Source organism: Numenius arquata, chromosome 9 (assembly GCF_964106895.1).
Source record: "Numenius arquata chromosome 9, bNumArq3.hap1.1, whole genome shotgun sequence".
Lineage (NCBI taxonomy): Eukaryota > Metazoa > Chordata > Aves > Charadriiformes > Scolopacidae > Numenius > Numenius arquata.
The window spans coordinates 11,852,290-11,981,345 of record NC_133584.1 but is presented as its reverse complement, the minus strand read 5'-3'; the positions used below and the strand labels follow the sequence as shown (position 1 = coordinate 11,981,345).

Here is a 129,056-nt window from a genome sequence, read left to right as displayed (position 1 = left end):
CAAGATGCAGAAGTAACTGTTTAAGCATCTCTGCTGGGATCCGGAGAGGAACCTTGCCAGAAGTGCTGCTCCAACAGGCACATTGCATGTGATCAGAGTTTACGTTGCTGAGCTGTTACCAGGAGTCACTGTAACTGTGACTCTGTAGGCTGTTTCAGGTATCTTACTGACACAGGACTGCTCCATTTACAACCAATGTTTCTGTTCCAGGGCAAACCGGTCTACGTGAACTATGGACGGAAAGCTGATTTTCAGAAGATACAGAAGCCGGGTGTTTCACTGAATAACACTATAATCATCTTCAGAGCTGGAAAAATTACCCTGGCTGAAAAGGTAAGCAGTCTGTGCCCCAAAGGCTGGCCAAACTTGGCAGCAGGAAGCTGTGCTTCCTCCTTTTCAAGACACACCTCTGCGCCTCAGCTCAGGTCTCTAGAACTCATGTATGTAGGCTTGTCCTTGCAGGCCTAGTCTTGCTTGTTTGCACTAAGCCTCCACATGCAGGTCTGGACACCAAGACTGAGCAGAGCTGGTTACCTTTCATGGTGTCATTCTTCTTGCCCTCTGGCAGTCTTGCTGGGACAGCCAAGTATCTGGAGTGATGGAGCTGGGAGGCAGCCTGGGGTGCAGAGCTGGCTGATGGCATTGCTATATGCAGCAACAGGGCCGCTAGAAGTGGAACAGCCTTGCCTCCGGAGAACCTCTGGCTGCTGCAGCCAGATACTTTCGAAGCTCGGCTGCAGTGTCTCACTTGGGCCTTTGCCGACTGTTTAGTTGGACCAAGTGAAGGTGGTGGCACTGCTTGCTGCCTTGGTGTAACGTTCCCTCTGTAGCGAGTACAACCGAATAGCCCAACAGCCTAAAGGATCCGAGCCCTTCTGTATCCAGTCCTGTTGTAGGTCTGACCCATAGCTGCCCCTCAGATGGGACACAGGACTTTTTCCAGTTAGACTCTGCCTGTCTGCGAGTATCACAGACACAGGCAGAGCTAAAAAGTGCTCCCGCAAGGGGTGCTCACTGGTTTTCCAGTCCCCTTCCCCCTTTCCAAACTGGTGGCTAGGCTTGCAATAGTGTTTGTACTGGTGACATACTGGAGGCAACTGGGTTGTAGGTGTATTAAATGGGGACCTGACTTGGCCACTCTGCCTCTGTTTTCCATGTGAAGATGAGCCTCCGGTGGCTGCTTATCTTGTCTTGAGACTAACCTAATCTGGGGAAAACAGATGGAGCGTAATCAAAATTAAATAACATCTTTCTTCTAAGCTGCTCTGAGGAGCAAGTATGAGCTGAAGGAATCATAGGGTGGGACACTAACTGTGGAGTGTCCTAACTCTTCAAAAGGGCATTGGGCACACTGTCGTGACCAGGCCACAGACATTAATGTAAAGTTTCATTTGCCTAGTTGGAATTAAGGCACAAACAAACCTTTCAAAAGGTTGAAAACTCACCAAAACTATTTCTTTAACAACGATTTGAGTACTCACAAAGGAAAGAGAAAGTATAGTCACCGCCTGTGGATCCCGTGATGTCTTATTTTTCCTGCCCAGGGCATCATAGGTGATGGGAGCTCCGAGCTCGCCTCGTAGTCTGTTTAGCCAGCTTTTATGCTTTGTGTCCCCTCATTTGCATGTGAGGCGTGCAGGGGCGGTTCTAGGAAGTGGGGGGGGTCACACGGGAGTCTTTCGAGCCCTGTCTTGCAACGTCCGCAAGCGGGCGCCCTCTATAGCGAAAGCCCCAGCAACAGCGGCAGGGAGGTCATCGAATCATTACAGAATTGTCTAGGTTGGAAGGGACCTTTCAGGTTATCTAGTCCAACTGTCAGCCTAACACTGACAAAAACCATCACTAAAACAGCACTAGGTCTATCCGTTTTTTAAATACCGCTAGGGGTGGGGACTCAACTACTTCCCTGGGCAGCCTGTTCCGATGCTTAATATCCTGAAAGGGTTACAAATTTTTTTCCTAATATCCAATCTAAACCTCCCCTGGTGCAACTTGCTGTCATTTCCTCTTGTCTTAGAAGAGACCGACCCCCACCTCTCTACAACCTCCTTTCAGGTAGTTGTAGAGAACAATAAGGTCTCCCCTCAGCCTCTTCTTCTCCAGGCTCAACAACCCCAGCTCCCTCAGCTGCTCCTCACAAGGCTTGTGCTCCAGACCCCTCACCAGCTTCATTGCCCTTCTCTGTCTTTCTTGTAGTGAGGGGCCCAAAACTGGACACAGTACTCGCAGTGGGGCCTCACCAGTGCCAAGTACAGGGGGACAATCGCTTCTGTAGTCCTACTCACCATACTGTTCCTGATACAGCCCCACCTACGCGGCACCAAAAACTGACCCTCCACCCTGCACACCCCTGGCAGGCAGTTCCCGGGGCAAACAGCACACGGGCAGGGTTTGAGGCAAAGTTCCGATCGCAGAGTCTCACACAAACTTTGCCTGGAGTAGGACTAATCTGTTAGTATTCAGCTGCTTTGGGTATCTATCACTGTCGGGTAGCTGTTAAAAATCTGTTGTGGAGTTGGGCATTGAGGAGCACAACCCTTTGCAGCATTACTCTATATACTTGCCTTAACTCCCCTTTCTTGCAGAGCAAATGTGTAATTAATGGTCTTTGCTTCAGGTCGCAAATGCCCAAGCTGCAGGAGCAGTTGGTGCCCTGATGTACCTGGACCCCTCCGATTATGAGAACACAGATACGCTTGTCCCCTTTGGACATGTGAGTATGCAACTGGCTCCCCTCTTTGTGCTCTAGAACCTTTCTCACCGTGGACTGCAGACTGCAGCAGTCCTTCTGCAAGCCTCAGGCTGAGCGCTGCTCCCTGCCCTTGTGTAGATGAAAACTGTTGAACTCCTTTGAGACTTGAGGACTCCTGTTGCTTTTCACAGGCCCATCTTGGAACTGGAGACCCCTTCACCCCAGGCTTTCCTTCTTTCAACCACACCCAGTTCCCACCAGTGGCATCTTCGGGACTACCTCACATTGCTGTTCAGACTATCTCTAGCAAAGCAGTAGGCAAGCTGTTCAGGTAACTGCTTCTCCTGGCTTGCAGGCTAGGCTGCTGTGGCCCTCTTGCAAGGGTGAGGATGGTGTTGAGGTGCTGTGAGCCCAGGGAGCTCTCTGCTGGTCTCTGCTGTGTATCGCAGGGAGCGCTTACTGGAGCTGGCTGGTGAAATGAAGCTTGTGTGCATATCTTAAGGGCTAATGTTAATCTAGTGTTGGATTCCTCTTGGCCTCTGCATCCTACCTCTCCCCGCATAATCAGTAGGACAGGTCTGCAAGCTGTTTTCTGAGCAGGCCATGAACAAGGCTGCGCCTGCAGTTGCAGGCTTGCTTTTTTCACAGAATAGCTAAATAAGGTCAGAGCTGGATAATGAGCTCAAAGGATCTCTCTTTTTCCCATCAGTAAAATGCATGGAGAGGAATGCATTCTGGAGTGGAAAGGTGGAGTCGTGGGATGTAAGGTGATGCTGAACAGCACGAGCAAGATGACCGTGAAACTGACCGTGAACAACGTTATGGTGGACAGGAAGATTCTGAACATCTTTGGTGCTATCAAGGGATTTGAAGAACCAGGTAACAGCAGCTGCCTTGTGGCTCAGTCTTGAGAAGAACCCTTCCCCTTCTGTGGTCATCAGAATGTGACAGCTGCTCCCAGACAGATGCAGCTGCTTCCTCAGCAGAACCAAAACCCTTGCCTAAGGGTCAAGGAAAAAGCTCAACTGTGCTGCCAGAGAAAGGGTGCCAGATTCAGGGGTCAGACTCCATACTCTGGTCCTAGTACGAAAGCTCAAAGCCGCTTTTCTGATAAATGGTGTTTGCAACCTGAAGCTTGCAGCTTAGATCTCGATGTCTCCTTTGTAGATCGGTATGTTGTGATCGGAGCCCAAAGAGACTCCTGGGGCCCAGGAGCAGCCAAGGCTGGTGTTGGAACTGCCATGTTGTTGGAACTTGCCCGTGTGATCTCAGACATGGTGAAAAAGGGTAAATATTTGTGTACAAAAGCATGGGGGTGGGAGGTAACGCAGGTTTAGCTCTGTGTGTGTTAATGTTGGAGAGCCCAGTTGCAAAATAATCATTTAGGAAGGCATAGGGAAATCTGACGAAGCTTCCTGAGATGCTATTACTTGTTCAAGGTGGACAACTTGTCTGCAGTGAGCACTTGTTTCCAAGGGACTGCCTGCTTGTATCTGGTATGGCTTAAATGCAGGAATGTCCTTAGATAACATGCAATGCAGACCTCAAACTAAAAAAACCTCAGCTGTCTTATTGGACAGCCAGGCCTGAAGGTAGGAAAACACTGAAGAAGCTGACCAGCTGGAGTGGTTGGGGCTGCATGGTGACACTTAGTGTGAGTGCTTTTGTCTCCAGAGTCAACTTTGGGCTCAGGCAGCTAAACAAAAAGGGAAGGAGATGGCAGATAGCATGGCTTTCCTATACAGCTCTGCATTGTCGGGGAGGCAGGGTGCAGTGTCCGTGCAGCCAGTAGTGTGCACGTTTGCAGCATCAGAATGCTTCAGCTCTGTCCGAGGAACAGGCAATTCATCAACGCAGGCCCTCAGTGCTAATCTACATCTCTGTGGGGGAAGGGCAGACATCTCAGTGTCTCTCTCTTTGCAGATGGCTACAAACCAAGGCGCAGCATCATCTTTGCTAGCTGGAGTGCAGGAGAGTATGGAGCTGTGGGTGCTACTGAATGGCTGGAGGTACTGTTTCTTTGATAGACTTCTGTGTGATGACTGTGTGCCTGTGATTTCTTGTTGCTACAGATTAAACATTCTGGTGTTGTACTGCTCATCTTAAAATACTTGTGTTTTTTTTTCTAGGGGTACTCTGCCACACTGCATGCCAAAGTCTTCACTTACATTAACTTGGATGCTGCAGTTGTAGGTAACTTGCTATACTACTCTTAAATTTCTTGAAACTGAGCAGGACCAGAATAGCTTGACAGACATCCCTTAAACTCCAGGAATGGGGACTGTGCCAGAGGTTGATGCTGGGTGTTTGGCTGAAGACTGGCGTGACTCCATTTATTCTGTTGTCGTTGAAGCTGTGAGGTTGCTGCAGCCTGAGCGTGCAGGCAGCTCTGCTAGGTCCCAGTAGAGCATCTTGGGTCTGTCAAGGATCCTTTGGCAACAAGTTGTAGATCAGTTGTTGCTCAGTCACAGGCCTGAGCTGCTCTAGCAGTAGCTGTTAATTGTGCCAGTGTGTCAGACCCCCTTTCTTTTTTGCAGGCTCCAACCACATGAAGATTTCTGCTAGTCCATTGCTGTACACCTTGCTGGAGAGAACTATGAAGGGGGTGAGTTGAAGGGTCTCGGGCTAATCAAGGTGACTGGTTTTAAGGAGGAACTGAAAGCAGCCAGAGCTGTACTGGTCACTTTGCCCAGGTGGCACCTTCTGAGGAGAAAGCCCAGTTTAGGAGAAAGGGCTGAGATACTCCAGAGGGCCTTGTCTGAAGTCATTTGGGCTCTGGGAATTGCAGTTTATGCATGCAGAATCTAAAATCAGCAAATGCCACAGTTCAGCGGGAGCTGAATGCCTGTCTGGCATGAACCGTGCCTGTGTGGAGAAAGGTCAGGGCAGCACACCTGACTCTGGCATCTGCACAGCAATGCAAGCTCCAGGATGGACCTGGAAGCCCAAGCAGAAATCAGAACAAGTGCAGTGACTGTCGTCTCTGTGCAGGTGAAGGACCCAGCAAAGAATTTGGGAACGCTGTATGACAGAGTTGGCTCTGACTGGGTAAAAACAGTGTAAGTATTGTCATCCTGCTCTTTGGGAAAGCAAATCTCCATAAAGGAGCAAACTAAAGGGCTTCTGCTCTTTGTGCTGGAGTGTCGTACCGCTGCCTGGGGCGGGCTTTACCCGCTGCAATGGCATCAGGCAAGCATGAACAGTACAACACTAATTGTGCTTAGTGCTGCCCCAAGCTGCCTGTAGGCAGCCCAGACACCTTTTTGTAGGGCAAGAACAGCCTTGTACAAAGGCCGGTGGCCGGAAATGGACGAGTAGCTCTCGGCACTTGGCCGGGACTCCTTGCCAAAACCAGTCTTGTCTAGACAGGGTAGTCCAGTAGTCTCAGAGCTTCATCTCTAGGGCTCATAGCTTTTCTCCTGGGATGTCCAAACCAGTTAGTAACTACTCAATGCTTGTCTTTTGCAGTGTTCCACTTGGTCTGGATAATGCAGCATTCCCTTTCCTGGCCTACTCGGGAATCCCAGTGGTTTCCTTTGGTTTCTGCAATGTAAGTATTGCCTGCCTGCTGTACTCTTCCTGTGGGAAGTGCTGTAAGATATCTGCTCTCCCATATGGCAGAGCATGAGGTGCTGTCCCAACCAAGCTCATGTCTATGCAGGAGCCTCTCTTGGGGAGGAGATGCAGCCTCTGGACCTGGTGGCTGTGGCAGTACTTGCTGCAAAGGCTGCTCCTGGGGCATGGTTGGCCTGCAGTCTCTGTTCCAGAGTCCTGAGTGCTCTTGCTCTGTTGGGAGAGGGGACACTTGCTCTTCTGGAGGCTAAGATGTCAGTGATTCAGAAGCTAAAACCACTAAAAAGATGTCAAGCTGTTGCTGCTCCAGTGAAAGATTGTGCTACAGCCTGCTGGTCAGCAAGCAGAGCGCATCGGGGAAGCAGTACCATTGGCAGAGCAAGTACTAACTTGGACTGGTCAGGGCTGCTGCTGCAGCTTGGGGCTGGCAAAAATGGCATCAGCCAAGCAGCCTGCTCTGTTACTGCAGGTGTGCAGCTGCAAGCCTTTCTGGTAACAGCTTTCTCTGCTTATGAATGCCTGGATTTTGTTAGTGTCAGACTTGTTCCATAAAAAAACTAGAGTTATCCTGCCAAGAAGGGTTGGAGGGTGCTGCCAGCACATACCAAACTGGGTGCTGGTGTTTGCGTGCCTGCACTTCTGCAGTGAACTACAAGGAGGGGGGAAAGGTCTATAAGTCTTCGGGTTTAACAAACTAGCAGAGCATCCTGCTGATTGCTGGAAACTTTGAGGGACAAGATGCAGGAGCTCCATTCCCTTCCCCTGTGCTTTGAAGTTTTGCCCCTCAAGTCTCTCTACTTAGCAGCACAAGGAGGTGGAATGTGGAAGTAGCAAGCAAACTGTAGTGGGAGCAAACTGTAAAATCCTAGCTGGCGCAGCACTCTTCCCTAACTTTAATGCCTTCTTTCTTGCAGAAAGATAAGGAATATCCCTTCTTGGGCACTACTCAGGACACTGTGGAGAACCTGAAGACGACTGACAACTTGTATGCTCTTATGCGTGCTGCTGCAGAAGTTGCTGGACAAATAGCTCTCAGGCTGACCCATGATCATGAGCTCTTCCTGGACTTTGAAAGATACGGTGACGAACTGCTAGCGTTCCAGGAGAAGTTCTTGCCCTACGATCGGGATGTGAGGGTAAGAAAGGCTTCAAGTGTACTGGATCCCTATAGACTGTTATGGGGCCACGTGCTAATAAAGGCTCTGCTGCCTCTGGATACAGCAGGGTGGACATCTTCCTCCTTTGGGCATGAGAGTGTAGCAAGATGTGACCTGAATGGATGTTCCTTATAGATCAGTGCAGGCAGAGTACCTGTGGCAGACAGATTTAGCTAATCTGGCTATGATGAGCTCTTGAGGAACTGGATGTGGATGTTTTCTCCTCTAGTTATCATTCACATCACTTTGCATCTCATTTGCACTTCTGCTGAAAGCCTACAAGAAACTGTGGGTGGGGAGAGACGTCACTGAGCTCAGTGACCTCGGAAGAGCCTGCCAGGAACTCGCTCTGCTACTTGGTTAAACTGACAAAAAAAAAAAAAAAAAAAACCCCGACACTTTTACTTGGTTAGAGAGCAGCAAAAGAAGAAAATCAGGTTTGCTAACAGCTCCTCCCTCACAGGCACTGGGGCTGACCTTGAACTGGCTGTTTTTTGCCCGTGGTGACTTCCAGAGAGCTATAGATGCACTGAGAGGAGACATTGCAAACAGTGACAGGGAGAACAAGATCATCCGCAGAGCCCTGAATGACAGGATCATGAAGGTGGGTATTTACAACTGGTTTTTCCTTTTCTCACAAAGGAAGAGAGTGCTGGCTGGGATGGGCCTCTCCCTTCTAGGAGCCATGGGCACCGTGCAGACTGGTCTCTCTTCTGCTTGCTTAGTGTCAATGTGACTGACTCCTCTGCTTGCTGTCAGGAGAGGGTCTGGCCCTTGCAGAACTGCTGCGGGGAAAAAGCTGGGTGAGGAACAGAGGTTGGGAGCTCCTGATGGGGCAGATTAGGAAAGAAAAACTTGGCAGGTGAGAGTACAACCCTAAATTTGCATCTCTACTGCAGGTGGAGTATGACTTCCTCTCCCCGTACCTCTCGCCAAAAGATGCTCCCTTTCGCCACATCTTCTTCGGCAAAGGTTCCCACACCCTGCAGAGTCTGCTGGAGAACCTGCATCTGCTGAGAACCAGCAGGGACAGCGTGGATGTGAACATGCTGAAGGAGCAGCTGGCCCTGGTGACCTGGACCATTAAAGGAGCTGCCAATGCCTTAGTGGGTGATATCTGGGATACAGACAACGAATTCTAGACACAGCAAACACCTGGTTAAGGTACAGGATTAGGGAAACCCACTCCCTAACACGGCATAATTTTTTCCTGTAGATTTTCTGGCAACAAATTTTTTTGACCAAAGCTGAGCATAAAATTTAAATCTCACCTTGACAAATTCACAGGAGGCAGTTTTAAAGCAGGTACTAAGATTACCATGAAATCTCCTCTTGCCAGGCTCCCATCTGACCACAGTCTAAACCGGTCACTTGCAGCTGCTTGTGGGGCTTGCTCTCCAGTGTACTTGAGAAATAACAGCTCAGGTGACTCCTGAACCGGTACCTCGGGTGGGGAGGTACCTCATCTATTTAGAGTTTTAATTGTTTGCCCCCCAAACCTAGTGACAAAATAAGGAATGGATTCCTCTTAACGCTTGTAATGAGGATCCCTTCTCTGGCTGGGAGCTGCAGAGACCAACCTGTAGTTCAAAAATAAAACACGACCATAACAGCCCACAAGTGCTGATTATCAGTAAGCTCTGAAGTGTCCGGCCTGCCTTTACTCAACAGCAGGGTCCCAATGACATCTTGGAGGCTTGCTTCTGCTGAGGCAGGTCTCAATACCCAGGGAAAATGACCCAAAGATTATCTAATGCCCCCTTTATATCCTTAGCTGGCAGCTCAGGGAGTCCTGTGGCGTTGAGAAATGGCTCTAGACTGACACTTCAGACCTTGCTGCTCTGGGGCCTTTTGTGAAATCGAGTCTCTTGCTGGACAAACCCTGTTTGACTGATGCCGTTTTGATGGCTCTTGTTTGGCACTGAGATATTTATTTGTTTATTTATTTATCAGTGACAGCGTTCACTATAAATGGTATGTTTTTTTTATAGAAGATAATTATCGGAAGCAGTGCCTTCCATAATTATGACAGTTATACTGTCGTTTTTGAATAAAGCAGCATCTGCTATTACAATCGAATATGATACTGGAACTTTGCATTTAAAATAATCTAAACAGGCCCCTCCAAAAAAAGTCTTTGAAAACTAGCAATTAAGCTTTCTGTGGCAAAAATACGCCTCTGGAAGAAACTTGGAGGTGTAAACCTGGTAGCAAGTCTCCAGGCTGCCCTCCAAAATGATCCTTGACATAATGAAAACCTGGGTGAAAACTCAAATACTAGAAATTCGGCTTCCCTGTGGTGTCTGTGCCTCTGTGGGCTTCAGACTCCCTCTCTTCCCTCCTTTTGTGGATGCTGTGCTCTCGCATAGGGAGCGCAGCTTCCTTTCTGGCCCCGCTGGAGGGGCTTGCTGTGGAGCCCTCGCTCCACTCACGGCAACACACACACAAACTTCTTGTACTTCAGATTAGGCATTGGCCCAATTTTTATTTTATTTTTATTTTTTTTTAAATGGCAGCTTCCTGCAAACTTCCAGTACCTTAGGTATCGTGAAACCTAACTGACATTATCGGGGGCAGTGTCTCCCATAATGTGTAAAGAACAAGGTAGTTTTTGCCTACCACAGTGTTATATCGGAGGCAGTGACCTCCATATGTTGCACTATGGGTGTACGTAATTATCGGGGACAGTGTTTCCCATAATTGTTCTATGCTTATCATGCAATGTCATCTGCAAAGCTTGATGGTTAGTATCTAACACGGATCAATTTGCGGCAGTCCTATTTTTTTCCCACTCTCCTGTGGTGATGCAGATACAAACTTTGGTCTGTTATGTACTTCTCTAGACTCTTACCTTCTCCGTAGGGTGAACTGTTTCAAATAGCTGTGCTGTCTTGAAGTGGCTTCTTGCCTCCTAGTCTGCCTCTAGTGCTTTGAATGTTTAGTGGAAATTAGGCTAGTTAGACTGTGTGCTCTGCAATTTACTAAATTTCCTTCAAATCAGTTGCAAAGACTTGGGGAATCAAAGGTGAATGTAGGCCTTGAGGCTGACTGCTGTCTGGAGGACTCGGGTCACCGCTCTAGGTGGGGGTGCGTGCTACCCAAGAGGCTGGCCCGCTTTGGCACTGGGGGGATGCTGGTGTGCATGCTTGGGAAGCCGCTTGCTCCCCAGGTCTCGCTGGAAGCTCCAGTCTTGGGTGTTGTGTGGAGGGGGGGAGATCAGTGGCACCTTTCTCATGGTGCCCCTCTGCTGCCTGACCTGGAGCTGAACACTGCTGCTGTCTGACACCTGCTGAACTGTGCTGCCTGTTCCCAAAAGCAGCTGGCTGGCTGTCCCCAGCCACATGCTCTGCGAGCAGTTTGATCTGGCATTTAAACCTAAAGCAAGCGAGTGACCTGGGCCACCACTAGGAGTGGGTAAGGGAAAGCTCCCAGCCCAATTACTGAGCCTCAGCGCTCACCAGCTTGGAGGGATGGATTTTCATCTGGAAGCCCAGGCTCGTACAACTCCTTGCTCTTCCTTAAGTACCCTGCTGTCTCTGAGGCACGTGTACAACCCTGTCTGTGTTACTGCTTCCCAGTGACACTTCTCTGGATGGCATTTAAGAGCTGCTGTCTGGGAGTCCTCGTGGTAGACTTTGCATGCATTTTGATGTCAGACTTAAAACATGCGCTTCACAGCCAGCAGAGAAAGACAAAGCCTGTCTCCTGGCTCGGCAGCACAACCGTGACTACTGGGGTGTCGGGATGCCTTGCCTCGATGCTGGTGTCTGACTGGTGGGGGGGGGTGCTATAACTGTGTTTCTGGGTTACCTGCTGTCTGCTTGAATAAAGTTTTAAAGCCTGAGCACTCGACTCCTCTTGTGGGTTCTTGCAAAGTCACGATGCTGTTGCGGCCACGGGTGAGCTCGGGCAGCTGGGGGGAGGCTGCTCTCCTGCTCCATCAGGCCTGGCAGCTCCTGTTCCACCTTTTTGACTTGCAATAGCAAGTCTGAACTTCACCGTGCTGCTCGGCTGAGTCCTGCCTCCCCACAAGTCACAGGGGTGAGGACTCTCCCCCCCCCACCACCCCTTTCATGGCCGTGTTCTGCCTGCTGCCTCTTGGTCACCCTATTGACCCTCAAGAGCCTGGAGGGGGGTGGTGGGAGGATGATGAAGCATCAGACTGCTCATGGGTCCCAGCTCTGCGGGTCTCTGCTGGTAAGAAGGTGGCTGGGCAGAGTTGTGTGTGGTCATGTCTGTCCCTCAGGAAGCTAGAGCTGTCTCCTACCTCTTTCCCTGCCCCTCAGCCCCCCTGGGTCAAGGTGCAGGTTGATATTTGGTTACTGCTTAGAGCCCTGGGGAGCTCTAGCAGAGCGGGAGCTGCACCGCCATCTGCAGAGGCCAGTTGGGGTGAGACTGCACTGGTTTGGGGCTCTGTGTTTTAACTAGGCTCAGCTTTTCTCCTCTGATCCCCCCCACCCCTGGTGCCACTCTCGCCTGTCCCGTGAGGATGCACCATTTGGGGCAGGAGGTGGCTCCCTGCGGGCTGTCCCGGGGTAGCTCTGCTCCCTCCTCTTCCAAGGGGGATGATTTACTTGTCGAAAACAGGATGCTTCCCGCATCTCCCTGACCAAACCTGGCAGGGCTCCCCGGCAGAGGCAGGGTCGGGGCTGCCTGGAGCCAGGCGGAGGGTGGTCGGGGGGGGGGGGAGGGGGGTGCAGCCCCTCTTTCCCCCGCACCCGGGAGCAAGAATTTGGGCCGTGCGGGACAGCCCGTGTGTCCCGTTTCCCCGGTCCCTGCGGCGGAGCGCTCCCAGGGCCTGGAGCTGCCCTGCGCTGAGTCTGTCCGTCTGTCCATCCCCGCTCCCCGTCCGTCGGTCCGTCCCACCGTCCTCCCCCCCCCCCCCCCGCCTCCGTTACGTAAAGCGGCGACGCGGCGCCTTTAAGAGTGGGGCCGGGCTGGCGCGCGCCGCCCCGGGAGCTCGCGGCGGGGAAGGGGGGGGGGGGCCGGCGGCGGCGGCGGAGCCGGGGCTCCAGCGGCGCGGCTCAGCGGGGGGGCCGCGGCAGGGGGGCGGCCCCGGGGGGGGCTCCCCCAGCGTGCGGCGCCGGGACCCAGGACCGGTGCGGGGGCCGGGACCGCCTGCACCATCCGGGGGCAGGGGGCGAGCGGGGCCCCGGGGGTGCCGGAGGGCGGGGGGCTGAGCCCGGGGGTGCCGGAGGGCGGCGGGGTGGCCCCGGGGGTGCAGGAGCAGGGGGGGTTCTCCCGGGGGGTGCAGGAGGCCGGGCTAGGGGCGCTGCCCCGCGGTCAGGAACTGGTGACCGGAGGCGGCGGCGGCGGGGAACTGGGGGGCGGCGGCGGGGGGCCGGGCCGGTGGCACTGGGTGCCGCTGGGGGAGCGGACGGGCTTGCAGGAGTGGGGCGAGCGGCCCGGGCCCGTCACCGCCGTCGGTAGCCCTAAGCCGGGAGCGGAACCGCGGCGGCGGCCCCGGGAACGGGGGTCGGCCCGGGCGCGGCGGCGGGCGCGGAGCGCAGAGGAAGCGGCGGCGGGAGAAGCGGGGGGCAGCCCCGGGGCCCAGCCCCCGCGACGGGCGCGGGGAGCGGTGCGGGGGGTGCAGGAGCGCGGCTCCAAAGTCGGGCAGGAGCAGGGCCTGAGCCGGCGGGCGCAGCAGGAGCGGGGCGGGGGGCGGCGGGAGGTGACCCCCCCGGCCCGCGCCCGTTGGTGGGTGCGGCGGGGCCGGCAGGAGGAGGGGGAGGCCCAGAGAGGGGTGCAGGAGGAGGGAGAGCTCTACCGGGGGGAGCAGGAGCACCCCGCCAGCACCCCCGGCACCCGCACCCCGTCCCACCGGCAGAGCCGCAGGAGGGCCGCCCGGGTGTGAGGCCGGATCCGGCACCCGTTGCCCCAAATCCCCGCGGGGGATCCCACCCGGCACCCGGCCGCCGCTGGCGTCGATCGGCGCACCCCGCCCCGGCAGGTGGGCGAGCGCATCCCGCCTGGCATGACATCCGCCCGGAGCACCCCAGCGCCCGTCCTCTCCCTGCGGTGACACTGCCGACCCAGCGCGAGGATGCGGTGGCAGCGGCGGTGAGCACAGAGGTGAGGAGCGAGGCGCGACCCCCTTGTTGGGGGGCAAAGTAATGGGGAGGGGGGCGGGAGGGGCGGTGGGGAAGGGTTCAGGGTTTTGGCTCTGCAGCGCTGCCCGGGTCGGCGTGTGCCCGCTGCGCCTCGCCAGGCGCTGCTGGCACCGTGCCCTGCAGCACTGCGGGCTGCCGGTGCTGCCATCGTGCCCGGGCGCTGCGGGGCTGCTGAGCCCCAGCCGGCAACACGCCTGACCCCCCCTCCCCCCTTTATCCCCCCCCACCCCCGGTGCTGCCTGCCCGGGCAGAGCAGGCAGCGGGGCCTGGTGCGAGTGGGCGCCCGGTGCTATTGAACCGCCTCAAACTGCAGCGGAAGCCGGGGGAAGGTTTTTATTTTCCTGGAGAAAAGGCGGCTTCGCTCGGCTCTTCCTCTTCCCCGGGCTCGTGGGAGCTCCGGCGCTGAACAGAGGATCCTTGTCCTCCGGGGCCGGCCCCACGCCTCGGGGTGTCCTGCTGCCGCCCGGACCCGGAGCAGCGCTGAGGTGTGGGGAGCCTCTGTCTTTATCGGGTTTGGTTTTTATTTTTAATAAAACCTTTCAGTTAAACTTGGCCAGGTGGCACTGACAGCCTCGGCGAGGATCCCGCCTCGCCGGGAAGACTCTGCTCAGCTTTTCCTGGCACGGTCGGACCCCTCGCCCGCTCTGCAAGCTGGGGAGGGGGCTTGGGGGGCGGATGGAGGAACCCCGGGCGGGGGCAGCGTCTCTGCCCACGGAGCTGCCACCCGCTGTGGGCCGGAGGCCGTGCCGGGGCTGGGCCGTCTGGGCAGGACAGGCCGGGGCAGAGCCCGGCGCTGGTGCTTCCCCACGCACTCGCCTCCCTGGCGCAGCGTTCCCTGGGGTGCCCCCGGCGTCGGGCTCGCCGCCCCAGGAGGTGGGTCCCCCCTCATCAGGTGCTGTGGGCTCTGGGGGTTGTGCATCCCCCCCACACACACTTTTCTCAGCTGGCTGAGGGCAAAGCCCTTGAACAAAGTTTTTCAGCGCGGGGCTTTGCAAAACTCTCCTTAAAACATGACGTGCCCGGAGGGGTGTCTCTGAGCAGGTGCGTGCTCTCCTCTTTAGGGAGAGGGTCCAGGATGGACCCTGGGTGCCACGGGACTACCCTGGGCTGCAGCCCTGGTCCCGCTGCCAGCCCCGAGCCCGTTGCTCCCCACAGGGAGCAGGGTTGAAACAGCCTCTGCACCCCCCAGCCTGGCGCCCCAAGGCCTGGGGGTGCAGGGTGGGGGCCGTTTGGGCTGTGCAACCTGTTACCAACCCCTGGAGCTACCCGGGCCTCGTTAGCCCGGTATTTGTTAGTGCAGGGTGTGGGCCAGCCCTGCCGGCAGAGTATTGTGGGTATGGCTGGGGGGGGGGGGGTGACGATGCCTCCCTTCTTCTCAGGCAGCTGCGAGCCTGCCGTCCCACCGTGACTCAGCCTCCCCGAGGGCATGGGGGGCATCCGTGGGCAGAGGAGCGGCCCCCACAGGACCAGGAACCACTGGGGGCTTGTAGCCAAGCCCTGTCCCAGCCACCCTGTGGACCAGACCTTGCTCTGTGCCTCAGTTTCCCCCCCTCCCTGAGAGGCTCTGTCCTGCCCCTGGAGCACCGGGGTTTTCACGCCAGTCGTGCCCACGAGGGATGGTAGCCAGCTGGGGCAAAACATCCTGGGGGCCATTATCCACTCGTGTGGGTTTTGGGAGGCAGGAGGGGGCTCTGCTCCACATGCAGCCCCTGCTGGGACAGGAAAGCTTGAAGGAGAAAGTCTTGCTCCGGTCTTCTGCTGAGCGGCCCCGGGGGGCACTGCCTGAGCGATGCAGCCTGGCTAATTAGGCTGCTGTCAATTAGTGCTAATGACCAGCAGATGCTGGATGGTCTGGCCAGGGCACTGCTCTGCTCTGGTGCTGGGGAAGTGGGGGGGGTTTAGCTTTCACCCCCGCCAGCTCCGGGGGTCCCATCTCCCTTGCTCCCAGCACTGAAGGGAGATGCTGCGGGGCTGGACGTGGCTTTGTGCCCATCTGGTCTAAGACCCGGCAAACGCATTTTGTGCCAGCTGCCACCCGCTCCAAGGGCACATCCTGCAGCAGTGTGGGGATGGGTGTATCACTGGCAGCACCCATAGGGCAGAGGGGCCAGTTGGACCTACGGCTTGTGCTGGTGCCCCCCCCCCCCTTCCCTGGCAGGGCCAGGGGCAAAGCCCACAAAGGCTCTTTCAGCCACCTGGGCAGGAGGTGGCCCTGGGTGCAGGGAGACATTCCCTTAGCCCCCAGGGAGTCTGGAGGGTCTGGGGTGGGCAGACCAGGGGGTACAAAGCCGGGTGGCCCATCCTGACCTCTCCTTCCCATTTCGCCCCAGGGGGACCCTGCAGCTGGTGTCACCGCAGCCCTGCCAGCCCCATGGCTGAGCCCTGACGTCGTGCCCCCTCGCACACAGCCCGGCTCACGGTGACACTGGGGCTGGTACTGCCGAGGGACCCCTGCAGCACCGCCGCCGTGGCCCAGGTGAGAGGAGCACGGGGGCCAGGGAGTGCCAGCCAGCCTTGTCACTGGGGCAGGGTGGCAGTGTCCCCACAATGGCAGTGTCCCCGGGGCTGGTGACACCAAGGCTTGGTGACATCAAGCCTGCTGCCCTCTTCCCCTCTCCATCACTGCCCGTGGGCATGGAGCTGAGGGTGGGCAGGACGCTGTGGGTGCCAGGGGGCTGTTGCTTTGCCTGCTTGTCCCCTAAAACACCGTGCTGTGTCCCTCCCTTGGTGACAGAGCTTGGGGCTGAGGTGGGGGTCAGCTATGGGGTCAGCAATTTCTGCCTGTCCCCTGCCTGCGCCGGCGAGCCAGGAGGCACAGGGCAGGCTCAGCTTACCCCGGCACGACCTGTGGAGGGGATTTAGCAGAGGAAAGAGGCTTAGGGAGGGGATTTGGGTTGCGCCGGGCTCTGCCGGGGTGGGGGTCCCCCCCTGCCTGGCTGCGTCTCTCCTCCCCGAGCGGCCGCTGCTGTGGGCAGGGGCTCAGAGTCGGGGACGCTCTGTGCTGGCCAGCGGGATCCAACCATGGGGCCAGGCTCCGGGAGCACGGAGACAGCAGCCCAGGGGAAGCTGGCACCCCGGCCTCCCCGGCCTCCTCCACCACGGGGGTCACCAGCCCTCCGTGCCGGCCCCCCGAGACCTCCCGCTTGCCCAAACTGGCCGAGCGAGCAGCATCATATGGCAGCGCCGAGGGAGGCGAAACACCCACCGGTACGGGATCTACTGGGGGGAAAGTGGGGTGGTGCAATCCAATGAGGGGCTGGGGACGGTCCCCAGGGGGGGGGTGGCAGCAGCATGGCAGAAGGAGGCAGGCTGCAGCCCTCTCTGGCGGGAGCGGGGTGTGTTTGTACGCGTGGGTATGTGTGTGCCCGCACGCCTGCGCCGCGGCCGCCGGGCCGGGAGTGTGTCACCGCAATTTGGGGCCGCCCCCGGGGCCCCGCCAGGGCTGAGCGAGCCAGCCTGGGTGCCACCGCAGCCGGCCCCGCTGCCGCCACAGCCGGTGAGATCACTTCCAGGTGACACGGCCACCAGGAAGGTGGCAGGCAGGCTGTGACAGCGAGTGGGGTGATGTGCCGGAGGTGAGTGGGGGACCCCATCCTCCTCTGGGAGCTTGTTTTGGGGACCTGCCATTTCCCAGGGTCCTTTGTGCGGGGTGGTGGGCATGGGGGATGCTGCGTCCCCAGGGATACTGGAAGGGATGCGAGGACAAGTGTGTTGTCCCAGAGGGCTGGGGAGGTCTGGTGTCCTCACAGAGGGGAGGGACACCCTGTGGTCATTGTGACTGTCACCACGCTGGGGGTCAAGGGACAGTGTGCCCCGTCCAGCGGCTGTCATTGTGGTGGGAGCCCCCCTGGGGTGGGAGTTGCAAGCAGGTGGATCAGGGGTGGCATGGCATGATGCCATCTGTCCCCTCACAGAGGACCCTCATCATTTGGGTTTCAGCTGAGCCTGGATGGGACAGGAGGACCCGACATGTAGGGGGGTGACCTGAATCCATGCCCGAGGCTGTGGGGGACAGGAGTTGTCCCCTGTCGGCTTGGGGAGCATCATGGCTCTCCTGGGGAAGGCTGGCGAGGGTTTTGGAGCAGCGCGGGGCAGCTGGGGCCGGAGGGAAGGTGGCATAGCACGTGCATCAGTCACCGGCCCGTGGCGTGCCAGCGCGGTGACGCCGGCGGGCCGTGCGCGGGGGCGGCTCGCTGCTCCCACGCCGCGGGCTCGGCCTGCCCCGGCTGCGCGGCTGAGCTCACCTCCGTGGTATGGCAGGAGGAGCCGCCGAGGGGCTGCCCCTGCCTGGCCCTCCCGAGCCAGGGTGGGTGCCCCCGCAGATTGGGGGTGTTTCTCTAGGGTGGGGGGGAACAGGGTGGGCTCATGCCCCCTGCCCTGGCACGGTGACAGCCTGGTATCACTCCTCCGGCTACACCAGGGTCTTGGGGGATGGCGGGGGAGGCAGGTGCAGGGGGAGCAGTGGGGTGGGGGGTCATGGGGGCACTTCTGGGGGTCAGGACAGGGCATCATGCCCCGTGGCATTGGCATGAGAAGCAAATTGGTCCCTGGGGCTGTGCTGTGCCCCAAAGGGCAGGCAGATCCCAGGGGGCTAAAGGTCCCCCCTCACCGGTTTCAGCCCCCGTGCAGCTCTGGCCCAGAGGGCTCAGAGAGGGGCTGTGGCATTGCAGTGTTGGGGTACAGGCCAGTCCCGGTGTGCAGGTGGGGGGGTTCCCCATCCAGGGAGGTGGCTTCCCAGTGCCACCTGCCAATGCTGGGGGCTGTGCCTGGTGCAGCGCTTGGCAGAGGTCTAGGAGACCCCCAGTTCCCTGCGATGGGGTGGGGGGAGAGGATTGATCCCAGGCGGAGTCCTCCTGGCGTGCCCCCCCTGGACCCCCATCCCAGCAGCGACCGCCAGTGCCTGGCTGCTCTCTAGGCCCTGCTGTGCTTGCGCCAGCGCTGCTGGGTCGCTGCGGAGCAGCCATCTTCCCAGCACATCCCATCCCCCTCTGTCGGCGCAGGGAAGCGGGAGGGATGCTGGGGATGCTGCCAGCCCCAGAGCCCCCCCACCCCTCCGTAAGTGCGCAGGAGGGGGTTACGGTGCCTCCTCACTCACCCTGCTTGCCAGAGAGCCCCGGCTGCTGGACGATGCTCCCCCCTCATCCTCATCCTCCTCCGCCTGGCTGCCTGCGCCACATCCCCGCCGGCGGGCTGCACTGTGCCGGCGTGGGGGGAGAAGGGGGCTGCGAGCGCGGTGCTGGGGCTGGCAGCGATGCTACCGCCTCTCTGCTCCGGTGCCGGAGCGGGGACAGCAGGCGGGCAGTTGGGCTGCTGAGCCGGGAGGAAGACAGCGGTGCCAGGCTGGGATTGGGGTGAGGACCAGCACTTGAGGGGCTGCCCCCCTTTCTCTTTCACCCGTCTCCTCTGCATCCCTCCATCCCCCCCTCCCCTCCATCACGGTTGCGGTCACCTTCACCCTCTTGCTGTTTTCCGGAACTGCAGCAACTTTCTGCCATGTGATCCCACGCCCGGCTCCAGCCCTCGCCACCCCCAGGCAGGGGCGGGCGTCTCTGCAGAGCCCCCCGCTCGCTGCCGCGCCGCAGCCGCCGTTGCCACCCCGGCCATGGGCGAGAGATGCGACTACCAGCGCCTGAGCAGCGCCGAGGAGGAGGAGGAGATGCTTACCCCCCTGCCCCACAGTTTCTCGGACAGCACCGGGCAGCGGGTCCTGCAGCCGGGCCGCGGGCACCCCATGCCATCCCCCCGACAAGACATCGTCCCTGGCATGCCGTGCCGGCGGGTCAGTGTGGCGGGAGCTGGTGGGGGGAGCAGTGGGGAGCACTGAACTGGACTGGGTGTCCCCAAGAAGGGCAGGGTTGCGCTGTGGGGTGTGGGTCAGCGGCTGGCATGGGGCTGGGAGTCCCCCTGCATGGCATGTCCCCTTTCTGGCAGTCACGGTACCCTGTGGCATCTGGGGTGGCATGGGGACAGTACGCCGCTGCATGGCTGCGCTCCCATCCTGACCCACAGGAGTGGGGCTGCCTCTTCCTTCTCGCTGGGGAAACTGAGGCACGGGGGAACAATGTGCAGCAACGTGGCTCGGCCAGGCCTGACACAGCTCGGGGAGGGGGGGCACAGTGTCTGTCACAGGATGGTGGCCTTACAGGCTGCCATCTGCATGTGGGGGTATCACTGGGGGGGTGTCAGGATGTGCATGGAGGTGTTGGGGGGGGAGGTGGGGAACATGTGGAGGGTGCAGATGCCTCGGGGTGTAGGACGGGTGCTGGGGTGTCGTTGTGGGTAGGAGTGATTTGGGGGTTTGGTCACCCTGTGTGCCAGCTCAGGCGGGTGGCATGGCTGTGTATGATGCTGGGCAAGCATGGAGACCAGCATGCCATCCCGGGAGTGGACACCCGTGGGCGCACGGGGGTGCAGGCGGCTCCAGGTGTGCGTCAGGCGGAGGCGGGGGAGCGGGATGGTGGGGTGCCGGCGGCTGTGCGGCGCCGATGTGTTTGCGCACGTGCAGCCAGGGGGGGGCGGTAGATGTAGGGGGTTGCACGGAGGTGACGTGTGCGTGGGGGGGCGGCTGCGGTTGTGCAGGTGGCAGGAGGTGCGCGGGGTGCCGGGGGTTGCGCCTGTGTGGTCCCAGGGTGCACGTGAGATTCGTCACCGCCCATGCATGAGCCTGGGTGCACGTAGAGAGCATCCCTGGGGATGCAGGGGTGGGTGTACACAGCATGGCGTGTGTGCAGGGCACAGGGTACCGAGTGGCACCTGCATCGGGGGGTCTTTGCCACCTGCTGGGTCATGGGCCCTGGATGAGCGTCTGTGACCCCCTCCAGGATGGGGTTTTGCTGGCAGAGCTCTGCCTGTCTTGGAGCCAAGGTTTTGGTGTTGCTCCCTGCATCTCTGGGTCTTTCACAGAGAGGGAAACTGAGGCACAGAGCCTCTCCCGACACAGCAGGAGAGGCTGAGTCTCCCTGCTCCCTTTTAGAGACCAGTATTCCCAGTGCGGGCACTGAACTGGGCAGCCTCATGCAGGGTTTGGGGGCGCAGGAGGCAGGCTGGGGTGCAGGAGGCAGCACACCAGTCCCGGTGGGTGCCGGTACTGGCTGATGAGGGTGATGCAGTATTTCAGGGCAGGGAACCCCCCGCATCCCTGGTGTCCCCTGGGCCAGGGAGGGGGGAGCTGGCGCGTGGCAGAGGTTGGTGCCGAGGGCACCGTGCCCGGGTGTCTCCAGTCAATGGGCTTGTTGTGCCGGACGCCTGTGCCGCCGGGTGCCAGCCGGGATCCCGGTGGGGTGGTGGAAGCCTCAGCAGAGGCTCCTCTGAGCCTGGGGATGTGCTTAACCCCCTCCCAGCTGCCCCCCAGCACAGCGGTGGCCACAGTTTGGGGGGGCCAGGCAGGCAGGGGATGCAGCAAGAGGTTGCCACAGGTCTTTCCTCTCTCACGCCGCAGCAGCTGGCGCGGCCAGCTGTTCTCCCTGGGGAACCCACGGGTGGACAACAGTGCTGGAGAAAGGGAACGAGCCCCTGGGTGCTGGTGGCACCCCATGGCAAAGCCCCACGGGAACTGGCAGCTGGGCAGCGGGTTCGTTTCCCAAGCCAGAAGCTCCCCCCCCCGCAGTGCCCATCGCCCTGGCATCATGCCTGTGGCCTTGGTTGGGGAGTGGAGAGCCGGATGTCTCTTCTTCCTCCCTCCCCGCTTCCTGGGGGGGAAACTGAGTCCTGGGAGCTTTTCCCAAGGCCAGGGCGAGTTTCCATGGAAATGGGAGCGGGGGTCCGGGCTCCCAGCTGCCGGAGCCCACTGAACAAGGGAGAAAGCGGCACATTGATGGGAGCCCGGCCCCCTGGGCTTGTGTCCCAGCCCCGGCTGAAAATAACCCCTCCCGGAGAGCGCTGGGCGAGCAGCCGGCTGGGACCGAACCCCGCTGCCGGCTGGGGGTCCCCAGGAAGCGGCTCCAGCCAGGGGGGTAACCCCCAGCCCTGCCTGCCGCCACCCCCCCCGCCCCGGCCCCGTTGCGTTGGGGAAGAGGAGGGCCAGCCGGGAGGATTGGGAGCCGGACGGAAGGAGGGGGAGAGCCACAGCCTGCGTCCGGCCGACGGACGCCCCAAGCCCCCCTGCCCGCTCCAGGGGAGATATATGGGACAAGCAAGTCTGGGGGGCATCTCTGTAGCCCAGATGACGGGGCTGCGGGTGCCCCGGCTGCGCTGAGCAGGCTGTGCTGTGGGACGCCAGGGAAGGGACATCGGCGGTGCCAGGGGCCGGCGGCGGGCAGCCAGGCAGGATGCGACGCTTCCAGGCTCTGCGCCGATCCTTCCCCTTCCTCACCCGCTTCCGCCTCTACCGAGTAAGTGCCGACCCCCACCCCGGGCAGACCCTGCGCTGACTGTCACCTGGCTCTGTCCCCATCGCCTTGCAGGCAGGGGACCGGCCGTCCCCATGCCGAAGGCTTGGCGGCGGCTTTCGCCCCACATGCCCCCGTGCGCCCCCGTGCCCAGCTGCTTGCCGCACCCGCCGTATTTTTAGCCCAGTGCTGAGGGTTGTAATTGCAGTGACGCAGCCAAGGGACCCGAGCGCAGAGGGGTGAAGACACTGGGAGCCGCGTCGTCTCCTGGGGGGGAAGGAGAGGATGGAGGAGGCTGCCCTGCTGTGGGGCCAGGGTGGGGGGTCCCGTGTCCCTTCCCAGAAAGGTAGCAATGAAAGCGGGGAGATCTGGGACAGCGGGCAAGGATGGGGAGCGGCGGGAGACGTGTTTAGGGGGTGCACAGGGAGCCGTGGGTGAGACATGGCCGCATCCCCTCCCTCTCCATGCCCTCACACAGCTAGGGGGGTGGTGCTGGCAGCGCTAGGGTGCCTTGTGCCTCAGCCCTGGGGGCACCAGGACCCCCCAGAGGCCCTGATGCCCCTGTCTGCCCACTCCCTGTGACTGCCTGGCAAAGTGCCACCACACGTGGCAGAGGAGACCCGCCGTGTGTCTGTGCTTCAGCCTGGCCAGGTGTGTGGGGATGCCAGGTGGCCAAGTGGCTGTCCCGGCTGGGGACAGCTGTCCCCTTCCTGGTCAGCCCCTCCAGCTGGGCAAAGGGAGCCTGGCAAGCATGGGACCAGGCATGGGATTCCCCTTAGCTGGGAACCGTTGCCGGGCACGTCCGTCCTGAGGCTCTGCCCCATCCTGTGTCCCTGGCACCACTGCCTGGGGACAGCCTGTGCTGGAGCAGAGGGATGGGTTGGTGTTTCTGTGGGCGCAACAGGGCAGAGCGGGGGTCCCTGCCCATCCCCAGGGGTCCTACTGATGGGGTGCTTCTCCCGACCCCCTGGGGAGCTGGGGATGGGCTCAGGAGATGAGTCCTGCAAGCATCCTTCACACCCAACCCAGGCAGCACCCCAGCCTTGGCTTCAGCCCCTCTGGGTGACGCCCCCAGGGGGGATGGGGCAGAGGGGAGCAGGGCAGAGTCCCCCATAACCCAGCGCGGTGTCCCGGCAGAGGCTGAGCTGTAGCATGCAGGCGGAGGAGGGCACGGACTGGCTGCTGGAGCTGCTCACCGAGCTGCAGCTGCAGCAGTACTTTCTGCGCATCCGGGATGAGCTCAACGTCACCCGCCTCTCGCACTTCGAGTACGTCAAAAATGAGGATCTCGAGAAGATTGGCATGGGACGCCCTGGTGCGTATGTCCCCCCCCCAAACCTCCCTCCCATACTCCCGGCTGGCTGCACAGCATCTTTTGGGGAGTCCAGAGGAGCATGTGGTCCGTGGGTCTGGAGGGGACCCCCACCGCGTGCTGGGTCAGTGACAGTCACTGTGTCCCTGTGTCCTGTAGGCCAGCGGCGGCTGTGGGAGGCGGTGAAGCGAAGGAAAGCCATGTGCAAGCGGAAATCCTGGATGAGCAAGGTAAGGATGGGAGAGGGGTGTGGCAGGGAAACTGAGGCAGGCAGGAGGAGCTGGACCTCTCCCCATGCTCTTCTCCACTTCCCGGCTGTCCTCACACCACCAGACTCGGGGGGCTGGCAGGGACATGGGCAGAAGTCCCTGCCACACACACCCTGCCAGCGGTGCCCTGGTCCCACACAGGCTCCTGGGTCACTTCCCAGTGAAAGATGGCCCTGCCACCCTGGCACTTGAGAATGTCATTTGCCTCTTTACCAGGAAACTCGTTTGGAGCTAACGAGCTACAGAGCCTGTGCATCTCGCCCCAGCCAGATCTGTGGGCAGCAGCACTGCCCAGCCTCCTACCCACCCTGGTGAGGGGACACAGCCTTGTGCCTGCAGGCTGAGGGCACAGCAGGGCAGGGGACCTTGGGATGCTCATGTGTGCCCCTGATGCCATCTCATCCAAAGCTGGTACTACTGCCACCCTGCCAACCCCCAGCACCTTGCACCCCCCAAAAGAGCAGGACACTTGCCAGCTGGGTGCTGGGTCGTGTGGCCTCTCCCCTGTGTGACTCATCTGGGCCGGGACAGGCTTTTAATAGAAGGCTACTCAGCATCGCACCGGGCACAGAAATGCCACCTCCCACCCCAGCCACATTCTGGGACCAGCCCCCACACACCCTGCATGGGTCCTGGCTGCTGAGGCTGGGATCAGCCCCATCTCCCATGGGTCACATCATCGGTCTTGCTCTGGGAGAGGGAGGGAGAGCCTATCCATGTCCCCTCTGGGCTGAGGGTGGCAGCAGCGCATATTGCAAGGCCCACGTCGTCGCTGCAGGGATGTGTCACCACACTCGGCCCAAGCTGGAGGTTTCTCTTGGCTTTGTGCCCAGGCACATCGCGTGGCTGCAGGACCCTCCAGCCCCTGGTTTGCCGGGGCTGCTGGGGAGCCACTGCGGGGCTGCTGTGAGAAGCACGACCCCTTCCCTCCACAGGAATCGCCATTCAACATGCAGGCGGATGGAGGAGCAGAGCCTGCCCTGGGTAATCACCAGATAGGGATCATCATTAGGTTCCAGAGTGCACAGCCCAGGCAGGGAGCCATCCTGACAGTGCTCACTCACAGAACCAAGGGCTTGGAGCCTCTCCATGCCCACGTCTCAACTGCCTCCATGTCCTGCAGGTGTTCAGCGGGAAGCGCCCTGAGTCAGAGCTGCCACCCCAGCCCCAGAGCACCTTCCGCAAGCCCCCCACGCCACCACCCCCCGAAGCTGGGGGCCAGCACTCCCTCACCTGCCTCGTACGGGAGCGGGACCTCTCGCTCTTCGAGAAGCTGGGCGATGGCTCCTTCGGCGTCGTACGTCGCGGCGAGTGGTGCACACCCGCTGGCAAGACGGTGAGGGGCTGTTCGTGGTGGGGGGAGCCGGGCAGTGGGACCACCCAGGGAATAAGACACTTCGGGGCTCATCCCCGCTTTGGCCGTAGCTGAACGTGGCAGTGAAATGCCTCAAGACAGATGTGCTGAGCCAGCCAGAGGCACTGGACGACTTCATCCGGGAGGTGAACGCCATGCACTCCCTGGACCACAGGAACCTCATCCGCCTCTATGGTGTGGTGCTCTCCCACCCTATGAAGATGGTGAGTAGGGGGAACCAGGGCCATCCCCAATGCCGCCCTGTGGGGGAGTCCCACGTGATGGGGTGATCAAAGCCAGGCTGCTTCAATACGCCGAGTCCTCTGCTGGCATCCTCGTTGGGGCACAAGAAGGCTGGAAACCAGCCCAGCCAGGATGCCCCTGAGCTGACTGACCTTCTGTCCCCTCCCCATGGCGCAGGTGACAGAGTTGGCCCCACTGGGCTCCCTCCTGGACCGCCTGCGGAAGAACCAGGGCCATTTTCTCATCTCCACCCTCTGCCAGTATGCCATCCAGGTGGCCAAGGGCATGGCCTACCTGGAATCCAAGCGCTTCATCCACCGTGACCTGGCCGCCCGCAACATCCTTCTGGCCTCCAACGAGCTGGTCAAGATTGGGGACTTCGGGCTGATGCGAGCCCTGCCCAAAAATGATGACCACTACGTGATGCAGGAGCATCGCAAGGTCCCTTTTGCCTGGTGAGCGCTGGGGAGAGGGGACCCAGGTGTGCAGCACTCGTGGCCTTCTGATGCTTATGTTCTTCCCCACACAGGTGTGCTCCCGAGAGCCTGAAGACGCGCACCTTCTCCCACGCCAGCGACACCTGGATGTTCGGGGTGACCCTCTGGGAGATGTTCACCTATGGGCAGGAGCCTTGGATTGGCCTCAATGGCAGCCAGGTGGGTGCATAGCAGGGACTTGCCCCCCCCCGCCTTGACCCAGCAGTGCTGGGGAGGACCTGGGGCAACCTGACGGCACTCCCTGCCCCATAGATCCTGCACAAGATAGACAAGGAGGGCGAGCGGCTGCCACGGCCCGAGGACTGTCCCCAGGATGTCTACAATGTCATGCTGCAGTGCTGGGCGCACAAGCCTGAGGATCGACCCACCTTCGTGGCCCTGCGGGACTTCTTGGTGGAGGTGGGTGAGCAGGGAGGGGGACAGGGCCCCAAGCACCCCCCTCCCACTGGGTCTGCTTGAGCATAAGGGTAGACGGGGGGTGACGTTGAGGGGCTCAGGCCAGGCAGCCCGACAGGCTGGGAGGTGGCAGGCAGTGACATGGTCACAACAAGAGGACCCCAAATGCCACCTTGCCCTCACCCACCCCAGGGATGTCGCAGCTGAGGAAGGGCTGGGAGTGACGACTCTGTCCCTTGGCCATTTTTGGGGCTCTACTGCGTGGAGCTGGGCCTGGCCTCAAAACAGGATAGGGATGGATGTGGGGGGCTGCATCCCCTGTCCTCACACCCCTCTCCCCCTAGGCCCAGCCCACTGACATGAGGGCGCTGCAGGACTTTGAGGAGCCCGACAAGCTGCATATCCAGATGAACGACATCATCACTGTCATTGAGGGCAGGTACTGCACGGGAGGGGTGGCACGTATTGCGAGGGGGACACGGACCAGCTGCCATCTTCAGGGCTGCCAGCCAGCATGGGGACAGGGGACCCCAGGAACGGGGAGACTGCGGGCACTGGCAGAGATGTGGGGAGCAGGGATGGGGAGGCGGGGGCTCTGCCACCACAGCACACCTGGACACGTACCCCAAAGGTGGGCAGAGCTTCCTCGGCTCCCCTGGGCAGTACATGATCCGCCAGGCAGCACAGGGCCATAGGGACACCCCGGTGTGAGGGGGTCACAACCACAGCCGTGCCCGCACCGTCTGGCCCCGCTGACTCACCCCATGGTGCCCGTGGGTTTGCCCCAGCCTTGCCCTGGGAAACCACACGCCACAGGGCCGCTCCCTGCTGATAGTGATGGGGATGTGCCACCAGCACCCAGGGACGTGCCACTGTCACTGGGCTGGGAGAGGCACTGGGGGAGGCTCGGTACCACGCTGGCTGGCGTGACCTGTCACCCCCTGCGCTATGAGCTTCGCTCCTCAGTCCCTGCCAGCCACCCTGGGGCACGGCCACCCTGGGAACCTGCAGACTGGGGGGACCTTTGGTCCCTGCATCCCCATCCCTGGACGTGCCCGTCCCTCTCCAGCTCGGGGACATCAGGGATTCCCCCAAAGGAGCTCAGTGTCCCTTCGCCCTGCTGGCACGCGGGAGGCTGCGCACCCCCCAGCCCCCCCCCCCCCCCCAGCCCAGGGGGGATTAGGATAAAGGCTTCGTCCTTCCCCCCCCTTGGCTCTCCCCCTCCCGGGGCCGGCTCCCCGCGGTTAGTCACGGCCCGGAGGTGAATCAGGCCGAATTTGTGTGTCTGCAGGGACCGGCTTTCTCCCCGGCCGCCGCCGCCAGGGATGACTCTTGCCCAGGGTCTGGCGGTTTAATTGCAGGGAGGGGAGGGGAGGGGAAGCGGCGTCGGCGGAGGGAGGGAGGGAGGGAAGAAGGGAGGGAGGGAAGGAGCGGTGGAGGGCGGCGCGGCCGCGCCAGTGCGCCTACATCGTCCCCGCTGCTGCATCACGGCCGCGCTGGGCTGGGGGTCCCGCTCCCGCGCCCCCCGCCGGCCCCAGGTGAACCACGGCGCGGGAGGGTGGAGCGGGAGGGTGGCGGGAGCGGAACGGGGGAATGTGGCCGTGCCGGGGGATGCCGATGGGTCGGGGAGGGCTGGGAGAGCGGTGAAGCCGGGGCGCAGTCTCCCCTGCCTCAGTTTCCCTGGGGGACACTTGTCCTCGGTGGCCCCTGCTGGTTACGTTTTGGGGGTGCGGGGCAGGCTCTGCAGCCGGGCGGGGGTGGGGGGTGGCAGGAGCCCCAGAGGCTGCCGGTGCTCCCGAAGGGCCCAAAGGGGAGCCCCTTTCCCCGTGCCTCAGTTTCCCCGGGGACGGCTGCCCCCCACCGCGCTGCCGGCGGGGATGCTGGGGCAGGAAAGGGAGGGCTGGCGGGGGGATGAGACGGACTCCTCCGGGGGGCCCCATCCGGTCGCGCCGAGGCTGCCCGGGGCACTGTAAACACCCCCCACCCTTTTTCAAGCCCCTGCCTGTCGTTCGGCGGGCGCCGGGTGTGCGTACGTGTGTGTGGGCAGGGGCAGGGACCTACCTGAAAGCCCCCCGGGGACCCAGCCGGCCGCGGGAGGGGGCTTTTGGGGAGAAGCCAGGGCAGAACCCGAGCGGGTTCGCGCCGGGGGTCTGAGCCCGGAACCGGTGGGATAAGGCTGGGAAAAGGGAGGAGTGGAGGGCCCATCCCGGCTCGACTGCAGCATCCCTCCAGTGGGATGTGGCAGTGTTGGGGCGCAGGGAGGGTGAAGGGAGGGGAACCGTCTGCCCCCCTCCCAGCCCGTCGCGGATGAGGGAGGGTGCCCGGTGCCGGATGGGCTCTGCTGCAGCCCCTCTGAGGGGTCCCGGTGCTGAGTAAGGCGGCTGGCTGGCGGCGAAAGGGGAAGGTAAACAGGAAAAGGGCTGAGCTGGTGGCCAGGGGTGACTCACAGGTGACTCCAGGAAACCGTGGGGCCCGTGCCAGCCTCGCCGGGCTGGCATTGCACGCCGCCCCCGGCCCAGCGCGCGCCCTCCCCAGAAGGAGCGGGGGGACCCCGGCAGGCAGGGAGGAGGGTGATCTGGTGGGAGCAGGAGGGGGGATGTGTTTAGGATCGAAGCCTCCCCATTGATTTGGCACAGGCTGGGCGGGGGGCACAGCTTGGGGTGCCCTTCCCTGCATCCTACCTGTCCCTTCACCCTGGTGCCCCTGGGCTGAGTGACCACCCTGTCCCACTCTGGAGGTGGCCGCATCTTGGGGCAGGCGGGCGGCTCCTGGGGCACTCTGGGCTCTCCAGGGGACCAGTACCCTGGCCACCCTACTCATATGGCCACGGGAGGTTTTGCAGCTTGAGTACCCCAGCCTGCTTGCCCGTCTCCCTCTGCCCACACCAGTCTGCACGAGGCTCAATGATAACATAGGCAGGGAGTGAGGGAGACCTCCCGGTCCCCTGTTCCCCACCGTGACCCTCCCTGTTTCCCCTGCGGGACTAGGATATTTGAGGGTTCATCAGCAGAGACCATGCACGTCCCTTGGGCCATCCCCAACTGCATGGGGTACAGGAGGACCAGCAATGAGCAGCTCAGTGCAGGCATCACCCCAAGGCTCCTGCATAATTTGGGGCAGCTGGGAGGAGGAGGAAGGGGTGCACCTTTTGGGGTGCAAATGGGGAGCTTTGTTCCCCACCGCCCACATCCCCAGCGTCTCCCGGTGCAGGGGCCATGCAGGGTGGGAGGCAGAGCCTGCTGCTGGCGTAGGGCTGGGATCCTGGGCGCCTGGGTTCCCCTCCCAGTTGTGCCACTGCCTGCCTGCGTGGCCTTGGGCGAGTCATCTCGTCGCCTCCTCAGTCCCCAGGGCAGGCACATGTCCCCCTCCCATTCCCTCGTCGGTAACGAGGTCCTTTTTATTCCTTAGGGCCGAGAATTACTGGTGGCGGGGTCAGAATAAGCGGACCCTAAAAGTGGGCCAGTTCCCCCGAAACACGGTGACCTCGGTGGCGGGGCTGTCGGCCCATGACATCAGCCAGCCGCTTAAAAACAGCTTCATCCACACAGGCCATGGAGACACCAACCCGCAGCACTGCTGGGGGTTTCCCGATAAAATTGATGAGTAAGAAACTTTCTGACTTCTCTGCATCCCTTGCCTGCTCCCTGCCTTCCCGCTGCCCACCGGGCACAGGAGCGAGCCGCGGCTTGGCTGCCCCCTCCCTTAAAGCATCTCTTTCCCCCCTGCTGTACTGGGGATGGTGGCTCCGGGTAGGGTCCCCGCGGCTGGACTAACTCCCTTGCCTCTTCTTACTAATGGGGTCAGGGACGTGGGGGGCTGCTGTGCTTGTGGGGGGCTGACCCTGGGGGAGCGCACCTTCTCCCGGCTCTGCAGCCCCTCGTGGGTCTTCCGGGGTGGGGGGACATCAGTAAGCACCACCCCGGAGGTGGCCACATTACCCCAGTGCTTTTGGGGTGTTCCAGGGCTGCTAAACCCCCAGCTTTCAGCGCCTGCGTGGAGGGGAGCCATGGCGGGGGTGTTCATACTTTTAACAGCATGAATTCTCTTTAAAGATCCACCAAAACGCTCTTCTTTCCCCCATGCTCCATCAAGAGACCCCAGTTGGTCTGTGATGGGGAGGGGAAGTCGGGTGCCTGCACCCCAGGGCGCCCCATGCTCCCCAGCCAGGTGGGACTGGCAATGCCCAGCGTGGGTGCTGGGCACCAGGGGGCGGTGGGCTGGGGTGCTTTGGCTCGGGGCAAGGAGCACGGGGGGGTCTCTGCCAGCGCTGGGCTGGGGGGACGTGGGAGGGATGTGTGTAGGGGGCAGGATAGGATTTCAAAGCCTGGAAAGATCCCACTGGGTAGAACCAGCTCCTGCACTGGGCTCGGTGCATCCCCTGGGATAGCGATCCACACCACCATGGGGCATCCCAGCCTCGGGACAGCTCTGCCGGTGTCCCCAGTCCCAGCCTGACACCCCCCACCCCACCCTGCCACGGTGCCCTGTGCTGCAGGCTGTGCCAGTGGCCCTTGGAGGGCTGAACCGCGGCGCTGCGCACGCGGACCTGGCTCGTGCCCCGGCAGGCCTCCCCGCGCCCCGCTGCGTGGGCACGGGCGCTGGGTACGTGCCGCCTGGGCCGCCGAGAACGCACCGAGCTCGGCACACGCCCAGGCCTTCGGGCTGCGCCGGCTCCCGCCGGCTCCCTGCCATACCATGCCTGGCTTGCAATGGCTCGCCCGGGCCTCCCGGCACCCCACCGGCGTGCCGTACCAGGCCGCAGCACCCCAGTGCTGGGAGGGTGTCCCGGGCACTGCACCCTGGGCATGGCACCCTGTTTGCGAGTCCCCTGGGTAAGGCACATCACGCACATGGAGCTGGAGAGGGATGGGTGACACCGGGATGGCACCGGGCTCTGTGCCATAGCACTGGGGTGCGGTGCCCCAACGCTTGCAGGGACGGTACTCGCCAGGGCATTGTGCATAGCAAAGGGGCTGTGGGGTGTCCTGAGGGATGTGGTGTGAGAACGAGGGGTCCCACACGGCCGCTGCTGACCTCCCGGGTGCTCTTCTCCTCTCCCCCCACAGGCTGTACCTGGGAAATCCCATGGACCCTCCTGACATTTTAGGTGTGGACCCGAGCGCTGCCAGACCCACCCAGCTTCCAGGAAGGGCTAAAAGTGAGTGGTTTTTCCCTTTCCCTTTGCTTGTTGGCTGCACAAAGCCCTCGTCCCCGTGCCCTGCTGCCAGGGTGATGGGCTGGACCCTCTTTTCCATCTCTCTGCTGCCACTTGCTTTTTGCAGACCTTGGGGGGAGCTGGGGTGACAGGGTGCATTGTCACTTGGCCATGTGCCACTGGCAGCAGCGTGGGTGGCCGGTGGCTCTGCCCGGCTGGACTCTGCCCTGCTGCCCTTCGTCCGTGTCCCTTGTCCCATCCCAGCCTCCCACGGCTGGGCCTCCCCAGTACGGGGGATCTCAGTGGAGCTGCCACAGGGAGGGAGCTCATACACCATGCGTGTGCCACAACCCCCCTAAACCTGCAGTTTTCCCTTGGGTGGGCTTCCCACTGGCATCCGTGCTCCACTGGTGATGGGAGACACAACGAAGCATGCACCCTGCTAACGAGCGCCCCGGCTGCCGCTTGCCTCGCACACTCACTCCGTGCCTCCCCTCCTCTCGGGCTCTCTCTTCTCCTGCAGGGCAGCCGCCTCCGCGCCCGCCTCAGCCTACCGTCCTACTCACCAGTAAGTTGGGCTTTTTCGGGTGCTGCTCTCCCTCCTTCCTGCCCCCCCCTTCTTTGCTCTCTTAGCTCCTTTCACCCGCTCTACTCTCTGGGTACCACCGTGCACCTATGGGTGATGGCATCTGTGGTGGGGACACAGATGCAGAGCAGGGTGGCCAGCCTGGGGCAGGGGGCAGAGGGGGCACGGGGTGGGGAAGGGCAGGATTCCTGGCCCACTGCCCTGGTGTGCATCGCTGCATCCAAGGTGTGGGGGGGCAAAGGTGGCTGAAGCTATGGGGGAATCTGGGGGCTTGGGGTTGCAGGTGCCCCCCACTTTGCACCCCAGGGATGCGTGCCAGGACCCTCACCATCCCTCTCTGTCCCCTTCTAGAGCCCTGCTACGACCCAGTCAGTGAGGAGGAGGAAGGTCTGCCAGGAGGTCTCCGGAAACTCTGCCTGAAGAAGCCAGGTACAGGGAAGGGTCTGCGACCAGTCAAGCCATCGGCACGGGTACCGGGCACCAAGGTGGGCGAGCGGCAACCCAGCCGACTGGCAAGCGAGGGGCCAGCGGGCGGCGAAGTGACCCTCATCGATTTTGGGGAGGAGGTACCCCAAGGTAGCCCCTCGCCAGTGGGGGAGCTGACAGCCCCATCGTTGGCCAAGCTGGCCATGGAGGCCTTCTCCTTGTTGGACAAGACCCCGCCGCAGAGCCCCACACGGGCTCTACCCCGGCCCCTCCATCCCACACCGGTGGTGGACTGGGATGCCCGCCCCTTGCCCCCACCACCTGCCTATGATGACGTGGCACAGGACGAGGATGACTTCGAGGTCTGCTCCATCACCAGCCCCCCAAGTCGGCGGGGCAAGACCAACTATGGCTTCGTGGATGAGGGCGAGCGGGGACCGGTGCTGGAGGACAACCTCTTCCTGCCCCCCAAGGAGACCAAGCAGCCCAGCCTGACGCAGACCACTGAGCTCTTTGAGGAGCTGCAGCAGGAGTGCATGAAGAGGCTTAACGTTCCCCTGGGACCAGCCGCCCCGGCTGACGACAAACCCCAAATTCCGCCCCGTGTCCCCATCCCACCCCGGCCCCTACGCCGCAACGAGCCCGGGCGCTGGTCGGGGGAGCTTTCCCCGGCTTCGGGGGGTGAGGAAGACCGGCCACCCCAGATTCCCCCCAGGGACCCGCTGTCGCAGCCCACCTCCCGGACACCCAGCCCCATGGCCCTACAGGTGGGCTCCCCCCAGCAACGTTCCGCCCTCTGCTCCTGCCTCTCCACCTCACCGGGGAAGCCCATGCCCACCACACAGAGCTTTGCCCTTGACCCCAAGTACGCTACCCCCAAGGTCATCCAGGCACAGGGCAAGGACTGCTCCAAGGGACCCTGCATCCTGCCCATTGTGAAGGATGGGCAGAAGGTCAGCAGCACCCACTACTACCTGCTGCCCGAGCGCCCTGCCTACCTGGACAAATATGAGAAGTTTTTCAAGGAGGCCAAAAGCCCCGAGGAGGTGCCGGCATCCCGCCTGGTCACCACAGCCACTGTCCGTCCCATGGTGCAGCAGCCGCTGCCACCACCAGACTGCAAGGCCAACTTCTCCTCCAACAACAGCAACCCTGGGCCCAAGTGCCTGGTGAAAGCCTCTTGCAGCCTGCAGAAGATCGTCTACGATGGGCCAGATGGCTGCCGCCTTGCTGACAAGATCCGGCTGGTAAGCAGCATCCTTGGTGTCCGTGAGCAAGAGGGGACATGGTGGCCATAGGCTCACCTGGGCAAGAGCCATCCCCACCCTGTGCCTCAGTTTCCTCAAGTTCAACCCTGGCAGGTTGGCTACAAGAGGTCCCCAGATGTGCTGTGGGACAGACTTGTCACTGCAACTCCAAAACGGGGATTGCAGGCCCTTTTAACCCAAATTAGCCCTATCCACGACCCTAGGGAGGGGGGAGGAAGGTGGCTGTCACTGCAGTCCCCTTGGGCTCTATGGGCTGAGTCCATGGTGGCCAGAAGTCTGCACCGGAGCCCAGGAGAGGCTGAAGATCCCAGGGATGAGGATGGTCCCAGCTCCAGGCTTACAGCGCTCCCCGGGAATGGAGCCAGGGTGGGAGGCAGCCCTGGTGACCTCCTGCTCCAGCCACAGGCTCCTTGCCTGTGGTTGGTGGTGGGCACTGACCACAAGCTCTCCCCAGGTGCGGGACACAGTGCACGGTGTGACCACTGAGGAGTGCCAGGCAGCCCTGCAGAACCACAGCTGGAGCGTCCAGCGGGCCATCCAGTACCTGAAGGTACCGCATGCCCCCATCCCCATGTCCCAGCTCCCACAAGAGTGGTGGCACCCTTGTCACCTCCCTGTCCCCTTGCAGGTGGAGCAGCTCTTCTGTCTGGGGCTGAAGTCCCGTGTCGAGTGCCACCGGGTGCTGGAGATGTTCGACTGGAACCTGGCACAGGCCAGCTCCCACCTCCTCGATCCCTATGGCACTGCCCGCCAGAAGTAGGGACACAGATCTTTCTTTGAGGGGGGGTTCTCCATGCTACGCTGCTCTTGGCCAGCTGGCACCATCACCCCTCCTGACCTCATCTCCTCTCCTCTCGTTACAGGCGGTGACAACAGGGACGGGGCGAGCTGCGTTGGATCCGGAGCAGGCATCTCGCCACGGGGCCACCTCCCCGGGTCCCACCCCCACCCACAAAACCTGCTGCTGGACTCTGGCCTGAGCTCCCCTTTGGGGGAAGAGGACACCCTGAAAGGGAGCCTGCCCAGTGCCCCAGACCTGCCAGGGTGGCTGTGCCCTGGCTTCGGCAATGGGCTCCGTCCCATGGCCCCTTGTTGAATTGTTTTTGTAAAGAGAAATGTAATTTTAATATATATATATTATATATATATATAAAAAATATTCTATAGAGAGGAGGAGGGTGCCTGTGGCTGTCTCCCAGGTTCATCCCTGCCAATGCAGAGGGACAGGTCATGTCTCTCTCCATGGGTGATTGTTCCTCCCTTCAGGCAGGTGGGACTGTGACCTGCTGCAGGGATGGAGCCCGGGTGCAGGGTGCCGGGGGGGGATGAACATGTGCTGTGGATCCCCAGGGAGCTGTATGACATGGGCACCCATAAACCCCCCCGGGTGATGGCTCACAAACTGTTATAGGGTGCAAAGGTCTCCCCATCTGAGGCTGCTGGAGTCATCCCCAAATCCTGAAGGCTGGCTGTGGATTTGACCCCTCTGAGCAGGCAGTGCTTGCCCACGGCGGTGCCCCCGTGCAGGGGAGCCCCACTCGGCGCCCGGCCGCCAGCTGACTCATGCCCGGGCAGGGAGTGGCGGGCCCTGCGTCGCACCCCCACCCACGCGAGGGGCGTTGTGCAACCGGCTGCACCGCGCAGACGGAGCCAGGTGGCGGTGGGGGGGAAGGGGGCCGGCCCCCATGGGGTCCCAAGCTGGGTGCAGTGCTAACTCCCCCCTCAAGAGGATGTCAGAGCCCCTTAGCCAGCTTCCCTGAGGTGCCACCTTGCAGCAGCAGCAGGAAGGTGTCTCCATGCAAGTGGAGGAGGACCTCAGCACCCAAACCCACTGGGTCTATGGGCATTGGTGGTACCTGGTCCCCAGGATGCCTTCTGCTCCAGAGCTGGTGGCTTCAGAGGAGAGAACCCAGCACACATGGTGAGTGCCTTTGCATGGCCATGGGTCCCTCCCTGTGCCTGATGATACCAAGCCACACCACCTATGTGCACCCACGGCTGTGCTCATCAATGGTCCCCTGGCCTTCCCTGAGTGTGGGGACAGGGAGGTTTGCTGGTGCTGCGGACATGGCCATGCACAGGTGCTTTGGGTGCTCCGTGCCTCAGTTTCCCCATCTAAGGTGCAGCTACCATGGCATGGCGGCCCGGTGGGATGGGTGTTAATGAAGTGAGGAAAGCACAGCACCTTCACCGACTTATTTCCCCCTCCTTAAATGATCCCGGAGCTGGGCTGGGCACTGTGAAGAAGCAAACGTGTGTTTGCGCTGGTGGCCCCACTGGGTCCCTTTGCATGGCTGGGTGCGCCTGGCCTCTGTCCCTGCTGGAAGGTGACCTGCAACCCAGGGCAAGGCCCAGCCCCGCCGCCCAACGCAGGAACAGCCCCCCCCCCCCGGCTGGGCTTGCGTGGGCGTTTGCTGCGATGGCACAGATAACCGCTGCACGCAGGTTCCCGGCGGCGGTGCCGGCGGTGCCGGCAGTGCCAGGAGCGGCGCCGGGGCAGGGTTAACACGCGGGACCCCGAGGCGGCCGCGGGAGGCTGCTCCTTCCTTCTTCCTCCTTGGTGGCGAGCCAACCACTGCCAGGGGTTATCGGCCAAGCGTGGCAGGGACCCAGCAGTAAATGGGGGGGGTGGGGGTGCATGGGGGGTGCAGGGCTCAGGGCTGACCCATCCCTCCCAAAGGTGCTGGGAACCCCTGTACCTGCTTGCCACCCCACGGCCTTTGGGCCAGGTGATTTTGCAGCCCATTGGGTGCTCCCTGGGGGTTGGGGACACCAACCTTGGGGTGTCAACCATGGGGTCACCCTGGGTTTTAAGGGCCTTAAAACATCCCATGGCAAAAATGGGTGTCCCCTGGCATCAGTGGGTCCCCAGGACTGGGATGTGGCCACCTCTGTGGCAAGCTGTGAGGACACTGAGCGGTCAGTGCCCCAGGCAGGGCACGTGGCGTCCCTGTCCCCCCCCACCCAGGGGAGTGCTCACCGGCGGAGCCACCCCATTGCGTCGTTCCCCTGGGACCGGGAGAGCTACAGCCCAGTCCCTGCTGCCGAGGAAGCACCATGGAGTGCTGGGGCCAGTGGCCGCTCTGGACCTGGGTGCTGTGGGGGCTCTGGGTGCTGCCAGGTAAGTGCCGGGGTCACCCGCAACGCTGCTGGGCTGTCGGGGTGGCTGGTACCGTCTGGGTGATGGGTGATGGGCTGTGAACAACTGTCTGGCTGCAAGTCCAACTCCAAGTGCCTGGTCAGGTTTTGCCCCGTCTCTGCCCGCTGGTGCCACAGCGTCGGCATGGTTGCCCGACCGCGGCAGGGGAAGGGGGGGGGGGCTTGTGGGTCAAATGGGGATTCTTGCCCATGGGGAAGGTGCCCGTCTTGCTCTCAGAGTTGTTCTGGCTGTGGTGCTCGCCACCAACCCTAAGGGCTGAGGGCACCCTCCTCCCACAGCAGGGAGGAGGGATGGGGGTGATGGGGACCCTGGGCTGGTTTTTTCCCTCATCCTGCCCTCACGTACCTGCTCTGCCACCAGCGCAAGCCGGGGAGACGAGGGAGCAGCCCCTTGTCCATGCACCGGCCCCGGCAGAGCTGGCCGGCATCTCCTCTGCGTCCGACAGCACCAGCTCTGAGCTGCCTCCAGGCCTGGGCATGTGCCAGGCGTTCCCCACCACCGCGGTCGCCCAGCCAGAGCACCCCTCTCCCACCGGCAGGGCCACCGTCTCCACGGGCAGCCACGGCTCAGGTAAGGCCAGCAGGCAGCTGGCTGCGGGCAGGTTCCTGCCTGCTGGGGCCACGGCGGGGTTGATCCAGCTGGGGCCACCTTGTCTTGTCCCGCAGGCAGCCTGGTGCCACAGGTGATGGCAAGAGCACTGGTCCCAGCTGGGACCAGTGGTGAGCAGGGGGGGCTTCCCAGTTTGACAGCTCTCCCCAGGGGTCCAGCAACACTAGGCAGCCCCCAGGTAGGGACAGGGGCTGGGGTCTCCTCTCCAGGTGCTACCAGCCACCTGACTGGTGTCCCTCCAGCTCCCACCACCACTCGGCATGGGCAGATTCCGTTCTTCACTCCAATGGGGCACACGGTGGGTCTTGCCATGGGTGGTGGCGATGCTGGGCCAGTTAGAGCCACGTCATCCCCAGCTCCAGGTGTTCCTGCCATAATGGGGACAAGGAAACCACCATCAGATAGCAGCACTGCTCCCAAGCAGGCTGTGGAAGTGTCCGGAGTGGCTCTGGACAACGTCCCTGGAGAGCCAGTCCTGGGAACAACTGTCCCCATGCAAGAGGGAACTGCAGCTGAACTACCTATGGGTGCTGCCGGTGCTCTGAGAGGTGCCCCCTCAGCACCAGGTGGAGGTCTGTCCCTACCAGTGGCACACATCCCAGCTGCTCAACTGGTGCCAGGGATGAAAGCGTCTTCCTCAGTCACTGGCAAATTGGCTGATGCCAATGAGTTGGTGCAGCTGGGCAATGCTGCCATTGTGGAGAGCACGCCAAGAACAGCACAGACCAGCATGCCATCACTCCCCCAGGACAAGCACAGCACAGGGACATCAACCTCCAGCACCAGCAAGAGCTCTGCTGAGCCACATGCAACTGCCATGCTCCCATCCCAGGAGGTCACACCAGGGCTGGACAAGGCCACCTCACCTCCAGCCACAGCAGCCAGTATCTCTCCGGACACGGGCAGCCCCATGAAGCCGGCAGCAACCTCAGCCAGCCCTGCTGCTGGCCTCCCTGGGGTTCCCCCCCACGCAGCCATGGAGGGAGCCAGGATGGCAGCCCCACCGTCTGCAGACCCCCCAAGCACACCTTCGGCAAAGGTCACCTTTTCTTCTGCCACCATTGGCGTCGGTGAAGCTACAGAGCCAGGGACACGTGCCTTATCCAACAACGGCCACAAAGCCTTGCAGGACCCACCTGTGGACCCCACTCAGCAGTCTCCAGCCCTTTCGGCCCGGGTCCCTGGTGCTGCTGTGCCAGGCGCAGGAGCGACGCTTCCCCCCAGCGACAGCGTGGACCTTGGCACTGCTGGAGATGGGCTGCCTGGAGTCAATGCTGTCACCCACCCCCAGGCCACCGCACTAGCTCCAGGCACACCGGCTATGGCAATGGATGCCACCACTGCAAAGCACATCCCCACCGCATCGATCCCAGCTCTGGAAAGTGCCAGCGCTGAGCTGGTGTCTGTCAGCAGCAAGCCTAGTGCCAGAGACACAGCAGGCACCGCTTCCCTGGAGACCAAGGCCACGCCAGTGGGGCTCAGTGTGAGGCTGTCCCCCCATGCACCTCCCAATGGCCCTGGTGGTCCCTCTCAGGGGCCTTTCGTGCACTCCATGGGGTCTCTGCTCCCCCAGGCCCCCTCAGCAGGCCCTGGGGCCACAACGGCAGAGGCGGATGCAGGTGGATCCCCACCAGCCGGACCCAGTGTGGCCGCATCCTCCACATCCTTGTCCCTTACGGTCACTGGTGGAGCAAAGCCAGATGGAGCCCCTTCAGCCGCTGCTGCAGCAACACCTTCCATTGCTGTGTATGGCATTGGGACTGGAACAGCTGCCCATTCATCCTCCCTCGTTAGCAACACTCTAATTAGTGAAGAAAAGATGGGAACAGCATCTGTAGCTAGTGGCAATGCCACCACAATGCTGCGGGACACCAGAGCCACACCAGCCGTGCCTGACGCATCTCCCAGCCACAGCCAGCCTGGTCCCACTGTGGGCTCAGCTCTCCCAGGATCTGCACCAGCCCCACCGCTCCAGGCTGGGACCCGACGTGGGGCAGCTCCAGGGGCAGAGACGTGGTCACCCAGCCCTGCACCAGGCAAGGCTGTGCCGGACACCCCACGGGTACCCAGAGCAGCCAGCATCCCTGTGGCATCACGAGCAGGTATCCCCCCTCTCCCGGAAGGCAGTAACACTGCAGGGATGGTTCTGGGGGTGTCCCCATCTAGCATCCCCCAAGACACGGCAGCAAACATCTCCCCACTGTCCCAGACCACCCCATTGCCAGCAAAGGGTGCTTCAGGTGACAGCACTGCAGGGCAAGCAGTGGGAATGGCATTCCTGGAGGTGGACACGGAGCAGAACTCAGGTGCCAGCGCAGTGGGGTCAGCTCCCAGCCACGCGATTGTCACCACTGGATCATCACCACAGCCACCTGCCCAAGGGACTGATGCTTCTGAAACCAGGCCCCCAGCAGACCTGCCTCTCCTGGCTCCCAGGGGTGGTCTCTCGGCTCCACTGGCTGTGGCTAACCCCAGCCCAGCACTGGCCACGGCCAGCTCCCTCCCCAACACTGCCACTGACAAGACACCCCAGCCTGTGACATCACCACCTGCTGAAAACACAGTCGTGGAGGGAGGCAAGGACAGGTCCCAGCCAGCAGGAGATGGCAGCACCGTGCAGGTGGGCTCAACCCTGGTTCAAAACACAAGAGTGGGTGCTGCGACAGGTATCCCCCACAGTGGTGATGCTGCCCAGGGGATAGCCCTGCTGGTGTCACTCCCTGCCACAGCCGGCATCGCTGCTCAGCCGAGCACGGCTGCATCGGACCACAGCTATCGCACTGCTGAGCCCACCATGGACACGGATACAGACACAGGCATGGACTTGGATACGAACACGGCTTCTCCCACCACAGGGGATAGAGCTGGGCTGACTGAGCCAGGCACCGGCGATGCCACCCCATCGATACACTCTTCCCCAGGCAGCAAAAGCCCTACGGCAGTGGCCATTGTGGGCACGGTGTCACCCACAGCTCCAGAGCTGGTTGCAGCACCTTCCCCTGGCCTCGCTCACAGCACTGCTCAGCCAGATGTCAGTATGTCCCCTTCTGTCCCCAGGAACACCCATCTGGTGGTGGTGGCACCCTCTGTCACACCCAGCATCACCATCATTGGTCCAACAGTGGGAACAGGTGATGCCAGTCTCAACAGGGTCACAACACCCCCCTCTGCTGTCCCCAGCAGTGCCTCGGCTCCACATGGCCCCCACGTCACCTTGAGGCCATCCCCTGAAGCCACTGATGGCACCCATGGCTCAGCCTTGAGGGCTTTCAGCCTGGTCGCTGAGGATGAGTCCACGGCTGAGGTCTCCTCTGTTGGCCACACAGATGCGAGGGAGACTACAGCTGCATCTCAGTCAGATGCTGGGAGTACCACCACCTGGGCAGACACTGCCCCGGCGGACACCACCCCCTTTGAGAGTGGAGCTGAGGGTGCAGCACCCCCAGCCACCATCAGCAGCACCCATGTGCCTGTCCCCAACACCACCAACACAAGCCTGGCCACCACACCAGCCGCCAGCATGTTCCCCAGCAACACCATCCCGCCAGCCACCTCAGCTGGCAGGGAGACCTTTGTGGAGACTGGGACCACCACAGGCATGCCATCTGCCATGGCAAAGGCCACCAGCACCAGCAGTCCCCTGTCCCTCGCTGTAACGCATGACAAGGCAGGTGGAGGTAAGCATCCTGTCCCATCCCCAGCAGACCGTACCCCCTCCGAGGAGACAACTGGGTCCTGGGGCACCCTCAGTCTCAGCCTTACTGTGACAGTGCCCAGTTCACCCCTCCCCAGCCTGCACAGCTCAGCAGAGGAGCCAGCACCAGCCTCTTTGTCCCTGCTTGGTGTTGGTGTGACTGAGGACCCAACAGCCAGACAGACACCCCCTGAACTGGCAACAGGTGCCACTTCTCCCACAGCCTTCAGCAATGGTGCCATGGAACAGGCAGCGAACACATCACCTTCTGGTTTTCAGACACTTCCAGGGGCACCTGCCTGGGGGGAGAAAAGAGCCATAGCTGCAGGCAACACTACAGCCACCACTGCAGAGAGCACCACGGCCATGACTGCAGAGGCCACCACAGGGGCCATCACTGCAAGGACCACCCCAGCCACTGCTGCAGAGAGCACCACAGCCATCACTGCAGAGAGCACCACAGAGTTCGCTGAAGGGACCACCACAACCATCGCTGCAGCTGGCACCTCAGCCATCACCGCAGAGAGCACCATGGCCATCACTGCAGGGACCACCGCAGCCATCGCTGCAGTGAGCAACCCGATCATTGCTGCAGGGACCACCACAGCCATCACTGCAGACAGCACCACAGCGATCACTGCAGGGACCACCACGGCCATCACTGAACAGACCACCACAGCCATCGCTGCAGACAGCACCACGGCCATCGCTGCAGGGACTACCACAACCACCACTGAAAGGACCACCACAGCGATCACTGCAGGGACCACCACAGCCATCACTGAACAGACCACCACAGCCATCGCTGCAGACAGCACCACGGCCATCACTGCAGGGACCACCACGGCCATCACTGCAGGGACCGCCACGGCCATTGCTGCAGACAGCACCACAGCGATTGCTGCAGGGACCACCACGGCCATCGCTGCAGGGGCCACCACGGCCATCGCTGCAGGGACTACCACAACCACCACTGAAAGGACCACCACAGCCATTGCTGGAGGGACTACCACAGCCACCACTGAAAGGACCACCATAGCCATCGCTGCAGACAGCACCACAGCGATCACTGCAGGGACCACCACGGCCATCGCTGCAGCGAATACCGTGGCCATTGCTGCAGGGACTACCACAGCCACCACTGAAAGGACCACCATAGCCATCGCTGCAGACAGCACCACAGCGATCACTGCAGGGACCACCACAGCCATCGCTGCAGGGAATACCGTGGCCATTGCTGCAGGGACTACCACAACCACCACTGAAAGGGCCACCACAGCCATCGCTGCAGGGGCCACCACAGCCATTGCTGCAGGGACCACCACAACCACCCCTGAAAGGACCACCACAGCCGTCGCTGCAGGGACTACCACAACCACCACTAAAAGGTCCACCACGGCCATTGCTGCAGGGACCACCACAACCACCCCTGAAAGGACCACCACAGCCATCGCTGCAGGGACCACCATGGCCATTGCTGCAGGGACTACCACAGCCATTGCCGCAGGGACTACCACAGCCATTGCTGCAGGGACTACCACAACCACCACTGAAAGGACCACCACGGCCATTGCTGCAGGGACTACCACAACCACCACTGAAAGGACCACCATAGCCATCGCTGCAGACAGCACCACAGCGATCACTGCAGGGAATACCGTGGCCATCGCTGCAGGGACCACCACGGCCATCGCTGCAGGGAATACCGTGGCCATTGCTGCAGGGACTACCACAACCACCACTGAAAGGGCCACCACAGCGATCACTGCAGGGACCACCACGGCCATCGCTGCAGGGAATACCGTGGCCATCGCTGCAGGGACCACCACGGCCATCGCTGCAGGGAATACCGTGGCCATCGCTGCAGGGACTACCACAACCACCACTGAAAGGGCCACCACAGTGATTGCTGCAGGGACCACCACGGCCATCGCTGCAGGGACTACCACAACCACCACTGAAAGGACCACCACAGCCGTCGCTGCAGGGGCCACCACAGCCATTGCTGCAGGGACCACCACAACCACCCCTGAAAGGACCACCACAGCCGTCGCTGCAGGGACTACCACAACCACCACTAAAAGGTCCACCACGGCCATTGCTGCAGGGACTACCACAACCACCCCTGAAAGGACCACCACAACCACCACTGAAAGGACCACCACAGCCATCGCTGCAGGGACTACCACAGCCATCGCTGCAGGGACTACCACAGCCATTGCTGCAGGGACTACCACAACCACCACGGCCATTGCTGCAGGGACTACCACAACCACCACTGAAAGGACCACCACAGCCGTCGCTGCAGGGGCCACCACAGCCATTGCTGCAGGGACCACCACAACCACCCCTGAAAGGACCACCACAGCCGTCGCTGCAGGGACTACCACAACCACCACTAAAAGGTCCACCACGGCCATTGCTGCAGGGACTACCACAACCACCCCTGAAAGGACCACCACAGCCATCGCTGCAGGGACCACCATGGCCATTGCTGCAGGGACTACCACAGCCATTGCTGCAGGGACTACCACAACCACCACTGAAAGGACCACCACGGCCATTGCTGCAGGGACTACCACAACCACCACTGAAAGGACCACCACAGCCGTCGCTGCAGGGACCACCACGGCCATTGCTGCAGAGAGCACTGTGGTGGTTGCACCCACAGCCCCAGTGAGCCCAGCCAAGGAGGCGGGAGGTCTCCCGGTCCCAGGCACCATGGCACCAGGGAGGCTACAAGCCACCACCAGCCCTGCCACAGCCCTGGCTCCTGCCTTCGGGACACAGAAGGGACTGACCACAGCACCAAGCACGTCTGCCTACACCACCGCTGGCCACAAAAATCCTGCCCCTGAGCCCCAACCCACCCACAGGCTTATCGGTAAGTAAGTTTTCTTCTTTCTAAAGCAAAGAGCAGGAAGGGGTTATCAGCCAACCAAGCACCATGATGGCTGAGGGTACAGCCCGGCCTGGGGTGACTCGTCTGCATTGCACGTTAGCCTGCCAGATTCATGGGGAAAGGTGAAATAAGACATCTGAGAGCATCCTATTCCAAGTTAACAGCTGGGTTAAAAATTGGGTTACAAGCCATTGGAATGCTGGTCTAGCCGGGGGGAGAAGAGGCACAGCATCCTGGCAGCAAGCAGGCGAGTTCACCCTGGCCGAAGGAAGGATGGAGCAAACATTAATGGTATTTCACCTTTTTGACTAATCTTCTGCCCGTGGCAGTGCCAGCAGCCTCGCTCTACCCCTTTGGCATGGAGGGAGGGGACCAAGAGTGCATCCAGAGGACGGTGGATTTTAACTCCCCCCTGTTCAAGCCAGAGATTGGGTTCCCCTTCGGGAAGTCACTGCGGGATGCTGTCTACGTGAGTTCCCCCCCCTTGCTGAGCACATAAGGGATGTGCAGCCTCTTTGGTAGAAAAAAAAAACAACATGGAAACAGAGCAGAAAACAAATTTAATCTGAACGATGATTTTTTTTTGCAATGTAAAATGGCTGGTTTCTGCTCACCCACAGAGGATAAAAGCCAGCCCAGGAGCTGCCTGGGATGTCTGCAAATAACAAGTTATTTTGGTTAGTTTACAGATAACGGACAGATCATTTTCCCACCCACGGAAAACTATGTCCCCTCCAACCCCAACCCACCTCCCAGGGGCTTCAGCGGCCGGGAGGGTTTGCCAATGGTGGCTGCCTTTTGGGATGACGCAGATTTCTCCCAGGGTGTTGGCACCACCTGGTACCAGGTAGGGGCCACCAAAGATGTTCTCCTGGGAGAGCCCAGATCCCAGCTCACCCATTTAACCCTCTTGCTTGTCAACTGGCAGGAGTACTCCACCCTCAGCTCTACCCGAGACCCTCTTGTCCGTGATGTGGAAGCAAAGATTGAGAAATACCTTAAAACCCCCTACATAGCAAAATGGACCTTGAAGGTGACGTGGGAGAAGACTCCGGCCTACCCATCCCAGCGTGATGACACTCAGGTGAGCAGTGGGGGACCCAGGTGATGGAGGGAACTGTCACCAGTGATGGCCAGGGCAGGGATGGGCTGCTGGTCTCCCATGGCTTGATGCAGGCATTTCAGGTCTCACTGCCTCAGTCTGTGCTGCAGGGAGAGTAGGGGAGGCTTTGAGGTGCTAAAGGGATGTCTTGGCTTTCTCCAGACGAACACCTACCAGGCAGTCCTCACCACCGATGGGAACCGTTCCTTTGTCCTGCTGCTCTACCAGGATGGTGGGATGCGGTGGGACTACACCAAACTGGCTGCAGGCAACGTGCTGATTGGCTTCTCCAGGTGCTCTGCACGTGTGGCTGCGTTTTGGGACAGCAGGGATTTCTCCCAGCACTATGTTGGGACCATTGGAGATGTTATCCCCAGTAGAGCCCAGCTCCCACCTCCGGAGCAACCCTGTCCCATTTAAACCCGCTCTCCTGCAGCAGTTCCCATCCCAGCTGCTCTACGGGGAGTGGAGGAGGGTTGTGTTGGAAGGGTGACCACAAACCTTCTCTCTCCACACAGTGGTGATGGCTATGCCCAAAATAACGAGCTGACTCAACAGCCACCAGCTGTCAAGTACCGACCTGACCAGCACAGCAGCACTGGCACTGGTAGGGCACCAGGGGAGCCCTCAGGGCGGGTGGAGATGGAGGGAGCTGTGTGCTTCATGTCAGGAGCGTGTCCCCAGCATGTATCCCTGGGAGGCAATGGGCCAGTGAAGCCACTGGGCAAGGCTGGCCACCAAGACAAGAGCACAGGTGTCCCACATCCTGCTGTGGCTTGCCACGGCCACACCGGCTCTAGAGGGAGCCTGGAGACCTTGTGTGAGGTCAATGGCTGGGGATGGTTGTCCCATGGGATTCCCCTCAGCACAAGGTGAGACCCTGGCTGAGCTGTGCTGTTCTCCGGTTGCTCCCCCAGATGTGCGCGGGCTGTGGATATACAGGCTGGACAGTCGCTCCCGGGTGAACTACAGGCTGCGGTGCCTGGTGTGGCTGGACACAGAGCCAGCACCGGACACATGGAACAGGCAGCTGCTGCCATGCCCCTGCTCCCAGCCCCAGGCAGAGCTGGACCCCCGCTACCGCCGGAGCAGAGGTGCCATGCACAGCCCCCTCAGGGCCAGCCGCAGGGTGGGGGGATGGCAGGGGGTCCCCTCCTTCTCTGGGGGCGGCTGTGATTCCCCTTTGTCCCCTATTTCAGGCCCAACGAACGCCTCCGTGAGAATGCTGCGCACTGCGTCCCCCAGCCCGGCCGGAGCCGGGGTGCGGTGTCTGTACCAAGATGGGAGCTTGCTCGAAGGTTGGCAGGAGAGGGCTTGGAGCCTCTCCATCCACCCCACCGCTGGTAAGGGGGCACCAGGGCTCCCTCACCTTAAAACACCCCTAGCCCAGCACTGAGTGCTCTGTGGGCGCAGTGGGGACCCCGACATCCCCCGGTACCTGGCTACCTTCCTCCACAGACAGGGAGCTGGAGGCATTCGACTGGTGCTGCCGGCGTGTGCAGAAGCCCCTGTTCTGTGCCAGGTTTGCTGAGAAGAGACCGAAGGTCGGCTGTGAGGGATATGTGCCACCCACCCCTGGTGAGTCCCCAGGGCTCTACCTCCTCTGTGCCGGGGTGCTGAGCGGGTGGCAGGGCCCTATGCAGACCCCATGTATCAACCACACTTTTCAGCATCCCGGTGGGGAGTGCTGAGCCCAGCTCAGCACCGGGGGCTGCTCTCCTCCATGCAATGACACCAGCATTTCCTTTCCTTCCTCCCCCCAAAATGACTCCGTCTCTTTTGGACCCCAGCTGGTGCCTTTGGGGACCCCCACATGACCACCCTGGATGGACTCACCTACACCTTCAATGGGCTCGGGGACTTTGTCCTGCTGCTGGCCGGTGATGCCCAGACCAGCTTCATGCTGCAGGGGCGCACAGCCCAGACTGGCATAGCCCAGGCCACCAACTTCGTGGCCTTTGCTGCCCAGTACATCTCCACCACCACAACAACAGTGAGTAGGAGTGACCTGGGTATCAGTTTGAGCTTCTGATGGCAGAGACACCCCCTATCAGATTGGGCACCACCTCTGGATCACCTACAAGTGGCCAAGATCCAAGGACCATCCCCTCTCATCTTTCTGCCACCTCCCAGAACACACCAACACAGCCCCCAGGGCTGAACCTCTCTGCTGGGGCTGGAGGAGGATGAGGTTTAGCTCAAGTGTCCCCAGTATGGGGGCATGGTATGAATGGATGAGCAGAGGGGCTGACTGGGACATCTGCCATGATTTGCAGGTTGAGTGGACCTTGGGGAGCCAGGGTGAAATCCAAGTCCTCCTGAATAATGAATCTATCCAGTTTTCCTATTCCCAAGGTGAGCAGGATGTGCTGTTAAATGTATCTGGAGGGGACAAAGGGGTGTCTCTATCCCACAAGGACCAACCCTGCCCAGCACAAGGGCAGCCAACCTGAGGTCCATCAAACATCTCCCACCTGCACCCTGCCTCTGACTTGACGAGAGTGGATGGGGAGTGCTCCCCTCCCCAAATTCAGGGGCATCGTTTGAGACCCCATCCTTGTGTGGACTCTCCCTCTGTGCTCTCCTTCTCTTGCAGATATGGGTGCTGAAGTGTACTACAGCCCTGGTGTCCTGCTGGTCAACACCACCTCCGTCACAGCCGTCTTTGATGGGGCCATCGCCATCTCCATCTCGGCCAACTCTGGGATCCTCAGTGTGGTCTGCAGCCTGCCAAGTCGGTACCAGAACAGCACCAAGGGCCTCCTGGGTGAGGACTTCTGGCACCATGCAAAGCCCTCTTCCCACCCTAAAGTAGTCTGGAAAACACTGGGGGAACGTGCTTGTGAGAGCAGGGACCCTTGGGTATAAACTAAACACTGGCCAGCACCAGAGTGGAGGTAAACCCCAGCATGGGGGACTCCAGTTCTCTGGTCATGCTCCACCAGGTGTGTGGGACCACGACCCCGCAGATGACTTCCAGATGCCAAATGGTACCAGCATCCCTGTGAACAGCAGCGAGGAGGAGGTCTACAGTTATGGGATGACTTGTGAGTCCAGGCTCTAGATCCACCTTGACAATCCCCCTGTTCCTGCACCTGCTGGCCAGGCTTCAGCTGGAGACATTTAGACACTTGCCTGAGCAAAAGTGATGCCAGTGGAGCCCTTTGGTCTCTTCACTACTCCATGAATATGAGCCCTAAAGTATAACAAACCTTAAAAACCCAAGGCCGTACCCATGGTGTGCTCTCTTGCAGGGGCTGTTGGAGAGCACAGCCTGTTTGCTCAGCCTCTGGACTCACCAGTAACGAACTTCACACCCATCTTCTTGTCTCGGCTGCGTCAGGAGAATGAAAGCCAGTACCAGCTGGCAGCTTTGCAGTGCCATGGCAGCAAGGAGTGCATCTACGATTCACTGAGCACAGGGGATGTGGCCCTGGGCCTGGCCACCCAGAGCCTCACAGATGACTTCCAGCAGAAGAAGACAGCACTCAGTAAGTGGAGCAGATCCTCACCTCCAAGAGGGCACGGCTTGGGTAACTGGGCAGTGCCCTGCTCCCTCCCTCGGCTCTTTTCCTCCATGTGAGGCAGGAGAGAACTCACCAAGGTCTTGGAGTTGCATTGCCGAGTTGGCTGGTCTCCAGGCCTGGGAGATGCCACCATGCTGTGCAACACGAGGGCTTTGTCAGTAGGTGGCCATGGCAGCATCTGCCTGGGGTCCCATCCTCACCAGGAGGGTCTCAGAGCCAAGGGGTGACAAGGCCATGTAGCAAAAAAACGGCTGTGTGCTGGGCTGCTCTCTCCTCAGATGCCTTCCCTCCTGTTATCACTGGTGATGCGTCGCTCACAGCCTTCAGGACAGAAAGGGTCACGAGGCAGTATCGTGCCATCGGGGTGGGCGCACGCTTTGTCCCCCACCTCTCACCAGACCTCAACATATCAGGTCAGAAAGGAGAGATGGGGCAGCTGGGATGGGATGGGGGGACACTGGCCACCCAGCCCCTCTCCTCTGCCACCTCCTCTAACTCCCACCTGTCCTCCTGTGGCAGAGAGCGGCACCCTGATGTGGGAGCCCCGTGGAATGGGCCCATTCACTGTCAACTTGGAGGCTGTCGGGTCCAACAACCTCTCTGCCCTCCTCCAGCTCCGCTTCACCCTTTGCAGCTGCAGCAGGAGCCAGGAATGTGACTACAGTGACACCGTCATCCTTGGGGGGTCCTCCCTGCAGGTAGCATGCTGGAAAGCTCCTCCAGTGCCACACGGTGCCTGTCCTTACGCTGGCCGTGCTGGCTGTCTTCTCTGTCCACCCATCCTCCTCATGTCCCCTAAGCCAGTGTCACTGTCCCCTTCCCAGCTGGCAGCCTGCAGGTGTGAGAGTGGCTACTCGGGTACCTTCTGCCAGGACCCTCCAGACCCCTGTGCCCAGGGATGCTTCCCCAGCGTGGGCTGTGACTCGCACACTGGCTGTGGCCCCTGCCCAGCTGGCCTGACCGGCGATGGGCGGCACTGCTCAGGTGATGAGGGCTCGCCATGGCCACCAGGAACCTGGGGTGCCCACGGGACCCCAGCCGAGGTATTTCTCCTGGTGCCATGCTGCATTGCCTTGGCAGATATCGACGAGTGTGCACAGGGGACATTGTGCCCAGGGAATGCCACCTGCACCAACACAGTGGGTAGCTACAACTGCTCCTGCCCAGATGGCGAGGAGGGTGAGTATGGGCACCCTGGCAGGCATGGTCCTTGTCCCCATCACCCCCAGACCTTGGTAGAACCATGGGACCCAAACTGGCCAGAGAGGAGAGGAGGGGGATCTGGCTGATCTCTGTACCCAAGCCCTACTGTCTTTAACAGAAGGGACCAGACTCCAGCTGCCCCTTGTGCTCCCAGACTGCAGATCTCACTAATCCACCAGGATGGGAATCTTTTCCCATGCAATTTTTCTCTTTGAGAAAAAAACAAAAAGGTCATCCGATCAAAGTTCAAATGCACACGCAGAGGTTGTGGGGGCTAAAATCAAATCCTATTTTCAGATGGCTGTGATGGGGTTTGCTCCTGTTATAGTGCAGCAGGCTGGGATTTCACAAGGGCAAAGGGCTCCAGCTGGGCTTTTTATTGACGATCTGAATTTATACTAAAAGTTCTAACATATTAAAAAAACCCCAAAACATAGAAGAAAGTCGCTACACAGGAGCTGAGGATGGGTCAAGGCACCGGGGCTCTGCCCCTGCAGCCAGGCTCGTGCCTTCACCTGACCTGGGCTCCCCATCCCACAGGTGAGGGGCCAGGCTGTGGCTCAGCCTGTGGCTCCCTCTCCTGCCCCGAGGGCTACTGTGGCAACTGGGGACGCTGCAGCCTGCACCCCATCACCTGCACCCCCATCTGCGCCTGCCCCCCGGCTTTCACCGACCAGCGGTGCCTGGTGGCAGGGGGGGATTTTCAGCCACTGCCCAGCCCAGGTGAGTGCCCGTGCCCGGTGAACCCCAACCCCGCTCACCCCAGTCCTGGGATGCCAGAGCCACCCCTGCGGCTTCCCCCCTGCAGATCTCCCCCGGAGAAGCGTCCTTCTGCGGGTCAGGACACTGCAAAACGCCACTGTTGGGGAAGTCAACGGCACCGTACGTCACCAGAAGGGATGGGCTCGGGGAGGGGGACACATTGGCACACTGGGCAACATGGCAGTCTGGGGTGTCTGTGTCTCCGTGCACCCCCCCTTTCACGGGATCCCTGGGGATCCAGCAGATCCACAGTGCCAGAGGGAGGCAGCACCAGCCGCGTGATGCTGGCTGTGGCCATGGCCATGTGCCAGGTCTCTGGCACATGAACAAAAGGCCAGAGCAGCCCTTGGGGCTTGGCCATGATGCCAGCATTGTCCTTCAGACTCTCCCTGCACTGGTGCCATCCTGCCCTCCACTAACGCCTTCCTGCTTCTCTCCGCCACAGGTCTCGGCCATTCTGGGATCCCTGGAGGTGAAGGCTTTCCAGAGAAACACCAACATCACCCAGACGTGAGTCGGCTGTGGAGTGGCCCCTTGCCCACCTCAGAGACCCAGTGAGGCAGGCCTGGGCATGGGGCTGCAGGATTTGGGACACAAAGGGCATTTTCCCCCACCCCAGAGCCTGTTTTTCCACACAAGCCCCATGGCACCTTCCATCTCCTGCCTCATCCCATCCCTTCTTTACCACCCTGCAAATGGGGTAACTGAGGCACAGTGAGGCTTGGTCACTCTGTGATGTAGCAGTGGCTCTGCCAGCAGCCCCATCCTTTCCCCACAGGACAGACAGTGATGGCCTCACCTTCCTGGTGGTGTCCGAGTTCACCTACAGCAGCCGCAGCACCGTCATCCAGTTCCTGAATAAGGAGCTACTGGGAGCCATCACCGGTGCCTTCAACAGGCGGCGGGGGCGGCGGGAGGCAGGCGCACCCCTCCTCTTCCAGCACCTGCACCGCAACAACGTCACCGACCTGGTGAAGCGTGAGTTGCTCCTGGCACCGAGCTGGGGACCCTGTCCCCATCACCCTGTGTGCCCTGGGGTTCGGGTAATGCCTGTGGGGGGAAGGTGGGTGGGAGGGAGCCCCCACCCCAGGCATGGACCCAGCTCAGGGAGACCTGGGGCAGCATCAAGGGGTGATGCTGCTGGGTGGCCGAACCCATGTTGTCCCTCCCCAGTGACGGTGGCTGAGCTGAGGCGCTATTTCCCCTGTGGTCTGTATGGCTACAAAGGCTACCGGCTCTACTACACGGGGACCATCGGCTTTGTCTGCATGTCCCCTTGCAAGATGGGCTACTGCCAGCATGGCGGCCAGTGCCAGCACCTGCCTGAGGGACCCACATGCAGGTAGCTGTGGCGTTGGGGATGGACAAGGCCACTGGGCACGGCCACATCTCCCCGTGGCATCACGGCTCCTCCCTTCCCTTCCACAGCTGCCTCCCCTTCTCCATCTTCTTCCCTGGTGGCACCCAGTGCGAGCGACTGGCCATCAGCCTCGCCGCCTTCCTCGGCATCTTGCTGGGAGCCCTGGCTCTGCTCTGCCTCCTGCTCGCCATCACCTGCCTGGCCTTGCACCTCTGCCGCCGGCACCGGCAACGGGGGTGAGTCATAAGCTGGACCCACCCAGGAATGGGTGCTGAGGGTGCAGCAGAGAATGAAGGGTGGGTGTCAGAAAGAGCTTTCCCAGCCCAAAAAACTGGTGGAAAATCCATCTCTGGATGCTCCACCTCTAGTGGACCCATCTGGCCTGGGCAGGGGGAACCTGCCCTGGGGAAGGGTCTGAGCCCGGTGGTCTTTTAGCATCTTCCATCCCCTTTCCCAGACATCTGCTGCTCAAGGGTGCAATAAGGTCAGTGGGTTGAACATTACCTTCCCTTTTCCCCCATGTCAGGGAATATTTGCATTTCTTCCTCATCTCACCCAGTGCTCAGTTACAGACAGGCTTTCTATTTATTTTTAATTTGAATACCACCCAAATTATTTCCTCTGCAATTCACATTGCTCTGGAAAGAGTCGATCTGGAGCAAGAAAAAGGTGGGTGCAGGATTGGACCTTGCTCTTCTGCAGAGCAGGGAGTTAGCAGATGGCTGAAGAGGTAGAAGGCTGGGGTGGAAGCACCAGCACCTCTTTCCCTCCTCCCCAGCCCTTGGTCCTGGCATGGCATCCACGTTCAGGGGAAGCTCAGCCTTCCAAGCCCCCTGCACCGGTTGGAGATGTGTCCTGCCCCTGCTGCCAGTTCCAGGCTCTCCAGGAAGTGCCTCTGTTCATTTGCACTTGTGGCAAGACGAGAAATTGTGTGTGCACAGCAGCTGGGGCTTTTCCTGCTCTTGTAGCCTCATCTTGCCCCCACTCTCAATCACTTCTCTCCACTCCCATCCCATCCAGGTGCCAGGACCAGGCAGGGCTTTCCCAGCCCCATCCCTGACATGTAATCCCCTTTCTGTTCCTCTTCTCCTAGGGTCAAGGAGAACTTCTGGAGGCCACGGCCCTTCTCCTGTGAGTACATCCCTGTGAAACCCCCCACCCCAGTTCTGCTTCACCCTGGTCTTTTTCAAGCTCTGCTGATCTTCCCTGCTCCAGCTCTGATGACGGCAGGAGAGCGGGCAGAGTCCACCCACTCCCACTCCCCAGGAAGGCGTTGGGAACTGCAGCTCCAAGCCATTGACCCCTCAGTCCAGGTCTGCCTGGGGGTTACAGCCCCCATGGGGGCTTGGGGTGGGGGGCCATGGGCTGGGGGCTGATGTCCTGACCCCGTGTCTCAAAGATGCTCTGGATCCATGCCTTGTCCCGGAGCATCACTGATGCTTTGGCTGGTGCTGGGGTCTGCACCGCTGTCTGAGCTCGCTGTGAAGAGCAGAGCCCATGCAGCACCGACAGCACGGCATGGCCTGTCCCTCCTTTACAGATAAAGATCCAGAGACCCCACGTCAGGCCTCCGAGCCAGCCCCTCGAGCAGCCCTAGCATGCCACCGGTCCTGCCCTGGCACCTCCAGGTCACGAAGGAGCCAGACGCTGCTGTCAGCCCTGCCACCTGCTCTCGGGGTCTCTGGCATCAGCACCTGCCTGGAGACAGGGGACGGGCAGCTGTCTTTTGGGGTCTGGTCTTTGTGGGAGGATTTGCTCTGCAGGAGGTGATTTTTTTTGAATGAAAAGTGTGGATTTATGTTGGGTGGCCAAAGTGACAGGATTTCACCTTCTCCTGAGGACCTGCAGAGGCAACTGGGGTAGTCCTTGAGCATGTCTGCACAGGGGTATGCTCTAGTGCAACGTAACCGGACCCAGCAGAGCCACTGAGAGCAGAGTGAGGTGGGGCAATGCAGCGATTATAACCCATTAGGAACAAAATAGAATAAACCAAAGATGATGGCATGCTGCTGAGTGAGTTGCCTGCACCCCATGGTGCCTGTGCACCAGCTCTGCTCTCCTGTCGCAGAGCTCTCAAGTCCCTGCTTTCTACTGGTCCCATCCACAGGACCAAAGAGAAGATGGATGTAGCTTTCTTTGTTGCTCCATCCCCCGATTCCCCCTGCAAAGCTGCAACTCTCCCCTCACTGCTGTCCCCAGGCACCGCTCGCAGTGGGTCAGATCACACAGCTCAGGCTGTGATCCCTACAAACATCCCATGGCCCTTCACCCCTGCTGAGGGAAGATGCTGTGCCCAGGGAGAGTCTATCAGACCCCGGCAGATCCCAGCTCCAGCCCCACTTTCCCTGACCCTCCAGCCCCACTTTCCTGGACACTCACATCCCCAGCACCAACTTGGAGGGCAGAAGCATCCTGCATTCCTGCTGCTCCAAGCCTGTCCCTACCACTGCCTCCCACCCCGGTTCAGCAGAGGACATGGCTGCCGCAGGATCAGTGATGCTCAGACCCCTGGGAGGCTTTATTGAACAAACAAGATTTGACAGGGATTTCTTTTTTTTTTTTTTTTTTTTTTTTTAAGAAAGGCAGGTGCTCTCTTATACACAAAAAAATTATTTTTCTCCCAAGGTTTCTGATGATGGGCTTGCATTTTGCCCTCGCACACCTAGCAAAGACGTCAAGCTGATTCTGGCTTGATCCAGAGAATTGTCCTTTCTCCTGGGCCCAAGGCCTGGGGATCATCTGGGGAGGGATGGCAGGGGGACAGAAGCGTGGGACAAGACAGGACCGGCTCACAGGGCAAGCCTGGTGCGACACGGCACGTCAACCCATGTGAGGTGCAAAAACCCTTTTCCCGGGTGCCAGGAGTCCAGCCTCACCCCACAGAGTGGAAGGTGCAGCGGGATGTAGGGAGAACAGGGGGTGGTGTATGCGGTGGGGGGTACCTGCCCTCCTCCCAGCCAGCGAGTAGGTGCCCATGGGCACCTGCTCAGCTGCAGCTGGGAAAGGGAAACTAAAGCAATGGGCTCCTTGGGACAAGTCTGGATTAGAAATGTGAGCTTGTGCCAGTGAAGGCAACCACAGGCAGTGGCCAAGTGAGCTGCCTTGCGTGGTGGGCAGGGGTGATGGGTGCTGGGGGGAACAGGGGGACACAGGGGATGAGCAGGAGCAAAGGACTCGGAGGATCAGCTGTGGCCCAGACCGTGCTGTGGGTGTGCAACCCCCTCCCAGTTACTTGTCCTCTTCATCTGCAAAGAAGAAGAAATGAGAATTGCCTGGCCACCTCCTCCCCGGGGGCCTGGGAGGAGCTGGGAGCCCCAGAGGAGTTTCCATGGGGGAGGACAGGGAGAAAGGGAAGTGGTCAGTGGAGACACCCCCAATCCCGCTCACCTCTCTGCTCCTCCGAGTCACTCTCCGCCTCCTCCGAGGAACCCCCTGAGGATTGTAAGAAAGCCCCACATCAGCTTACACCAATAACTGCTTTAGCTGTGATCTTCCTCCCCTCCCGGTGCTGTCACCCCCAGACTATCCTGGTGGTTATGGGTGCTGTTACCCCCAGACTATGCTGGTGGTTATGTGCTAAGGGAGGTGGCCCCTGCAACCCCACACAGCCCAGGGCACAGCACAGCCTGTACACGGGCACCCCAAAACCCATCTCTTCTGCCTGGGGCTCTTGCTGACTTAACAATGGGGTGGCTGGAATATCCTCCCCCCCAACCCTGGGCACCAAGACAACACCGCCCTGGCACACACGGGCTGCAAACCCACCCATGCCAGGTGGCTGGTATCCGTCACAGCCGATCTTCGGTCTCTTCTCGCTGTAGTGGGCGCAGATGTTGGCACTACCCGCCTGGTTACAGCACCAGTCGTACAACTTCAGCTCCTGGTCTGGAGGCAAAAAGGAGAGTAAGGGGCTGAACGGGAGAGGGGAGGGAGACGGGCTGGCTCTGGGCAGGCAGGGCGCTCGCCACAGCTTTTGGCTGGTCCACGGTCACTCCGAGGGTAACAGCGTGTCAGGAAACAGATTGGCACAGAGATTAAAATGATTTGCAGGCTACAGCGATGCCAGCCTCAACCCGAGGATGCCAGGGCTGGCTGTGCTTACCTCGGTAAGGGGACGCCTGCCTGGAGGACCTCCAGTACCTCTCCTGCCGCCCCTCGATGAGCTGGTTCTGGCTGTTGTACAGGCAGCGGATGCCGGCACCATGCCGGTTGGGGGAGGAGGAGTGCAGCATGGAGACACGGGCGGCCCACCAGCCTGCAACAGGGCGGCAGTGAGTCTTGGGGCAGCTCTCCCTGGCCAGCATCCCTGCCCTGAGGCTGGCTTCTTGTTATCCATCACTCCCACGGTGCTATGGGGGTTTGGAGGGACTAGCAGAGACCATCTACGTGGTCCCACAGGGTGAGACCCTGGTGCTGCAAAGGGCCTCTCCCCGCTGTCCCCATGCAGCTTAGACCTGCTCCAGCCAGTCTAACAAGACAGAGACAAGTCAGTCCTCATTCCTCCTCGTTTTCCCTGTTTCTGCAGGGTGCCCTTCCCCCGTCACCATTTCCCTTGGGGTCACCTGCCCGCCTGGCCAAAAGGGATCCCAGCCACCCTTGTAGGGGAGGTGGAGAAAGACAGCTTAGGGATGAGGAACATAGAGAAGCGGCACGTCCACTTGCCTCCACGGCTGCTTTTGAAGCGTGGGTCCTGCTGGCCTTGCTGCAGGGAGCAGGGGCAGGCGGGCAGGTCCTGGCTCCATGTCCGTGGGTCCTGCTGCCGCCCCGTCCACGCCAGGCACTTCAGCCGGTAGTTGACACCCACACGGTTCTCCAGCTTGTAAATCCACATCCCGCGGAGGTCTGAGCAGGGAGAGAAACCACGAGCTGTCACCTCTGGCCAAGGGGCCGGTTGTGGTTCAAGGAGAGAGCTGAGTGATGCTGATGCTGGAAGTTAAGCCCGCAACAACCCCCAGTCATGGGACCCCATGCTTAACAGCCACCCAACAGCAGGGAAACAGGGGGAGAAGGTCTTGCCAAATAAGAAAGCCTTGGGACAGAGCTGTTGCAACAAAAAGGGTCCACAAACCCATCCAGGATGGGTCAGCCTCAGGGCTGGTACCCAGGAGAGGCATTTTGTGTGCTTGGGGAGAGAGCCTGGATTCAGTGAACTCACTGAGAGCCTTGTTACTGCAGCAGGCTCGATTTCATCCCCTAGGAACATCCCCCTCCCCACACAGCCTTTCCCTGACCCCTTGAGGGGCTGCATGAACCCATCCTGGCTCATTCTACCTGTGTTGTAGCCCCTGAACTGGTCAGGGCGATATTTAGCAGCTGGAGGTCCCTGAGTCAGGTCGTCATTGCGGTAAAAGCCATCCCCGCTGTGTGCAGAGGAAAGGGGAAAAATCAGAGTCTTCCCGGGTGGGATTATCCCAGCCCCAGCCTGCCCTTCAGCTGCCCCAATCCTGCATCGCCAGGACCTCACAGCACCCAAATCGCAGCTCCGGAGACAGGAGGGCACCCACTCCCCCAGCCCATTGCCTCCTCTCTACAGGGTGCAGTTAGTTTTGGTGCTTCAGACACTCCTGCTGCATCATGGGCTGAATCCACAGACATCTTGAGACTCCCATGAGCAGCTTCCATGGTTTCCAGCAATTTGCAGGGTGATACAGAGCGGAAACCCACGAGCAGTCGTGCACAGGCAAGCATACACACATGCCTGTGCCGCCCGCGCTTCCCGTCCCAGCCACCTTTTCCTTACCCAGCTGCAGCCAGCAGCTAATGAGCAAACCCTGGAGACGTTGTGCACGGGGCGAGATGTAATGCGAGGAGGCAGGAAGCGACCGCTCCGGCCAAGCGGCGGAAATCCCTTCCCTCGACTGGTGCAAAGTTCAGCAAACATCCCCTATTCCCCACTCCTTCCACCCAAACCACCAGGATGCTGTGGGCCCCGGGACCCCAGAGGGTTGAGTGGATCTTACAACAAGAACGGCCCGGCAAGCCAGCGCGCTGCAGCATGATCCGGTCACTAACAGGGCAAATTTGACTGTGACACCCCCATATGACACACACACCCCCCCCGCATGACCTCTGTGGGCATGCAGACCTCATCTGGGCTGCCCTCATCCTTGCAGGGCACTTAATGGGACACAGAGGGAAGGATTAAACCAGCCAGGGACAGGGGTGGGACGCAGCCCGGTGCTCGGAGGAGGCAGGGGTAGGGTGCTGAGCCTGCTGTACCTGGTGTAACCGATGAGCACGTTGGTGGCAGCCAGCCTGGTGTAATCCCACTGCATGCCTCCCTCCTGGTACAGCATCAGGACGTAGGACCTGAAACCGTCGGTGGTCAAGACAGCCTGGTATGTGTTCGTCTAGGGAAAAGCGTTGCAGACAGGTAAGAAAGCGAGCAAAGCTGCTGGGTTTAAAATTAGGGGTGTGGGTCAGTGCTCACTGGGGAGCAGCGGGGCTGATGTCCTAACGTGCAGGCCAAACGCAGCCTGTGCTGGTTCACATTGTGCATGGAAAACGTGGTGGTTTCACTTTGATGCTGTTCCATCAGAAGCCTCAAATTCACCCAGTTCTATGCTCCTGAAGAACTGTGTTTCTGGTGCACAGTAAGCTCCCACCATATTAAAGAGAAAGATTTTATGGAGCAGGGAGACTTCAACTAAAGATGTCCCCCCAAAAAACTGAAGACCACCAAAACATGGGCACAGCCCAAGGTTTTTTTGCAAAAGTCTTCAAGACTGATCTTTTTCACAAAGCTGATTCTTATTTTCAGGCACCGTCAAGGTGACCGCCCGTGGGTCTTGGGGTTTTTTTGACAACTCAACAGGCCCTTGAGCTCCATCACCCCCTTACCCTTCGTGTGTCAGTCCGTGCTGCATAGGCAGGTGCCTTCTCCCAGGTGATCTTCAGGGTCCAGGCTGCAGAGTAGGAGGACCTCAGGTACCGCCGAATCTTTGCTTCCACGTCCCGGACGAACAGAGGCTTGGCAGTGTTGAGGGTGTGGAACTCCTGAGGGTTGGGTACACCCACACCTGTGTTAGCTCCCAGTACGGCAAAGACAGGTCTAGACTGGGGTCATGCATGGAGCACTGCAACTAAGGGTCTGGATGAGATTTGGATGGCTCAAGAGGTGACACACAGAGTACCAACAGCTCTTAAATTTGACCCAGAAAAGGGAAACACCAGTCATGGGCTCCATCAATTACATATCTCCAGGGGCATCCATGCAATAGGAGATGAGTTTATTATCAAAAGGTGTTTCATGCAACAATGCACCCAGATGGCCTCACTCACCTGGTAAAAGGTGGTGCCAACACCTCTGGAGAAGTCAGCATTGTCCCAAAACACGGCGATCATGGGGACCTCCTCGTGGCCATTGAAGCCGCTGGGAGGAGGGTTGGGGTACGTGAAGATGCTGTTGTCCGAGGATGGGAAAATGATTTGTCCGTTGTCTGTAAACTGAGCAGAGGGATCCCTCCATCAGGTGAAGTCAGGACCAGCAGGATCCCCCATCACAGGGGGCACATTTCCAAGCCCACTTTGAGCAACACCCAAGGAAGGCCATCACTTGCCACCACCAAAATGGCCACAAAGTCACCTCCTGCTGCAAGCAGACCCCAGCAGCATCCCAATTGAGTTGTCCCCACAAGGGTCCCATCCCGGGCACCTGGCCCCTGGTGCCTCCCATGGGTTTTTGGGGGATGGCTGCTTGCCCAACAGCCAGTCAAGCCAAGGTAGACTCACGTAGAGAGAGTCACGCAGGGTTCTCCCAAAGGGGAATCCAGTCTCAGGCTTGAAAAGTGGAGAATTAAAATCCACCCTCCTTTCCACATACTCCCGATCGTTTTCCCTGGCTCCATACCCGTAGAGGGGCACAGCTGCAACTGGAAAAGAAAACAAAAAAACAACCCCAAAACACACTTACAGCAAAGCCTTTGTTGTGTTCCAAAAACTTAAAGGGCTGAAATGACTCTGCTTCCAAAGGGACAGAGCCTGGGTGGCAGGAGGATGGGGGGACACTGCCAATAGCCACCTGGGACACCCTGCATGTCACCTTCCCTTGCAGGAGCTTCCTCCCACCCCTTTCACTGCCTTACATGTACACAGCTGCCCTAAACCTGCTGTGATGGCCTTTGTGGTCACTGTCCCCTCCTGCTCCAGCCCACGCTGAAGGATTGCCGTTAGGAAGGAAAAAGCATTCTATGGGACTGTGGTAGGGGGAATTAAACACCCACAGATCTTTCTAGAGATGTTTACAGACTCCAGCTCCCTATTTATGTCTGTTAAATAAAACAAAGCATTTGGAGGGGATGGGTTTTCCAGCTGACGGGACCATCCTCGAAGGCAAGCTCAGCCTGCCAAAAAAGTAAGCTCATATCTGCAGAAGCTCTTCATGGTGCATATCGCCCAGGGATCCTGACCCCAAATAGCCCCCTGGGTCTCTGGGCACCAAATGTTCCCCACGACCGTCTGTCAGGAGGCCAGATGTGCTCCTCCCACCCGGGGACTGCCCCACAAGCATCACATACCTCTGGGGCTGGGCAGCAGGGTTGGGGCGGCCACCGGCCCTCCTGGCAGAGCTGGAAACACAGGGGATGATGCACGGGAGGTGACAGTGGCTGCTCCTGGCCTGGGGAGCACCTCCCTGCCCGCAGGGAGGGGGGCTGGTGGGGCTGGGTTGGCGGTGGTCGGGCTGCAGGACACTGTTGGACGTGCAGTGGCTGGGAATCCCCCACGGGCTCTCCCCTGGCCTGGGGAGGCTGCGGGGAGGCTTGACCCACCGGTGGAAGGTGCTCTGTTTGCCAGGCTGGTGGTCAGCTCACTGCCCAAGGATGGCTGCAGGGCAGCAGGTGATGAGCCACCGACAGGTCCTGGCCCTGGGGCTTTTAGTCCGGGGCTACCAGCAGTGATCCCAGTGGGAGAAAGACCAAGGAGCCCTGGGTTCCCTCCCACTGGGGAGCGAGCGGGGGTCTCCACGCCTGCCCTGGCTCCAGTTGCACTGGGAAGGAGCTGAGCCATGTCCCCTCGCCCTACTATCACTCCAGGGAGCACGATGCTCGCTTCCCCACTCACAGGGCTGTCAGCATCCCTGGAGGGGGCTCCAGGGATTCCCGGCTGGTGGGGAGGTGGGAGCAGGGCTGGCCCCCCCGGTGCGGTAGCCCCCAGGTCTCCCCGTCCCCCCACAGAGGACCCCGCTGCTGACTCACGTGCTGAAAGCGGAGCAGAAAGCCCAGGGCTGGTGGACACCCCCTCTGCAGCGTTTTTGCTCTGTTGAGCAGAAGGCAGTGCTGGGGCAGTGTTGAGGGATGTGGGGACATGTGAGGATGCTTCTCCCAAAGGTGCTGGCATCCCTGAGGCCACCTCCTCTTCAGAAGACCACATCTGAGTGCCTCCAGCATCTCCTGCCACCCCACCCGGTGCCCCTGGCATCAGGGGTCTGCTCCCACTCTGGGTGCTGAGACCAGATCGAGGGTCTCCATTGGGTGCCAGCCCTGAGCTCAGCCCATGCCCGGGAAGGAGCAGAGAAGAAGACAGCGAGGTAGCCGTGCCATCGGAGACACCACCAGCTGGAGCCACCGCGACCAAGGGCTGTGTCTCCTGAGGGGAGGCAAGGGCAGATGGGGCCAGTGCTCCTGATGCAATCTGTATGATGGCTCCTGCGCCCTGTCCCAGGCTGGCACTGGGGGAAGGTCCCCCATTTGCCAAGGCTCCTCCAGACAGCTCCACCACATTGACTTGGCTCAGTTTTTCATCAGGAATTCCAAGATTGGCACCACTCTGGTTGCTGGGGGCAGACATGGGGGGTTCCTTGGGGCCAGCAGCCTCCAACCCTGTGCTCAAGCCACTGCCGGCTCCAGAAGCTCCGGGAAGGCTTGCTCCATTGCCAGCCTCCCCAGCCATTCCAAATGATGAAGATCTCTCTGTAGATGGGGAAGAAGATGCAGACTGCAGAACAGCTCCAGTTTCTCCATCAGGGGCTCCTGAACCAGCCTGCCCCTCTCCAGCAGCAGCCTGGGACTGACCCAGGGACCCTCCATCACCATCTGCTTCACCTGCCCCTTCTCCTGCAGCAAGAGGGACCCCAGGCCCAGCACCTAGGGAAGGCTGCAGAGCTCCAGGAGCACTGGCCACTCCTCCAAGGGCACTTGAGCTGGCTGGATCCAAAATGGAAGATGCTACCACCACACCACTGGGAGAGGCAGGACCAGACAAGGAACCTGCACCAGGCAGTTGATCCATCCCAGCTGCCGTCCCGCTGCCTGCACTGGAGATCAAGGATGGCTCAAACCCAGTCCCACCGCCTGCTCCTCCCAGTGCTTGCTCCACTGCGTCAGCTCCATGTCCCTCCGCTGCCAGCAGTCCCACGTTTGTGCCAAGCTGGACCCCAAGGGCAGGCGATGGGGGTTCTGCTGGTCCATAAGCTGCTGAGCTGGGGGCATCCCCTGCCAAAGTCAAGCCAGAGCCTGGTACGTTGGCTTCAGGGAGATCTGCTCCTTGAGGAGCATCAGCTGCCGTCCCCCACAGCTGGGACCCTCCGAGGGATGGAGACATAGGTGCTCCCTGGGCAGCACCGAGGTCGGGGCTCACTGGTGTCTCTGCTCCAGACACAGGGATGGACACAGTCCCTGGGGGTGGGTAAGCAGCACCAGGAGCGCTGAGGAATTCACCGGGCAGCTCCCCTGGTCCTTCAGCCCCTGAGAGGTTGGGCTCCAGCCCAGCACTGCCGGGAAAGGCAGGACCAGGCAGGGACACTTGTCCCACTGCCGGGGCTGCTCCTGCTCCTGCTTGTTCTCCAAGAGCTGATGAAGGGGACAGTTCAGCATTCACCAAAGCCCCTGTTTCTTCTGCCGGCAGCTCTCCAGTATTGGAAGGATCCTGCTGAGTGTTGAAGGCTGAAGGACTTGTCTCTATGTAGGGACTTCCACTCTCTGGGTTTCCTGTCTGTGCCACATCTGTGCTCTCAGCCCCCTGCACCAGAGTGAGCTCAGGGCCAGTTTGACTGTCTGGAGAGGCCAGAGACAGGCTGTCAGGGCCAGGGGCTGCAGCTGGGATGGATCCTGCTCCATCACCCTCTGAAACAGAGGATGCTGCCACCACACCACTGGGAGAGGCAGGACCAGACAAGGAACCTGCACCAGGCAGTTGATCCATCCCAGCTGCCGTCCCGCTGCCTGCACTGGAGATCAAGGATGGCTCAAACCCAGTCCCACCGCCTGCTCCTCCCAGTGCTTGCTCCACTGCGTCAGCTCCATGTCCCTCCGCTGCCAGCAGTCCCACGTTTGTGCCAAGCTGGACCCCAAGGGCAGGCGATGGGGGTTCTGCTGGTCCATAAGCTGCTGAGCTGGGGGCATCCCCTGCCAAAGTCAAGCCAGAGCCTGGTACGTTGGCTTCAGGGAGACCTGCTCCTTGAGGAGCATCGGCTGCCGTCCCCCACGGCTGGGACCCTCCGAGGGATGGAGACATGGGTGCTCCCTGGGCAGCACCGAGGTCAGGGCTCACTGGTGTCTCTGCTCCAGACACAGGGATGGACACAGTCCCTGGAGGTGGGTAAGCAGCACCAGGAGCGCTGAGGAATTCACCGGGCAGCTCCCCTGGTCCTTCAGCCCCTGAGAGGTTGGGCTCCAGCCCAGCACTGCCAGGAAAGACAGGACCAGGCAGGGACAGTTGTCCCACTGCCGGGGCTGCTCCTGCTCCTGCTTGTTCTCCAAGAGCTGATGAAGGGGACAGTTCAGCATTCACCAAAGCCCCTGTTTCTTCTGCTGGCAGCTCTCCAGTATCAGCAGGATCCTGCTGAGTGCTGAAGGCTGAAGGGCTCATGTCACCCTGGGTATCTGCATAGGGACTGACATTCCCTGGACCTCCTGCCTGTGCTATGTCTGCACCCTCAGCCCCCTGAGCCAGGACCCCAGTGGGGGGCCATGCCAGTCCATCAGGTACAAAAGACACTGGGTTGGGGGCATCCAAAGGTGAATTCAAGCCTGTGTCAGGTCCATCGGCCCCCTGGGGAGCACCAGCTTCTGTGTCCCATGGCTGTGACCCTCCAAGGGATGGAGACACAGGTGCTCCTGGGACAGCACCAAAGTCAGGACTGTCTGGTGTCTCTACCCCACCGTCAGCTGCAGACAGGGTGCCAGCCCCCTCGGGTGGGTAAGCAGCCCCAGGAGCACTGGAGGTGTCCATGGGATATGGCAGGGCAGCAGCAAGCAGAGGTGGCTGTTCTCCACTGGGGCTCTGCCAAGGGGCAGGCTGCAGGGACGACTCAGCCAGACCCGCAGCCCCCACATCTTCTGTGGGCAGCACGGTGGCCAGAGCTGGGGGATTCATGTCATTCTGCACATCAGTGGGAACCCTTGATGCCAGCAGTGAGGTGGCCATGTCCTCTGTCACTGCGGGTGCCTCACTGGCTACGAGCAACAGGGATGAACCAGGAGTGTCTGATGACATACCGGGAGCTCCCTGCCCATCCCAGTCTCCACCACTGACTGGTGCCAGCGAAGCAGTTGGGCTCAGAGGTGCCTGGTCGGGGAAGAGGGGGGGCTCGCCTGGGTTTCCCACTGTTTCCCACACTGTTGGGCTCTCCGGAGGCAGGTGGGATGAGCCAGCCATGCTGAATGCACCATTTGCTGCATCTCCTGCATCTCTGGGCTCTGAAGCCAAGGGACTTTCCTCGGTAGCTGGGGCTGTTTCTTCCGCTGGCTCTGGGGTGATGCCCACAGCCCCACTCACTGCCCCATCCTGCTGGGTCGTGAGCAGCCCCCCGCTGCCAGAACTGGGGCTCAAGGAGTTGGCACTGGCTTCGCTTTGGATATCCACAGGCAGGGTTACACCTTCCTCAACAGCTCCCATGGCTGTGGTCAGCCCTTGGCTCGGCAGCACGACGACACCGGCACCCACGGGGCTGCCAGCAGATGGCTGTGCCCCCCAGGCGGCTGCCGGCGGAGGGGTGGTGGGGAGGAACATGGTGCCGGCAGTGAGGTCTCGATCTTCTGCTCCTTCTCTGGTCACAGCTGCGAGGATGTCCTCCTTCATGTCTGCAAAGAGAGGGGTGGCCCCCAGGGGTACGTCGGGAGTGGTCCCCATTACATCAAGCTCCGCATCTGAGGTTACAGTGGGGTCCTGTGAGACGATGGTGTCAGCAGTCGTGGCTGCAGCAAGAGCAGCTGTACCCCTCTCGTTATCCGGAGACACACCAAGAGGCTCGGTCACGTTCGTCAAAGGTGGTGCTGTAGAGTTGTATTGGCTCGCCGCTGTCACCAAAGTGCCCGGCTCAGCCCCAGGAGGGAAGGATGGGCTGGACGAGTTTCCCGTGAGGATGCTCTCATCTATCTCAGCATCAGCTGCCACAGTGCTCATCGCTGCAGTGCTCGTCTCCACAGTGCCCATCACGAGGGCACTGGGCACCTCACTCTCCACTGTGGTGGGAGAAGCTGTCCCTGCAGTAAATTGCCCCTCAGTAGTGACAGGGACAGCAGCAGCCACCCTGAGCCCTGTAGAGAAGCACAAAGTGGGGCATTACACCGGGTGCCGGAGCCAGCAGCCTGCCGGGCTCAGCCACACATGTCCTCTGGCTGAGCATCAGGAAGCTTCTGCCTCTTCTTAAACCCTACTGCCTTGTCCCATGGCCTTACAAGGCTCTGATTTAAGATCTGAGGAGCACAGCCTGGGCTGTCTTAGGCACAGCACCACATAGCACCTTTTGCGTCCCCGGCATTCCCAGCTGCTGGCTGAGACAGGACACAACTCATCACAGGTCAGGGAGAGATGCTGGTGCAAGCATGGAGGCAAAGGCAGCTGCTGCAACCCAGCCCAGTTATGCTGGGGATGGCACCGCCTGGCCACTGGTAAGAACTGGGGCCCAGTAAGTCTAGTTGCTAGCCCCCGGGGTGTCTGTGGAGCTCTGCCGCCCGAGGAGAGCCCTCAGCCCTCTTTGCCGTGGGCGCAGTCACTTCTGCAGAGCCTGCGGGGTGGTTCTTGTGTTGTTTCACCTTTCAGGTGTCTGAGGGACATTTAAATACACTTCACCCAAAGCCCTTTGGCAGACGACATCCAGACATTAGTGAAACATTCCCTGGCTGCGAACGGCTCCTGACCCGCTGCAGTTAAAGTAGGTTCATTAAACCTCTTCCAGGGTGGGAGCCTGCCTGCTCCTGCCCCCGTCCCACTTGCCCCAAGCTGGGTGCAGGCACCAGAGGTTCCCTGCCCCTGGAGGGAATATTCAATTCAGCAGCTCCCAGGACCAAGCCCTGCTCACAGCTGCTTCCTCCTGCTGCCAAAATCCTGCCCCACATCCAGGAGCTTCACTAAAAGGAGGAGACACCACCCCAAAACTCAGGCACCCATGAGTGACGTTTCACCCAGTCTTATATTTAGGACAGGGATGCGGGCTCTGGGGAGACCAAGCTGACGCCGTTGGCTCCAGGAGGAGCCAGGCAGATCTGCTGACACTTGGCTTTAGGCGGCTGCAATTAGGGGAGATGAAGGGTACCCGGAGGGTGAGACCCAGCAAGGTTTCGCTGCAGCCTGACAGCCCGAGCCTGTTCCCCATCCCGGTGCTCTGGTTCATCAGGTTCCCCCTGCCATGCAGCCAGATCCCCCTGCAGCGGAGGTGCCTCCAACCTCACCGCCGGCTCAGCTCCTGAGCTTAGGGATAGCTTGTGCTAGTGTCATTAATGAATATTGTCTCCTATGCCAGACCAGCCCTCGAGGGGTCCATCCTCCTCCAAACCCCCCTCCACCCTCCCTTTCTGCTGCTTTCTCGCCATCTTCCCTGGCTGAAATAAGCTCTTTGCACCAACCCTCCTCAGCCAGAGGAGCTCAGCCACCTCCCTCCCCGTCTCAGGGAAAACAAAGCATATCAATCAAGTCCCCCCAGGTTAGTTTGGCACACTCCACCCCAGTAAATCCGTGTTTTATCTTAATTCTTCCATGCAGAGCAGGAAACGTCATCTACCCCGTGACACCCATTCAAGGGAAGCTTGTGCAAAAGGGGCCCCAGCATGGAGCACTGGCATTTGCTTTTCCCTGGGATGTGGGAGGGATGGGAGCATCCCTGGAGCCCTGCTCTGCTGTCTGGCTTCCCTTGCTCCCTTGCTGGAGGGGTACATGGCTGCACGCAGGCACTTGGGCTGGGCTCTCACCTCTCCCACGGGTCCACGCCTGCAACCAGCTCTTCAGGGTGGTGCCTGCTCTATAAAACACTTTTCTGGTTTTTTGGCTACAATGTATTGCAAGGACTGGTCCTAAGAGGAGTTTCCAGTGCAGCCGGGGGGAAAAAAGCATCTCACAAGTGTACCTGCTGTGCCCTGCAAGGGCTCGGGTAGCACACGTGCTAGCAGAAAAATATAGGACATACCGTGCAGAATCCATATGCAGCATCCCATGAAGGTGGAAAGCGTCCATCCTCTGGTCCCCATGCCTCGGGCCTTCACCCAGGCAAAGCACTGGGAAGCTCAAAGGGAGGCAAGAGCAGTGAGGAGCAGCTCAGTCCGTCCCTCCCTGCCTGCCTCTCCTGCAGAGCTGGAGTCCCGCAGGTGCAATCCTGCTCCTGCTCCCTCCTATTTATAGGGATGGCAGAAGGAGGCAGGTTACAGCCACCGTCCTCTCCCGCCCCCGGTGCTTTCCCTTCAATGTCCCTGTCACCATTCCCTTCCTGCTGAGCCCTCCCCTTCCCAAGGACTGGATGCCCTGTTCAGCTGGGGGGTTACCCAAAGGCCACCCTGCAGGGACCCCGTTCCCTGGGGGACCTGGACACAGCCTGGACCAGCTGCCTGGACCACCAGCACCAGCTGGGGAAGCCAAGCCTGGAGCAGCACCTGGCACTGCCAACGGTGGCATGGCCACCACCCCACAGACCCCACAGGACCTGTTACCCACAGCAGCCTCCTCATGGTTCCTGGGGGCACCGTGGGCACCAAAATCAGTAGCTGAGCTGTGTCTCAGCCTAGGGCAAGGCCAGATGCAAGTCCTCACTTGGCCCAAGGCTTACCCAGGAGCAGAGGCAGGTTATAAAGAAGGGAGAAGTATGGCTGGGGGCAGGCCCTGGCGTGTCAGCCAAGACGCCAGCCCTCAGCTGCAACTGGGAACACTGGGGATCCCCATCCAGAGCCCCAGCATGCCCCAGTGGGATTTTAAACCTGCACCTCAGTATGGGTACAGCAGAGCCAGGGTGCTGGGAGGGGGTGAATGGGTCAGGGAAGTTCCTCTGCAAGGTGGGACCCGCATCCGTAGAGGCTGGAGCCCAAAAAGGCACAGTCCCTGATCCCCTCCCCTACTGTGGGGATCCCCTGGGCCACTTCACCCCTATGTCTCCCCTTCCCCCCTTCCCCTGGAGCAGCAATTCCCACCTCCCCCGCTTGAAAACTCCTGCCAGCTCCCCCATGAACAGCATTATGCAAACCCCCACCACTTACATGGTTTTGTAGGCAATTAAACACTTCTTAACCAGAAACGCCCGCAGGCGACTCCTGCAAAGTGTGATTAGTGGTGTTAGGCAGTACACAGTGTCCCGCCGGAGCCAGCCTCCATCGGGCAGGCGGCAGTGGCAGGGCACGCCGAGGGACACCCCGACCCACCAGCCGTGCAGCATCAACAGAGGAAATGCCAGAGGAGGCCAAGTCACGGCCGACAAAACCCGGTCCTGTAAACCCACGCATTACCCCCGGCAGAGGGAACAGGGCACAGACGGTAAATCAGGGGAAAGCATCGCTCTCCTGGAACAAACGCCCATCTGACCAAAACACCAGCATGGGGGCAAAGCTGTAGGTGCACTGGGGGCCCGTGCAACCAGCGCTGTGGATCATGGGGTGACTGCCCACCCAGTGACCACCCGAGCGGCCACCACACATGGGTTGATGAAGGATTAGAGGGATGCAAACCCACTATGGGAGAGTCGGTCCTGCCCGTGCTGATGATGCCATATTGCTTTGGAAAGCCACCCTCGTGGGGAATATGTGCTGACGCTGGAGACAGTTGCTCCAGATTGTATTTGAGGTGCAAAACATGGTGCGAACCACAGGTATCATTGCAAACGTGCTGCTTGGCATAGGGGAAAATAGCTGCTGAAGCAAGGTGCTTTCAGCCCACCTCATCCTCAGCCCACTTGCAAGCTCCTACCTGTGATGTGCTGGGACCAGCACCAACCAGAGACCCTGGTGCCTACTCCTTCAGCCCATGCTGTCCTCAAAAAGCCTTGTCTCCCGACTGCTCCTCCAGCAGAGTCATGAGGGTGACCAACCAAGCTTCAGTGTTGGCAGGCCGTCCCGGGAAAGCCTGTAGTAACCATGGGTCATCCCTCATCTCAGGGATGGTGCCCTGTTCCCACTCTGGGAAGGGGCTTTTCATTGATCCTTCTGCTGCCCCTGACACCAAGGTCCCAGCAAGCTGCTGGCTTCTGCAAGTATAACTGTCATCCATGGTTGTCAAGGACCAAAGCATGGGATGGGCACCGGAGACCCTCGGAAGCCTGCAGCCAGGGGGTGGCAATGCCATGAATCTCAGCGCCCGGGGGCTTTGCACCATCCGGCATGGCCCGGCACAGCCCGGCACAGCACCTTATCAGCCTTCCTGGAATTAATGGGCTGGTTGTTCCAGCCCTGCGGAGATCCAGGCATCTCCTACTGGCACCACTCTGGCCTCCTGGCAAGGGCATTTGGAGAGGGCTCAGGAGTGGTGGTGGAGGTAACCGGGTTATCCATCAACCTGCAGGTTCTGGGTGACTTGGCGCATTGCAACACCCTCCTGCCCCACAGTGGGAGCCAGGCTATAGCCACCAGCAGGGGTGAAGGGGAGGGGGACACTGGAATGGACACCTGAGTCACAAGGGGATGGTGACTCAAGACACGCACCCCGTGATGCTGCTGAGCCCTCTGAAGGTGATGGTGTCACTGGGCACAGGGTCTGCTCCTCAGGAGGACGCTGACAGATGGGCGAAGGTTACAGCGAAGAGTCCGAGAAACGATTTACGGGCTGGGAAAACAGCAGGACCCGTATCTGACCTCTCCAGGCCCCTCTGGTCAGGGGTCCACGGCAGGCAAGCAGCCGTGGGGTGAAGGTGGTAGCCAGTGGGTAGGGTCAGGAGCCTGTCAGAGCTCTCTGTCCCCAGTGCCAGAGCAGTGCCCACCATCCCCATGGGAACCATGTCCCCCCTTCTCCCTCCCAGGCTGGGGGGCAGACGGGCTCAGCAGGACCAGAGCATCTCCTCCCCACCACCACCCCCCAACCATGATAACGGTGGAAGGCAGCTGTGCCGGCAGAGGACAGCGAGTACCCCGGTCACCTTTTCATCCCAGCACTTCAGGACCTTTTCCTCCCTTTGTGACGCAGTTTGGCTCTATTACCCTGGCCTTGGCCCACAGCCATGTCCTGGGGTCTGAAGTTATGAATTCAACAGCCGGAGAAATCAGCCCGGTGGGATGTGGTGTGGGAGGACTCTTGGCCCAGCTCCACGGCGTAGGCAGAGCACGAGGACATCTTTCCCAGCGTCCCACCAGGCTTCCGGCGCAGGGACCCCTTCCAGCAGGCTTTGCCCTGCTCCCCAGCTCCCTGCCCGGGTGCTAAGGGACCTCTCTTGGTGCCAACAGCTCCATGAAGCCTCCAAAAGCCAGGCAGCATCTTAGAGAGCAAAGGGGCAACCCTGGGATGCAAAGAGCATCCCAAATGGGAGCATCCTGACGAACTGCCTGGGCTCAGCCTCCAGCCCCAGCCCAGCCTCCCCCAGACTCTGCGAGCTGGCAGGCAGCCAGCTGATCCCAAGGTGCCTTTCCCCATCCTGTCCAGCTGCTGGCACCTTCCCAGCCGGGTGACAACCCGCAGAGCCCCAGGTTTGGCATCCCACAGCCCCATGCACCCCCTTCCAACCCTCCCTGCGCCGGCAGAGGCTGCCAGCGAGGAGCAGAGATCAGCCAAAAATAAGCCCCGACAAGCAACATGGCTATTTTGCTAATTATTTCAGTTTTCAATCTCCCAGCGAGGTGACTTGCTTAGGCTAATAATTGCTTTGGTTGGATTTTATCTGGCTAATTAATCAGTTAATAAATGACTTTGCTGCAGGGGGACAGACGCTGTGGCTGTCTCCTTAGCTTGGGACTGGAAAAAAACAGGGAAGGAGCACAGCCCACGGGATTTCCACGGCCCCATGGTGAGCTCAGCTGCCTCAGCAGCTGTGGGGTGTCATGGGGTGGAGAGCACCAAAGTAGGGACCCCCAGCCTGTCGGAATGCTGAACTGTCCTCAGGAATGTCTGTGGTGGCCGCTGCCAAGAGGGGACAGCCCTGAGACCTTCTCTCCGCTGTGAAGCTTCTGGGACTCAGCCGGTTTTCCTTGCTGGTACCTCTAAGACGGCGAAGCTGAAAACTGGGGAAGTCAACTTGTGAAAAAAATAAGTCATTATCTTTGGCATGAAAAACATGGAATTTCCCTTTACTGCCCATCCGTGTTGACGTGGTTGTGCTTCTCTGTCAACGACTCCCCAAGAAAGACGAGGAGAGCCGGTGTGGCGGGCTCTGGCTTCACTCGCCCTCTGCGCTGCAGGGCTCAGGAGTGTGGCCGGTCCCAGGACGGGACTCCGGGGGTAGAGAGGGATTTTCCTCTCCTGCCTCCTTCCCAGAGGCACCCCCAGGCTCCATCCTGGCCCACTCTGGATGTGAAACAGCCCCGGGAGCACCTCTGAAAGACCTCAGGCACCGCAGCCTCCCCAGATTGCAGATCCTCCGAGGTCACCACCACTGAGCCCCCGAGTGCCCTGGGCACAGTAGTACCGGCGGCTTGAGGTCTCCTTTCTCTCATCCATCGGTCCCCAGGGTGGTTTTCATGGCTGAGTCCCAGCTGTAAAAGCCTAGCCCTGCCGGGTCCCCTCCTCCCAGCAGCACTGGGGGGGGGGTCCCACCGTGGGCGGCAGGTCTGGTGCAGGATGGTGGGAGGGCTCGGGCTCTACAAACAGGCTGCAGGAATGGACAGGGGCACTCTAGCCCACTGGAGGTCCTCTGAGGATGTGCAGTGAAGGACAGGGGGTCCCAGGTTTAAGAGGAGCTGTACAGGTTACCCCAAAGGGCTGCACTACCACGAAGTAAGGAGCTGGGAGCAGAAGGCTTGCCAGTCGACAGGGGTGCCAGCCCTGCAGGTCCCAGCCGGGCAAGGAGCAGTGGTCAGGTCTGCCTCTTCTGTCGCCACTCCACCCCCAGGCCAGCACACGGGAACAACGCCTGCAGGTCCTCACGAAGCTGGGGACAAAGGACAACCATCAAGTCATGACAGAGAGGGTCTCCTACCCCTGCTCCCCACATGGGAAGGGCTTGATCCTGGACCACAGCAGCCAAAGGAGGGTCTCCCCTTCATCTAAAAAGGCTCCAGGTGACATTCAATGTGAGACCCAGCCATTCCCCTCCCACTGCCTGCCTGACCCCCTCCCCGGCTGGCTGGACTGTGGCTTGCAGATGCAAAGTGGGACACACACACCCCCAGCAAACCTCACCTTGGACAACAGCAGCTCCTGCGCTGTGGTGTTCCCCAGCTCCAGGGGCACGGTTAGCTGCAGCGACAGAAAGAGGTAAGATGCACCTGGGGACAAAAAACATGGCTCTGGTTATTGCTCTTGAACCTTGGGCTGCACCAAAGGACCTGGGGGTCTCTCCCCAGGACCTCTGGCACAGACATGGGACATCCTTCAGGTTAATCATGCCATAGACACCCTACACTGTCAGGAGAACGACACTCCACCTGTAGAGCAAACCACACATCCCAGAGAGAATCGATGTCCCCATATTGAGAGCAGACCAAAAGCAGTGGGGCTCCAGGACCCCCTGCACTGGCCCCTGGAAGCCCAAAGGCACCAGTGCTGGGGAGGTGGCGATGCCCATGGGGCGCTGCACTTACTGGTGCTGGATGTGGTGGTGGGGCAGACTGGCAGCGTCGTTGACAGGTCTGTAGGGGTGCTGAAGGTAACGTCTGTAGTCTGGGTTGAGTTGGTGGTGGGGGAAGAGGGCTCCGTGCCTGGCCAAAGCAATGTTATGTTAGCACTGTCTGCAGAGAGGTGCAGGGTGGTCCTGCAGCTGGGGACAGACCAAGCCTAAATGAAGCCACTTACAAGAAGCCACCCAAATACATGCCCAGTGTCACTGCAAGGATTTGTCACCCTGAGCCTGCCCTTTGGACATCTCGTGGCTGCACTCACCCGTGGCTGAACTGGAGGTCTCGGGTACTGTTGAGGTGCCTGGGCTTGGCTCCACAGTCACAGTGGAGGTACCAGAGCTGATCCCAGACGTGGTCTCAGCAGGCTGGCTGGGAGTGCGGGTGTTCCCTGTGCTGGTATCAGAGGTGGTTGTGGTGTCCACTGTGGTTATCAAGGACTCCGCCGAAGCATCTGTCAATGCTGGTGCAGTGGGGGAAGATGCGGTGGGAGGCGAAGGGCTTCCAGTCCCCAGGGATGTCTCCAGCGTGGAGGCTCCTGTTTCAGGACTGGAGGGAGGGATGGTGCCTGTGGTGGTGAAGTCAGTGGTGGGCACCAGTGCTGAGGTCTCCACAGATGTCAGAGAGGTAGAAAAAGCTGGGGACACAGTCTCTGTCACATCCATGGTGGTGGTCCCTGCAAAGAGGTGGGAGAGTGAGGCACACAAGGGCTGGCAGTGAAAGGTTGAGACTATGGCTGTGCCAGGGACGGTGCAACATCAACACCAGCATGAGCTCCCTGAGGGACCCAGAGCTGCACATCAGCCATGGAGCATCAGAAGCAGGGATTCTCCATCCTGCATGGATCAAATGTGGATCACTGAATGGGCATCAGCAAGGCAGGGCACGTAAATCCCCCAGCCTGACAAAGCAGGAACAAGCCATGGCCTTCGCCGGTCTCGGGGCACAAACTCCTGTGGGCGCCAGCACTAAGACCCGTTCCACCACCTTCACCCATCCCTAGAGGAAGTCAGACAAACCCGTCCGACGGGAAGAGCCGTGCAGGAACTGGTGACCGTGAGACAGGCTGGAACCGCAGCAGCAGCAGTTTACACAAACCTCTCTGCTGCAGATAGTCAGGAACTGATAGCGCCGGGTGTAAATAATAGGAACGGGGGAACCAGCCCCACAGAGGGGGGGCCAAAGAGGAACAAATCCCATCTTGCAGCTCAGGGCGAGTTGTTAGAGACGTGCAGCAGCTCATGCAAGCTGTACGGAGGGGGGGGTGTTGAAGGAAGTGGGACATCCTCTCTGCCCGCACGGACCCCACAGCCTGCTGTCCCTGGAAAAGCCCAGGCATTTGTGACCCTCTCCAAAAGGATGGACAAAAGAGCCTGGCTGCCCAGGCATTTATCAGGGGGTGCCTGCGAGATGGAGGCACCTTTGAGACACCAGGCTGGATTCCCCAGTGATCGCAGCACAAACCCCGTGAGTCTGGGCTCTGCTCCCATGGGGATGGAGAACTGAGCCACAAGCCACCTGCTGCTTCCAGCCAAACCCACCATAAACTCCCCAAACTGCCAGCAGCTGCTCCCTCCCTGAGCTGCTGCAGGGAGCAGCCAGTTAAATAATAACGTGGAGAAGGGCAAAGGGCTAATCCCAACCCGTGCCCGGGTGGGTGTCTGCACTGAAGGCCCTCATCCTCACACAAAGGAGGAGCTGTAAATCCACCTCTGCTTCCCGTTTAGCAAACAGCACCCACAGCATTTCGCCCACCCCTCCCCACAGGCGCCTGCTGCAGGCGAAGCACCCCGCCATCCTGGGGAACAATGCTCCTCACTCGCCACCCGCCCCATGGAGAGCATCGCGTCCCACTCAGCCCTTACCCAGTGCGAGGCGAGGCACGGCGAGGCTGGCGAGGCTCAGCAGCAGCAGGGTCGGGGGCAGCCCCCCTCTCTGCCCAGCCATGTCCAGGCAGGCAGGAGCCAATACCCCCCCCGCAGGCACCACTCCAAGCACTCCCAGCACAGGGGTTTCTGTGTCTCCTTTACCGGGCAGAGCAGGAGCATCCAGGTGAGTCCTTTTACTCCCCAGGTGTTGGCAGTGAAGGGGGGATTTCCACCCAACACAGACTCTCCCAGGGACAAGCGTGATGCTGAGCAGACATCAGCTGCACGGCTGGACCCAGAGCAGCCACAAGCAGCCGGCAGGGCAGGCCAGCAGGGCCACCGCTGCAGCAGATCAGGTCCCTGCAGCCAGGGACCGTGCAGTCCTCTGCCTGCTGAAGGGACAGTGTCAATGGAAGAAAGCCCGGGGAAGCAGCCAGGCTGCCTGGGACAGTCCCTGTGCTCTGCCACAGGGGTGATGTCCGGTGCTCCCAGCACCAACACCCTCGGGAGCCAACAGCTCGCTCTGAGCGCGAGGAACTGGCCAAGAGAACAGGCAACACTCAGGAAGGGCGTGCTCCAGGCTGAGGGCTTGTTCTCTGGGCTGTCTGTACCGGCATCACTTCCCCGTGTCACAGCATGTCACGGCTGAAGCTCGCTGCTGGCAGCTGGAGCCACTTCCTTCTTCTCGGGGTCAGGGACAAGACCAGTCGGAGGCGCCTGCAGGCACTGGGCCAGGGTACAGGCACTTCACAAGCAGACAGGCACATTGGAGGACTGCCAGGGCACAGCCACCCTGCTGCTGTACAGGTACACAGGGGCACTGCCACGGCACAGGCGCACCAAGGGCATCACCAGGGTACAAGCACTCTGCTGGGGTGCTCTCACACTGTAGGCATTAGGCTAGGCTACAGGTACTCTGTTAGGATACAGTCGCTCTACTGGGGTACAGGGACACCAGGGGCATGTGCACAACCAGGGACAGGTTACAGTCTCCCTGCCACGTTTAGGCCTTGGAGGGGAGTGTCACCAGGGTACAGGTATAGCCCCAGCAGGAAGACACCTGGCAACACCACCAGGAGACAGCCACACTGCTGGGTCACAGGTGCCTAGTGAGAGGCACTGCCAGGGCACAACTGCCGGGGGGGGGGGTGAATGCCAGGGTACAGTCACACTCCTGGAATACAGTCTCACTGCCAGGGTACATGCACACTACTGGGGACGCAGCCATACAGCTGTGGCCCAGCAGGGGTACAGCCCCTCCGCTGAGGTACAGCCACACTGCTGGGGTACAGGCGCACCGCTGGGGTACAGTCACACTGTTAGGGTACAGCCACACCACCAGGGTACAGCCAGGGTATAGTCACACAGCCAGGGTACATCCACATCACCGGGGCACAGTCACACTGCTGGGGAGCAGCTGGGGTACAGTCACACTACTGGGGTACAGCTACAGTACTGCGGTACAGGCGCACCACTGGGATACAGTCACACCGCCGGGGTACAGTCAAATCACCGGGATACAGCCGGGACACAGGCGCGCAGCAGGCCCTGGCGTGGCCACGCCCACCTCGGGACCACGCCCACTCCGCAAACCACGCCCACTCCGAGTCACCCACTGCAGACACGCCCCTCCCTCAGGCCACGCCCCCCCCGCGCTTTCCCCGCCCCGCGTGGGGCCCGGCCCCGCTGCCCCCGGCCCCGCCCGCAGCGTGGGGTCTTGGGGATCGCCCCGTCCCCGCTGCGTGACGGGGAGGCCGAGCCCGGCCGGGGCGCGGGGAGCAGGGTGGGGACGGGGTGGCTGCCCCGGGGCCTGGGCCCGGCCGTGGAAGCAGCGGGGAGCCTGGCGGGAGCAGGGCTGGAGATCCCACCGGGATTTGTCACCCTACCCCACGGGTGCCCCGTGGCTGCCCTGACCCGCGGAGGCACTGCACTAGGGGTATTAGGTGCCGAGGGGGAGGTACCGGGGCTGGTGCCGGCTGTGGTCCCCGCTGGCTGGCTGGCGGTGGGGGTGCTCCCAGGGGCTCCCGTACTGGTCATGAGGACAGCCGTGGTGTCCGACGGGGTGGTCGATGGCTCGTCCGAAGTGGCTGTCAGAGAAGAGGCGCTGCCAGTCCCCGGGGATGTGCTGCCGAGCAGCGTGGTCACAGTGGGCCCTTGGCTGGTGCCAAGCGTGGTGCCCACCCAGGTCGGGGAGAGAAGAGTGGAGGCGGGGGGAGGCAGTACTCTTGCTTTGATTCCAAACGAGGTGACGGCCAGGGCCGAGCTGGTCCCCACAGACGTGACGATGGTTGTCTCAGCACAGTCGGGTGTCGTGGGGATTGGAGTTGGGGTGACGGTTGTGAGCCCCAGCTCTGTGGGAGTGGGGTCAGGCTGCACCGTGGTGCTGGCAGCCGACCCGGGAGTGCTGTGGGCTGTGCCACCCTTCTGCAGAGTGGGGCTGGCTATGAAGGCATCCATCTGCACCTCTGGGGAGGAGGTTTCAGGTCTGGAGGGAGGGATGGTGGCTGCAGTGGTGGAGTTGGTGGTGGGCACCAGTGCCGAGGTCTTTGTGGGTGTCAGGGAGGTAGGGAGAGCCGGGGACATGCCGACTGCCACATCTGTGATGTTGGTCCCTGCAAAGAGGTGGGAGAGTGAGGCACGCAAGGGCTGGCAGTGAAAGGTTGAGTCGATGGCTGTGCCAGGGACGGTGCAACATCAACACCAGCATGAGCTCCCCGAGCGACACATCAACTGTGGAGCATCGGGAGCGGGGATTCTCCATCCTGCATGGATCAGGCACATGGATGCCCTGAATAGCAACATGATCATCAGCAAGGCAGGGCACGTAAATCCCCCAGCCTGACAAAGCAGGAACAAGCCATGGCCTTCACCAGTCTCGGGGCACAAACTCCTGTGGGCGCCAGCACTAAGACCCGTTCCACCACCTTCACCCATCCCTAGAGGAAGTCAGACAAACCCGTCCGACGGGAAGAGCCGTGCAGGAACTGGTGACCGTGAGACAGGCTGGAACCGCAGCAGCAGCAGTTTACACAAACCTCTCTGCTGCAGATAGTCAGGAACTGATAGCGCCGGGTGTAAATAATAGGAACGGGGGAACCAGCCCCACAGAGGCGGGGGGCAGAGAGGAACAAATCCCATCTTGCAGCTCAGGGCAAGTTGTTAGAGACACACAGCGACCCATGAAAGATCTGCGAGGGATGAAGGAGAAGGGGACCTATGGCTGTAGCTCGAGGCTCTCGGCTGGTACAAGCCTCAGGTTTATTCCCTGTGCTTGACTTAACACTGCTCTTGCTTTGTGTCAAGTGCAAACATCGGGACGGCATTTGCAGTTTTCCAGGCCCACGACATCCTGGTGATGCTGCCGTCCAGGCAGGGCCCTTTGGTGCTGCTAGGCAGGTTGTAGCAAAGGCAATGAGCCCAGCAAGGACCACGATTCAACAAGGGGGTCCAGCTGGGACCAAGGTCTCTTCCCAGATGAAGACACGTGAGAGGCAAAAGAGACAAAAGCCAAGCTTTTTGCTCCTATGTTACAAAGCACAGCCCTGTTCGCTCACTGGGATGCGGCTGAGATGCCCGAGAGCAAACAGCACCCACAGTGTTTCACCTCTGTGGGTGAAGCCACCCCGGGGCCACCCACCCCCCACCCTGTGGAACGATGCTCCCCACTCACCACCCACCCCCGCAGAGAGCATCGCATCCCGCTCAGCCCTTACCCAGCGCGAGGTCCGGCACGGCGAGGCTCAGCAGCAGCAGGGGCAGCAGCAACCCTCCTCTCTGCCCAGCCATGTCCAGAGCCAGCACCCTCCCCAGCTCCCCGCGTGGGGACAGGGCCCTGCACCTGGGGACGCAGGGCAAGGGGATGGTGCCAGCAGGGAACTAAGCTGCCGACTGCCAGCTGAAGGTGGCCGGGCCCGCTTCCTCGTTCCCGGGGGCAGGGAGGGGAGGCACCGGCGGGCACTGCCCCCTCCTCCCGGGGGCCGGTGCTCCGACGATGTCCCCGGCGCGCCCACGGGCGCGCCGGGGACATCGTCGGAGCACCGGCTCCCGTGTGCGAGGGGGCGGTACCAAGTGCTGGCGTCACGCCCCTTCTCAACGACCACGCCCATCACCACGCCCTTTTTGCCACGCCCACAACTTGTATAACACCCGGAGGGCCGCGTGGTTTCCAGGTAGGGACCGGGAGCCCGGACCCCTAGGCTCCGAGAGTGGACCAGGAACGGACCAGGGACAGTGATGGGCAGGTCACGGGCATCCCCGGGCATCGGGAGCGGACCGGGGACCGGGATGGGCAGGGGACCAGCATCCCCCGGGCTCTGGGGGACGGACCGGGATGGGCAGGGGACCAGCATCCCCCGGGCTCTGGGAGGCGGTACCGGTACCGGAGCGGGGAAGGCCACCGGGAGTTCAGTACGGTTCCGTTTCCCCTCTCAGAGGCCGCACGCAACCACGCTGCTCCGGGCAGCCCTAAAGATGCGGCGGGGGCAAGGGAAGAGAAAGGCTGAGGGCACGGAGCTGCCGCGCGTGTCTCGGAGGAGGAAGGAGGAAGAGGAGGCGATGCAGGAGGCCCGGCGGAGGGCGGCCCCGTCCGTGCAAGAGTTCAAGTACAACAAAAAGCGAGTTCGCCTCGTCTCACAGGGCTCAGACCTGAAGGATGATGCTCGGTGCATCCTTTACTGGATGTCCCGGGACCAGCGGGTGCAAGGTGGGAACCAGCTGGTGGAGTGGGCCAGGAAACAGAGCTCCCATGGGTGGCAAAAGCCTTGGCCCCTTCCCACAGTAGGCCTTGGAGCCAGTCTCCCCTCTGCAGGGGACTGGGGGGATTCCTTTTGCAAAACACCGTCTCCCTCACCTCAGCAAAGCATCCCCCTGATACTGCCCCGTGTGCTCTCTCCCCAGATAACTGGGCTTTCCTCTATGCCCAGCGCCTGGCCCTCAAACAGGAGCTGCCTCTGCATGTCTGCTTCTGCCTGGTGCCCAAATTCCTGGATGCCACCATCCGCCACTATGGCTTCATGCTGAAGGGCCTGCGGGAAGTGGCCGAGGTACAGGCGCTGCAGGGATGCCCACGCTGTGTGGGACAGGGTTCCTTGGGAAGGCTGGGGAGGCAGATTCAGCGGAGGGTGGTGGGATAGGGTCTGCAGAGGCATCTGAGAGCCCTTTCTCCCTCACTGCAGGAGTGTGCAGAGCTGAACATCCCCTTCCACTTGCTGCTGGGATACGCCAAGGATGTGCTGCCTGCGTTTGTGGTGGAGCGTGGCGTGGGTGGGCTGGTGACAGACTTCTGCCCCCTTCGCCTTCCCCGGCAGTGGGTGGAGGACGTCAGGGAGCTGTTGCCAGAGGATGTGCCGTTTGCTCAGGTGGGTGCCCATGCTCCGGGAGGGGAAAACTGGCTGGTGAGCCTTGAGAAAAACTTGTCTTCTGTGTCTTATTCCTGCAGAGGTGTGCTGGAGTGACCTGAGCGGGGAGTGTGTGTGTCGTATCATCAGGACCATTTGCTTCTGCTTCTCACATCTTCCTCCATGACTTTGCTTCCCAGGTTGATGCCCACAACATCGTGCCCTGCTGGGTTACCTCCCCCAAGCAGGAGTACAGCGCCAGGACTATCCGGGGCAAGATCCATGCTCAGCTCCCTGAGTTCCTCACCGAGTTCCCCCCTGTCATTCGTCACCCGTATGCCCCGTCCTGTCCAACAGAGGTACCGGCAGGAGACACTCCACACCCACTCGCGGCCAGTCTCAGAAAGTTTCACAGCTACTTCATGGGAGGGGATGGCAGGGAACAATGACCTGCCTGAGGTCATGCACAGGTGGTGTGGAGATGGGGATGCCCTGGGGAAGGGAGGTTCCCACCTCATTTATTCAATTCCCACATCTCTGCTGTGCAGGGCTGGTTAAGAGGAGAAAGCTGGCATGAGCTGGGGACTTGCTGGCAGGGGACACCCGGGGGGCATAACACTCAGGGCAGCCCTGGCTGAAGAGCATCTGCAAATACACTCATGTTACTTGGTTGCCACCCAGCCCATCGCTTGGGAGGCCTGTTATTCCAGCTTGGAGGTGGACCGCACCGTGAAGGAGGTGGAGTGGGCGACCCCCGGCACAGCTGCGGGGCTGGCTGTGCTGCAGTCCTTCATCACGGAGCGGCTGAAATCCTTCGGCTCCCACCGGAATGATCCCAACAAGGCAGCGCTCAGCAACCTGTCCCCGTGGTTCCATTTCGGTGAGCATCCCAGGCTTCCCACTCTGTAGTAGGACCAAGCACAGTGGCTAGGACCAGCAGCCTGACTTGCTCCCTCCCCATGTCCCCAGGCCAGGTTTCCACCCAACGAGCCATCCTGGAGGTGCAGAAGCACCGGGCCAAGTACAAGGAGTCAGTGGATGCATTCGTGGAGGAGGCTGTGGTGCGGCGGGAGCTGGCTGAAAACTTTTGCTACTACAACGAGAACTACGACAGCGTGCAAGGTAGCATCCCAGGTCGGGTGGGCAATGCTGGGGGCCAGGCTGGTACCCAACTGGCAATCCCGTTTCTGCTAGGAGGGGGGCTGCGGGGGGACTAATGTGCCATGATTTGATATCTCCTGGAGGTAGGAGAGGAGCTGGTGGATGCCCTCTTCAAGGCTGGTGCCCCCAGGGCATGGTGCCCTCAGTAGCCCAATTCTTCATCCTTTACTCGGAGCCCCGCAGGAGAGGGTTGCTCAGCATTTCTCCTCATCTCTCTTACTCACAGGTGCCTACGACTGGGCACAAACCACCCTGAAGCTCCACGCCAAAGACAAGAGACCTTTTCTCTACAAGCTGCAGGAGCTGGAGCAGGGGACCACACATGACCCACTCTGGAACGCTGCCCAGGTAGTGCCCTGCGTAACTCCTGCAAAATGCCGAGGGGTGGAGGTGAGCTGGCACATACTGACCCTTGTGGCTCTCTGTCCCCCTAGCTCCAAATGGTCCGGGAGGGCAAGATGCATGGCTTCCTGCGGATGTACTGGGCTAAGAAGATCCTGGAGTGGACCCACTCGCCCGAGGAGGCCCTGCAGTTTGCCATCTACCTCAATGACCGCTACGAGCTGGACGGGAGAGACCCCAACGGATATGTAGGCAAGCTGCAGGATGGGGTGCCATGGGGTGAGGGGTCTTATCTCTGATGGCCAAGGTTGCGGTGGTGGGGAGGGCTCTGCAGACAACCCAGCCCATGCTCCATCCCATCCTGCTTTGCACCCACATCCCACCTGCTCTCCGGATGCCTCCAAGCGAGGGGGAGAGCTGACGCCCCGTCCCCATGTCATGTCCTGCAGGCTGCCTCTGGTCCATCTGCGGCATACACGACCAGGGCTGGGCGGAGAGGGCCATCTTCGGGAAGATCCGCTACATGAACTACGCCGGCTGCAAGCGCAAGTTCGACGTGGCCCAGTTCGAGCGTCGCTACGCCCCCCGCACGCTCTCCCAGTGACGGGCACAGTGTGCCTTCAGCTTGCTCGTGCCCCTCTATGTTGGGGACAGATGTACCTTTGCCAAGGTGCCCTGGCCGGGGATCACCCCAGGTGCTGGGGGCTCACTGTAACAGTGGCAAGTCATGGGGTTTTGCAGGTCTTTCCTCTGCCATCACCCCCTGCTCGAGCTGCTGTGCTGGCGCTGCTGTTGGAGCCCCTCCTGCTGCCATAGGTTTGCTGGAAGCTGCAAGAGTCCCTCCTCAGCGTGAAACCAGAAGCCTTTTCTACAAGCACTATGCTCAGGAGGAAGCCCAACTCACACTTGCTGCTGCTAACCACAGCTTAGGTTTAGGCTGAGCACAGCTTTTCTGGGAAAAAGCCCCCAGAAACTGGTTCCTCACGCTGCGCTGCCCCCAGGGAAGCCCTGTTTCACTCCGTGTGGAGCCAGTATGTGCATCCTTCAACAGTTTGTTTTAAAATTTACGGTTTCTATCTCTTGTGTTTATGGGGTGACGCATGCCGCTGCTGAGGGGAGAGCCAGTCTGCATGGGACAGGGATGGAAACGGAGACAGGGCAGCCAAGGCCATGCCCCTGGTCCCTCTTCCAGCAGTAGGTGGCACAGGAAGGGGACAAGCATTAGAGTCCCTTAGTGGCTTGTATCACTTGTCCAGGGGGCAGTTTGCAGGGGGAGGCCATAAACCAGATAGATTAGTCAAGGGCTGGTGACAATAGCCCCCTCCCAGTGACATCTGGCAATGCATCACCACTTGCCCATGTTGTCCCCCTGCAGTGTCCCCTGCCATCCTGCTCCCTCCCTGCCCCGGGGGCCAATGGGCACTGCAGCACTGACCCCCAAGCGGGGGGGTACACACTGTTACCTCACCTGAAACGATGCCACAACACAACGAGGCTCCTCATTAACTTAGTTTATTAGGGACGGCATTTTCATTGCTACAGTGTGCAACTGTCCCAGGGGGAGGGCTCCTGCTGACATCCAGGGCAGCCCCTCGCTCTCCCTTACAAAGAGCTCACTGCCTTGGCCAGTTCCAGTGTTACTCGTAGCAGTCAGTGCTGGGCAGCAGCATCAGTGCTGGGCACAACCCTGCCCCGGAGACCTCCGCTGGGTTTGCAAGTCCTGCTGCTTCCAGACAAAGTCCATGGCGGAGGGTGGAAACCATAAATAAGCCCAAATCCCTTCCCTCTTCTCTACAGGTACTCAGTGCTTCTAGAAAGGGATGGGGGCAGCCCCTCAGCTGCAGTCCCATGACATTAAAGTGCTTCAAACAAAACAGGGTGGACGGAGGTGTGCTGCTCAGGGGACTGGGGTGCCAGCTCCAGGCAGCAGCGAGAGGACTCGGCTTGGGTTTGGGGTGTTAGGTCTCAGTCTTCTGTCGGCTTCTCACATGGGGGAAGGCAAGACCAAGGTGGACCAGTATCTGGCAGCCCCAGGACTTGCAGAGACTGAGAGGGAGCAGGAGGGCAGCTGCTCCCTTGGGGTAAGCAAGCAGAAGCAAAACAGGAGGAGGCAAAAGCCATGGGGGAGCGAATTGGGAGCTGAACCCCCTTTCCTGGGCTAGACCTGACTTTGTCAGGATGCTGCAGAGCAGGGGAGAGATGCTGCCATGCAGCATCCGGGCCCTCAGCAGTGAGGCTGCGGCCACCCTCCCCAACCAAGCCCCGTGGCCACCTCTCCTGCCCCCTCAAACTTGCCACCCAGGGACAGCCTATAAGGGGTCACATCCCAGCCTCAAGCCAGGGCATGAGCTGCAAGAGCCATTGCCCCTAGATGCCTTCTGCCAGTGTATTGCTCCCCGGTCCCTCAACACCCTTCTCGCACGTACACAGGCCACACCATCCTTCCAAACACCCCCCTGCCACCCCACATCCCACCCATGACAGGTGATGGACACTCGCCCCTGCCATGGGCTAAAGCATCCCCCTGCAATGCAGAGGCACCTCCTCGACCAACCGCTAGCCCCAGAGCACAGAGCTCACCTTGTACCCCCAGGTCCTACCCCATGGAGCCATCGGTCATGGCAGGTAGCTCTGCATCACCGAGGGACTGACCCTTTGCAGCACCCCAGTGCCAAACCCCTCTCCCCCATGCACCCCCCCAACGCAAGCAGGCTGCCTGGTCACCCCGCTGCATTGCAGCCGGAAGGACTCGAGGCTTTGCCTGGCTCAGGGACCCCTCTCCCAAGGAGAGCAGGAGATCTGCTGGGAGCAGGGACACCTGGCAAATGCCAGGTCCATCCAGGGGTGAGGAACCAGCAGCAGGACAGCCCTGGAGGTTTTATACTGGTGAGTCCCAAGCAGATCGCATGTGCCCTAAAGAGGCATTTCAAGCAGCACCTCCTTGGGTGGGGGGAACACAGTTAAAAATACAAACAACCACATTAAAAAAATAAAACCAAATCCAGCAGATTAAAAAACAAAAACCCAACCTAAAACAACAAACCGAGACACAGGTTTGAGGGATGCAGCCGGAGGGGCTGAGCCTTCACCTGCATCCCGACAGGTCTCGGGCAGAAGGCAGCTGCACGCAAGGCAGGTCCTGGTGCCACCAGAATGAGGTCCCATGTCATCCTTGGAGGAGGACATGTGCCCCTGGGAGGACAGAAGAGCAGTGTGAGGAGGAAGCAGGGTTGCAAGCCTTGCTTACTGCATCCTCCAACCATGGGGATCTGCCTCTGCCGAAAGCCCGGCAGCGCCGGTCCCCTTGTGCGGCTGCTCCAGGAGAGCACAGGCTGCGGACAGAGGGCAGGGAAAGCAGCTCAGCACAGACAGCACCGAGAGGCAGAAATCCGGCATTTTCACCACTGCCACCTCCTCTGCCCTGATCCTGGAGTGAGAGCAGCTGCTCTCCGGCAGTGTCCCAAGCCAGATTTGACAAAGGGAGCTGTTAAATGTACAACCAACCCCAAAACCCCACCCTCCCTCCACGCACACAACCTCCAGCAGCAGGATGGGGGAACGGAGGGCTCAGAGCGATTTCCCTCCTCCGAAGAGCAGACATGGCCAGAGCTTCCCGGTATCCAGCTGATGAGCAGAAAATGCCAACCCTCCGGAGGACTCTGCAGAGGAGGAGGGCATGGGGATGGGCAGCTCAGCCCTGCCTGGTCCAGCATGAGCGACTGCTTGGAAAAGGCCCCTGTTCTGCCTGCAGGACAGGCAGGAGCAGCCGCCTTTCCCCAAGCAAAGGCACCGGGGAGTGAGAGCAGCACCTGCAGCAGACCCACAGGATGGAAGATGCCCATTCCCCAGCACTGCTGCATGGGAGAAAACAGATCTCTTTGAGACAGTACTCCAGGTCACCTGATGGTCCTCCTCATCTCCAGTCCGCGTGGCTCAGTCTCTGGTGACGAAGGCCACGCACATAAATAATCCCACGATCTGCTCCTCCGCTGCAATGTGCTCATGTGGCTGCCACCGCCTCTGGCTGCTCCAGCTCGTCTTCGTAGTCCGAGACGTAGGACTCCATGCTCTGCTTGGCCAGCAGCTCTCTCCGGGCTTGAAGCCGCTGGCAGCGGGGACAGTGGGTGGATTTGAAGCAGGATTTGTGATAGCAGGCTTTGCAATCTGTAGGGGAGAGAATGGCTGAGAGCTGGCCGAGGCTGACACAGACTGCCTGACACTCTGTACCCTGGGAAGGGATGCTCCAGGCTTGCCCAGGAAGACATTTCAAACCAAACCTCGGGCACAACAAGCACCAAAAGTCGGGGTCCAGCACCATTCTGGAAGCAGCAAGAAGTCATGCTGCAGGGTCCCTGCACCAGCTTGCAAAGCCTTTGGGAGCACAGGCGGAAGGTTTCCCGCTCCGCACAAGGTCCCACCCCAAACTTTCCTGATTTTCCAAGGAAACAGCGACTTTGCCCCAAGTTTCCTCTGGCACTGTGCCTGCCAAAGCAAGGCTTCCATGTTGTCAGGAGCCATTTCAAGCCAGTTCAGAGGTTGGTCCCAAGCTGCAGGAACAAAATCTGCTTGTCCATTAGTACTGAGCGTTATTGAGGGTGACTCCTGAAGGGGCCCAGGAATTTCTGGCAGGCAAGAAGGTCACAGAGACAAAGCCTTCAAGCTCTCTCTGCTTTACAAGGTCAGCTCCAGCCATCCAAGGAGGGGCAGGGGAACTGTGTGCAGGCTGCAGCTTGTTCTGGAACCACAGCAGAAGGGAAGCCAGGGCTCCCAGACACCCGCTTGCTGCAGTCACAACCCAACGGCCCGCTGCCACCGGGGCAGGCAGCACACAGCGTGGTCAGGAAGGGATCTACATGCTCCACCGTGCCAGCAACTCTGACCAAACACCATTATAACACTGATAACGGCAGTGCAGAGACACAGGCCATGCACAGAGGCACTCTGGTCTGGCTGGCTCCAGCTCTGTACCTCTCGCTAACACAAAGGCCACTCAAACTGAGGGCAGACCTTGGTGGCCCCAGGGTTTGTCCCCTCCCGGTTTCTACCCAGCATCTCACCTTCACATGTCTTGCACTTGTTGAGCTCAAAGGGGAAGATGATGTCGCCCTCATTCTGGCAGAACTCACAGATGAAGCCTTTGGCTTGGCACAGCTGGAAGGAGAAAACATGAGGATAAAGCACCTAAATGCTTCTCATCTCCCTGGCAAGCAGGGCAGGAGGTAGAGCAGAGCAGGACAGCAGGACACGGTGCCCTGTTCTAACCATATGGGACAGTCCTTCCCCAGCATGGGGCACAGCAAAGCAGAACCATCATGGATCAGGGGTGGGGGAGAGCCAAAATGGGGTAACAAACATCCCCTATGTGCTGGGTAGGAGCTCTGTGGAGCAGGAAGGAGCAGTCAGCATTGAATGAGTTAATTTGGTGACTGCCCTCCACGTCAAAGGCCTGTCCATCAGTTATCTTTGCAGCAAAGTCTGCTCCCAGGAGTGGTCCCGAGGGTGCAGAGCCATGCAGGAGGGAGGTGAGGAGACCTTACCACACATTTCTCAATGTGCAGGCTGCCTGCCTTCAGGAGCTCCGTCAGGCGAGGCACCAGGTCCCCTTTCTTTGTGGCACTGAGGTCACTCAGCGAGTAGAGGTGCAAATCCTCCGTCAAGTGGCCAGGCACCGCATCGAAGGAGTCTAGGAGGCTGCAAGGACAGAGAAACCAGAGCTCAGAGCAAAGCAACTCTACCAAGCCCCCTCTCTCTGCTGCTTCTCCTTTCTCTCTCCCTCCACTCCCCTCTCCCCTCATTGCTCATTGCACAGGCTGCACAGATCCCCAGTGCAGATTGCCACGGGATAGATCCAGGACAGCAAAACAGCTTCATCCCACAGCCCGGGACTCACTCTTTAGCTAGCCGGCACGTCTTAAACATGTTCTTCATGTGGAAAAGCTGGATTCGCAGTAGCTGGAGAGGAAGGGGGGACACGAGAATCAGTAAGTAAACAGAGCATGGTCTTTGGCGAAGCACGATCTGCCCTGTTTCCTGCGCTGGTGAAACGACCACTGCTCCTCAGCTGCTGCTCCCCGGCTACCAAAGCGTTTACAGCACACAGGGCAAAGAGAGCGCAACCATCATCACATGCTCCAGGAGATAAACTGGAGCCCAGCTGGGTGCCAGGCAGAAATTCCTTTTGAAATTCCTATGTTACTGTACAAGGAGCAAGACGTGAATGGAAACCCCACAGTGCTGGGGTTTTAAGCCTCAAAAACTGAAATAACTGCTTCTCCCCAACTTCCCTGAAATATGGTTTACAATCGGCACCCAAACCCCACTCAGGAAGGGGTGGAAAGGGTCCTACCCACACTTGGTTGAGAGACTTCACTTTCCGGTACAGGGCAGGATTGATATCCTGCACGTTGAAGAGCGGGTCACTCCAGATCTTGCTCAGCAGGTCTTTGGAGAAGTTGCTCACGTAGTATTTGCTGAAGTCCCACTTGCGCAGGATGCGGCTGGGGATGACCATCTGGGCATTCTCGTGGCAGCACTGGCAGAAATACTTCCCCAGGTATTCGCAGTACCGCAGCCGCTTGATGTAATCTGGCCACACCAAGGCAGGCAGGGAGGTCAGTCAAGGCACGGGCTCTGCCCAACCACATACTGGACTCCCAACATTGCTCAGCATTTCCAACAAGCAAGGCAGTCTGCCTTGCCAGTACCTCCTCCAAGCCCAGAGCGCTCAACATTGGGCTCTGCAAGCACCCTGGCTGACTGCAAAAGCCTGTGGGACCACAGTCCAGTCTCGTGCAGCCACATCTACCTACACATTCGGGAAAGACAGCTGGTCAAAGAGCTCTGCAGCTGTACCCACAGCAGAACCTGCTGGGAGCTTTAGGACTGCAATGGATGACTTTGCCTTAGAAGAGTCAACACTTGAAATGTGCTCCAAAGTGCTCTTTGCCTCCACCAGCCCCATGACCTTCTGGATGGTGCACACCGATGTGCAGGCAGAGCTGGCAGAGGCAGCGTGCCATTTCCCCAGGGGCCTTGTGCTGAGCTCTGCTACCACCCACCCACCCACCCACCCTGCATCTTCCCACTTGTTCACATGTTGTTCCCCGATCTCCAGCTATGGGTCAGAGTCCCAGCACTCACCAGGATCACTTCGGTTGCCACAGCCTGCACACCGGTAATTCTGCTTGGCCACGGCCACCTTCCTCCTGCCCAGAGACAGATGACTCATGTTGAGTCCAGCCCTGACGGCACCTGGCACCAGAGGACGGGCACTGGCACAGGACTGGATGGCAGATGGACACATCCTGTGCCACTTAAGTGTCAGCAACAAAGCCAAAGGGACAAGCCCCGTTGTGCCCTGGTGCACACCAAAGGTACCAACTGCAGGCACTGGCTCCATCTCATGGCACCAGCTGCTGGTGGTGACCACTGTGGATTTACCAGGCTCACAACAGGGAAGCCCCGCAGCCAAGAGGGAAGAAGGAGGTTATCAACTTTGGTGTTGATGGAAAAGGGTTGGGAAGGGCAGGTACCCAGAGAGCCCCCGGCCACACAGGTCCTTACGTTGGAGCTGGGTGAACATTGAAGATGATCTGTGGTCGTGGTGGGGCCCACTCCAGGTTTCCGCGCACCCGAATCCTCAGCTTGTAGATGTCGGCATGTTCTCCGTCGTCAGGAGAGATGGGCAGAGAGTCAGGGATGGGCAGGAGCTGGGAGAGGCAGGCAAGAGGGTCAGATCCCTGGCTGGTACCACAAAGGCAATGTACCTGGCTGGCTTTCCAGAAACCTGCAACTGCAGCACTCTGGAAAACTGCCAGGGACCAAGCTGCTACACCAGCTGAACGGGGGCTGGAGAAGGGATGTCCCCAGGGATGCGGGCACTCTGCTGTAGGAGGGTCCAGTGGCAGAGCCCCTCTTGGCTGCACCCATCTCCCAGACAAAACCCCTCCTCCGGCTCCACAAAGGGATTACGGGGACTAGCAAATCCCCTGGGTAGTGGGCTGAAGCTAGGGGTTCAGGGAAGAGTGACCAAATGCAGTCGGTGACAGGACACACCCCTACCTTCTGTGGGGCGTCGTGCTCAGGGACCAGCCACTCCAATTCAGAAGCAGCTGGGAGCTGCATGCCCTCAAATTGCTTCAGCAAGCCCATGGCCACAGCCTCCGCCGAGTTGGAATTGAGGAAGGAGTGGGATCTAGACAGCAAAGGGAGTGGTTAGTACCGGGTCTCACGGCTGTGACCTCTTCACAACCCCTGATGCCAGTCCCAGCTCAAGCCGAAGATGCTCCCTTCAACTCTAGTACCTTATTTCCGCGCTGCTATGCAGGCTTACAATTGATATACGTGACTGATTTCTGTCTTTGCAGCTGGCCCCAAGCAACGCTGGCTAATGGCACAACAACAACTGTTTAGAAAGGCAAGAAAAACATATCTTTCCTAACGAAACCTCTGCCTGTTTGCAGGGGAAGCTGCAAAGTGAGAGCCAGTGTCTGTATGAGCCAGAAGTAATCGCCCTCCCAGTACGAACCTACCCAAGAAGCTGCCAAGCACAGACACAGCTTTGTATCCCACCCAAAGAGCAGAGGGGTCCCTGCATCCCAAAGGGGATTTGCTTTCAGAGCATTAACACATCAGCTGTGCTTAAAACAGGTTGTGATTCACCTCCCCACAGCCCCCACCTCTCCAGCCCAGGGCAGTTACCAGGAAAGGACTGAGCATTTCATGTTTAAACTGATGCTGCACTGCACAGAGAGTCTGTGCATCGCCGTGCGCCAGCGGTTCCGCATCCGGGCCACAGCACAGCTGGAGAGAAGGTGGCAGCATCATATAGTCTAACGGGCCATCCCAGCTGAGACGGGGGAGGCATGGGAGGCTCAGAGCCAGCAGCAAGCCAGTAGCCACTCCAGATGCTCCAGGTCATGCCAGGTCCTCTCCCCAGCCTCTTACCTACTAGGAGATATGGGCATCTCTCCTGACACCAGTCCATATCTACCTGATGTGAACAACTTGATCATCCCAGGTGCTGCTTCCCAAATTTCAGACTAGTAACCAGTGCCCCACTGCTAAGTAAAGGGATGGAGGGAGGAACGGAAGGAGGGAGGGATGTCCACTCTCATGCAAAACAGCAGCTGATGCATGTGGACGAGCCGAGTTGGGCAGGAAGGGGAACTTGGTACCAAGATGTCTCGCCACAAAGTTGAAGACGTACATGGACTCTGAGGAGAGAAAGGACTTCCTGCTGGAGTCTGGGTTCCTCTTGATGTCTGCATCTGAATCACAAACAGACAAGGTGGAGCAGATGGAGCAGGGCAGGGGAATACACTCATTTCAAACCAAAGCTTCACTGTAAAACTCATCAAGCTGTTCAAAAGCACGTGAACTACAGCGTCAACCTCTACCAGTGGCACGGAGCAGCAGGGAGAGGTGCAGTCTAATCAGTCGCCTGTTGAAGTTACAACGGAAGGACACGGTGGGATGCTGTGAGAACAGTGAACCTGGGGTTTGGGCGAGACAAGTGGCTGCTGGTACAGGTCACACACCAAGTCCTAGTAGTGACATGGCCTGAAACAGTATGCACACAGGAGCTAGGAGGGCAGGACAGCAAGGTTAGCAAGGTTTAGTAGCTCTCTACACACAGTATCGATGCCGCAGGGGATTAGCAATGGGATGCAGAGCCCTTCTCTCTACTCGGCCATGACCTGTAAGATCAGGCGGTGGCCAGGCCACAGCTTGTCAGCGACTGCACAGCTGGGGCTGGCAACCTAAGCCCAGCACTCCAGGGACACATCAGCATCCATGCAGAGAGCAGGCCAGCAGCCACGGGGGCTGGCCCTCTGCAGAGGCCACAGACCCATCTCCTGAGGAGGGAGGAGTCCAAGATAAGGTGTAGGACACTGGGGTCCTGCTCCCTCCACCCCTCCATCAGCTGCCCAACAGCCCCGGGCTGCCCCACATCCCTCCTCAGTGCCAGCTTTGGGTACCAGGCAGTACCCAGTGGTACCTTCATCAGTCATCTCTTTGTTTCACTCCGACAGGTTTCTCTCCTAAACCCTAACAGGGAATTCATCTGAAAGGCGGAAGAACCCCGGGGCAGGAGGCTCTTCAAGCAGAACAAGATGGTCAGAAGCAGGCAAAAACCCTGCTTCATTACAGACTCCCAGAAACAGGAAGGCAGGCACATGAGGGGAAAGTATTTAAAGTCAAGACAGAAGAGGCCAATGCCACAACCTTCAGCCCAGCAGGTCTCCTTTTCCGTACCTCTGGGGAGCTCTAGGAACGGGGTCTGCAGCGACCACACTATCCCCAAACACAGGCTTGCAGCTCCCCCGACCTGGTGGGGAGATACAGCTCGGGGTCTCCACTCCTCCACCCCAAGCAGGTTGGCTACACGGACCCCCACAGAGCCCAGCCGATCCCAGCCAGGCACCAACTGCACACCGAGGCCGGTGAACCACAGCCTGGCTGAGCAAAGGGTGCCACCCCCCGAGCCACTGGGTCCCTCAGGAAGAGCGGGGCTGCCCTGGCAAGAAGGGGAGCAACTCCCAGCCCTGCCCATAGCTCACACTAGTGGAGCTCAGCATAGATGCTTGACCCTCCTTGCGTGACGTCCACTGCTAGAAACAGGCAGAGGAAAGCATCCTAAATGCTAAGGAATCCACATATCTACATCACACAAACAGACTTCTAGCTGCAAAAAACAGGGAATTCAGGCGAATACAACCTTTCAACCACGTGGGGCTCTGGCCAGACATACCTGCCATGCTCTGGTGCCTTCGGCTCTGTGCAGGAAGGTACCGCATGGTCCTAGACTACAATGAACATGAGCAAACAGCGGAACACACACAGCACAGTGTGGGCCAAGCGTTACGGAGAGGTAGAGATGACATGCTCGGGCACTGGCATCATCTCAGGGATGGCAGAGGGAGCCAAATCTGACCCCAGGCTCCTTTGGGGGCTAGCACTGGGATCCGGCCACCGCTTGCTTCCCAACCTTAACTGCAGACACTCCCCAAAAGCCTCCAGTCAGCTGCCCAAAATGCCTCTGCTGACAATGCTTTCACCAGGTGGGACAGTCCCCAAGAGGCTTGTGAGCAGCTCCCAAGCCTAAGGACATCACCCTAGCCTCTGCATGCCAGCTTCAGGCCAGCATGAGCCCCACTGGATTAAACCCCTGTAAGCACAGGACACAGCTGGGCTGACAGGGAAGCTTTCCAGCATCTCCAGCAGAAGCAACACGCTGGCACCAAACGCCTGACAGGAGAGATCAGCAGCAGCCCATGTAGGCTGTTCCCTTGCTAAAGCAAACAGGGAGCACATCAAGGTTATTTAAAAGCAGCCAGCAGACCAGAAGGATTATCTAATAGTACCATAAACCTTAAAAACACCAAGCAAGACCTAGCTGCTCATGATGATCCCAGTGCCCAGGGCCTCCACTGTGAACAAACTGCCTGTGCCCTGTCTGCTCTCACTACTTTTCCCTCCAGGCTTCTTTGTGGAAGGATTCTTCTCCGAGTCAAGTCTGGGCAGGACAGGAAGGGTTGGCCGTGGTTCGGATCAGAGCTACAGAACTATGGCATGCCAGCTCTGCTGAGTCAAGCGGGATAACGCTCCCCAAGGCACCTGGGATGGAGACCTGGTCCCACACTGCAGAGGACTCTGCTCTCATCCAGCCCAGGCTCAGCCTCCAGTAGCTACAGAGCTGTGAAGCTGTGCCATTGCCCCACTGAGCCCTATCCCAGGCAAAACAGGTCTTCACCACAGCAGGCACGTTTGGTATATCCAAAATACTGCACGGCAAAACCCGCTGCGGGATGGAGCTCCTCTGCCTCCTCTCTGCTCCATCCTGCCATATCATCCTGCCACGGCTTTTCTTGCTGATGTCTGGATGATACTGTTCACAGTTCCCAAATCAGGCGGATTTCTGAGAAGTGTGCACGTGCACACACACACGCACACACACCTTGCACACACAGGCACGCATGCCACAGGGGAGCACTGCGGGGTACTACCTGAGAACAAGGAAGCCATTGACACTGAGAGGCCGTTCTTGGACATTTGAATCAGGTTAGATCCATCGTTACCATCTGTATAACACGGTGATGACAAAACAGTTGACTTCAGTGCTTTGGCCAGGCCAAAGAGAAAGGGCATAATACAAGAGCAGCACTTGCACAAGAGAAGCCCAGAACTGAATTCACACGCCCCTCCACGGGCCTCAAAACTGAGCCCAAAATCTAGCCCTTGGGAACCGAAAGGAGGACTTTGCTGTCAGCAGTCAAGAGATGAGAAGTTTATAGCTGGTGAATGGACTGCTCCACCTTTTTAACGTCAGTGAGCTGGAGGTACTGCTGAGAATTAAGTCATCCACCTCAGAGGATGAACAAGGCTCTAAAGGAAAGGGACACCCAGGGACAGGGTCTCCTGTAGGCGATAAGCTCAGCCACCCAAGCTGGCAGGAGCAGAGACTACAGGTATTACAGGTCAGGATGTGACCAGCACCCACCACTGCCACCCAACAGAGAAGTGATCAGAGCTATGGCTCCTTCTGCCTGGGGAGGAGGGGGGGCAGGATGGCAGTTCTCCCACCTCTCTCTAGCAGTGACAGCCGCTGTGTGGACCAGGCAATGACATGGAAACCACCTACCAGCCAGAGGCACTGAATGCTAGAGGGTTACAGAGGACTTTGAAGTCATGCCACCACATGAGGGAAAATGATTGCCCTGCTCATGCTCAGAATGCAGCCATTTGTTTGGGAAAAGCCATCCTGAAGGCCAGAGGGACATGCTCTTCTTCAGCGGGACTGACCTCAACACAACCACATCAAGATGAACTCTGTCTCTACACAAGAAGCTAACGCAGCCATTCCCTCCTACCTCGGATTTCGTACTCTTCAACATCCTCTGCAGAGCCAGAGTCGGAGAGCCGCATGGAGCCGTGGGAGCTGAACTGGGACCCGCTGTCTGTTGCCACAAGACCTGGGAGAAATGCAACACAGCCAGCCATCAATGGAAGTGTTCTGAAGGGTCACTGACAGCTAAGGGAGAAGCTGATAGGTACGGCCAGAGCAGGGAGGGATGGAGGTCGAGGATGGAAAACACTGTGGGTTCAAAATGAAATTACATTCCGTAACTCAGTGCCAGCAGCACAGAAGTGTTATCAATGTACAGAATCAGTCCCATCTCGGTCTTCAACAGCAGCAGAGTCTCACAAATCTCTGCAGCACCTTGGTAGCAATACAATTGTTTCCCACGAACAGGCAGAAAGGCAGGATGCTGTAAGGAGAGGCAATGGACAGAAAACCCACATCCCACCAGCTGATGAGCCCAAAACACATCACCCACTGTCTGAGCCCATCTCCTGGCAGGTAGGGATCAGGTGCCTGGTGCGGATCTGCTGGCGCCGAATGCGAATCTTTTGTTTAAGCTCCTGGATCTCCTTGTCACTGTCTTCCTCCTCCTCCTCCAGCTGCCGGCTCATCATGTTGCATTTCATCAACTCAATGGCAGCGATCAGGGACTCGGAGATGCTGAAGTGGGCATTCTCCTGCAAGGCAAGAGGGAAAGCATTCATGGAAGACTTGGTAAAAGCTTATTCCTCACCTGTGACAGGAAAGAGCTTATCACTCATGGAGGGTGGCAGAAAGACCTTAATCCCTGTTGACCCCACGAAACCTGACTCTTCTACGAGGACCCATAAACCAAAACTTTCTTGGGCACCAGGATATCCACCCTATGAAGAGGATGTGCAACACATCTGCTCTGGGGAGTCAGCACAAGTCCCTGAGGAGTCCTAACATGTTGCAAAGCTGCTGTGTACATGCCGGATGGGCAGATGCTGGCTGTCAGACACCACTGAGGAACTCAACCTTGAAGTGCTGTGCACAGCTATGGGATATCTCCCCACGGAGGGAAGTATCATTGAACCTGCAGTAAGATACTTTGTCCAATACACAAAGGCTGCTGCTGCCTCCCTCACCTTCTCCAGGTCTGCACAGCTGCCAAAGTCCTGCTCAGAGAGGTAGCTGATGAGGGACTGCCCTTCCGAGGGTCTTCTGAACATCCCTTCCCCCGAACTCAGGTACTGTCCAGAGTCTAGAAAAGCGAGAGAAAAACCTATGAGGGAAGAACCTGCTGCTATCCCCATGCTAACGAGCCCTGCCAGTGCCCAACCAGCATCCCACAAGCAAGCGTGAGAAGCTGAGGCCGCTGCAGCTGATGGAGGAGGTTGACCAGGAGCAAGCGTCCTTCTGAGTCCGGCTGTACTCACCATACTCCATGTAGAGGGAGCTGGGTGTGCTCAGCTCACTGCTCTGGGTGGAAGCAGAGACGGGCCCTCTCCCTCCGCCTGAATCACCATGGGACTCTGGAAGGGAAGACAACACCAGGCACACATCAGTATCCTGGAGGTGCCCAGCCACTGCACAGGGTGAAATGAAAGGGGCTCAGCATCACATAGGCAGGCAAAAATGGATGAGAAGCAAGGAGGGTCATCTTCCTCCTCCATGCCATGGCTGAGGGTAAGCCCAGGAGGGGACAAAACTAGAAGGGCATTTCAGGCAGGAGAGGAGAAGGGGAAAGAAAGAGAGAAGCTCATGAGAGCCATGGAGCAGTCGAGTCCTGAGCCTTCCTCTCTTTATCTCCTAGCAGAGCTGGGGGACACAACACACTCCAGCAAGCGCCTCTGCCAGCCCCTTCTTCCTGCTGGAGCATCTCCAAGGGAAGAGTTATCCACAGGGCAGAGTCAGGAGACAAGGAGAAACCTGAGCAGCCAAGGGACCTGTGAGGCTCCCAGCCCTGCAAAGCAGCCTGGACAACAGCAGAAGGAGGCATCTGAAGGGCATGCTCTTGCTCAACTAGAAGCCAGGGTTCCCTGCACACAACCCTGCAGTGCTCAAGGTGACCTACACAGGCTGTGGGCAGGGCTCTGCCCCACACACGCAGCGTGGTGCAACTACCTGCCGGGCTGAGCCAGCGGGGGCTGCCAGGAGCTGGCCTGACTGGAGACCAACAACAGCTGGTGCTCCATGGAGAGTCACGGCCCTGGGGAGCACCCAGACGGAGCAGCTGAAGGACAGTGAAAACACCCTTTCCGGAGCGTACAGGTGTGGACACTGAACAGGCACCAGCTGACATCCAGAGCACGACAGAGGGGGAACCTCATCCTCTCCACCTCCTACTCCTCTTTGCTTCCAGCTTCGTGCACTGATGTGGCTGGAGGTTCCCAAGCCCACCAACTGCAGCATCTCCCTGCCAAGATCATGAAGCAGCAGCCACCAGGACAGGGCTTGGGACCAATCCACCCCATAGGGTGGGTGACAAGGAACACCCGTTGGGGTGGGCAGCTTTCACGGATAATCACTGCAGCCCGGCAGGTCTCCCACAGCCACCTCAACCCTGGTGAAAACCACCATGGAAACCACCTCATGATCACCAGCCTGGGGGATGTCACGTACGACAGAGCCTACTGCTGAAGGGCAAAGCAAGGCAGTGCCTGGCATCCTCTACTGGAGCAGGACACATGGCTGGACACATCTGTCTGAATACCCACCACCTCCAGGAAGGAGCCTTCCCAGCCGCAGAGCCCTCAGCACCCAGATGCGAACTCCACAAATCTGGTGCTGCTGGTAAAGAGATGCAAAAGAAAAAAGCCCATTTTTGAGCTGCTGATTCCTTCTGCGTGTGGGGCAAAGAGATGGCAGCACCTCAGCACCTCTCCACAGAGGAAACTTGCCCTGTGCTCAGAAGAGCACCCAAGAGTCCTGGCTGTGGGTGCAAGCTCAGCTGAAGTCAGCCAATATCAAACCTCCCTGTGCCACAGGACCACTAAATGAAAGGAAAAATATGATGTTCAAGCCCACACCTGCTTAGCTGCCAGCCCTTATTGGCTAGGTTAGAGATGAAACCTCTCCTGATTCCTGAGGCAGTGGGGTGGAGGGAAGGCCAGGGCAGGGGACGCAGCTCAGGGACTGGTGGCCAGCGCTCCCTAATGCCATGCAGGGAAGCTGAGTACCCTTCTGGATCTGGTCCACTGCTCCCAAAAACCAAGCTGGGATCTTCAGTCAGGTCACATGCATAAACCTGACCACAAAGCACCAGCCGGGACACAGGGAAGAAAGATTTTTTTTTTTTGGTTTCCTAAATGGACACTAATGGGTTGATGGAAATCCTGAACTTGATGCAATGATCACTAATGAAGGGCTGTTATGCTGGCTCCCAAACCTGCCACTGGATCTTCTATTATAATGGTGATATCCCTGAGGCCTCCTGGGCAGACAGAGGAGGAAGAGGGCAGCGTTAAGGGAGAGAAAACAAAGACAGACTGGTTACTACTCAGCAAGGATCTCCACCTTCTCCCATGAAGGCAGCACCGGTGGGACAGACTCCCACAAACTGGCTGTCCCCTCACATCCCGCTCTCCCCCACCCCATGGACTCATCCACTGAAGAGCACAGGAGGACCCAGCAGGTTACCAGTAGAATGACATCCTACCTGTAGGATGAGCCTAAGCCCTAGCCCAGTGCCCTGCCATAGTCCCATGTCCCAGCCAGGCAAGGCCAGTGGGGAAGCAGGATGGCTAATGCCACAGCATTGCTGCCATTTTCTAAGTTTTTGGAAAAAGCTGCCAATACCAGTAACAGACTGGTCTAGGGCATTCTGGGAAGCAAGCTGTCAGCCCATCAGTCCAGTGTGGAGCAGGAAAGCTAAAGGCAAAAACCAAACTTCCCAACCACTCACCCACTGTTCCCCTCATTAACCTGATCCATGGAGTCAAAGGGGTGGCCAGCATCAGCCTCCAGGTACCAGGGACTCCCACACCCCAAAAGCCATCACAGAAAATTCATCCCGTTACCGTGCAACTTGCCCGAAGCCACATTGGTGTCAGAGTGTGAGCGCACGTGGCTCTTCTTGAGGATGCCCTGAGGAGCTGATGACTGTCCCTCCGAGAAGCTGGACCGGCGCAACAGGCTCAGGCCCCTGCTTCCACCTCCACTCGCCCCCTGCTCCCCTATGGACGAGACTGAGTCTAGCTTCTGGGAGCTGCTGGAGGAGAAGAGTTTGGAGCTGCTGCTCTTGGTGCTGTTGGTGCTGGCACTGCTGCACGCCCGGCCCCGGCGCCCCAAGTTCCCAATGGCCAGGTACTCAGGCCCATCGTTAGCATCGCTCTGCGGATCATCCTGACTCCCCGTCCAAGTGTCCTCGCTCTGGCTGGTGGTGCTGGAGCTCATCTCGCTGGCCAGAGAGAAAGGGTCTTTGGATGAGGGGACGTGGAAGCAGGTGGCAGAGCCGGGCTGCTCCAGAGGGGACCGGCCATCACTGAAAGAGGAGGACCGGGCAGATGGACAGTGGTCCGGGGGCTGGCCAGAGCTGGAGCTGATGGAGGAGCTTGCTGGTCTCCTGTCTGGAGAGAGGTAGGAGCAGGATGTCACACACCCTGGCACAAGCAGACTACTCTTATGGCTTCACACTGGCATGCCCACCCACCACGGGCAAAGGCCAGGGATGACCCTCCCAGCACGGGCAGAGATCTTCTCGCACTCATCCAGAACGATGACTCCAAGACCAGAAAAAAGGCAAAGTCTTTTTTGGGTCTATTCTGAGCTTCCCAGCCCACCCTTGTTACCTGAGAGGCCAGAGGAGGTTGGATGGTGGAGGCTGGAGAAGGACCCAAAGCAGCGCTGCTGTGTGCATCCTGCAGCGGGGACATACGGGGACGCGGGGAGGGCAGTCAGGCTCTGACTCTTGGTCACCGGGGGTGGACCATCACTCTTCCTGGTAAGCTGTAGAGAGGTGGCACGATTATAAATCAGCATTTATGGGGCTACACATCAAAGGAGCAGCAACAGAAAGGAATCGACCTGCGAGTGCCTGGTCACCAGCCAGCAAAGGATGCGGCAGGAGAGGGCAGGAGAATGGGGAGGGAAAACTGCCACAGGGAAGAAGGGAAGGGGCTTTTTGTTTGCAGCTACATGGCAGGCTCCTGTCGGGACATTACCAGGCTCTCAGTATAACGATCCAGGCAGCCCAGCGCCCCAGGCAGACAGCTCTCCTGTCCTTCAGCGTTGCGGTCACACATGTCTCTTGTCCCAGCAGAAGGACCTGATGCGCACAGGGATGGCAGTGACGTGCCCGCCAGCTGAAAGAACACAGCCCCCATTTAACAAAGTCTCATTAATTGCCTTCCTCTGGGGAGCTCTGTGCAAAGAATGCAGCCGCTGTTCCCTCCTCTGGGGAGGAGGCAGCTGGCACGGGACTGCACAGGGGGTCACTGGTGTCACCAGCAGGAATGGGCACCCAAGTGTCCTGGGGAGCTGCTCATCCCCTCTGAGAGTGGGTGTCCCACACAACCAGGCAGCTCTGCTTGCTGGCCCTGAAGCCTGGGACCATTGGAGAGGGCTTTAGAGGTGCCTCTGACAATGAACCGGTCCTCAGGTCCTCATACTCAAATCCTCGATGCCAGCCAGAAGCAAGGTGCCCCACTACAGGCTCCCCAAAGCCATTTCCCAGACCCTGACCCCCACCAGGCTCACAGAGGGACCAGTTCACCACTCTCCTCCCTTCTCGGAGCTCCTTTTGCTACTTCCAAGTCCAGCCCCTTGTCCAAGGGCTCCGTGTGCCCTGAATGAGACCTTATACAAGTAGCCGCAGCCAGCCAGCACCTAAGGGGAGAGCCAGGTGGAAAAGCTGAGACCTCAACTCACCATGGAGGTGTCGATCTGAGCCAGAAGCCTGGGGTTGTTCTGCTCGACAGCCTCCAGGCACTGCAGCATGGCCGTGACGTGGGCGTCACTGAGCAGGAAGGCAGTGTCTGGGGAGAGAAAACGGCTGCTCAGGGGGGTCCCTCTCACCCACATGGTTTGACAGTGCCAACTGCTCACAGGCAAACCACCTTTTTTTTGCCATCCCCTTTCACTCCCCTCAATCACTTGGAAACGTCACTAGCTAGATATTTCCCTAATAAGAAGGAAAAAGGCCCGCTTCTCCTTACCTGCGTAGAATTTCCTGATGTACTGGTGGTTCCCCAGGAGCGGTCTCAGCTGTGCTGACAGGCAGTGGCACTGCAGGCTGTGCTGCAGCCACAGCTGGGCGATGGCCTGGTCCCCCAGGCCCTCTGGATCGGGCTGGCCGCTCTCCTGCAGGCTGATGAACTGGAAAGGGACGCCAGGCACAGGTTAAGGCATGCAAAGGGGTTGCTCCACCACACAGCTTTGGTTTTCCACTCCGATAACGGCAGCTTTCCAGTGCTGGTCACCATCAGCGGGAAAAAGGACACATCCCAGCAGCTCTCCAGCCAGTAGGGAGGCAAAAGCACAGGGGAGGAGCAAGGCTTCAAAGGTCAGCCAGTGATCAAAGTCCTCTGACAGCCACCAGCACTATGAATTTCTCTTGCACGCTCTCGCACACCTGAGCCTCACCCCTGACCTGGAAGGACCTCACACTCCCAAATTCAACCCAGCCCCAGTGGCAATGGTCATGTTCTTGCTGACACATTAACCGGGGAAGGTGAACACCTGAGCTGCTGCAGCTTGAAGAGCTAGACTGGAGCCACGCCACGTCCCCCCAGCAGCAGGCTGGACATAGGGACCACCAGTGGTCAGCCCCCTGTGCCCCTGGTGGGGGCTACGGATGTTTGTGTGGGGCAGCCAAGGACTGAGAGCATCCCCACGCACCAGCAGTCAGCGCCAGCCAGAAACAGGAGAACCAAGTGCATGGTCAAGGCACAACCCAGAAATGGGACAGCCCAGGGTTTTAGAGGCATGAATCACCCCTGTGCACACACAAGCGCTGCTTGTGCCAGTTCCCTTGGTGATGCCCGCTGCAGCTGGCCCAGCCGAGCTGGAGACTGGCCTGGGAGAAATAAGCAGCTAATTGTCTCAGCCCAAGCCACGCCAAGTTCCCAGGACGTGGCTTGTACACAAACACACGGCTGCTTCAGCCTCCACAAGCCATGGAGCTGCTTTAACCAAGGCACTGCTATACCAACCGGTGAGGCTCACAGCCCAGCTGCCCTCTCCCCTCCCTGCTGGCCACACAAGGCCACCCTGCCAGAACCCACCTTCTCCAGGTGATGAGCAGAGCCAGGGCTCAGCCAGCGAATGTCCTTCACGAACTGCCAGTAATCCTTCTGTCTGCAGCACACCTGCCCGGGACAGGCACGGTTAGGTATCACCACTCAAATCCCAGTTAAATGACAATATCCCCCATTAGCCCCTTGCCGCCATGAGAGGACAGTCCCTAAACCTGGCAAAATGGGCCAGAAAATAGAGGAAGAGCAGCACTGCTCTACAGAGGAGAAACAACGCAGGCGTATAACATGGTTTTGGAGATCAAGGGACCAAGTCAAAAAGCACTGGCTTGATGTAGGTAATTTGTCTCCCGCCTCTCCCGCAGTGACCTCTCAGTTGCGGTCAGCCCACAAGTAACCAGAAAACAGATCCCTCGAGCTTCTCTTCTTCCACCAGGTAAGATCCCAGTCCATTGTGCCGCAGAGACAGGAGAGTCTTAGGGAACGGACCTCGGGTGCTAGCTGCGCCTACAGCAAAGCGTGTTTGGGGGCTCAGCTCTGCCCGAGTCCTCCCAACCACTCTGGGTAGTGTCACGTATGTATCCCTGCTCCTTTGAAGGTCTGCCAAGTTCAAGGTTGACCAAGTTTCCACGTTACCATTCCCCTTCCTGCCGGAGCAGGACCTGGAGGGGAGCCCCAGTGCCTCAGCACTGCAGAGAGTCAGACCTCAGCGAGGGGACACCAAGGGCAACGTGGAAACACATCCTAGCAAAAACAGCAACCACTGCTGTCTTCTGGAGCAAGCCACCACCGAGGACACCCGCAGGGCTGAGCACTCCAGGTAAGAAATTTGGCGCTGCGTTTCTACCAGCTCTCTGCCCCAGCTTTATTCAGACAATGAGCTATTTTGTTCTTAGTTATTCTTCCCCTTAAAGAGGAACTGCAGCAGAGTTGCTGTTTTTCTCACCACCCTATTGGGTGTAAACACAGCCCCAAAATATCTCTCTTTGCCAAAAGGCTGACTATTTTTTCTTCCATCCCTGTTTCCTCTTTCACAGGCATCAGACGAATGGGTTCTGCTTCGTGGTTTATTTGTTGGGGTGGGGGGTGGTTTGGTTTTTCAAGACTAGAGAACTAACATTGCAATTTTAGTCCTCTAGATTGAATTGGGGTTTTCTGGACAAATAAAATTCACTCAAAAGTTTTAAAACGCCTTGCCTGAGTTCTCTTAAAATGTACATATGGATTTTTTTCAATTTTTTCTTTATTTATTCCCAGTTGTAGGAAAAAAGTTGATAAGAAAATAGCATGTAAAAGGAAGTGTTTTGCTTCTAACACTAAAAATTGCTGTTAGGAAGCGGCATTTTTACAGGCCTTCCTTTGCAGCTCTTATTGGTGGATTGGTGTCACATGTCCCCAAATAATGGAGACATTTCTGACTAAAAGAGCTGCCTTTGCCTATAGTAAAAGCATCGAGGAAGGCAACGCACCATCCTGCTTTGCAGGTCTGGCACAAAGTGTTACCAACAGACAGACAAGTATAAATTATTTAAATCTCACTTCCCGAAGCCTATTAATAGCAAGTCTATCGGAAGGGAGCACTGCACTCCTCACATGTAAAAGGCAGGTTCTCTCTCTGCTGATCTCCCACAGAAAGTCCCTGGTCCATGCCACTGGGGACTAAGGGGAACAGAGCAGAAGGGCAACAAGTCCTGACTGCAAACTTAAATCCAGGGAGCAAAGCACCCTGCTGGGATGACCTGCCAGCCTGGCTCTTCCCGGAGGCTGATTAGCTCGGGTGCAGCGTTGCACAGATGTGGTTTTCCTGCTCCTGGACCCAGCTGGCCCTCGCAAGCTGCCCGGGGCTCTGCTGCATCACCCGCTTCTCTGCATCGCTCTCTGGGTGGCAGAGGAGCCGATGGGAAGCCTGCCCTCCGGCGTGCCCTCCAGACTTGCTTCAACTTCCCACTGTAAATTAATTGCGCTGTAATTGTAAGCTGAAGGGGAGACCTTTAGTCTTCTGCACACAAGTGGGAAAGAGAAATTCTTCCAGGCAGCCATGGAAAGGGAATCGGCTGGGTGAGCAACTGCAAGGCACAAGGAGAGCCTGGAAAGAGAGATCCCATTCACGCAGAGCGCGGATTTGGCTGCCAGCTCCTGTTACTAACACGGCTAACCAGAAACAGTAAAGATGCGAGGTTTCTCTTGCCAAGCCTCGCTGGGGAGTTGTCCAAGTGCAGATGATACTGGGCTGACTCACTGCAAATGCAACTTTATCGCTTGGCTGCAGCAGGAAGAAAGGAGAGAAGGGCTGGCCTCAGCACAGGGGGCACAGGGACTTAGAAAAACCCCACTGAAGGTGGACAAGGGAGAAAGGCCATGCACCCAGGTCCCTCTGACAACCACAGTAGCTGCCCAAGGAAGCTCACTCCCTGCTTCGATTACCTCCCACGCTGCTACGAGTGTTGTACCCACTCCGTGCTACAAGCACTGAAGCGAGCCACAGCAGATAGGACTGTCCCACCTGCTCATGAGAGGCACCAAACCTGCGACAGACAGACAGCAGTTCTGGTAGGACAGAGCCCCACCTTGTCATGGATGAGCCCGTGGTAGAGGATGCTGTGCATGTCTCTGCAAAGCCGTTCCAAGCCGCCATACTTGGACCAGACATTTGGGTTGCTGGTGGACACCAAACCTTCCACTGTGGTCTTCAAGTTGCCTAGCAGCTTCCAGTGCTCCTTCCTGCAGAGGAACATAGCAAGTTGCATCAGGTGTGCATCTCAGCAAGAGGAACTTCACAACAAGACCACGGTATTGCACTTTCTCCAAGGAGACTCTGGTCAGGCTGAAACCTTTGGTGGCTCAGAAGTGAGCAAAGGTGAGTTAAAGGACTTCACACCTCCCTGTGGTCTCCGATTCATGGTTTGTGGACAAAAGGCCATATCATAATGATTCTTGTGATGACAGGTAGCCACCACCAACATGGTCTCAGGAGACAGCCAGAACAAAGACTGATGGCTCCTGCAATATACCACTTGCTTAGTAAGGGCCAACAAAGCTGAAGGACATCTTTCCAGCCAACCTCTTGCTTGCTTCACTCACGTGCTCGACCAGAGACTGCTCAGAGCAGCAGCTGTAAGGCAACGGCATGATGTCCACCACATCTAGCAGACACTGGCTGCACTGCACCCACATTTACAGACAGCAGCGCTCCCCGAGCAATGTGCCCAGCACTGAGCACTCCAGCACTGTCTGAACGCAGAGGTGCTCCACTCCAAGGCTGGGAACTCTTCATCTGCACCTCCATCTGTGCAGGGTCTGGTCAACCCTGAGCTGCTGGAGGCTCAAACTGACTTTCTTATAAAAGTGTTCATCATGTTCTGGACAGAGATTATCGAACTGCAAACTGCAAGTGTGCTCTAGAGCTTGCACAGCATTTCTCATTAATATCAACCCCCTCGGCTACCCTGCATACAGCGAGGAATCACCATTATCTTTATCCCATAAAGCGGGATTGATGCTGCAGAGAGGTAAGGTCATTTGCCTGTGCAAAAGTAGGTTTGGGGAAGGAAGCTTTGGATGACTGAGGTCCCCGCTCAAGCTGCTTGACAGCGTTGCCAGGGGAACAGCAACCCTCAGAAACACATACTCAGACAGGAGCCACCCTCTTAGAAACAACAGGAAAGTTGCAAGGTATATTTGGGGGTGTACATGCCAAAAAAATATGCCTCTGCAGGGTTTGTAACAAAATCACCCCGGGGTGACAGCCTAAAGTGAAAGTCCAACCTTTCAACTGGCAAGAAACAAGCCAAGGTGTTTCAGCTGTTAATCCCTCCCACAGCCAAAAACAAATTGAATTTCCAAAGCAAAAGGAAGGAGAAAAAAAAAAAAAAAAAGAAAATAAATTCAAAATAAATAACATTATTTAAAGCTGCTCTCATTTTCATCCCTTGTGGATGAAAGTGTGGGCTGCACACTTCTGCAGCACAGAGAAGGACACTAAAAAGTAACATAATCCTGGCATTTAAAACCAAGCTTTTCTTGCCAATATTCTCTTCTTGAGACTTGCCCACTGTAGCCAACTTGATTAAGTGAACAAGCAAATCATCAAACATTGGCTCTACTTCAAGCTCCCCATCCACTCCCTTCACGAGGTCTCCCCACCACTTTCAGTGCCCACCTAAGCTTAAACCACGGAGAAGCCAACCCATCCCACCAGCAATGCCTGTCACCCTGACAGCACAGGAGCTCTAAACCAGAGCTGCAATGCATATGGAAGTACATATATGTTTATGGTGCACTGAGACTAACAAGCATGGTCAGAGCTTCATCTCAGGAGAGACCGAAGAAATTGTGGATATAAACCAAAGGCAGCTTCCTGAAGGAGAACCAACTTGAGGAGACACAGCAAACTGATGCAGCTCTTCTGAATTTATGGGCTTTTCCCACCCCTGCCCTGAAGGGCGCGGGTGCTGTTTGAGCAAGGACCGGTGATGCCACTCTGGGCACCCACAGATGCTCAGAGCAGCATCGCTGGTCCCCAGTCAAAGAGCATCTGCAGCCACTGAGCTCAGAACTTCACCAGCTCCTCCCCAAGATATTTCTAACACTCAAAGCTAGGAAATGCAAGTGAAAGCTCAGGCACCCCGTTGATCTTCCAAGTCAGTGAGTCAGGGGAACTCCCTCCCGTGTTATTTCCTGCTATAAAAAGCAGGCGATGTGCACAAGGATGCAGGGGTAGGACACGCAGAGCTGTGCCTTTCCAAATGAACTGTCTCATTAATGGAGTTGCGCATCTGCCCAGAGGTAGGAAACCAGGATCCAACAGACTGGAGGCTCAGCTCCCTCCTAGCACAGGGAAACTAAGGTTAAACAATCCTTGAACAAAATAAGCTCAGAATGGTAAAACCTTGAAGTCAGAAGCACATAGGGAACAAGCAGTACAAAGAAAGCACCTCTGCAGAGGTGATGCAGAAGCTATCAAAATGTGAATTAAACCCCTGTAAAGACAGTAAGGATCCCACGGGACTTGTTTACCCAAAGCAGCTCACAAGTTGGATGCACAAGACCCTACTGACACCCAAAACCCAGCTGTTTCTGGGCTGGAAAATGGCGCACGCTGAAAAGCATAGAGTGACACAAGGCTGAAGAAATGAAGACCCATAGAGTTGTCTGCAGGTGGCAGGGGAATGGAGAGAGCGCTGCTAACCACATTCCAGCTTTGACCGGACTCGTGGGTCAACCCTGAATCAGTGGCAGGGTTTTTGCTCCCTTCCCATGGACAGAGCCTGAGCTTGGGCTGCCAGGAGGGACGGAGAAAGCCTGAGTCGCAGCCGCCTTCAAGTTCCCCGTTTCATCAGGTGTTCGGAGCAATACTGAGAAATCTGCTTGTTTTTTCCTGAATAAAGAAAATTCTCCGTTGCTCGTGCTAAAAAAAAGCCCGACACGGGGTAAGGCCAACTCATATCACCTCGTGAAAACACTCCGACTTACAGGAAGGGCCAAGTGAGCAACACACCCCGGAGAGGTCACAGTACAGGAGCAGAGCTTCCCCCTGCAAGAACCACACGTGCTCCTGCTCTCCTGCGCTGCCAGAGCCTGGCTCCCCCGGCCAGAAGGGCCGAGGGTGTTTTTGCAGGAGCCATGGCTGGTAGAGCACGGGTGAGACCTCAGCCCATCCCTCTCCTCCCCTTAAAGACGACCTCGGATCCAGCCTCCAATTTTAACCACCCGCTCCGCAAGCTCGGCGCCGGGTCTCCCGGCTTTACCGGCACAAACTCTATCCTCAGGGACAGCAACATCAGCCCGCCGCCAGGAACTGCCCCACGATATAACCGAACCTTCTGCACCGGAGTGATAAAAGCCAGAATCCGGCCTCGGAGCAAGAAACGGCTGAACACCGCTGCTGCTGGCGACGACGGGGAAAGGCTGCCCGCTCGCTCGCCCGCTCGCTCAAGGCCTTCCCAGCCCCTCCGTGCCAGCTGGAGCTTTTCGTAGTCCCAGTCAGCAAAGGTGACTCACAGCAGGGGCAGGGAGCCACGCTGCTGACTCAGGTGAACTTCTTCATTTAAAATTAAGCCAATCCTTAGTTGTTTTCCCAAACAGAGTCGCACAGGTAGCTAGCATTAAAATAAATAAATAAATAAATAAATAAATAAATAAAATAAATAATGGCGCTCATCCTTCTTGCAAACAACACCTGCTGTGTGTCTCCCCGTGCTCTGCAGGAGGGATGTAGCAATGGCTGCTCGAACCCTGTCCTCTACTTGGAGGAGCCTCTCGATCCTTCTCAGCACACGACAGAGGTCGGGCTGAGGATGTCGGGGTCGTGGAGGGACTTCCACCAGATCTCCAAGGACATTCCCGCGCCGGCTGTCGGTTCCTCCCGCGGATCCCAATGGCTGCTGTGCACAGCCTGCTCCCGCCTCGCCGTCCCCGGCTCTCCGCGACAAACAGCAGCCCCTTCCCGGGGCTCCCCCCCGCCCGCTCCCCCGGCAGGCTCGGCACCGCCGGGAAAAGGGATTGAAAGAAAGGCAGGTTTCGTGGAATTCATCTGCAGCCCTGGGGAGTGGCTGAGGAGGCAGAGGAAGCCAGAAGAGCTTTGCCAGCCCAGCGGGTCATGCCTGCAGCGTGCATACCGGGCAGGGAGAGCCCAGCAGGGCGGCTGGGAAACCGAACCACGAGGTGGCTTGTACCGGTACCAAAAGCTTGCACCGGTATAAAAACACCAGGCACAACCACAAAAGGCTCCTCCCGGAAAACGCAGCCCGGAGCTGCTGCTTGCTGGAGCCCTCTTGCTCTGCACTGGCAAGGGATGAGGGAAGAAAATGGAGATTAATGGAAAAATGGAGATTAAAGGTGTTTTTTTAGCCTTCTCCCAGCATGGCAGACAGTTTTGCTGGCTCATCCCGGTGAAGCCTCCCATAAGGTGGCCACAACCTGTGGACGCAGCAGTCTGTCCATCGGGCTCCAATCTGCCCAGGGCCTGCCTGTGACAAGCAGAGCAGCCCCCCATGGCATCCCACCTCCCCGGGACCAGCTGCTCACCTTCCCCCATTGCTCCCAGCACAGGTCCCCCTTAGGGACCCTCTCCTCTGCACCTGCTGGTGCTGGAGCTGAAGGTGGCAGCTCTTTGCTATCCCACCCGGTTGACCAGCATCCCCTCCACTCCCCCCAGCACCGCTGTGTCCTCCTGACCACCCGCCCGGTGCTCCGATGCACCGAGAGCCCTGCTCTCTGCCCGGCAGAAGGAGAGCACCAGGCTCCTCACTGTGCCTTGATGGACGTCAGCATTACAGCCCCTGCTCCCCGACACATTCCAGACCTGCTCCTCAGGAGGAGAGACAGCAACACCCAGCACCAGACCCTCGTTCTCCTCTCCTGCGCCGGCAGAAGGGTGGGCTTCAGCCAAAGAACTTTTGCTTCTGCGTTTCCCGTGACCCATGGGAAGATGGATCCAGTGACCTCCATCCTGTCGCCATCGGTCACGGCCAGACCACGCTCTACAGTGACACGGGCACCTCCCCGGGAATTAAAACACTAAACCGTTTGCACAAAGGCCAAGGAGGGCGTGCAGGGCCAGGGTCCTCCCCAGCGCACCACCGGGGGACAGGAGGACAAGCGGGACCCCTCACGCGCCAGCACCTGAGGGGACGAGTCCCTCCTGGTCCCCGGTGGTGGCACGGCGTCAGCCCGATTAGTCACACCAAGGGCAGAGCCCGGTAGCGCAGGACGTGCGCTCGGCAAAGGCAGGAAAATCCAGAGAGATGGTTCTGGAAAGAAGCAGCAGCGGCTGCAGCCAATCCCTCCCGCCCCTTCCCAACCTGCTGGGTCTGAAGCACGAAGCTGCAGAGGGAGGAACCCGCTGGAACCCTGCGAACCAGATGGTGGCCCACGCCGGGGCTGCGGCTTTGGAAGCACCGGTGGCATTTTCCCGGCCCATACCGGCGGCGGAGCCCCCCACGGGAGAAGGGACGCGTCCTTCCCTCCCGCTACTCCCCCCTCCCCGGCCAACACTCCCGCACCCACCCCCAGCACGAAGCAAAAGGCCGAAGACACGCGAAAACCCGCAGAGCCCCGCGTGGGTGACGCCGTTCTAACAGCCCAGCTCGTCGCCTGCCCTCCTCCCCACGGGGGACCCGACCCCCGCGCTCCAGAAGCGCCGGTCCCCACCCGGCACCGGGGGGGGGGGTGTGTGAGGGGGGTTTGCTTCCTCCCAGATCGCCCCCAAGTTTCCCCCCCCCCCGCTTTCCCCTCCGCATCTGTGCCCTGGTGCTGTGTGTGCACGCGCTCCCACGCACGCCCACGCGGGACGGGGGCTCGCCAGGGGCATCCCGGGCAACCCCCCCGGGCAGATCCCCGGGCACCAAGAGCACACCAGCGCTGCTGCCACCCGTGTTCTCGCGCGCGCATCCCGTGCCCGAGATAACTCGCACACTCACATCCACGCGTGCACCCCCCGTGCGCACACACGACCCTGCCCCCACGCGGGTCTCGCTTCCCCGGTGCCAGCACACACGCTCCCCACAGACACGCGCCCTGCCCATCACACACCCCCCACACCCCACCCCATACCGCCCACGCGTACCCACGCAGGCCGTGTTTTCTCCCGGTACGCCCACCCCCGCCCCCACACACGCAGCCACCCACCGCCGCGTCACGCACTCCCCCGCCACCCCCACCCCCCCCGCGCGCGTGCCAGGCCTCCCACGCACCCCGCCGCGTCACGCCGCGCCCCCACGCGCGGCCCCACCTGCTCTCCGCGTGCCCCTCGCGGGGCCCGACCTCCATCCCAGGCGCGCGCGGCCCCGCCGCCGCCGGCGCCGCCACTGTCACGTGGGGGCGAGCGCCCGCCCCGCCCCGCCTCGCCTCGGACTACATCTCCCGGCATGCAGCACGCGGGGCCGCGCTGAGGTGCCGGCCGGCTGCCATGACGGGCATTTCGGTTCAGATTCCCGCCCTCCCCGTCCTCCGCCATCGCGACAGTTCTGTCGCCGCCTTTCGGAGAGCGGGTGCTCCCACGCCCTGCGTGACGAGGTGAGGAGAGAGCGATGGGCCCTCAGGTTTCCTGCCTGGAACGGCTGCTGTGGCACTGAGGCCGGGCGGGAGCAACAGGTGGGCCCCGCAGCGGCCTCCTCCAGCCCTGTAGGTACAAACACATGGGTTTGTGTCTTTGGCTGCTGTATGGCCATATATCATAGAATCATAGAATGGTTAGAGTTGGAAGGGACCTTAAAGATCATCAAGTTCCAACCCCCCTGCCATGGGCAGGGACACCTCCACTAGAGCAGGTTGCTCAAAGCCCCATCCAGCCTGGTCTTGAACACTTCCAGGGATGGGGCATCCACAACTTCTCTGGGCAACCTGTTCCAGTGCTTCACCACCCTCACAGTAAAGAATTTCCTCCTAATATCTAATCTAAATCTCCTCTCTTCCAATTTAAAACCATTACCCCTTGTCCTGTCACTACATTTCCTGACAAAGAGTCCCTCTCCAGCTCTCCTGTAGGCTCTCTTCAGATATTGGAAGGTTGCTATGTTTTTACTGTAATGGCCCCTATCGGACATGTTGTTCTCAGCGTGTAAAAGTTGAGTTGCCAAGTGGGTTACTGCACTGCGGTTCAGCTGCACCACAGTGTAAAGCTACACTAATCACTGCCTCGGATAAGCACTTAACAAATCCCACTTCAGAGACGGTGAGAAAATTGCAATGGCAAAAAAACCCCAACCCAAACAAGTAGTGTGTCCCCAAGAGACAGCTCATGCACTGAATGTACCAGCAGAGACAGAGAGAAGGAAAGAGGTTTCTTTTCTATTGCCCACAGTAAAGAGGATGTGAAAAATGTTGCAGAGTCGTATGTACTTTCCACTAAAAAGCAGTGAAATGAAACTCAGAAATGGAAAAAGTGATGCTGCTGCCATCAGACTGAGAGCAGTTGGTGACAAATTATTAAAGGAGACAAACCCCAGATACGTCTCCAGAGTTGTTTGGTGCCTCAGAAACCAAAGGTAGTCATCTGCACAGTGGAAACTTACTATAATGTTACTTTTAATGATAAATATATGCTGTTTATTGATGCTGGCATACATGAAGACGTACCCCTTGACCTGACACTTTCTACGTGGCTTATTTTACCAGGACAGTACTTCAGCAGCGTTTGGGGGAACAGGGTTCCATAATTTTATTCTTAAAGCAGTAACAACAACAAAACATGCCTGGTGAAATGGAACATGCAGGTGAAGCTGACAGATCTAATTTAGCTCCTAAATCAGGAATTACAAGATTCTTCTAGCTCCACAAGTCAGAATTAGCCTGGATGTTGCTTAACAGTGATTTTTAAAATTTCTTTTCTTTGGAAAAACCTCTCCTTTTCCCCTGCTTCATTATGTTGTTTTGTATATGTTATTTATAGACACAACTATGGTCAATGCCCATGTCAACTTAGCATATAAAAAGTCATTTTGTCAAAAACAAGCCTGATCAGACAGAGCCTACAGTCACACACAGATGTGTTAGCTTCTGTGCTGAGACTAAACTGGGGATTAATCCTCCAGTGTAGAATCTGAGGAGTGCCAGTAGCGGTCGACGCTTTTAACTGTATGAAGAGTATGTATGTATCCTTTTGCTGAACAGTAGCAGAATTTGGAATCTCACAGACCTGATTGCTGTTTGGGGAAGATTTGGGGGACGTAAAGTCAGTTTTCCACTCAATGCAATTTCTTTACTCATTAAAAGAGGAGGCAGAATTGGAAGGTTTTGGTAGATGCCAGACAATTTAATGTTAGGAATAAGAAGCTGTTTTTCACAGGGGTAGTGCCTGTGCCCCTGAGGAAGCAGAGACCTCCTTTGGAAGATGGACGTGGGTAGCTCTCCTGTTCCTGGGATCAGTGCAGGTGTGATACTCCACAGCTCCCAACGTGCAGCTTGGACTGGACGCTCCCCTCTGGCTGTAAACCTGTGAGTGCGTTTAGTACCTGGTTCTTTGGGTCTGGTTTCTGCTTGGGAATTTTAACAGGATGTTAAATTTCCTCCCGGGAATTTCAGCCAGGATGTTCAGCAGGTAACATCTAGCCTGCGGCTCCCCTGCAATGTCCCAGAACAGCAGGGGTTACTGGGCAGCCAAGCCAGGAGGTCTCGTTTTTGTGAGGAGCCGACGGGTGCTGAGGAAGAGCCTGGGAAAGGCCCAGGAAGGAACCAGCCCCAAAACTTAACTACAGCCTGTGGGTGCTTTAGACACACTGTCTTCTTGCAGTAGATACAAACTCAGCAGGGCTACAGTCCTACATGCAGTTAACATACAAGTTCTTATAACCATCGGTGCCACGTGGAACTGTTGTCCCAGGGCTCGGTGGTGACACAATCCAAAGAGCCAGACGGAAAACCAAGAGCTGATGTTTGCGTGGTGGCCTCCATGATCCCCACAGCGTTTCAGCCATTTTGAACGCAGAAGAAAGCTACTCTTCAGGAGCAGGACCTTTGGCTGGTTTTCTGTTGTGCCGAGCAGGAGGCAGCTGGTGTCCTGCCTGGAGAATAAATGCAACCCACGGATGTGGCACAATCTGGATTTTTGTCCGATTTCCACCTGTCACGAGGGCAGGCAGCATCTGCCACCTCTGCAGTTAGTGTATTTGTTTTGGGTAAACAGAGCCTTTGTTTATCAGTGTGACACAGTCACCAGATGGAGCTGCACCCTACAGCATCACAGGAACTTGGTTTAGTGTCTTTTTAAAATGTACATCTTTCATTTGACAGCTCCGTTCTTAGTATTTATTGGTCACCCGGTGATAGCAGCTTCCCTTTAGAAATGTAGCCTGACTTTTAAGAACCTCAAGTTCCCACTTGTCATCAATGGCTTGTCATCAAATCCCGCTTGTCATCTGGAGAGAAATGTATAAATGATCAAATCCGTGGCTCCAAGACTCCGTGTCTGAACTTGGAGAAGACGGAGAAGAAAACGGGGTGGAACTCTCAGCCTCCCGCGCCACCTTCACGAGCTCCTCCTGCTCTCATGAGTGGAAGAGATGTCCCGTGACACAGGATTTATTTTAGGGAATGAGCATACGGAGTACGTGGGCAGTTAACGAAATGTGGGAGCGTTCCTACCGCGAGGAAGGTCCTGCCTATGGAAATACTGAATCCTGCCCAAGGGCAATGGCAATGTGGTCCCTGGAGCCTGGGTGTGGATCTCCCCATCTCTGGCAGCAGAGACCCTAACACGAGCTGTCCTTTGGTCATGTCGCAAAGCAACATGGGGGAAGAAAAGGCTTCACTAGATTCCTTGTCTAAGAAAACCCAAGCAGGTAATTTCTCTCCTGAATTTCTGAATCATGGGATTCTTACCAATAGCTGGAGACGCGCTGTACCTGTTCCTCCAGGCCGGCAGGGGGCGCTGCGCCAGCTCCCGGGCTGGGGGGGAGAGGGGAGGCAGCGCCTCTCCTCCGCGGAGGAGAGTGGTTACTGCGCATGCGCGAGTTACCAGGGAGACACACCCCCGGGCGAGGGAGGGCTGTGGCGCATGCGCGGCCTCACCCTGCGCATGCGCACAGCCCGCCGGCCGTTGGCTGAGGCGGCCAGGGGAGGCGGCGGCGGCGGTGGTCCTACGGGCAGCCATGAGTGGGTTCGGGGCTGCGGCGCCGCTTTCGGGCTCCTCGGCTACGGCGGGGGCCCGGAACGGCAGCAGCGACAGCCTGGAGAAGATCGACATGTCTCTCGGTGAGGAGAGCGCCCGCGGCCCGCTGCTGTGGGGGAGAGAGTGGGGGGGCACGGCCTGAACCAAACGGTGGGGCCGGGGGGTGGTGTGGTGGAACGAACCAACGGTTTCTGCCGGGCAGTGGCGCGGGCGGAACCAACGGAGCGCGTAGGGAGGGGGGGCAGGACCCTACCACAGCTAGAGCGCGGCGGGGGGCGTAATGCGAGGTGGCTTCGGGGGACCTGTGGGCCCGTCGTGACGGGGATCGGAGGCGAGGCCCGGCTGCATCCCTGGGAGCAGAGGAGCTCACAGGGGTCTGGGCCCCGGGGATCGCTGTCCGTAGCAAGGGAGGAGCCAGGTTGAGTGGGGTGGGTCCTCTTTGTTCCAGCTGAGTGCCCGGAGCAGGCCGAAGAGCGGGGCACTGCGTGCATTTGACACCAGTCAGGCCCGCGGTGCCCGGGCCCTTAGCTGGGTGCCCCTGGGGGAGCGTCGCAGGGCTTGTAATTGCAGGGGCGGGGATGGTTAGGTTGCCGGCCTTGCATTTTTTTCTTCCCAGGTATGGAAGTTGGTAATGACAAGTCTCCTTTGTAACTCCTTTGCAGTACTTTACCAATCGGATGAAGCACGATGCCGTCTCTAACACGTAGTTTCCTGTGACAATCTACCCCTTCCTCCCCTGACCTCCCATTGGTTGTGTGTGTCAGGAAGTTGCACAGCCTCATTGCAGATCTGCAGAACTGTGTTTCAAGTGTATCTGAGAACCTGACATCCACACTATATGTATATTTCAAAGAGGTATCTCAGAGTAGTTCTGTTCTGGTCATGTGTGCTGAGACCCTTTAACAATTGGGGACACATTTGGTGTATTCCTGGAGTGTATCTCCCAGTTCCATTTTATCAAAAAAAAAATTGTTTTTTTATACTCCAAGACCACTCCATAAGGCTACCAGAGCATGGTAGATAGGTACTATCAGGAGACTTGCTTCAAAAAGTGAAATCACAATGTGAACTAGAATGTTAACAGTAGCCTTGGCCTTTGTGGACAACCTTAAAATAAGAGGATTTGTGCAATTTTTCCTTCTGTAAGTGATCCAGTGGAGTTCTTTGTTTTGGCAGTGCAGATAGCTTGTGAAATGATGTTTAGAGTTCGTCTGAATACGAAGTAGCATTACAGCATTCATATAAATCTATAAATCTATTTTTACGTACAGTACAGCACACTGAATCTTTGTTTCCAAGGTTACCAAGATTAATAGAGTTATTGTTTCTGAGTGGCTAGTTCTATTTTCATATATTGTAATGTTTCTTACTTGACCAAACTAACCTTTCAGTTAGCCAGTTCTACATGTCTTGGACATTGACTGATAACAAATTGCAAAGGACTGTTGTGATGTCATGGTGACCTTTTTTTAAGAAGCTGTTGTGAGTGGGTGTGTCCCTCAGCCTGTTTAGTTGCAAGATTAACTGGCACGACAACAGTGTCATCCACACCTACTGTCCCCTAAGTCAAAGTTTTGTGGTTTGGTGTCAACAAAGATAAGATGCAATCCCACATCTGTCGTAACATCAACAAGATCGACACAACATTAATCTAGGAAATCTTAAGATTTGGATCTTAATGTTGAGTATTTTCTGATGTAGTAATAAAGATTAAACATATTTTTGTTGCCAGGGTGTTACATGCAACTCATCTGAAGCTAAGCTTCCAGTTTGATAATGTTACCAGGTTATTCTGCTGTTCTATTTGTAGGTTTGATCTCTGATCTCAGGCAAGATAGAAGAACACTTCAGTGTCTCAGCTAACATGCCTAAAGTCCCAGATACCCTTAATTTCCCCAAGTAGGAGAGTAGCTGCACTGAACGTTATTTAAAAACTTGTAACCTGATGTGCAGCAACAGCGAACTTGCAAAAATGGGATTTAAGATGGAGTAGAGGAACACTGAAGCAAGGATTCATGCTCTCTGAACGTGGTGGTTTTGTACCGCAGATACATTGGAATGGAAGCAGCCGTTGCACAGAATTACAAACTCTGCTGTAACAGTTTTGGAAGCTTTAGTTTTTGTTGAACATTACTTTATTAGTGGTGCTAAGTTCAAATAATACTCCTCGTTGAATACTGCTGTTGTCAGTGATCATTTCTGCTATTTTGCACCTGTATATAATTTTGAAGTGACTTTGATTTCCTTTTTGTATAAAAAGGATAGTTTGGGAATCCTTACTCCAGGCATGATCCCTTTGGTAAAGAAGATTATATAGGAATCAAACCATGAGTGACCTGTGTTGGTATTGCTTATCCTGAGAGAATTTTTCTGAATATTCAACCATTTTTCCAGCAAAGTGAGCTGATTTTCTTTTGGCTTTACTTCAGCAGGATACAAAGCATTGGATAACAACATTGTGGTTTTTAAATTTTTTTTTGTTACACTGTTTTTCCTGTTCTACCCCATCCTAGTTCATTTGAACTCTGTTAAGCACAGGAACCCGGTTCCCATCTCTCCCCTACTCAAAAAGGACGTCCATGTGTTTGTGGTAGCTCCCTGTTGAAACACAACGTTTTTATCAATTGTGCTCTGCTGATCTAGATGTAATAAACATAATTTGACATTTTTCTTTCTGGTGTTTTTGTGAACAAGCTAACAGTCAAATAAAAGCGTACCACATCTGGTGCTTTACTCTTATCTCCTGAGCCAGCTACCAGATCAGTGAAGGAAATCCAAGTGGCGTGGCATGATTTGCACTTGAGAGACCTACTGTTCGCTTTTCATGAGTTTATTATCTTACACATATTCTTAAACCGATTAATAAGTTGTTCAACATCATTTCCCCGGACAATAAATAAGATGATTGCTTTGGATTGCAGATATCTGAGGAGAGAAGTTTTCCTTGCTTTTTTCCCCCCATCATTTCAACCTCCATGAACGCATGAAGATAACTCATAGGCTGATTTCTTTCCATGTGATTTTTTTTTTTTCTTAAGTAACTTGGGATGAAAGAGCTTAGATTTGAATTGACATTTTGTCTGGAATCTGCAAAGTCTGTTGGTAGTGGGATTACCTTCTCTTTACTGGTATACAAAAACTATTGTAGTCATTCGATTTAAAGTGTCATGCTGGGCAGAATCTTTCAAGTCTCTTGGATGTTCTGGATGTATGCAACTGCTTCTCTTTTGCTAGGACATTTATATTATAAATGAAGTACTGTAAGACTAACAGGGACCGAATATTTTATAGAGAGATTTCTGGAACCTTAGCTTGTGCGTGCTTGTCTTTGCAAGATTAACTGCTCTGTTTCCCACAACACCAACTTGCTAGGGTTCTTTCTACAGAACTAGAATATGACTGCAGTGTGTCAAATCTTTCTTTTTTATTTTCTGCTTACAGATGATATAATTAAACTGAACAAGAAAGAAGAGAGAAAACAGTATTCCCCGAAAACAAAAAGAGGGCTTCAGCAGAATCGAACTCGACAGTTCAGGACACCGGGCTCCAAGTGGGGAATCCAACAGCAGAAGGGTGTGTATGTCAAACATAATGTGGATTGGTTTTTTTGATGCTGAAATGTGCCGTAATGAAAATGTATGGGTTGGCATGGTCAATTCAGGTGTCTTTCAAATAGCATCATATGAAGTTTTGTTTATAATTCAGTTCTTTGTGATCCATTTATGTTTGGTTTTGTTTCTGGTTCAGTGTGAGAAAGTCATTGATGTGTTGGGCCAACAGGGAGGTTAGAAGCTTGAGGGAGTCTATTTGACTCAAGGGAAGATTGGCTTGCTTTCTGATTTTTAAATTTTATTTTAATTTTGGAAATTGTGTTGATACTTTGTTCCTTCTCAGAGATGGATAGGAAGAGTGCTTATGCCAAAGCCTGTATATTAGGAAATGTGGAGGCCTTGCCAGAGCTCAGAGCTTTGTGCAAAAGAGTGGGTATATTTATATTTGCTAGGTAGAATTCTCCTAGTAGGCCTCCCCAAAATAGCTGCTACTGCAGACTGTAATGCTGCCTCTGGGATTTATAATTGGATAGTGCGGAGTGTTTGAGTTGACTTTTCTTGTTAAGACCTTGGGGTGCACAGGAAGCACCATGTCAGCCTTCTTAAGCCAAAGTTTTACAGTGAAATACAAAAGTGGGAAAAAAAAATCATACAGGCAGAGAGTGAAGAGAGGCAAAGTGCACGATGACAGCTTTACTGTAGATTCCCTGAGTAACTGTCAGGGTTGGGGGTTTTTTTTGATAAACAGGAGTCATACTCTAAAATGATTCCCAGGTTTTAGTCCAGTACATGGCCAGCACCTGCTTGAAGTATATACAAGTTTTGCTTATGTTTGATTTTGGAAAGTACCTTTTTAGCACTGGATTATCAAAATATGGAAAAATACTGTCTAATCAGAAAGCTTACCACCTCAGTCCAAGCTAATGCAGTGTTAAGTTAATACATGCAATTTCTTGTTTAGTAGTGTTAATTTAAAACAAATACACAACTGTCCATTGTATTCACAGTGATCCCCATTTTATCTTTGTTGTTGGTTAATATTTGTTATAGCAGCAGCTCGTAGTTAGCATTTTAGACACAAATGTCTTTGGGGATCAGGGGGATGTCATGTTGCTCAGGGCTCAGAGGAGTTTTGCTTTTTATAAAGGCCAGCATAGCTGTGTTACTTAACTTGTGCATCCTTAGTAAATTAGTGACAGTGCAGGAAAATATTTTACATCAGTCAACCCCAAGTGCAAGAATGTTTGTGTAGGTGAAAGAGTAAGTGAATTTAAATAGTAGATTATAAAACATGTAGTCTTCTCTTATGACCGCAGTTGTCAAATGCAATTATTTATGATCCAAAGGGAGCAAAAGAAGCAAGTATTAGAGTTTTAGAGGGGTTTTTTCTGTCTTGGGACATTCTGTCCTTGCCTGCCCTTCTTCTAGGAAAAAGCAAACATTTTTTTTTTGCAAAATTGCCAGATTCATGACATTAAAATATTGTAAATAGCTTTAACTGCTCCTTCCTATACAACTCCACACATTTTCTCCCATTGAAAGCAAACCTCTTCTATGTAGTTTTTGAGCAGAAGTTATCATTAAGTAGTTCTTCTGAGCATTCTGGTTATTAGTACCTTATGACCAATAGATTTGTTGCTCCTCTGTTGCCCTTGAAGTTATTCTGATAAGTAGCAAATTCTCTGTTGTTTGTGGACAGCTACAGAAACCACAAATGATCAACAGCATTCAATTCGTAGTGGTTTTAGAAGGGGCTGCCAAACTCTCTGGCAAGAAGCAAGGAACTTGAGCTGGGACTCTTTTCAGCTTTTGAGGGGAGAAACAGAGAGAAGAACATTGTTTGTTTAAATAAAAGTTGTCCTTGGTGATACACAATGCAACTGCACAAAACCCTGTGCAGCTAACTTTGAGGTTGTCATTTATTTGAGCAGAGGTTGGTACAGAGGACTTGTGAGGTCCCTTTCAGCCCAAATAACCCTGTTTCTCAACTTTTCTCTTCAAAAAGAAGAGCATTTGCGAACTATCCAGACAAAATGTGGGTACGTAGCAGTTTTGCCACGGCGAATTTATCTAAGCTGGGTTCTGATGGATGGCTCGCCTCATGTGATGGTTCCTGTCTCGTGAAGCCACACAGATTTATTATCAATACTGTGAAGTCAGATACGTCAAAGCTAAATGTGCCTGTTGCTCTAGAGTTGACTCCTTAGTCTTAAAATTTATCTTGCAGTCTGAGGTTCTAAAGAGGTTGATACTTAGGGATAAAACTGAAGCATGGTCTATATTCATAGTGTGAAGTTAAATGGCTCCAGACAGGGTTAACCAAACCATTGTAACTGGAGATTTCAGATGGTTATAGTACAGACCTCAGACTTAACAAGCCTTTTATATTCAAGGGCTGTGTTCAATTCTCAGTTTCATCCAGACTGCCATGCAGACTTCTAATTGAAAACACTTTAAATGTGATGTAATTCATATGCTGTTTAATACGGTTTTGTGGGCCGATTGCTATATTCTTTTTTTCTTAGGTCATGTCTTGGGAACCACTGATCTAAATAAATAAGCTTTGAAGTTGCTTCTTTTCTTTTCTTTGAATGAAACTGGTAATTTAAAGTTTGCTGAATGGGTGGGGAGCTGGGGCTTTTTTTGTTGATGTTGGTTTGGTTTTATGTTATTCAGCACTTAATGAAGTTCCATTTCAGAGTATTTTGGTAGTTTTCTGTGCCAGAATGACTCTCTAAGTTGTCCCTGTAGACATGTCAAATAACAAATTTTCAACAGAAATTAATGCAATGAGCTAGAGCAAAGCTGTGATCTATATGAGAAGCTGATTATTCTTGTGCTAGGACTTCGGCCAGACTGGCTAAAATAACTGAATGGCCAAATTGTCTTCAAGTGTAGTGATAGCTTCTGCTCTAAGGCTTGAAGTGTGCGGCCAAATAACTTGTGTTGCCTGCATAGCATCTTAAATCAATAAGCTTTTTCTTTCCATGAGAATTGTTGAACTCTTCATGCTCGTTGCAGGTTATGGTAAAAATCGTTTGGGACGCAGAAAGAAGATAACAGGGAAGAAGCGTTCTTACGGAGTTATAACTGGCTTGGCAGCCAAGAAAGCAATGGGTTCACGCAAAGGAATTAGTCCTCTGAACAGACAGCCGCTTAGTGAGAAGGTAATTAATGCAATTGTAGTGGTTCACATAAGAACAGATTAAAAAAATGAAACAGAATGGCTTCAGAACAACTGAAATATAAAATGGAGACATCTGGTACAACCTTTTGTTAAATTGAGGCTGTGTTAGCTGAGTTCTTGTTTGTTTTTGAAGGGGGTGGTTAATAACTAGGTTTGAAAGTTGTTTGGTTTTTTGTAAAAAATCACTTAAATGAGTTGCAAGTCATGAAAACTGAAGTATGTTCTGTGCAAGTATGGAGGTACTTACTGTATTTTTGCAAGAAAAGCTCACTTACTGGGATTTCTTGTCTTTGCAATTGCTTTGATACAGACCGGTGATTCTGCCAACATGCCGGTGTTAAGCATGTGCCTGTTACAAAAATGGAAGTTTTTGCAAAATACTTAACTCCTTCAGTAGACTCCCTCTTCTTCACTCCTCCAATGCATTGTTCCCTGCTCCATCTCATTCAGTATTGTAGAACAGGGATTGCTTTTGGATTTGTGAAGAAGAGAAATTTTAAAGATGTGTGGAGCATGTGTTCTGTCAGTTTAGAGAGATAAAGTAATCAAAAAGTAACTGTTAAGCTTTGCTTTTTTTTTTTTTTTGTCTGGTAATGAGAGGAACATAGAATTCATGAAAGTGTAGAAGATATTTTCCAATTAGACTGTGAAAGGTATGCAAAGCCAAATGTATTCTATATGCAGTTAGTAAATGGAAATTGAAGGAAAAGTGTTGGTGTGTATGCGGTATACATATATGCTATATGTATTTATTGTTTTTTTTTAAGAATGCACAGCGCAATTATCCAGTTTTGAAAAAGAAAACAAACCTGCAGAGACAATCTGAAACACAGAGAAAACAACCTCCAGCCCTCAGGAGGCCTGCCCCACTAAACAGAAGGTAAAATAACAACTCTGCTTTTTGAACTCTTCTTGACAGCTTTCCGTAGTGAGTCTTGTTTGACAGGACTGAGTCCAAGAAAAGACAGTGGGTACTGGCCATAGTAATATGGTCAAGGCTATCGTGTATGAAGTTCTACAAATCTGGAGAATGAGCATGGGACAAACATGGTCTCAATACAAAGCCAGATATTTGTTACTGTGTAAAGCTCTCGGGAAGTACCTCTATTTGTGAGCACCTTGTACTCTGCCTTCATTTAAATCAGAGGCAGTCTATATGGAAATGACCAATGTGGATTTCAATATCTTTGAAGTGACAGTCATGGTTTAGTGAACTTTATAAATAAAATGCCTTTGTGGAAGCTGATGCCATCTTCAGTTTCATGGAAGCTACTGCATGTTTTATTTGTGCTGGAATTAATGTGTCTGTTACGAGCTGCATCTTAACTGGTCTCCATGATTAAAATTTTCACTATGTGACTCTGCTGTGGAAACTGTAAACTTTCTTTATACATATCAAGACTGCTCCTTTTTTTTTTGTTCATCTAATCAGCAATGTTTAATGTGCTGGAGGATACTGAGCAAAGGAAAAAGCAGAATTAATAATTGTTCTGTCCTGTGACGTAGGAGTGCTGGGCTTCTATGTAACAGAAGTGATGTCTCCATTTATGAGTAATGTGTTTTGTTCTTAATAGATGAGAAGCTTATTGCAACTGAAATGTTCAGCCTCAAAGAGGCAGCATTACAGGTCACCTTAGGGATCTATTGGGCACTTTCCTGACTTTCATAGTGGTCTCTGTAAGATGTTATCTCTGGAGCCTTTGATAACTATATTTTAAAAATACTACAGGAATAACATGCCGTCCGCTTTTGCCAGAATCGGAAACAAACTAAATCAGCAGAAAGACACTCGCCAAGCAACTTTCCTGTTTAGAAGGGGCCTGAAGGTAATAAAAATGACTGAAAACAACAAAATTGTTCCACAGGTTCTAAGCTAACCTATAACACTGATATTCATGAATCAAATTCATATATCAAATCTGAGTAGAAACTTCAGGTGGACTGGGAAATAGGCATGGGTTCTTCTCAGGAAATGTACTTGTCCTCTTCAGTTACTGTGACTGAAGTCTTGCTTCCTGGCACTGAACTGTTCTGAGGGGCATGGAGCTTGTCAGAGAGTTCGAGGGTAGTTGCAAGCTATTAATTTTTCCTCTTAAAAGTAAATGTTAAAAAGCATTGTGCAGGTTTCAAAAATTGCCTTTGGGTGAAGGAGCAGAAACATGTTTTAGAAACCGATTATGGTTTTGGTTTGTTGTTTTGTTTGTTGGTTTTTTTTAATTATTTTGGGGTTGTTTAGTTAAGTTACTATTTTAGTTACTTAGGGATTTTTTAGTTATTTTGAGTAAGATCAAGAGAATAGAGACTGTGCAGTGAATGATGGTGGTGTTCTCAGTTTTCATTTGTGCCCTCATTCTACATCCGCCATCATGGTCACTGTAGGTAGTTGCTGTCTTCCATACGCATGGGTTGCAGAATTGCAGACAGAATCAGGAGGAAGAAAACCAAAACCGAGGTCCTTTAAAACAGCAGTGGGACATAGCAGCATATTGGATATTATGTGTGCTAACGTTGATCAGATTAGGAACTAGCCACGTTTTTCTTGTTGGCCTGGTAACATTTTGTGTATCTTGATAAAATGTATGTTTGCTGACATAGTCCTCAAAAATGTTCCTATCTCTTTATTGGTTAAGTTAGTGTCATTGATAACTTTGTTTGAATCATTTTGTGTTCTTAAAGTAATTTATTTCCAATGTCTTACAAAGTAATAGGTTAGTTATCTTTGAAGTCCCTCTGAAAGTACAACCCTGTTTGGGCAGAGTGTACAAACAACTTTAAAATTCCGTTTTTGAACTGCTGTATTTCCAGCTGCTGTGATGGGAATTGAAACAGTATTCAAATCCAGTGTCTGTATTGATGTGTTTTCAGGTGCAGGCCCAAGTGCAGTCAACAGATGATCTTGATAATCAGTCAGTAAAGAGAACTCGTCAGTAAGTATTTAATTTGGAAAACTTCAGTCTTGTTACTGGTATGATTCTTGTTTTAGTTCTGGCTTCCTGGCTATGATAATTGAATGGGATTTTTTTTTCCCTGTAGGCATATCAAATGAGTGACAGTGATCCTCCTCCTATCCTCAGTTGTTTCCTAAATTAACTTCTAATTTAACCAGGAGGAGTTTGTTTGCATAAGATGCTTGCAGGAATGAGGGTGAAGGTGGTAGCTTCAGAGGATCAGACTAATCTCTGACACTCATGAATACTGCATAGACTGGAAGAAAAATTCAAATGTCAGTGTTCTTCTGAGCTCTTGATGTAATTTCCATTTTATTTAATATACATACAAATCTATGAAGCAATTTGGAAATAAGCAAGGCAGGACACAAGGTGGACACACAGTTCTCCCCCCATATATTCTTCCCGTATCACACTGTGCCTGCTGGGCTCTTCGCAGCTTGTTTGTTATTAACACAACAGGCTGTGTAAGCAGTGTATGCTGCAGACCTGCATTCTGTCACCTCTTGGATTTGCTTTGAGGACCATTTTGGCCCCATTTATGGCAAGGAAACTGAATATTTTAAAGTGGACATTTCAGTCAGTGCTGTAGTTCTGGTACACCTTGCCAGCATGTGATCTAGCACTCACCTGAATAGGCTTAGATAATGTAAAAGATACAAGAATTAGTAGCCAAGCTTCTTGTAGATTGATTGACTGCATGTGGTCTTCGTGCTAGCCTGTATTCTGAAAGCTTACACATTCTTTACTAGGCAGTGTTTTGAAAATGCTTTTAAAGATACCCTGACTGAAATTTCTGCAACATTTTTCTAAGTGATCTCTGTGTTTTCAAACTAGATGGCGAACTTCCACCACAAGTGGAGGGATTCTGACTGTGTCCATTGACAACCCAGGAGCAATCATAACCCCAATGTGAGTTTTCAAAAAAGTTCTGAAATGTTCTTAACATAACTGAAGTTGCTGTTCTGAGCCATTTAGCAAGTTCCTTGCAGATAGTATTTCAGGTGACCTTAAGCTGAAGGTCAGGCTTCTCATGAAGACTTTTAAATCTGTCCCCTTTCTGAGTATTTCTGAGCTGTGTTTGAATAATATCACAGCTGGATTTCACAAGGCATCTCCCGGTTAGGAGCTTGATGTGGTGTGTGGAGTTGAAGAGTGGTGGGCTGGCAGATTTCCACCTTGTCTGTCTCTTCCAAATCAGACCGTATTGCAGCTCTTTTCCTCCCATACCTGAAAGTGAATGAGTATCTAGTTGATGTGGGATGGTAATGGTTCCTTCCTGAATCGTAAAGATACTGCTAGAGTTGTGCTTAAAGAAAGCATTGCTATTAATTGTCTTTGGGAAGTTGATGGTACTGTTGTTTCATGAGGTGTTTTATTTTTAAAATCTCTTTAGTAGCCTTTTTCATTAGTAGCATTTTATCTGTAAGGAAGACTGTACCTTGTTTTTGTAATTATGGGAATAATTAACAGCAAATTACACATTTTGTCAGTAGGATCGAGAAAGAAGAGGTAAGATTGCTTCCTTCCGGGACACTTGCTGTCTGGTAACAATAGCAAATGCTACCCTTTTATAGTTCTGCCTGACTTTTACCTTCTTGAATTTGGGCCCTCCAGCTACTTAGCCAGCCTGATCAAGTGGCTTGATGAAAAATTCATACCTCTATCAGCATTAAGGCTTTATTGCATAAAATACATATTCACTGTGTCCTTTGTAACCTTCTTTCACAGTTCCCAGAAATTGCGATTAACTCGTACTCCTGTGCCGCCATTTCTAATGAAGAGGGACCAATCTGAAGAGAAGAAGGTGCCCAAAGGGGTTCCATTGCAGTTTGATATTAATAGTGTTGGAAAACAGGTAAATGCAGTTTCTTTCCTCAACTGTGGAAGTAGTTTCAGATAAAAACCCGTGAGCCTGGCACTTTGCTCCTAGACTCACTAGTGACAGAAAGAGGGAACTAGGGACTACTTCTTGTTTCCACTTCCAGTTCTTCCACTAACTTGCTGTGTAACTTCAAGCAAGTAACTAAACTCACTGTTCCTGTTCCTCTAGTTCACGTCTTGCATGCCCACATGCTTTAAATGGGATCTAAATTGTTTAATATTTCTAAAAGCCTTCTGGTGTTCCTGCTGTACTTGAATCAGCAAGTGTGCGTAATTCAGGGATGAGCTGCTTTCAGTTGTGTAACCGGTATGGAACCCTGGCAGCTGAATTTATAAGGCAACTTTTGCTATGCATCTAGGAAAAAAGAAATATTAAATGCGATGATGTAAAAGCTTGGAAGTGAGCAGTGTTTCAAAAGTTTAATGAAGACAGGTGATTTGGTGCAGGAATCTTAGTGCTGTTATTGAAGGAATTCTTACAGAGTGACAGTTAGATGCTGTTCTTGTCATCAGCTCCTTTACTGCCAGCGTAGAAAACTCCATGGGGGCAGGGCAGCGGTCTGGATTTGTTCCTTCCATGAATAAGTAATATGTCAAAAATAGTCTACGACTATGCTGTAAAATTAATTGGAACTTTTAGACTAGACTCCAGTCGACTGCCTCAACTGGATGGACTGGAAAGCAACCTACATTAACACAGTTAAAATGCTGCATTTATTGGAATTGCATAGAATCTGTGTGGGGAAATGAGTGTAGTGAGTTCCGTTTATCAGTCTGTCTGTGCTCAGTTTAACTTATGATATTTAGAGTTGACTTTCAGTCTTGACACTGTACCGTGTGTTCGTGATGATTTCCAAGAAATGCTAGCTCTTGATATATAGTGCAATCTGATTTTTAAATGGTGTGGGAAATGGGGAAATGATGAAATCAAATTAAACCTTTTTTTTTTTTTAATCTAAATGAGGCAATTAAGAAGTGATGATACAGAATGAGGAAAAATTGTTCTTGTCTCCATTACTTTGGTTAAATTAACCTAAGCATCTTTTAAGCTTATGGTTAAATGACTTTATTTTTCAGACAGGGATGACGCTGAACGAACGTTTTGGGATCCTGAAGGAACAAAGAACAGCGCTGTCTCAGAACAAAGGAAGCCGTTTTGTAACGGTGGGCTAACCTGGCAGACGGACTTGGGCACTGATCCCACCTACCTAAGAAGCTGAGATAAAAGTGGGCAGAAGAAGACAGCGTATGACACTGAAATTTTCCAGACTTCTTGCTAAGATGGTGGCAGAGCTATCGATCTTTATTACTTTTACTTTGAGTGGTAAAAGACGCAATGCCCTGAGGGGGGGAAAGTGGGGAAACTGATCTGCTCGAGTGGCACTGTCACCTGGTTGGAAAAGATTCTGTTGCCCAGCTGATGAAAAACACTGATTTTTGGTTCATCTTGCAACCAAAACACAAACATAAATTTTAAAAGGTTTTCGGTTTTTCTGTTGGGTTTTTTTGTTTGTTTGTTTGTTTAGGAGTGCTCAGTATCTGTTCTTTGACCCGTCTGTTCTGGTAAAGATTACAAGTTTCATTACGAACCCCATTTTAGGGTTTTTTAGGGGCTGCCTATGAACTTTCCCTTGGACTGCAGTTTGGCAGAGAGCCTCAGTCCATGAATACTTTGGTAGTGATGTAGCGGCATTTTTCATGGGAGCATTGGTTGTACTTCTTTGTGCTTTTGAAGTTCAGTTTTTTTCCTTTCTTGAAAACATAATGTTTTGCATCTTCACTTTCACAAATAAAGCTGTTAGCTGAGACCCAAAATATGTAATTTGGATGGAGACTATTCTACTCTTATCCTTAAAAGTGGTCCAAATCATATTGGAGGAATACTGCACAGGCAGTATGAGAGTAATTTATATTGCAAATAGCTCAAGTTCATCATCCTCCTCTGTAAATGGAGTACGTCTGTCTCCTATTTTTTTTTTCTTAAATTTTTGCTTTCTGTTTCTTTTTGTAAGTTTTTTCAGAAACTTAATGCAATAACTTCACGTTTTTGAATAATTTCGTAATAATAAATACATCAGTTCACAAGGAAATCTGTGGTAGGGTAGAGTTCGTTAGCCTCACGGACACAGGATTCGCATCTTGCATGCCTTGCCCCAGAGGGTTTTCTCTGGCTCTTAGAGATAGCCAGAGGCAAGTGATCTAATGGCACTTGTTTGTACATACCAAAGAGAGGTGAGATGTGAAGCTGATCAGAAATGGTCGGATATCTTCAAATTGGCTGAAACTGGGGAATGTGGCTGGAGGAAAGACCTCGGTTTTTCAGCACGTGCAAGGCATTAAGCAGGAGTGTGCAGTCACTTGCTTTAAGCTTAGCTTTGCGCATCAGAATCTGCAGGATGGTGACAACCAGGACATCCTCAGTCTGAATTTATATGATCCCTGAAACTGAGGCATCCCTTCAGAATTGCTTCCAGACCAGGAACTGATGAACTTGACGCTGTTCTATAGCAATGAGATTTAGGTACAGTCAGGTAAAAGAGCGATAGGCTTGCTGCATCCAGAAACGTTTATGGTGTTTGAAGTGGGTTTAATTCCTTTTACTGTTCTCGGAAGAATTTACATTTGATTTCTTCCAGAGTTGGTTTCCTTGCATTTTTATCTCAAATTCCAAGTTAACTAGCATTTACTGGGAACTTCAACGCTGAAGAGCATTTGATGGTAGTAGGGCTTTTGTTTGTATAGCAGTTTTAAAGTCAGAGTGCATCCTGATGCTATATAGTACTTAAACCCTTATTTTTAATGTTGACAAATATACCTTAGCAGAAGCAAACTAAATGTAATGGTGTTAAGGGTTTTTTTTCTTAATTACTAGTAGGATTTTTTTTTGGGGGGGGGAGGGAACGTCCCACTGTTAGAATTTGAGTAGATAAAGTGTTGTCAGTCATCCTGTTTCAGTGTATACATTTTCCATGTGCCAGGATGCAACAAAAAAATTCTTTTGCATCAACATAGATGCAAAACATTGATGCAATGCATCAAAAAATGCTAGTTTGTATTTAATGAGAAGATGCTTTACACTGTACCTTTTGGTATTTTTTGGAGAAGTTACTACATTTGATCTATTCTGAAGCTGTTAATTTTTTTTTAAATAAAAAGTTACAGGTTTCATACTGTCTTGTTCCTGTTATAACCACCCTGGCAATATGATGGTTATTTGAATTTTGTGATATCCTTCAAGGGGGTACTTTAATGATTAAATTCTTATTAAACGTTCTGGAGAACATGCCGAAAAGTTACCTAATTTAAAGAGGGGTTGCATTGGTTGCCCAGCTTAAAATCCTGAAAATTCAGCACTCCTTGGAGCAGCACTGCGGAAGCTCACTTGCATTTAAATGTGTCAGCTTTTAATGTATTTTTCAGTAGCAGGATGTGGTGGAGTGTCTGGGTGTGATGGTACCAGATCCCTTCACCCGCGCGGGTGTTGGGGGGGTGTTGCTGGGACACGTCGTGCTGGTGAGATGTCGCTGTCATCCAAACCCGTGTTGCAGCATCAGCGCGAACACCCTGAAAAATGACCG

At 56.8% G+C, this 129,056-nt stretch overlaps 6 protein-coding genes across 8 annotated transcripts in view; 4 read left to right on the top strand and 2 right to left on the bottom strand.

The window, feature by feature from the left end:
• Positions 1-11,265, top strand: part of TFRC (transferrin receptor) — a 15,371-nt gene extending 4,106 nt beyond the window's left edge. For both annotated transcript variants that reach the window (XM_074153128.1, XM_074153129.1), the window contains exons 6-18: positions 211-333; positions 2,618-2,713; positions 2,884-3,023; positions 3,402-3,571; positions 3,860-3,979; positions 4,616-4,701; positions 4,822-4,885; positions 5,230-5,297; positions 5,684-5,751; positions 6,161-6,242; positions 7,180-7,401; positions 7,886-8,026; positions 8,322-11,265. In XM_074153128.1, coding sequence (XP_074009229.1) covers positions 211-333; positions 2,618-2,713; positions 2,884-3,023; positions 3,402-3,571; positions 3,860-3,979; positions 4,616-4,701; positions 4,822-4,885; positions 5,230-5,297; positions 5,684-5,751; positions 6,161-6,242; positions 7,180-7,401; positions 7,886-8,026; positions 8,322-8,564 — 1,623 coding nt within the window. In that variant the 3' untranslated portion in view covers positions 8,565-11,265. The remainder of the gene's footprint in view (positions 1-210; positions 334-2,617; positions 2,714-2,883; positions 3,024-3,401; positions 3,572-3,859; positions 3,980-4,615; positions 4,702-4,821; positions 4,886-5,229; positions 5,298-5,683; positions 5,752-6,160; positions 6,243-7,179; positions 7,402-7,885; positions 8,027-8,321) is intronic.
• Positions 11,266-18,545: 7,280 nt separating this feature from the next.
• TNK2 (tyrosine kinase non receptor 2) lies at positions 18,546-34,125 on the top strand. The gene is made up of 16 exons (XM_074153369.1): positions 18,546-18,883; positions 19,014-19,311; positions 22,997-23,174; positions 23,331-23,401; positions 24,564-24,776; positions 24,866-25,018; positions 25,215-25,492; positions 25,567-25,693; positions 25,787-25,933; positions 26,275-26,369; positions 29,339-29,533; positions 30,997-31,088; positions 31,609-31,653; positions 32,023-33,344; positions 33,820-33,915; positions 33,994-34,125. The coding sequence occupies exons 1-16, from the start codon at positions 18,546-18,548 to the stop codon at positions 34,123-34,125; spliced, it is 3,780 nt and encodes a 1,259-aa protein (XP_074009470.1).
• Positions 34,126-70,607: 36,482 nt separating this feature from the next.
• LOC141468816 (uncharacterized) lies at positions 70,608-73,242 on the bottom strand. Its single transcript, XM_074154014.1, has 4 exons — positions 72,838-73,242; positions 72,540-72,656; positions 72,139-72,224; positions 70,608-71,887 (listed from the first exon to the last, which is right to left on the bottom strand). The coding sequence occupies exons 1-4, from the start codon at positions 73,235-73,237 to the stop codon at positions 71,813-71,815; spliced, it is 678 nt and encodes a 225-aa protein (XP_074010115.1). The 5' UTR covers positions 73,238-73,242; the 3' UTR covers positions 70,608-71,812.
• Positions 73,243-78,877: 5,635 nt separating this feature from the next.
• Positions 78,878-82,345, top strand: LOC141468678 (deoxyribodipyrimidine photo-lyase-like). Its single transcript, XM_074153827.1, has 9 exons — positions 78,878-79,142; positions 79,337-79,482; positions 79,615-79,797; positions 79,977-80,135; positions 80,458-80,656; positions 80,746-80,898; positions 81,164-81,285; positions 81,372-81,531; positions 81,729-82,345. The coding sequence occupies exons 1-9, from the start codon at positions 78,911-78,913 to the stop codon at positions 81,881-81,883; spliced, it is 1,509 nt and encodes a 502-aa protein (XP_074009928.1). The 5' UTR covers positions 78,878-78,910; the 3' UTR covers positions 81,884-82,345.
• Positions 82,346-85,279: 2,934 nt separating this feature from the next.
• RUBCN (rubicon autophagy regulator) lies at positions 85,280-110,070 on the bottom strand. The gene is made up of 23 exons (XM_074153486.1): positions 110,033-110,070; positions 103,869-104,022; positions 101,332-101,415; positions 100,264-100,423; positions 99,977-100,083; positions 99,271-99,411; positions 98,899-99,055; positions 98,128-98,676; positions 97,497-97,541; positions 95,545-95,640; positions 95,254-95,369; positions 94,620-94,821; positions 94,152-94,253; positions 93,288-93,362; positions 90,488-90,548; positions 89,341-89,473; positions 88,843-88,988; positions 88,420-88,484; positions 87,626-87,864; positions 87,170-87,231; positions 86,817-86,970; positions 86,337-86,430; positions 85,280-85,443 (listed from the first exon to the last, which is right to left on the bottom strand). The coding sequence occupies exons 1-23, from the start codon at positions 110,068-110,070 to the stop codon at positions 85,280-85,282; spliced, it is 3,144 nt and encodes a 1,047-aa protein (XP_074009587.1).
• Positions 110,071-113,819: 3,749 nt separating this feature from the next.
• Positions 113,820-128,757, top strand: FYTTD1 (forty-two-three domain containing 1). Of its 2 annotated transcripts, none has more exons than XM_074153372.1 (9): positions 113,820-113,991; positions 117,350-117,481; positions 120,481-120,626; positions 121,414-121,526; positions 122,376-122,472; positions 123,512-123,573; positions 124,432-124,506; positions 125,326-125,452; positions 126,556-128,757. In XM_074153372.1, the coding sequence occupies exons 1-9, from the start codon at positions 113,889-113,891 to the stop codon at positions 126,649-126,651; spliced, it is 951 nt and encodes a 316-aa protein (XP_074009473.1). In that variant the 5' UTR covers positions 113,820-113,888; the 3' UTR covers positions 126,652-128,757. The 2 variants fall into 2 exon arrangements, with proteins under 2 accessions (XP_074009473.1, XP_074009474.1); XM_074153373.1 differs by having other exon boundaries at positions 113,826-113,991; positions 122,403-122,472; positions 126,556-128,644.
• Positions 128,758-129,056: the final 299 nt, after the last annotated feature.

Bases quoted from the DNA above. Each gene is read 5' to 3' on its own strand.
- TNK2 (XM_074153369.1), top strand. From the start codon at position 18,546: ATGCTGGGGATGCTGCCAGCCCCAGAGCCCCCCCACCCCTCCGTAAGT. The intron at 25,934-26,274 runs GTGGGTGAGCAG...CTCTCCCCCTAG, and splicing joins TGCGGGACTTCTTGGTGGAG to GCCCAGCCCACTGACATGAG. The intron at 31,654-32,022 runs GTAAGTTGGGCT...GTCCCCTTCTAG, and splicing joins GCCTACCGTCCTACTCACCA to AGCCCTGCTACGACCCAGTC.
- RUBCN (XM_074153486.1), bottom strand. From the start codon at position 110,070: ATGGAGGTCGGGCCCCGCGAGGGGCACGCGGAGAGCAG. The intron at 99,056-99,270 runs GTAATGTCCCGA...ACCTCTCTACAG, and splicing joins ATCGTTATACTGAGAGCCTG to CTTACCAGGAAGAGTGATGG. The intron at 93,363-94,151 runs GTAGGAGGGAAT...CGTGTTATACAG, and splicing joins TGAAGAGTACGAAATCCGAG to ATGGTAACGATGGATCTAAC.
- LOC141468678 (XM_074153827.1), top strand. From the start codon at position 78,911: ATGCGGCGGGGGCAAGGGAAGAGAAAGGCTGAGGGCACGGAGCTGCCG. The intron at 79,143-79,336 runs GTGGGAACCAGC...CTCTCTCCCCAG, and splicing joins CCGGGACCAGCGGGTGCAAG to ATAACTGGGCTTTCCTCTAT. The intron at 80,899-81,163 runs GTAGCATCCCAG...TCTTACTCACAG, and splicing joins GAACTACGACAGCGTGCAAG to GTGCCTACGACTGGGCACAA.
- LOC141468816 (XM_074154014.1), bottom strand. From the start codon at position 73,237: ATGGATGTGACAGAGACTGTGTCCCCAGCTTTTTCTACCTCTCTGACA. The intron at 72,225-72,539 runs GTAAGTGCAGCG...TTTTGTCCCCAG, and splicing joins CACCACCACATCCAGCACCA to GTGCATCTTACCTCTTTCTG. The intron at 71,888-72,138 runs GTGAGGTTTGCT...CTTTGTCCCCAG, and splicing joins AGGAGCTGCTGTTGTCCAAG to CTTCGTGAGGACCTGCAGGC.
- FYTTD1 (XM_074153372.1), top strand. From the start codon at position 113,889: ATGAGTGGGTTCGGGGCTGCGGCGCCGCTTTCGGGCTCCTCGGCTACG. The intron at 120,627-121,413 runs GTAATTAATGCA...TTTTTTTTTAAG, and splicing joins GACAGCCGCTTAGTGAGAAG to AATGCACAGCGCAATTATCC. The intron at 124,507-125,325 runs GTGAGTTTTCAA...CTTCTTTCACAG, and splicing joins GGAGCAATCATAACCCCAAT to TTCCCAGAAATTGCGATTAA.